General features: G+C 41.9%; 6 protein-coding genes, 1 long non-coding RNA gene and 1 pseudogene across 14 annotated transcripts in view; 2 read left to right on the top strand and 6 right to left on the bottom strand.

Moving 5' to 3' along the window:
* Nucleotides 1–5438: 5438 nt before the first annotated feature.
* LOC112236732 (obg-like ATPase 1) lies at nt 5439–48237 on the bottom strand. Of its 2 annotated transcripts, none has more exons than XM_024405344.2 (11): nt 48058–48237; nt 47853–47941; nt 46339–46482; nt 45320–45447; nt 26588–26763; nt 23437–23517; nt 22871–22968; nt 11646–11786; nt 10977–11073; nt 8731–8853; nt 5439–5951 (listed from the first exon to the last, which is right to left on the bottom strand). In XM_024405344.2, the coding sequence occupies exons 1-11, from the start codon at nt 48070–48072 to the stop codon at nt 5847–5849; spliced, it is 1197 nt and encodes a 398-aa protein (XP_024261112.2). In that variant the 5' UTR covers nt 48073–48237; the 3' UTR covers nt 5439–5846. The 2 variants fall into 2 exon arrangements, with proteins under 2 accessions (XP_024261112.2, XP_024261105.2); XM_024405337.2 differs by having other exon boundaries at nt 47853–47944.
* Nucleotides 48238–52161: 3924 nt separating this feature from the next.
* Nucleotides 52162–55723, top strand: sp9 (sp9 transcription factor). The gene is made up of 2 exons (XM_024405358.2): nt 52162–52307; nt 52841–55723. Exons 1-2 carry the CDS (start codon nt 52287–52289, stop codon nt 54125–54127), a joined length of 1308 nt encoding a protein of 435 aa, XP_024261126.1. The 5' UTR covers nt 52162–52286; the 3' UTR covers nt 54128–55723.
* A 1394-nt stretch (nt 55724–57117) lies between these two features.
* Nucleotides 57118–61585, bottom strand: LOC112236763. Of its 3 annotated transcripts, none has more exons than XR_002951274.2 (6): nt 61437–61585; nt 60580–60653; nt 60259–60311; nt 58905–59011; nt 58426–58511; nt 57118–58291 (listed from the first exon to the last, which is right to left on the bottom strand). It is a non-coding gene; the product is annotated as an uncharacterized LOC112236763 (long non-coding RNA). The 3 variants fall into 3 exon arrangements; XR_002951275.2 differs by having other exon boundaries at nt 61385–61571; XR_002951277.2 differs by having other exon boundaries at nt 61343–61571.
* Nucleotides 61586–62233: 648 nt separating this feature from the next.
* LOC112236753 lies at nt 62234–64634 on the top strand (annotated as a pseudogene).
* Nucleotides 64635–70689: 6055 nt separating this feature from the next.
* On the bottom strand, nt 70690–83509 carry LOC112236777 (integral membrane protein GPR155). Of its 2 annotated transcripts, none has more exons than XM_024405393.2 (15): nt 83385–83509; nt 82085–82610; nt 81500–81899; nt 80540–80711; nt 80290–80445; nt 79508–79591; nt 79186–79306; nt 78935–79019; nt 78742–78832; nt 78436–78658; nt 76660–76784; nt 74212–74307; nt 74049–74113; nt 73815–73952; nt 70690–72089 (listed from the first exon to the last, which is right to left on the bottom strand). In XM_024405393.2, the coding sequence occupies exons 2-15, from the start codon at nt 82509–82511 to the stop codon at nt 71894–71896; spliced, it is 2379 nt and encodes a 792-aa protein (XP_024261161.1). In that variant the 5' UTR covers nt 82512–82610; nt 83385–83509; the 3' UTR covers nt 70690–71893. The 2 variants fall into 2 exon arrangements, with proteins under 2 accessions (XP_024261161.1, XP_024261169.1); XM_024405401.2 differs by having other exon boundaries at nt 70690–72141.
* A 408-nt stretch (nt 83510–83917) lies between these two features.
* Nucleotides 83918–89934, bottom strand: LOC112236792 (acetylcholine receptor subunit alpha). The gene is made up of 9 exons (XM_024405409.2): nt 89714–89934; nt 88775–88917; nt 88625–88669; nt 88166–88275; nt 87584–87779; nt 87129–87366; nt 85432–85655; nt 84615–84854; nt 83918–84523 (listed from the first exon to the last, which is right to left on the bottom strand). The coding sequence occupies exons 1-9, from the start codon at nt 89757–89759 to the stop codon at nt 84392–84394; spliced, it is 1374 nt and encodes a 457-aa protein (XP_024261177.1). The 5' UTR covers nt 89760–89934; the 3' UTR covers nt 83918–84391.
* Nucleotides 89935–93982: 4048 nt separating this feature from the next.
* Nucleotides 93983–109453, bottom strand: LOC112236803 (N-chimaerin). Of its 2 annotated transcripts, XM_024405421.2 has the most exons (8): nt 109203–109453; nt 108718–109047; nt 106636–106720; nt 98665–98838; nt 97938–98015; nt 96942–97079; nt 95041–95146; nt 93983–94894 (listed from the first exon to the last, which is right to left on the bottom strand). In XM_024405421.2, the coding sequence occupies exons 2-8, from the start codon at nt 108970–108972 to the stop codon at nt 94723–94725; spliced, it is 1008 nt and encodes a 335-aa protein (XP_024261189.1). In that variant the 5' UTR covers nt 108973–109047; nt 109203–109453; the 3' UTR covers nt 93983–94722. The 2 variants fall into 2 exon arrangements, with proteins under 2 accessions (XP_024261189.1, XP_024261184.1); XM_024405416.2 differs by having other exon boundaries at nt 108718–109453.
* A 32962-nt stretch (nt 109454–142415) lies between these two features.
* atf2 (activating transcription factor 2) overlaps nt 142416–144179 on the bottom strand; it is a 16734-nt gene continuing 14970 nt past the window's right edge. For all 3 annotated transcript variants that reach the window (XM_024405438.2, XM_024405424.2, XM_024405431.2), the window contains one exon: nt 142416–144179. This exon is cut by the window's right edge and continues 204 nt beyond it. Coding sequence is in view for 2 of the 3 variants with exons in the window: in XM_024405424.2 (XP_024261192.1) it covers nt 144163–144179 (17 nt within the window). In the remaining variant the exon portion in view is untranslated.

A 144179-nucleotide genomic window follows, 5' to 3' on the forward strand; every position in this document is an offset into this window, starting at 1 on the left:
TTTTGAATACGGTGTAGTTAAAAAAACAAGATAGGTTAGCAAGATAGCTAGTTAGATAAGGTTAGCATGCTAGCTAGCTACACTGACAGCTGTCAGTGGCCTATTTGTTGATGTTAATCAATTCCATGTGGAAATTCTCACACCCGATTTGTGAATATGTATAAGTAGCCTCCGTCATTCTTTGGAGGGGGAACCTAAACGTGCGTTTCCTCACTATGACAGGAAATTACATCAAAATAGAGGTGGCAACTTCCTCTGCGGGGAGTCCTTTAAGGTTAGGGTTAAGGTTAGGGTTAGGAGTAGGTTAAATGGTTAGGGCTATGGGAAGGGTTAGCTAACATGCTAAATTAGTTGCAAAGTAGCTCAAAAGTAGTTTCAAAGTTTCAAACTAATTAGCTCAAATGCCAAAGTTGTCCTTGATGAGATTCAAACACGCAACCTTTGGTTTGCTAGACATTCACGTTATTTGTCATAAGTAACCTTCTGTCTTATGTAACCGTACCAAACGTAACATATCATACTAATTTGAGTGTCCCCGATTTTCATTTACTATGTTATGTCTAGTCTATGAGACCAGGCTGGTGATTTACAATAGCAGGCTTTGGTCTTTCATGAGTGCACTTTTTAGAACTGGCTTCTTACTCTCTGCCATTCTTGATTTGGTGCCATTGTGGTTAGCCTCTGGGCGGAGTGGCACCACTTGATTGATGATGCTGACAGAACGTTTGTACCAATAGACAGAGAGGGCCCAAACAGCTACTAATCATTGTTGATGTCCCTACATCCAACTACTGTCCTTCATTCTGTAAATTCATTGTAATTGATCTAGACTTAAAAATATAACTACTTTCAACACATTAAATCATTTCGATGTCAGATATGATACCACAAATTGTTATTAAACCAAGTGTGAAATGTGGGAATCATTTTACAGTAAAGCAAGCAGAGATCACTGTAACATCAAAGCTGTTCTCCAATAAAGTCTAAAAACATTTATTTACTTTTTTTTAAATTAAAAATAATTATTATTATTGAACCTTTATTTAATTTAACTAGGCAAGTCAGTTAAGAACAAATTCTTATTTAAAATGACGTCCTACACTGGCCAAACCCGGACAACGCTGGGCCAATTGTGCGCCACCCTATGGGACTCCCAATCACGGCCGGTTGTGATACAGCCTGGATTAGACAGCTAAATTAGACAGCTTGAATTATTTGCCTTCTACTAATGCAAACTATTTAACAAGACATGATATACAGGCAGATGTGGAGTTCCCTTACAGAAAGGAGACCAAATTAGCCCTGCTCTGGCCCTTTGATAGCAAGCTTGTTGGTATTAAACACCAAAATGGCCTACTTATGACTTGATTAAAGACCAGAATCCTTTTATGGTGTTTTTTCTTAAGGGGTACATCTGTACGATTCTAAATAACATTATTACCTTTCCTAAGAAATGTACTATCACTGCATTATATGAAAAACAAAACACTGACGGCAGACCACAGACAACAATTTGTCAATCCAAGGCCCTTAAAACTACACTAGATGAATGGGCCTCAAAGTAGAGTTTGGGGGTTGGCTAACAACAACAACACCACTCTTGCCTAAAAAGAATGTGGAGGAATGTCTTTAGCCCCCGCTGTAGTCCCTGGAGAAACTTCATGGTTTCACTCACACAATAATTAACCTAAAATACCCCCAGTAGCTTAACTTACACAAGCATATAGAACACACAGTGGGGCAAAAAAGTATTTAGTCAGCCACCAATTGTGCAAGTTCTCCCACTTAAAAAGATGAGAGAGGCCTGTAATTTTCATCATAGGTACACTTCAACTATGACAGACAAAATGAGGGGAAAAAATCCAGAAAATCACATTGTAGGATTTTTTATGAATTTATTTGCAAATTATGGTGGAAAATAGGTATTTGGTCACCTACAAACAAGCAAGATTTCTGGCTCTCACAGACCTGTAACTTCTTCTTTAAGAGGTTCCTCTGTCCTCCACTCGTTGCCTGTATTAATGGCACCTGTTTGAACTTGTTATCAGTATAAAAGACACCTGTCCACAACCTCAAACAGTCACACTCCAAACTCCACTATGGCCAAGACCAAAGAGCTGTCAAAGGACACCAGAAACAAAATTGTAAAGCTGCACCAGGCTGGGAAGACTGAATCTGCAATAGGTAAGCAGCTTGGTTTGAAGAAATCAACTGTGGGAGCAATTGTTAGGAAATGGAAGACATACAAGACCACTGATAATCTCCCTCGATCTGGGGCTCCACGCAAGATCTCACCCCGTGGGGTCAAAATGATCACAACAACGGTGAGCAAAAATCCCAGAACCACACGGGGGGACCTAGTGAATGACCTGCAGAGAACTGGGACCAAAGTAACAAAGGCTACCATCAGTAACACACTACGCCGCCAGGGACTCAAATCCTGCAGTGCCAGTCGTGTCCCCCTGCTTAAGCCAGTACATGTCCAGGCCTGTCTGAAGTTTGCTAGAGAGCATTTGGATGATCCAGAAGAAGATTGGGAGAATGTCATATGGTCAGATGAAACCAAAATATAACTTTTTGGTAAAAACTCAACTCGTCGTGTTTGGAGGACAAATAATGCTGAGTTGCATCCAAAGAACACCATACCTACTGTGAAGCATGGGGGTGGAAATATCATGCTTTGGGGCTGTTTTTCTGCAAAGGGACCAGGACGACTGATCCGTGTAAAGGAAAGAATGAATGGGGACATGTATCGTGAGATTTTGAGTGAAAACCTCCTTCCATCAGCAAGGGCATTGAAGATGAAACGTGGCTGGGTCTTTCAGCATGACAATGATCCCAAACACACTGCCCCTGGCAACGAAGGAGTGGCTTCATAAGAAGCATTTCAAGGTCCTGGAGTGGCCTAGCCAGTCTCCAGATCTCAACCCCATAGAAAATCTTTGGAGGGAGTTGAAAGTCAGTGTTGCCCAGCAACAGCCCCAAAACATCACTGCTCTAGAGGAGATCTGCATGGAGGAATGGACCAAAATACCTGCAACAGTGTGTGAAAACCTTGTGAAGACTTACAGAAAACGTTTGACCTCTGTCATTGCCAACAAAGGGTGTATAACAAAGTATTGAGATAAACTTTTGTTATTGACCAAATACTTATTTTCCACCTTAATTTGCAAATAAATTCATTAAAAATCCTACAATGTGATTTTCTGTTTTTTTTCTAATTTTGTCTGACATAGTTGATGTGTACCTATGATAAAAATTACAGGCCTCTCTCATCTTTTTAAGTGGGAGAACTTGCACAATTGGTGGCTGACTAAATACTTTTTTGCCCCACTGTACATGGCAACTATGATGGCCAGTCAAAGTTGTTGAGTGTTCTTAATGGGGCTACTGTAGGAGGAAGATTTGTAATGCCGCAAGACCTACAATGCCGTGAAAAAGTATTTGTCCCCTATCTGATTTTCTCTATTTTTGTTACTGAATGTTATCAGATCTTCAACCAAAACCTAATATTAGATAAAGGGAACATGGGTTTACAAAGAACAAAAACAAAGTATCATTATTTAATTTATTTAATTAATAAAGTTATGCAACACCCAATTCCCCTGTGTGAAAAAGTAATTGCCCCCTTACACTCAATAAGTGGTTGTTATTCCTGTAGTTGTTGATCAGTCTCTCACATCGCTGTGTGGGGAATTTCAGCCCACTCTAGCATACAGAACTGCTTTAACTCAGAGACATTTATGGGTTTTCAAGCATGAACTTCTCATTTCATGTCCTGCCAAAACATCCTGGGATTAGGTCTGGACTTTGACTAGGCCATTCCAAAATTTCTAAATTGTTTTTTTTTGTTGCCATTTTCATGTAGCCTTGATTGTGTGTTTTGGATCATTGTCTTGCTGATGACCCAGCTGCGCTTCAGCTCACAGATGAATAGCCTGACATTCTCCTGTAGAATTATCTGATTCAGAGCAGAATTCATGGTTCCTTCTATTAAGGCAAGTTGTCCAGGTCCTGAGGCAGCAAAGCATCCCCAAACCATCACACTACCACCACCATGCTTGACCGTTGGTATAAGGTTCTTACTGTGGAAATGCAGTGTTTGGTTTTCCACGGGACAAATGCGACCCATGTCATCCAAAAAGTTATACATTTGACTCATCTGTCCATAGAACATTCTTCCAAGAGTATTGGTGATCTACCAGGTGCTTTTTTAGATATATTCAGTCAACTTTTTGGACGAGATGGGTCCCATTATGCCTGGCGAAAACCAAACACTGCATTCCACGGTAAGAACCTCATACCAACGGTCACGCATGGTGGAGGTAGTGTGATGGTTTGGGGATGCTTTGCTGCCTCAGGACCTGGACGACTTGCCTTAATAGAAGGAACCATGAATTCTGCAATATATGAAATAATTCTACAGGAGAATGTCAGGCCATCCGTTTTCTTCCGCCCTCAACATCCCCCATCAAACATGATCCTAGTTTTTGGTCATGATTCTATTTTTGATTATATCTTGAAGACAGTAATACAACTTTATTTCAATGCCAAACACTATGCTTTGCAGGGTTTGTGCAGTCTTTGTTTGGTCAACACACAATTTCTTTAAGCTAATGCATGCAATGCACTTCCAGAGAAATGACCATTTTTATTCAATCTTTGTGCCTCTACGAGAAGGCCATTTTGTTCTCTGCAGAGAGGGGTATTTATAGAGGCAAGATATTCAGCGAAGGAGCTTGATCCTCTCTGTGTTCTCACTCCTGTGGAGCAGACAATTTCACTTTGCAGCAGCGTCCCCAGCTCCAGCCATACCATTCCATCAGCATAAATGCCTCAAAAACACTTACACACAAAGTATACAGGTGAGAAAAACACTACTTCAGTGGGACTAGGAATGTTTTTTTTTTTTTTTTCTTTTTTAGTTGTGCTCCCGAATTGTGACTTCTATTTTCTTTTCAGAATTTAATATAAATAAAGACTTCTGTGAAGACTATTCGAATGGAAATTGTTTTGGTTTAGTTGTTGCGTTTTCCGGGTCATTCAGTAGAATGGCGACACAGAGGAATTATTACAAAAACAGCCTTCAGGCATACCTGTCTATTATTGAGAGTGCCATTATCATTAATGGGGTGCACATTTATAAGCAGTCTCTTTAAATACAGAACATCTCAGGATATCAGGACTAACCATGGAGAGGAAAGGTTCATTCAAACACAATTTCACCTGACCAATTCTCTTGTATGAAATAATCAATATCCCACACTTAGGCCTCTACAATAAGAATCGCTTTACAGATACAATTATGGTTGTCCTCTCTCTGCCAGAGCCACTGTCAACTGTGTCTTTTAATTCTGTAATCAGTTGCCAGCAGGACCCACTATCGCCGTCTGCAACCCGCGCGCCAGTCAATACAGACATCCCCAAACACACACAGGCTGGTTTTGTCAAATGTTTTATTGAGTATAGACATCTGGGCTACTGTAAAACATGCATTATCTCCGGAAGGAGGAGAGGAGCAGGTCGCATTGTCCCTGCTGTCAGCTGTGTCAGGCCTGGCACCAGTGATGGAGATTAATGAAGTATCAAGAGAGTAATATACTTCTTCAAATGCTCCTACCAAAAGCTGTCAACGTTTAGTGGACCTGTTCTTTGGCAAGGGGGACTGTATGGAATTCTCCTGAAGCAAAAACAAACAGAGATAATGTGGCAGAGTGGGCAGTAGGTAGGACTGAGCCGACCTGGCAGGTATCAATCACAATCACCAGCTTCATTCTGTCTAAAACAAAGAAGAGGAATTATCTAACGGCACAGTCCATTCTGGTAGCCAACAGACTGTGACGGAGTCACTTCTTAGTCTTGGGCTGGTTCGGCGTGTTGAATTTGAAAAAGATGACGTCTCCGTCCTCCACAATGTAGGTTTTCCCCTGTTGTCTGTATTTCCCCGATGCCTGTAAAACAGAGAAACACAACACCCAATTAATGACAGTAATGAAAAACAAGAAATGGCTATAAATAGTAAATTAGCAATGAACACACGTGATCATCTCACTCTTTCCTGAAAACAGCATATACACACAGTCATGTTTTATTCATGGGTGACTAGATTCCCACTGAGTGAACAACCCTCTTCTCTGTCAATTTCCATTCGTATGTACAAGTAAAATGTTAATAACGCTCTTCATTATAGCAACCTCATACTTCTCAAGGAAACAAAATAAGTTCCAACATTTCTTTTGTATACATTAGATGTGTTTGTTCCCCTTCCCGGGCAAACTCAAAATAATTGACTTGAAGTGCTAATACGGACGGGTTTATGCATTCTGGTTCTGCACAGAGCACAATTAATTAGAAGAATCAATGTCCCTTTAAAGGCTCAGGAGACCATTTAATCCAGACTCTATAGCACCAGAAACACTGCTTGGAGGGGGGGGATCAATGGCTATTTGTGATTCCAGAGTATGTATTAAACCAGACACGTCTAACTGGTTCATTTGCACTTGAAAGCAGCCATCTGGAGGAGCAAGCTTGGCTTAAGCAGATATGATTACTAATAATGTGATATCCCTGTACGCTGGCCTATTCAAACAGCCCATTCCCACAACTGACATGAACTAGCATTGGCCTTAATGCTGCAGTCAAAAATGCTCCATGTCCACATATACACGAGGGAACGGGGATTGGAAGGAGAGCATGCAACAGGACCTGAGGCTCTGACGTCAGGCTTCTATAACAATCATGTTCAAACCCCTAGAGCCCTGCACATTTCACCCTGTCCTGACACTTTAGGAACTAGTAACCAGCAATACATTACAGAGGATTTATACACATTTTTACAAAGAATTGAGGTGAAATATTATTGAATTATTCAAATGTTTTGGTAATTTCCAGATCCCTATAGGGCTAGTAATGTAGTGCATGGATATCTGCCAGACAGAGGATTTGGAGATCTACTGGGTGACATTAGGAGTCAGTATGCCAAGCTCTCACTCCTTGCCAGTGCTAATCACACATCTCCTGCACAGGATTTAGGAGGGATTACTGTCTGATACTCATCTAGAAACTCTGTGATCTCCACTTTGTCCACATCCCTAATTGTTTAATCCATATATTCCATTGGTGAAACAACTACTCACTGTTACTTTTAGACCTTTTTAAAACAGAAGCCAGGCCAATTTCAGGTTAAAAAGTATCCAATTACCACATGGTTTGATGTCATCAACAGCTATTGGCTGGTGGTCAAGTTTAATCGTGTTTGAAGCTTAAGTACCACGACTATCTACATAATAGGACTGTGAAGGGCTTTGTACCCACTAATAACAGATGCCAGTCAAGGTTCTGGAGGTAAACCAATAGAGGCACTTCCTCCAGACACGTGCTAACCACTGACACGGACAGATTCATGTCCTGCTGTGTCAAGGGCAGGACCATACAAGACAAACCAACAGCATCAGACACACTAGTCACGGTGGGTGTCGGGAAATTGCTACAATCCATTGTGTGACATGGAACACTTTGGAATGTTGTTCCTTGCCCCAAGCTTTATTCTGAAAAAAGAAAACGCAAGACCCAATAGCGTTAACTCGACCAGGCCGACGAGAGGTGTCGTAGTTGAGGCCAATGTCTTACAGTTACCCTGAGCATTTCCATGCACTCATAGACTGAGAATAAAAACATTTAATGATCCAATGGAGCCATTTTTTATCTCAATATCAAATCATTTCTGGGTAAAAATTAAGTACCTTACTGTGATTGTTTTAAATTAAAATGGACAAAAAGAAACAAAACTGGCTAGGACTGTTGGGGAGTGGTCTGAGTGGGGAGGGGCAAACTCAAAACTAGCTGTTATTGGCAGAGAGATTTGGAACTATTTCTTATTGGTCTATTAACCAATTTACCGCCTGGTGATGTTACCAGGCATGCCAAAACTCAATCCTAACAAAACAGGCTGAGATTTCAGGCAGTCTTTTCAAACAGCTCTTACACTAAAAGGGCATTATCATAATTTTCACAGTATTATTCCAACCTCATAGTGTGGAAGTATGTACAACCACAGGCAAATCACGTTTTTGACTGCACTGGGCCTTTAAGCGCTCAGCGACATAACCTGCTGTATTTATCGTAGAGCTATTGTCTTCACAAATTCACCATGAAGTACAGTGATTATATTTGACAGAGCAGAGCCCATTTAAAAGCCACATCCCAGTAAAAAGGTCAAAACAAACATTGGCAGTTACATTGGCAGTTATAAAAGAAGATATGCAGGCCACACTTATGTGCTGTTCATCCGTGAAACAGTCCTTATGTAAAAAAAAAAAATGTCACACTTTATTTAACTTGCCCCTTTATATCGCTGTAACAGTGCTGCTACAGTGGCTTGGGGATTTGGCGGCAAAGAGTGTAAAGCTAACGGTGTGCTCTATAGATGTGGATGGTTAACGCCTGGTGGGGTACCGAGAGCTTCCTCTGAGCGGCTGGTCTGAGGTATAAGAAAGGCCTACCATGAGCCTGTTAGAGCAGATTGGGATAAAGATATGTGCAGCAGGAGTAGAATTGCAGTGTTTAGAGACGGAATCAGTTGGCTTGTCAGGTGCGCTGGCGGAGTGTGTGCAGTAATTTCTTCCCCTGAGTAAAGGTGAAGAGCATTTGCAGTGCGAGCGGTGTGGTGACTGTCAGCTCCACTGATCACAGGAGACTTCCCTCATCTCCTGGCGCACCCCGACGGCTCACCTTGACAGCGTTCTCACTGCCTCCCTCTTTAAAATCCTCAAATTTCATTACTTCAGCCATAATGAAGCCCTTCTCAAAGTCCGTGTGGATCTTGCCGGCTGCCTGTGGAGCCTTGGTTCCTTTCTGTCAGGAGGAGGAAAGAGAAAGGACACACAAGGTAAATTAATTGTTTTGGAGAAGATGGATTACAGCACAGGACTGACATGCTGTTTGATAGGGGGATGGTGAAGTGAGCATGGCTAGGGGGTGTGTTGGGGGTTATTCTTACCTCGCTCCTGATTTCTGGATAGCACTACACACCGTTGTGCATTGGTAGAGCAGCCTTGAGGCCGATAAGGAGTCAGAGCTGCTATCAATGCCCACCAGCAATTTCTGATTCCCATTCCAGGGTGCTATTGATTTCTGTCCAAGCAATCTTGCCTCATTGTGGGTTGCGACTTTGGCCTCAGGTCGTCAGAGAGCGAGAGGGGCAGTGTTGCAGTGGGAGAGACACTATATTGACCTGGCTGTATCATACCTGACCATTTTGAAATAGAAACGTTCACTATATTTTATATACAGTGTATACTGTCTGCATATGTATTTGTACATATTCTTACTCCTCTTTGTCATGTTTGAACTTCCTCAAAAGGTTTTCATAGCACAGCAGATGATTGAAAGGAAATGTAAAAGTTCCCTTTATGGAATATACATTTGAATTGAAACAGAACTTACATTATAATGGAATAACCGTGGAAAATATCAAATTGATTGTTTTAGATGTCCATTCCGAGTACCAAAAACAACTGTTTTCCCTAACTGTTTTATAAATTCTTTCTACATTAAATCCCATTTAGCGCCAGAAGTCACAACTGTCTCTGATAAAATACGCAATTTATATGCATTGAAATAATGCTGGGGGAAATTGACAAATGACCCAAATAAGTGACATTCCTGCTCTGCATCATTATGACTTATGCCTGTCGACCTGCTCTCCCTCTCTCCCTCTCCCTGCTCTGTAGCACTGTGCCTCGAAACTGTTGAGCACCTTTAATTATGTATATAATCAGGTTGGGGTCAACATATTTCATGCCAAAAGAATGATGTGTATTTAATGACTCCAATACATTACCATCCCTATGCAATCTCATTGACGGAGTGCTTGTAAGTTTAACTACCATTAATCAGCATCAAGGTTTGTCTAGGTGGAGAAAAATAGATTAGGGGATGATTTTGTCCTATGCCACACTACAAGAGGTACACATCATAGTAGTTAACAGCTATGCAGAGCAGCCTGATAGATAATGGTCACCTCGAGGCTGCCTAATAAAGCATGCTAAAGGGCTTAGCAGCACCACGTTACAGAGTGCAGTTTTTACAATGTAAGATGTATTGGGTTAATATAGTTACTCACCGATGCTTACCAGACTAAATGCCTCTCACACACACAATCAAGGCTAGCCGTAATCAGTTATGTCAAAGGAGACAAGCCCACAGGAGAGAAAGGCTTGGAGGACTTCTGTTACTTTCCTAAACACACCGAGGACATCACTCATGGCTGGGAGGAGGTGGCTCCTATATTATTGTCAATCAAAAACTTTAAGCTCAAAGTCGTCTTTTTCTTAAGAACGTACTGTACATACTTTCATTTTAGCCAGTTGTCTTAAACACTGCTCACGTTACTTACATGTGTTAGGATGAACCAATGCATCGGTATGCTACTCCTGACAGGTAGAACACATTATTAGGATGGCCCTTAATCCTTTTATTCCCTCTAAAACATTTGCACAATACCAGTGTGCCGAGCCAACATCTGTATCGATGTCAATCCGCCTGTGATTCAGTGTCACCCAGGCTCTCGGCGGGCTCAGTAAACTGAGACACAGGGAGGAGGAGCCCCCAGCAGGGCCCACAAATGGTCAAATGAAAAGCCACATCAATTTCAGCACAGACAACCCCCGTCACACAGATTAGGCAGGCACAATGCTAGGGCCCCTTATCTCCCGCGGCAGGAGGAGGGCAGGCAGATCTGCGCTGGATGGAAACATTCTCAGGACGTAATGGGCAAAATCAATTGTTGCCCTCCTCAATCAATGTAGCCCCCCACTTTCACTGTTCAGCAGCTCACCAGTAATTGAAGTTATCCTTGGCCTGTAATGACTAGCTAAAGCAGGACCATGACAAAGTTGAAAGTGGCTGATATCAGGCTGGATGCCAGCAGGGTGGAACGGCTCGCGGCGCGGCCAGCCGCTGGGACAGGGTCTTACCCGGATGGTCCACGCACGGACCTCGTCTGGTCCAGCTGTGAAGAAGTACTCCAACTGTAGGGCTCCATAGCCAGCCTTGATGATCCTTGTCAGAACGCTGTCAGAATAAGCAGGGTGAAAGCAATATCAATTTTCATGTTGTTCACGGTGCTGTAAATGCTAGGTCATTTAGGGTATTTTAGTATTGCTTTGATTCGTAGCCACCTCTCTGGCAAGACCACATCAATCCCGGCATATAAACTCATTAAATAAATAAAATAGGATCACTTCGTTTAACATAGAGCATTTAATTCTCCAGTGATTTTTTGGGATTAATTGGCACGCTTGCCGTCTCATTTAGCACCTTTAAGAATTCATCCCAACGTCTCTCAGAGCTCGGGAGAAAAAAAAATCTGCTGTCACAATTTCTCTTCCTCCATAGAGGTTTTCACATATGAACAATACACCCAAAATGCCCAAGTTATAATTATACCTGTAGATGACAGATGACAGTTAAAAACTTAATTTAGAAGAAAACCCTTTGACTGAGTTGTTCCCGTTAAGAGAGGGATCCTTGCTTTATAATGGTAATTACTCTCCCATTTATTATTCTATCAGCGCATGTAATTAAAGGAGTGCGTGGAGGGCACAGTTGATAATAAAGTGTGGGGAGACTGAATGCTAATTAACCTCTGAGCCTTGTGCTCGGTGCAGTACTTCTGAATCTCCTCTTCACTCATGTCCTGCAGGACACTCTCCACTCCTCCGCTGAAGGGGATGACCAGCGCCCCGGGGTCGTGACTGTCCACCCACTCCTTGATTTTCACCAACCTGGACAGTAGACACAACAACACAGACAGGATGGAGCTTCGTGGTGTTGGTGTTGACTGACAGAACAGAACAGAGTAGCGTTTGTTATCCGTCGGCTGGCCTATGCATATTCATGAGAGAACAGCCCGGCCTGTTTACCATGCCGTTTCGGAACATTGCCCTGCCAAGGTCGCCCTGCGATTGCACAGTTTCACTTTGTTGCTAAGTTTCGGTTATTAACAAGTTCCCAGTTCAGGACTACGTTTATGTGACATGTCATGTGTAGGTATGAAAGAATACATGCAATGACATCCCATTAAGAAAAAGCAGATTGTTGACAATTATATAGTTAAAATGGCAATGTTTTACCCCAAATCCATCCTTACTGTTGGTTGAATCTTTACTGTAAAGGACAAGTAGATTTATTTCAAACCGTTAGCACCCAGTCCAATAATTGCTCGAAGGCCTGCAGGATGGATGTAAGTATAGTGTTCCCACTTATGAACGTCTTAGTTATTCACTTCCCTTAAAGCCGTTTTAAGAGGTTTTTCTGCCCTGTGACTCAGCGGGACACCTGACATTACAGGACAAAGATATCCTCACAGTTAATGGTAACTCTCTGCCAGAACAATGTGTGAGGGGGGTCAGATAATTATGAGATTAGCCCCACACGCTTTCAGCCTGGCCTGGGATTGGACGAAACCCAACAAGCAGCATCACACAGACCCATTCTAACACTTTGGGCCCGACAGAGAGAGCTCCCAGACTTGATTCTAAAGGCCCCTGTCATTATCTGTAATCCTACTTTCCTGTTTAAAAACCTATAAATCAAAAGGCAGGGAGTGACCGCACAACCTCAATGCCACAGCTATTCCAATAACAATGTCAACCGTTTATCTTCTCTCTATTGGATCACTGGTGCAGTCAATCAACTCTAGTGTATTTCTACCGCTTACAGCTTACAACAATACAATCAATGCTAAATATGGGAAAAGAATGACAACTTCAGGGAAATGTCATAGCAGCGGTTGCTTGGATGCTTTTTTTGATCATTTAATTTATCTTACTGAGTGATGCCAAAATCGCTTTTTACACCATCAATGGATTCCCTCTGCAGTAAACATAACTATCTATCTAGAACCATCGCCTAATATTTCCCTTCCTGCTAAGAGTGAGGCTGTGATGCGCTTAAACGAGAGTTGAGGATTTGACAGCCGCCACTATGAGCTGGCCACCACTTCCCATGAAGGGAAAGAAACAACATTTAGTGGAAACCTCCAGCTTGAAAGCCAAGGAGATGACTGCCTCTCCAAGAGGGGAAAAGAATCCAATCTGGGATAATAACAGCTGTAGCCTGTCACTTTTCGGAGCCCAGCCGTCTATTGGCTGGCAGATTATTTGCATTCCTCAGGTATCGCATTCTCTACAGGCAGCCGAATAATGATTCACAAATCACTCTCCCCACACCAGTCAAGGGCTGTGATCCTGTGAATAGACCATTGTACCTGCGACTGTAATTGGTGAAGACTTGACAGAAGCGAGCTTCGCCAGCCAAGTAACAAAGAGGCTCTTGGTGGAGCGCTGAGGGATGATTTTAATAATGCGGACGCCGAGATGGAGAATGTGAGCGCCAAATGAGCACGAGGGTCCCTGGGTCCTCGCATCGAGTGACACAGGAGCAGACAAACACCTTGCCACGGGAACAAGGTACACCCCCTTCTCCCAACAGAGGCAACGCAGCACTGTCAATTAAGAGATTTGATGTTCTGTCAACATGACTTCTCCGACCAATTTCAGGAACTTCACCACTGTCTAGTCACGCCACTTTACAGTAGTTACATCCTCTCCAATTATTTGTGTGAGAACGCGTCTTGACAAATGAATCGGGTAAATGTTGATGCCAAAACATCAAAAATATTGCTCCTCTCCAAGAGGCTATTCCATCACGCATACATTGGTAAATAATGACGTACAAAGTGTCATGTGATGTCAGTCCGTCTTGTCAAAGTCGGACCGTGCAGGTAATAAGTGAAAAGTTGTCTGCACTCAGATGGGTCTATGTCCTGTATCTTTAATGCGCTGACAACTTGATACTAAGTCTGGGCCATCTGTCTCAACTATGCACTCTACAATCTAAGCAATGCCGAGCTTAATTCATCAGAAACGGGCAAATAAAATGTATATTCTATTGTCGAAATGTTTCACTTTCAGTATACAGTTTACACAGTGTTGACTCAATCCAAGAATGCTTCAAAGTACTCGTACAATTTGAGAAAAAAAACATGTTCCTTAACATGCTGTGCAATTGAGTTCAGATGTGTTGTTTGTAAAAGCAGGGTGACCACTGTCAAAGATGCCAAAATATCAAAGTAGATACAATACATTACTGGGGGAAGAGAACAAAAGACTGTGAAAGAACAGACACTCTGTGTGTGTGTGTGTGTGTGTGTCTTGTCACTGTCCCATTATGCCTCAGTATAGAGTGCCATCTCTCACAGCTCTGCTAATAGAAAGATTCAGCACTTTCAAATCTAGATCTCCTTCTCTGAACAAATGACGCCTGAAATTTTTATTCTTTTTATAATGGAATTTCAATGGCCTTCGCTGCAAATCTAGTGGAAATTTTTGCATATCAAGTAGGAAAAATTAAATGTTAACCACGTTTTAATGTGATTAAGGGTGACAGGGACATTATTTCTGCTAATCACTCACCGGCCTAAAAGCCTCAAACAAGACTGGGGAACGAGCCAGGTTTCTGCTGCTTTTCCTGCTAGTCTCCTAAAAAAAAGTATGTATATATATCCCGTATATAATCATTTCAAAGCAAATATAATACATCAATATTTTCTTTAAAACCGGCCTCCAACGATTTCTATTTCTAAATGTATTTATTTTAATCTCTATTCAACCTAATATATATTCATCAAATTATGCATATTTCTGGTATGTCTTCATAATACTCTAACGGTATCTTCTTGCGGTCATGTTATTTAGATTATTCAAAACAACCACATCCTAAACATGCTGTTATTCGATACCCTAATAGCCTTTTTTGTGTGTCGCCTACATATTTTATTCCACAATAAGCCGACAATACCTACACCTAAATTAACACAGGTTATTAGCTCTACAATACACGCCTGCAGCGATTACAATACGTCTGTCTATTCAACGGAACAACCTTTGGTAAAGTAATGACAACCTACTAAAAACAAAAGAGCTTCCAACACACAGCAGGCTGGGATGAGCACTTCCCACAGGGGTGCCTTGTCTATTTGTCTTGTTCTGTGAGAGAATCCTGAAGGGGGAATAATTCCTGTGTTTCCGCCTGCCTGGGGCTGCCCTGGGCTTTGTCACAGCTTTGATCTGCTTAAACGACTCAGGAGGGAGGACACAATGGGAGCTCCTAAAGTACAGGTGCAGCTACCTGAGCCTGTGACCTGGGCCTGTGTCTGCCGTCCATTCATACGGACCGGCTTCATTATCACTGCTTAGTCAGGTAAGCCTGTAAAAAGGTGAGGACAAAGGGACCCAGCACCTAGGCCCAGAGTGGCCTCCTTTCAGATGCAATTGAATGCTGACAGGACTGAGAAGTAATCCTCTAACAATCTCTCCCTCTCCACTACTTCATTACTGACCCACCCACAGGTGGACAGACACACAGCCAAACAAAGCTCCTCAGCACTTGAACCTGAAATCACGCACGTGCACACACACACACACACACACACACACAACACACACACACACACACACACACACACACACACACACACACACACACACACACACACACACACACACACACACACACACACACACACACACACACACACACACACACAGCTGAAGGATTCCCCATCTGTCTGCTGTTGCTGCTGCTGGCTTGCATGCCATGCACTAACTAATACAATAACAACCCAGAGGCTTTATCCCCCACCCCCCCTCTGTTTCTCAGTTCCCACTGAACGCTCTGGAGCACGCAGCATCTCGACCAGCTTTCCACCCCTCCTCCCTCAGTGGAGGGGGGAAATGAGAGGTATGAGCTCACGGTGCCGTTTGAGGCTGGGAAGTCAGGGGCTCTGTGGGACGCTTTTCATCCTCCCAGTGGTGCGCTCCTGTGAGGACACGAGTGCAGAAGCTCTCTGCTCCTCGTGGCCACGGCTGGATGGAGAGGCAAAGAGAGGCAATACATACAGCCCTGAGAGGCAAGCAGCCAGCACACAACCTCAGCCTCTCTCACTACTTTCCTCACATCACAGCCAATATTGTGAACTTGTTTCCCTCTTCACGGCTGAGGGGAGCAGAGCGGTACCGGCACAATGGGAAGAGGCTTAATTAAGAGCATCCTCTTGCTCTGTTTTCTCAAGCTGTACAACAAGGCCATGCTAACAACAGGCTTTTTCAATTGTTTTTTTTCGCTAACAACTTTCTTTCATGAAGTACAAATACTTGAAAACAAACATAGATCAAATCCATAGTGAATTTGGCTTTATTGAATGAACAAACACTCCATAAAAATAAAAAACGAATATCACGATCAGAAATTCAAACAGTAACTCCCAGGAGTACATACTACATCACCCTAAATAATTCTCTATATGGGGCAGCAGGGCTGTCATTCATTGCAATTGACTGCGAGCAAGAACACGAGGGGGGAGAAAGTCATCAAGATGTGACAATTGTGACAAGAGCAGGCAAAGTGTAGCGCAAGCAGCAGAATGTAAAGCGGTGGATTTCTCCATCTCTCCCTCTCTCTTCCTGGATGACAGCTTAATGTGTACCACATGCAATATTTATTCTCATCTTGTGTCAGACTGTCTACCCGTCCAAGGGAGTACAAAGAATGGCACTTATTAGAATAAAAGCAGAGGGAAGGTAATCAAGGACATATGGAACATCAGCCAATCATGCCCCCCATCCTCCCCCCCCCCGTTTCCTTTTTCCATTCATAACAGTTCAACAATCACTCTGATAACAAGCTTTCAGGAGCTGTATGTGGCAACACTAAATTCATTAATTTATCTCATTAAAGCTGCCAGGCTGCAGGACACTTGCTGTGACATGTGTGTTTTGTTTTAACCCTTATCAGAAAAGATCATAAACAGCACAACTAGCACAAAGCTATCAAAATATATCATTAGCCTGACTTAAAACACACGGAGATTCTTATGCTCTCAATAGCACAAAGAATGCTTCCGAGGGCTTCTTTTTCCCCTCCACCACAGAGCTGCTTCTGAATGCTTTGGAAGAGGTTAGCATACTGTGTTACAACAGAAATGGCTATTCTTATCAAAAGAACACGGACTGAACGGAATGACGCTGTGATCATGTATTGTATGCTGACACACACGCTTTAAGCAGCAGATTCAAACCAAATCCAGTGTTGTCACGGCAGTTGACCTAGTTAGTAATACAGAAAGTATGGCCAAAAAAAGAGCAAGAGGTAAGTGAGCTTTACTCAGTTCAAAATGGGACTTCTGATCAGTATCTAACCTGAAGCTATGCCCTCTGGTCAAGTATGTAGCCCGGGTTCACCCACTTGGCATTGTCCCAATCTTTATTACACAAGGGGACCGTTTCGGGGAACACGTCGCTGTCTTGTGAGGTCAACAGAGAACAAACGAGTGTCTGCTTTGTTCCTATGGCCAGGAAGGAAGGCTGTGACACTCACCGTTAGGATCTCATTAGTGATAACAACAACCGAACAGAGCCGTCCCTGCCTGCGTGTCTTCCCCAACAAACCCCATCAGACCTCACCAGACCAGACCACAACAAAAGGCAGCCAGGCTACCCAGTGTCTTCTACTCATCCAACATGGTGAACAACAACAGTGTGATAGACCAGGCAGACAGACCAGGCAGACAGACCAGGGACGGTCAATAACAAAGCCAAGTGAACTGATGCTCCGGGACTTTTATTAGAGACCATGTGGATATGGTTTACTCCTCTCCGAGCCTCTCAAAGTCATCCACACTCATTACAAAGCCTAACTGAAGGCTTCCACTAGGAGTGTGTGTTTTCAGCAGGGTACATGTCTTCCTTCCACGGGAACGCGTTTTTTTCTCTCCAGGATCCCACAGTACATAAGGGGAGAGGGGACGGCTGTGGACAGAGTGAAAGGGGACCCACTGATCATATATGTCCCGCATCGCTTTGAAAGGCAAACCGTGACTCCCTAGACAGCAGTTCCTTAAAACTTGGATGGAGCCAGCGGTTTTGCACTCAATAAACGTTCAATTCTGTTTACGGGAATTATGGTTTGGAGTTGCAAAAGTGGGCTGCTGCCACCGCTTTCCTGTGACGGTTCTCAGCAGACCACAACAATGCCTTCCCTCGGTGACAGTCTGCCTCAAAATCTGATGGGGACCAAGATGCGATTAACAAATCCTCTAACGTTAAAGAAAATGTACAGTTATCATTACTCTGCACCAAAATAAAAGTTAAAAACATAAAGTCAATCCTGAATTCAAATGAATAGAAGACCTGAACAAAACATAGATGAGTAGGTTGTAGAGAGAAGCCGAGGGACAAACGGAGCACGTCCTCTCAGACAGTGGGATCTTTTAAAACTAAACGTGGCTAGACTATCACCCTGCTGCGATTCACTGCAGATGTACCTTTACTTGAATTGTCAAAGCACCACCTACAGGCCAGTTGGGGTAGTTCAATAAGCAAACATACCTGCTGGTTCACTTTCCATATCAAGAGAGAAATGAAGAGACAGCCAGTAAGAACAAAGTAACATGTCTGGAGACACACAACATAAGCAGGAAGAAAGCAATAAACATACGACCAATCCACAGACAGACACGTGCCAGACACACACACACGCAGACAGAGACAGACAGACAGATACACCCCTTGCATGTAAAAGCCCCCTGTGAAGAGCCGTCCTACCCTGACATTCCTCTCCCAGCTCACGGTACAAACTCTGCACACTCAGAGAGGTCACGCTTTCCGGTTTTCTTAAAGGTCAACACACCTACTTAAGAGGCTCCAATTTACTTTAAAGCACATTATGAGGAGAGAAAAAAAACTCTTCAGCAAAACAGGCTGGCTCTCAAGTGGAGCTTTGCGTTTACTAAATGTGATGGCAGTTGGCTGTCTGCTAAGGACATTGGATTAAATATCTGATAATATCGAGGCTAATGAAAATATTAAAAAAGGTTGAAAACTCCACCGACCAGGAGCTTTTAAATTACCAGCTTGTGCCTTGACAAGTGAAAACATACAAACAGCAGACAAACACCCACATTATAAACTGAGGAGTAATGACCCTCTCTAATACACAAACTATGTGACACAGACAAAAGTGTTCCAGGCAGCCTACTGACGCCGAGGGAAGAGAAAGCCTCTTGGTAGACTCTTGTAGATGCCATTCCCTATCACGCAATGCCTCTCAGTCATAAACACATGACAAATGCGGCCTTAATCATTTTTTACGAGCGGGGATGTGCAGGAGGCAGCGCATGGCTGGAGGGGAGAGGGGAGCGGGCGCGAGCAGCAGGCAGCCCCCGCTCCACAGAGGAGAGGGCCGGAGTGGTAAAGGCTCCTCTGGAACATCACTCGGCCAGCCGGCCTTTGATCTCCACACCGCAATTACGCCAACATCTAAATGAGCATGGAGTCGCCTCGGCAACAGACTTCAAACATGCACATGGACACATTCTCATACACACGCACTGTACTGTACTGTATGGAATTATACCCACGTGCTCCTCTCTACAGTAAATGATGTACCGTCTCCAGCAGAGAAGCTGGGGATGAAAGGAGGCCCTGTTCCCTCTCTGATCCCACCATTAATGATGGCTGCTTGCTAACGCTAATACAGTTTACTCTTGTTGAAATGAGGTCAGCTTGGTATGTAGTGGTTACAACACTGCACTCCAAACAGGGATATGATGGTCTAGCAAATGGACGCATTTTCCTCTGGCAGAATTCTTTCCCTACGTTATATAACATGGAAGTATTTCGCTGATGTAAAGACACACCATCATAATAGTAGGCCTATATCTGTCAGGGCCGTGCACAGACCTTTCGGGGGGCAGGTCCAAAACACTTACTTTCCTAATTCATTACTCGATATTCATAAAATGCAAATGGTCTCTGTATCAGAACATTTGTATTATGGCCTATTTATTTTCTGCAATATCACATTCGTCACTCATTGTAAGCAAGCTAGAGCCAATGACTCCTAGTAGGCTACTAACTAGAGATGAGATGAGTGACATCAGAAAAGTGTCTACCAGCTGACCATAGCGGATGATGATGTAAATCTCCTAGTTAGCTAGCTAGTTTGCGATGCTGTCAAAACAAACCATTTTACTTAATGTCAGTTTGTTCTGCTGATGACATTTGCTTATTACCACCAAACACTTGAATTCGCCCCTTCTCTGTCCATAACAGTGAGAGACACACATAACAGGTCCAACTCAAAAAGTAGCCTACCAGTAGGCCTATTCAAACTATCCACCCGGCGCCCGTAGCAAGCACAAGCACAATGCAAAAGTCAGGCGAGTGCACGCTTGATGCGGGAGCGCGGGGGAGGATTTATGAGCTAGTTTGATTTGCAATTCGTTACATACATTTTATTTTTAAATATAAAATTCAAAATAAAATAATTCCACTTAGCTGCGAAAGCACTTTCTCATAGGAGGGCAAAAGGGCAGGTGCTCGAGCACTGGTTGAGCCCTATCTGTGCACGTGCCTATCTGTCACTCAACAAAAGGCCTTTCCATTTGCAATGCTATCTGAACATGGTGATCAAACAGGAAATTATTGAAAAGGAAAGTGTGTAGCCAAAACGTATGCTTGTGACAAAAATATGAGAACACACCATCAACAATAACAACTGAAAAGTCTGCCTGAAAGTGAATATGTGATTAACAGACATTGCAAACACTGTACTATGTAAATGAACACAGTGCCGTGGGCCTGGAAAATGGCCACCCGAGTGTCCCAAACCAAAAAAAGACAAGACTGGCCTGTTTACCTTCTATGGTGCTCCTCTTTATTCTCTACTCACATTAAAAGCTGAGATTACAATTTGTCTTGCTGTTTGCTTTGAATAGTCTTTAACCGTATCATCATCTCAACTGTTCTGGGGGAAAACACGAGAGCATGGCGACAGCCAAATGGCAGTCTGGCGTCGCCACAGCAGACTGCCTGCTATTAGGGCTGAGAGCAGCATTTAGTGTACATTTAGGGGCAGCTAAATCTACCTGTAATCATCTCCGTACAGGTGTGGGCTCCACTCTGGACAAGGGAAGTGGCCCATCACTTGTCAATCAGAAACACTTTGATGTCTGCATTGTTCCACGCTGAGCCCTCTGGACACAACAGCACTACTGTTTGCCCATTTGAAAACGCCCCGAGATTTATTGCATTTCTCACAGTAAAAAAACAGAACCACACAGAGGTAACATAAGAAAAAACAAAATCCTGCCCATGACTGACGCTCCGCAACGTCATGATTCATCAGATTTATGTGTTTCTGTTGCAGCGTTCCCTCCTCCCGCTGTCAGACAGACAGACAGACAGACAGACAGACAAGACTGTCATGTCAGGAACATTTTTGAACAGACAGTCATCAGTTGAACAACTTCCCTCCGAATCTAACAAGTCTGCCAAGCGAAGCAGAGACAAACAAAAGCAGGAACAAACTGTTTGACACCGAAACCTAGAGGGCAATTGAAAAAGTGCGATACCCATCCACAGGTGAGTGGTTATGGACAGTATGTGACTGTTGCGTAGATAAGACAAGTATCCCTTTCACCTGTAATGGCCATCTCCCAGTCTGCTCTCCCTGTGGCCAGGTTAGCTCCACTCTCCTCAAGGTGCTCAAGTGAAAAAGCCCGCTCTCATCACCCCTATGGCCACACTAGCACTCTGCAACAGGCCATGGCAAAACCATAGGGCCCATATATCAGGTACTGCATGAATGGGACATGGAGAACACTGTTTACCAGACCAGAGCTAAACAGATAGATTTGGAAACATTCTGACACAATCTCATTTAGTCGGAGTTCACCTGCAGAGTTTATGAGACAGAGATAAGTCAGGCAGGGCTTGAGATGACAAGTCAAATAGAACCGCTGATTACACCAAGAACCCCTCTGACCTGTTTACTAGGAAACACAGTAGTCGAAAGCACATGTTTGTGAGTCACTGTTAACATCTAAGTTGCAGATGTCATTCTGATCTCACTTGTAATTCCATGCAAAATATGTATTTGGAGATGGCGAGTCAACCCAGGAAGACAAAGTATTCATATTTTCGAAGAAGAGCAAACAACACATGTAAACAGTGAACTCTTCAGACAAAACCAAGCATTTTGGGGGAAAACAATTGTAGACATCATAATATTTAAAGAGAACCATCCTTGTGATTTATTGGCCCTCTCCATACGACATTCATTCCTATTTTGGCCTTGAGTCACTGAATGTTAATTTTTGTTGTCATTTAAAGCCTTTCCCCCTTTGATATCGTATGGAAATGTGCCATTTTTCATGGAAAATGGAAGCCAGATGGTCTTAATACTTAATGAAGTGCAGAGTTTTGGGGGCTGCTTTGGTTTTGCAGGGTTGACTGTGACTGGAGTGTCAGAGCAGGCTGAGTGCCACCCCCAGGCACGTCCTGTCACAGAAAGACTATCTTATTGGTCTGGAGTCAGTAGAGCAGCGTGGGTACGGTAGTAGTAGACAAACCAACTCCACAGTGTCTGAGGGATCACTTTAGCATGGGGAGAATAAAGAAGCTTCCCAATAGGACTTTACTCTGAGCACTGTAAGCCTACGGTATCGAAACATCACTCATAACTATCTGCAGTTACTGGTTAGAAGGGGGACACGCTTTAAAACCGTTATTGAACATTGGGAATTGACCATGGAAGTTCTTTGGAAAACATTGGTTCAATGTCTCGCAGTTTGAGCTGATATAACATAAACTGAAAACAGGAATCATTCATTCATGGTTATGGATGGGTGAGGTGTAAGGGAGTCGACAATTAATAAGAAAATACACATTTTGTAAAAGGGAAGGTCCGTGGTTGTCCATGCTGTAAAGTCAGTGGGGTTCCTCCCTATTTCTGAGCACTGACTTACCATTTGTTCTTTCTTCTGATGTAGTCTTTCTCTGAGAGGTTAATGAGGTAAATCATTGGCTTGGATGTCAAAAACAAGTATTTGTTCAACACTTCGATCTGTGTGTGTGAGAGAGAGAGAGAGAGAGAGGAGAGAGAGAGAGAGAGAGAGAGAGGAGAGAGAGAGAGAGAGAGAGAGAGAGAGAGAGAGAGAGAGAGAGAGAGAGAGAGAGAGAGAGAGAGAGAGAGAGAGAGAGGGACAAGAACTGAGGATCCAAACTTTCCAAAGCAGTCTTTGAGGAGGATGCAGAATAAAAAGTGAAGCCAAATCAAATTAGGACCTTGTCTGGACTCTGCAGGGAGCCTCTATAAAGCGTTTAGATCAATATCAGGCCGGACTGATGTCATTAGTTTGTTAACAAAAAAGTCATATAGAAATACCTCCCAAAAAGACAGCATGCGCATTCAATTGTGATTTGCATATCAGACCCATTTGTCTCAAAAGCAGGAGTCTGACTTTCAGGCCAGATGAAAAGATAAAGCTGATAAATGGCAGTAATACATTTGAGTGTGACATCAAAGTCTTACCTCCTTCTCAGTCCAATCGCGACAGTAGCGGACATGTTTCTTTTCATCCGCGACCCAGTTCTTGATTTTGAGCATTACGTCCTGTTCGGGATTAAAAAAGAATGAACAAGAAGCCATTAAAGGAGATGAAAAAGAATACAAACCCAGCAGGGTACAGGGTAATTATTTCCTAAATGCACGGCATCCTGATGACCAAATGAACAATGCCTGCTCGTATTGAAACAGGAGAGGCCGGGATTTGACAGGGATGGCACGCACAAGGCCCCCCCTCCGCTCTCTTAAAACAGAATAAAATGCCCTCTAGTGAGTCGCACTAAGTTCACCTGTTTGGCACACGCCATATTCAATAAGGACCATCCAATAATAAAAGTATGAAGAGAGAAAGAAAGGGGAAGAAAGAGAGAAAAGGTAAGGCTAGTTGGTTAGTAATGTGTGTGTTATTTTAAATCCCTCAGGCTCTCTGCAGTGAGCAGTCATTGAATATGCACTAGTCAGGTACTAATTACACACTGTTCCTCCTGGAGAAAATATTAGGCTTTTCCAGCAATGTTTGCCATATTCATTACTGAAGCAGTTGTGGGTTGAGAACCCACAGGCAAGACTGGGCCATGACAGGATATGGGAGCGGGAATGGGTGGGAACATGGGAGGGAGGCAGTTATAAAAATTTGTAATAAAGAAATTGAGCCTATTATTGTTGATCCGACCCCCACAGAAATTAGCGGAACACATTCTTTTTGTTCCTTTCAACTTAACCTCCCCCTTCATATAAAAACTCCTCCACCCCCTGCAACACTCCCCCTACCTCCTCTTTCCTCCCCAAACCCTCGCAGCACTTCACAATCACACAACCCTTTAAAGAACAGAGGAAAAGAGCCTGCCAGAGCCTCAATTACACAATGGCAGAAAAAGCTCCACACACTGACCCCCAGGCAGCTGCATTCCCTCTCTGCACATCTCTCTCTCCGCAGGAATTCTAAAGGCCTTTTAGTCAGGCAGCCAGAGTGCGGGCCAGCAGGAGAGAGAGCAGGAAGAGCGCCGCACAGTCCGCCCGCGTCAGCCCAAGTCTTCACAGAGAGATTAATCATGTGTGAAATGGAAACAGCAAACGGCCAGTGACACAGGCTGAACCCGCTCCAGGTTTCCCTCATCAGCTCTGGGCCTCCGTGCAGCGCTCCTCTAACAGGCAGGTGTTAATAAAAGGCATATGGGTCCCACAGGGGTCAAACACATACGCCTGCCACCAGGAAACACTGCTGGGGGTCCTAGCTGCTGAATATTATTGTTTGTTACGGACAGGGAATTCTGGGATGAAACATTGTCCTTGTTCAATGTACATTATGATCTCAAAATGGATTGAAGTGATCATAACAACAGTCTTTTAATAGGAGTTCGAATAGCAAATTATGTTGCAACATTAGGCCTATACAGTTTTTCACAATATGCAAAGACATATTTGCTTGTGAACCCACAATCAGCCAGTTGAATTCATGCTGAATAAATACATGCATGGTTCAATTGGCCGAGTATTCTCAGAAAAAGGCAGATGGCATGGTTTCAATCACTTTTGAACAAGTGTAGATATCATGTCTATTTTATAACAGGAATAATCAGCTTCAGTTATAAAACACCCCATGTTTGTCTCAGTCCTATCAATACCCAACACATGTAGGTAGCTATAGAATATTGAGTAACATCATTATTTGTATAGAAATGTGTATAATATGTCACACTACAGAAATGTAAATATCTGTACTTAAATGCGTGTTAATTCAGTATTCAGGCGTATTTTCGAAAGAGAGAGGACTAAGTGAGGAGCTCTGGGAAAACAAGCTGCAGCTACAGAAATCAGTGCTTCATTCTACGTTCTCGTTAATTACTCAGTAAGTGCTAATTATTACTGTTTAAATTCAAATACATGGTATTTACCTGGTTATTTTATGGTACTCAAGGCACTATAAAAGGACGTGCTGCTAAACCATTTATTTATTTACATTAAGGAGAATCATGGTACACGGTGGCAGAGGTACTGCCTACCCTAAACCTGGACGTAAACAGAAGGATGAAGGATGCTCTCAGTAAAACAAAATAAAACTCAGCTGAACGTGTCAAATACCAAATTCAGCCTGTAAGAAATGCAGCCTTTGATAAGGACCATTCTCTCACCTCTAAAGGAGCCGTCTATAGATTTCACTTGGCAAGGCATACACAACCTTTGACAAGTAATGTAAATTATTTTTATTCATTGCCTAAAATTGTCAGCAATTATGTGCGTCAGCGGCCACCTGCCTGGCCTGAATGGCTGCCCGTCTGCCGGGCTGCTAAGGGGGATTACTCTGAGGGGGACCGACCGGCCGGGGCCCCTGCAGCAGGTGAAATGGCCCCGCTCGTTAGTGTAATGAGCGGTCAGAGGCTCCATGTGCAGGGGTTCTGAAATTGAGCACGTCGCTCCCTCTGAAAGGCCAGATTACCTCGCTTACTCGCCCATTCTGCATTGGGTCACACTCCCTCTGCCCTGCACAGAGCACATCATACAATCACGACAGAAGCAGAACTACCGCAGTGAATACGGCAAAGCTTCGTTATATACATCAATATTATTACTTAGGTTTGGGCCCCGCATGCATTTCGACATGATATACAGTGTATTTCGACGCCCTCTAATCTTACACAGTCTATTCTGTGTCTCACTGCGGAGAACCGAAGAATGTTCTGTCAAAGCACATTTATTGTATTCATATCTGGGATGTGGGATTGTGGGTCACCCATTGTATGGCCTCACCCAATTTCCAGAAACTGCTGTGGGTGCGAGAGCGAGCTAGCGAGAGCTGTGCAGTGATTTGAGTATTACTTCAGATGAAAAGAGGCTTGTGAAAACACTTTCATTAGCCCAGCACTGTGACCCAGGGTTAGCAGCTGAATACCTAACTCTCTATTCATGATTTCAACAGCAGAAAACCCCTGACCCCCGATCACTTTCAATCTCAGAAAAAGAGAGAGAATGGCGCAAAGAGAGGAAGGAGACCCTATGGGGGGGGGGGGTAGAAAGAAAAAAATAATCCTCATTGACACTGTGTGTGGAACGCAGGGTTATTATTTGTGCTCAGGTGCTGTGTGGGAGCTGCATTGGACATGCTGAGACATTGACTCACGTATTCAGGTTTGAGTTTCTTGTCGCTTCCCCTCACGGCCACCTTCTCCAGCTTCTCCATAATGGGCCCGATCATCTCCTCATCCTTCAGCCTCAGCTCCTCATGGATGATCTCAATGTCCCTCACTGGGTCCACGTTCCCCTCCACATGGACAATGTCCTCATCCTCAAACGCACCTACAATACAGCAAGAGGATCACATCACTATAACACACTACCACATGCACAAGTACTTGAACCTTCGCTGTAGCTACAGAAATACACACAAGCACACACCACAGGAGGTTGGTGGCACCTTAATTGGGGAGGACTGGCTCGTGGTAATGACTGCAGCGGAATGGGTGGAATGTTATCTAATGCATCAAACATATGGTTTCCATGTGTTTGATGCCATTCCATTTGCTCCGTTCCGGACATTATTATGAGCCGTTCTTCCCTCAGCAGCCTCCACTGATACATGCGCACACACACACACACACGCACACGCACACGAACACACACACACACACACACACACACACACACACACACACACACACACATACACACACACACACACGAACACACACACACACACACACACACGCACACGCACACGCACACACACACACACACACACACACACACACACACACACACACAGCATCATCAGGATCAATGGCATCGACTGTTCCTCAGGTCACAAGTTGTACTATGAGTACTGAGATCACCAACAATGATTACATTCTCAGGGGAAAATTGGACGAATAAATACATCCACTTCAAAAAGCACAGTGGGAGAAAACCATGGTAAATGTAATAGCCAAATCACAATACATTTGACTATTCTACAAAATACATACCGTACGCAAGCACACGTTTTGTAAGCACCACTATGAATCTTTAACTTGCAGTGTCATGGTAAATTCCTCTAACAGTTGTGGGCTCCCCCTTTTACTTACATGGAAAACTTTAACTCTTTGCCAACTTTAGTACCCCAATGTGTGAGTTTAGCCAAAGGCGTTTCTGTTTTTATTGTGCTGAGAAACAAGACAACTTTCTGTACCTGTGCCTGTGCCAGAATGTACATCTGTATGGTGTGTAGCTAGTTCATTTCTAAGAGGCTGTCTGGCACAGCCTCTTAAAAACACAAACAGTTAAAAATTGCCTCCTGGAAATAAAAATGTATTCATACGGAAAATGTTACTGTAAATATAAATACATAAAAACAGGGCCTTCCCTCTGCTAATCAATGGCCTAGTTGCAATGGTCTTGATGGTGATTAGATAATGAAGCACTTAACCACACAATTTAGCCAGCCACTGATGATGTCCTCCTCCTGATTCTGGAGAAGGGCTCAGGGTTCCGGCCACGGGGCAGGAATGGAAGGGTAGTGGGAGGCATCTGTCAGACGGGGACTGACATCCTTTAACACCAGTCATGGCCATCTCTCTGGCCCACTATCTACTATGCCATTAACTAGTGTCAGCACAGTGATCGTTACCATTCACCCAACTGGCAGGTGACAAGAATCATTTATGGCTTCTCGGACATCCGGCTGATATTTTAACTTGTTTTCTGAAACTTTTACTTCTATAAAGCCACGAGTAAAACACCATGTAACTAAACACAAAGATGTTGTTTCTGTGTATGGTGAAGCTCATGAGCAGCATACCCTTACACATCTTCTTCTACCTGACAAGCATTAGCAATGAGTTTTTTGAAAATCATTTAAACTGTTTTCGTAAAACACTGATCTTCAGTTGCACTTAAACCTTACATTTTCACGATAAATGAAGCTTTATCATCCACCTGTGTAGCAGGGTTGCGCTAACTTCAAAATTGAATTGAGAGAGCCTCGGAAATTCCAATTAAATTCTAGACGTTTAATTAAATTTGTCGCAAACAGGATACAGAATTGCAATTTGAATTTGAATTAAAAGGAAATAGAATTTCATTTAGTGAAATTAAATCAAAATCAAATGCCTCTCCTATTCTGTATTAGGTGTAATCTATAACAATATACATATTGTACATAAAACATGTCATTATATACATGCATCGCTCATCCATATATTTATATGTACATATTCTTATTCATTCCTTTACACTTGTATGTTTAAGGTAGTTGTTGCGAAATTGTTAGATTACTTGTTAGATATTACTGCATGGTCAGAACTAGAAGCAACAATAGATTTTTAGGACAAAATCTTAAAATGAATGATTAATGAAAACAAAACCTATATGCGAATATTCAAAGTCATTATTTTCAATTAATCACAACAACAAACCATATGGAGGAAATACTACATTTCCCAGGATCCACTACTTTAATCCTCAAGTTGGCCCTAAAGCTTTAGAAAAAAAGCCAAACAAGTGAAATGATTTGTTGCCATAAATTTGCTTATTCTAAGCACTAACGTTAAAAAGAGTACAGGAAATGAACATTGTTTCCAGAGAAAAGTGATTAACTATTTGTTATCTAGTGACCTGTCAGATTCAATGAAACTCATGTTCTATGACTGAGTGGAATTTATTTGAATTGCACTGAATTAAATTCTACTTCCTGTCACTCAAATTCAAATTCAAAATCCTGTGGGGTTTGGCCAATTCAATTTCAGTTTTAAATCGTGAGTTGAATGGGAGTCAATTCCAAAATTCTGAATTGAGCACAACCCTGCTGTGTAGTGTCTGTCAGGACATTGAAGCTCAGGTTAAAGCATTGCTGTGTTAATGGATGATGCATGATATGTTTGACATCTGCGTGTTTTGGCGAAGAGTTACTTTATATTCGAACAGCACTCCCGCTTGAAGTGTTGACACCTCAGTGGAGAGGAGTGTTGACAGTTGAGGCCCAGTGAGGAAAGTACATCATTTGATTGATTCATGCCACTTATCATGGCTGTCATACTTCTGATTTAGAACAAGTTTCAACCCTGATTCATGTTGGAAAGGTTGATGATTCATGGCATGGATGGGTGTTTTAACAGGTATTACAACAACACTGCAGTTTCCTGAGACTTCCTCTCCCCTGTTTAACTAATTGAGTTATGTGCTGTGTTCTATTTCAGCAATAAGGCCCAAGGGTGGCCAATATATCACGGCTAAGGGCTGTTCTTACGCACGATGCAACACGGAGTGCCTGGATACAGCCGTTAGCAGTGGTACTGTGTATTGACCATATAACACAAACCCCAGAGGTGCCTTATTGCTATTATAAACTGGCTACCAAAGTAATTACAAAAGTAAAAAGTATTTTTTGGTCATACCCGTGGTATACTGTCAGATATACACTACCGTTCAAAGAATTTGGGTTCACTTAGAAATGTCCTTGCTTTTGAAAGAAAAGTATGTCTTTTGTCCATTAAAATAACATCAAATTGATCAGAAATACAGTGTAGACATTGTGAATTTTGTAAATGACTACTATAGCTGGAAAAGACATGTTTTTTATGGAATATCTACATAAGAGTACAGATGCCCATTATCAGCAACCATCACTCCTGTGTTCCAATGGCACGTTGTGTTAGCTAATCCAAGTTTACCATTTTAAAAGGCTAATTGATCATTAGAAAACCATTTTGCAATTATGTTAGCACAGCTGAAAACTGTTGTCCTGATTAAAGAAGCAATACAACTGGCCTTCTTTAGACTAGTTGAGTATCTGGAGCATCAGCATTTGTGGGTTTGATTACAGGCTCGAAATGCCCAGAAACAAATAACTTTCTTTTGAAACTCGTCAGTCTATTCTTGTTCTGAGAAATGAAGGCTATTCCATGCAAGAAATTGCCAAGAAACTGAAGATCTTGTACAACGCTGTGTACTACTCCCTTTCCAGAACAGAGCAAACTGACACTAACCAGAATAGAAAGAGGAGTGGGAGGCCCTGGTGCACAACTGAGCAAGAGGACAAGTACATTAGAGTGTATAGTATGAGAAACAGACGCTTCACAAGTCCTCAACTGGCAGCTTCATTCAATAGTACCCGCAAAACACCAGTCTCAACATCAACAGTGAAGAAGCGACTCCGGGATGCTGGCCTTCTAGGCAGAGTTGCAAAGAAAAAGCCACATCTCAGACTGGCCAATAGAAATAAAAGATTAAAGTGGGCAAAACAACACAGACACTAGAGAAACTCTGTCTAGAAGGCCAGCATCCTGGAGTCGCCTCTTCACTGTTGACGTTGAGACTGGTGTTTTCCGGGTACTATTTAATGAAGCTACCATTTGAGGACTTGTGAGACGTCTGTTTCTCAAACTAGATACTTGTCCCCTTTCTCAGCGGTGCACTGGGGCCTCCCACTCCTCTTTCTATTCTGGTTAGAGTCAGTTTGCATTGTTCTGTGAAGGGAGTAGTACATAGCGTTGTACAAGATCTTCAGTTTCTTGGCAATTTCTCACATGGAATAGCCTTCATTTCTCAGAACAAGAATAGACTGACTAGTTTCAGAAGAAAGTTTTTTTGTTTCTGGGCATTTTATGCCTGTAATTGAACTCACAAATGCTGATGCTCCAGATACTCAACTAGCCTAAAGAAGACCAGTTGTATTGCTTCTTTAAATCAGAACAACTAATTTTAGCTGTGCTAACATAATTGCAAAAGCGTTTTCTAATGATCAATTAGCCAACACGTGCCATTGGAACACAGGAGTGATGGTTGCTGATAATGGCCCTCTGTACACCTATGTAGATATTCCATACAAAAATCTGCCGTTTCCAGCTACAATAGTCATTTACAACATTAACAATGTCTACACTGTATTTCTGATCAATTTTATGTTATTTTAATGGACAAAAAATGTGCTTTCTTTTAAAAAACAAGGACATTTCTAAGTGACCCCAAACTTTTGAATGGTAGTACATATATACATTCTTTAAGTGCATGTTCCACTGGCTTCTTCTTCTTCTGACATTACACAAACAAGTAATCAATCTATGTAAATGCAACTGCTTACGTCACCATTCAATCATTTTGAACTCTGATAGCGTGATGAGATCAACAACAAAATGACAGATTAACATGAAATCAAATTTGCCAGTCTCATTCGAGTCAACAGAAGCTCTACACCTTGGTGCAAGCTATCATGATCATGCGTGTCGTTGTCATACTCATGGTAAAATGAACTTATCCAATTACACTTTGCCTAATCAGGCTGTTTTGGTTCCTCTCCTCTTCCAGAGGTACTCCACAGTATAAACAGTTCACTTACGCCACACAGAAAGAGGCCAATCAGTGGAATTATTGTTTTGCTGCTCCAATTTGCCAGCTCCCAGTTCTACACTGATTGGAATGAAAATGTGCTATTGTGTGCACGGTCCCTTCATGAACTTAAAGTGAAAATAACGCAATGTGAATCATCTGTGAGAGGCATCAATGTATATACTGACAAAGGATTGTCATTCTTTTTTGGAATAGATCAAAACAAGAATGTGTGTGAGGGATAATTGTTCTATGGGCTGTATCTCGAATATATATATTTGTTGGAAAGGCTGGACATAACAATAACAGTCATATGTTGACAAGGTTAATCTTCTAAATAACAGCCCTCCCAACAAACGAATAACTCACTATTACACACACGGAATTCACAAGTGGATTGTGAGGAAGAAGCTGTACCGTCTAGGTTGAGGAGCAGATGATCCCCTACCCCTTCAGTGATCTACCAACAGCCTTTACTGAACACTACGTTCCAAAGTCATTTACTTTCATTTCCTCTAATTTCACATTTACATCACACCAGGCCCATTCAGGCCTTAGTAACTGGGCTACTATCTATGCATGAGGAGAAAGAGGGAAGGAAGAAGAAAAAAAATCCGGAGGAGGTAAATCTCCACAATTAGGCCTTTAACGACTGGGTCTGGGTAGGCCTCTGTGAAGACGGCACTTATGAGACTGCGGCGCCACACAAAGCCACAAGGAAGACAGTAAAAAAAAAAAAAAAGAGGGAGGGTGGGGGGAAGAGAGCCTGGTTTCAGGAGTCAAGTCTATCTTCCAATTAACATTTTACTGCTTTGTTTCAAATACTGTATGTTTTGAAGAGACCATTAGCAGGTGTTCCTTTATTGACAGAATAAAGGGCTTTATCTTTTAAGGGCCCGAGCGGCACAACAATGCTCTGACCAGAGAATGGCCGTAAGGAGTGGAGTCTGGGGAAGCCTTGCCTCAGCAAAGTCATGGGATAGGACTCTTACGTTAGAGCACCAGTGAGAGCGCCAGTAGCAGCACCAGTGGGAGCACCAGTGGGAGCTAGGGACTAGGGAAACAGAGCAACAGTGCCTATCTCTCTAACATACACTGCCTTCTCTTTTGTTAGCATGTCTCAATAGATTGACTTTGCCTTTTACAGCATCTGCGATGTAGAATTCCATTCCCATAGTGAAAATAATACAATTCACAGACATAAGAAATTACAAATAGGTATTGAACAAGGTCTGTTACGTCTCTAGTTCAAATCATTTGGCACAATAATGGGCTCATTGATTGTTTTTGGTTTTACAGCTTGTTACTCCTCTGGGTTGCTGACATGTGAGCATTCAATGAACCAGGGTGACAACTGTTTCAAGAGGCCGTATATTTTCAGTTTGTAGAGGTGAAACACTTGAAAACATGCAGCTAGTTTAAGGGACTGATGTCATTACTTTTCTGTCAAGTACAAAGACAAGGAGAGACAGGAGAAACATGTCACAAGTAAATACTGATCAAACTGACTCCTCTAGGCCTCCGGAGTGGCGCAGCGGTCTAAGGCACTGCATCGCAGTGCTAGAGGCATCACTACAGACCAGGGTTCGATCCCTGGCTGTTTCACAACCATGATCGGGAGTCCCATAGGGATTGGCTCAGCGTCGACTTGCATAGCTAAATAAATGTTAAATAAAAAATGTATTCATCATGTTGCTACCTGGAGAGGCTATGTGGTCAACATAATTCAGTCAAATTACAGTCATCGCTGGGGCCGAGCTCCTGCCATCCAGGACCTGTACACCAGGCAGTGTCAGAGGAAGGTCCATAAAATTGTATGGCTGATGTTTTACGTGCTCCTAACCAAATGTGTTATTTTTGTATTAAAAAATTGCGTTGTTTGTAACTAGTTTTTATATCAGTCCCTTATTTTGTACATAATGATGCTGCTACCATCTCTTATAACCGAAAATAACTTCTGGACATCAGAACAGCGATTACTCACCACGAACTGGTAGATGCTTTTCCTTTAACGAGACGGACGTGAAGGATATACTGCATTCCCGGGAACAGGCCCAAATCCACGTCATTTGCGTGAAGAGACAGAGAAAAAGGGGGTGGAGGTCGGGCTGCCTTCTGTGAAATCGTAGGCGAGCGAGTAAAACCCCACTGCCATCCGCTCTATTGACAAACATCCAGTCATTGGAAAATAAAATCGATGACCTAAAAGCAAGACTAAACTGCCAACGGGACATTAAAAACTAATATCTTCTGTTTCACCTAGTCGTGGCTGAACGACGACATGAATAACATACAGCTTGTGGTTTCTGCACTGTATCGGCAGGATAGAACAGCAGCCTCTGGTAAGACAAGGGGTGGCGGACTAAGTTTATTTGTAAACAACAGCTGGTGCACGATATCTACGGAAATCTCAAGGTTTTGCTCACCTGAGGTAGAGTATCTCATGATACGATGTAGACCACACTATCTACCGAGAGAGTTTTCATCTGAATTTATCGTAGCTGAATACATACCACTACAGACCGATGCTGGCACTAAGACCACCCTCAATGAGCTGTATACCCCCACAGGAAAACAGGAAAATGTTTATCCAGAGGCGGCGCTCCTAGTGGCCGGGGACTTTAATGCAGGGAATCTTAAATCTGTTTTACCAAATTTCCACCAGCATGTTAAATGTGAAACCAGAGGGGAAAAGAACTCTAGACCACCTTTACCCCAGACGCAACACATACAAAGCTCTCCCTCGCTCTCCATTAGGCAAATCTTACTATAATTCTATCCTCCTCATCAAACAGGCAAAGCGTCAATACAGGACTAAGATCGAATCGTACTACACCGGCTCTGATGCTCGTCGGATGTGGCAGGGCTTGCAAACTATTACAGACTACAAAGGGAAGCACAGCCGAGAGCTGCCCAGTGACATGAGCCTACCAGACGAGCTAAATTACTTCTATGCAAGTAACACTGAAACATGTATGAGAGCATCAGCTGTTCCGGACGACAGTGTGATCACTCTCTCTGCAGCCGATGTGAGTAAGACCTTTAAACAGGTCAACATTCACAAGATTGCAAGGCAAACGGATTACCAGGACGTGTACTCCAAGCATAAGCTGAAAGGTGTCTTCACTGACATTTTCAACCTCTCCCTGTCTGAGTCTGTAATACCAACATGTTTCATAGTCCCTGTGCCCAAGAACACTAAGGTAACCTGCCTAAATGACTATCGACCTGTAGCACTCACGTCTGTAGCCATGAAGTGCTTTGAAAGGCTGGTCATGACTGACAACACCATTATCCCAGAAACCCTAGACCGACTCCAATTTGCATACCGCCCTAACAGATCCACAGATGATGCAATCTCTATTGCACTCCACACTGCCCTTTCCCACCTGGACTAAAGGAACACCTATGTGAGAATGTTATTCATTGACCAGAGCTCAGCGTTCAACACCATAGTACCCTCAAAGCTCATCACTAAGCTAAGAACCCTGGGACTAAACACCTCCCTCTGCAACTGCATCCTGGACTTTCTGACGGGCCACCCCCCCAGATGGTAAGGGTAGGCCAGAACACATCTGCCACGCTGACCCTCAACACGGGGGCCCCTCAGGGGTGCATGCTTAGAACCCTCCTGTACTCCCTGTTCACTCATGACTGCACGGCCAGGCACGACTCCAATACCATCATTAAGTTTGCCGATGACACAACAGTGGTAGCTATATAGCTAATCAAATAGCTACCGGCATTGACCCTTTATTGCGCTAACTCTCTTGCATTGACTCTATGCACACACACTGGACTCTACCCACAAACTCACACATACGTACACTGACATCCCAACACACACATAGGATATGTGGGATACTAATTTGAGCCAGTTAGTACAGCAGGAGAATTACCCTGCAGCAACAGGAAATGTGAATTATTATGTGGATTATAATTAATGGACATTTTTCATTAGGTCAAATCGAGTCTGAAATTTTAAAACTGAAATACACTAAAAGTTTGCATTTCTCAGCAACAAAAGAGCGATCAAATTATCCTACATCTGTACACACACTACATATGCCCACACATACATAGCAGGTGCACAAATGCATACTGACTCCACACACACTCATTCACACGTATCACATACGCTGCTGCTACTGTCTATTATCTATCCGGTTGCCTAATCACTTTACCCCTACCTACATGTATATAGCTACTTCAATTACCTCATACCCCTGCACATCGCCTTTGGTACTGGTACTTCCTGTATATAGCCACGTTACTTTAAAAGTCTTTATAGTTATTCACTATGTATTTGTTCCTCGTGACACTATTTCTATATATTTTTTAATCTTTATCGTTAACTCTGCATTGTTGGAAAGGGACCCGTAAGTAAGCATTTCACTATTAGTCTATCACAGTTGTTTAAGAAGCATGTGATAAATAACAGTTTATTGATTTTATTTGACTCACTGGCTGCTAACTTCCTGTGCATGTTTTCACATGCGAGAGGAGGAAGAGCAGATCTGAAGCGCTTGCATTCCTGGCCCCGCTTTTAAGATGTTCTATACAAATCTAATACCGCAATTCTCCTGGTATTCAAAGCAGTAAAACTACTTTATGAGTTTGTCAGGAAAAGCCCATTATAGCCGTCTTCCCTGTATCAAAACACTGGCAATGTAGACAGGATTATTTATGTTGATTTCTTTTTATATATATCATGAAAAAAAAATGTTGATAGCAGACTTACATGTAGGACTCATCTCACTTGTTTTGGGTTATTTAGTTTCTCAACGGATTGCAAAAATGGAAAATACATCTTTATCTAAAAAGAAATGTTTAAAGACATCAGAAATTGTATGTTTGTATATCTAAAAGGACATCCTCATGTTTCCGGCAAGAAACCATATTTCCGAATTGATTGTAAAGAAATGACAGTGTTTCATCCTATGAATATCAGTCGGCTACCTCAAGGTATCTCCCATTCCAATATAATCTCAAGCCAATTGCAGTACTTCCAAACAAACCGATGTATCAAATGTGTATCCTTTCAGCAATATTTTTGTCACTGAAAATAGGTGCCAAAGTGAAGAGCTGACATCTGACTGGGAAGATAACCTCTCAGTCTAGTTGGATATTTATGCAGTTGAAGAATGAATGTACTGGGGAGGCTACCGTTTTCATTAACTCTGATAGACAATAATGGTGTTCATTCGCTTTTCATTTAAGTCTCCTCTGTCATTTTTTTTAAGCCAGTGGGTCCGAGAGCGCCTTGATTGAAAGGAACCATCATATGCACATCACTGTTGTCCCACATCATTCAGAGAACAAACCTTTTTAGATTCTTAACTACCATAGCGATGCTGATTGCACAGGCACCAGCAATTTCCTAACCAACCGCAACCTGAACAATGATGTGTTCGGCTTTCAGACCCTCCAGCCTTTCAAAAAGGTGAATCATTTTACAGTTTGGAAAGGGATCACCATAGCAACTCCTCTTTGAGGGGTTTAGAATCACCGTCCAATAATTCTATGATCATCGGGCCCAGCCATTCCCAATGGTTCTTTTCACAGCAGACAGGGAAGGGGGGCAGGAGGAGGAAGCAGACAAATTCTACAGTCTATTTCAGGCAATTCATCCACCAAGCCCCATTAGAATTCAAAATATTTCGACCTTCAATCACCAAGCATGTTATCTGGAGCTGCTGTGATCTCCAGTCAAGATGGGTAGACGTTTTAGTCTAATCACCCACGATGAGTGGAGGCTGACAAAAACTCTTCATTCTGCCAGAATCCCAAATGCTCATTTAAACGGTGAGACAGTATATATCAACACAGGCCACAAACACGCTGGAGGAGGATTCATGGTTTCCACCGGTAAATAGAGCAAAATGCCGTGGATCCGCTCTGTGTCTCTAGGAAATCACATCACTCTGTAAGACAGCAGATGATATAATTGCAGGAGCACACACACACACACAGAACAGCACATAGGCTGTGCATTTCTAAAAAAAAAAAATGATTGCGCTCTTACAGAACATAAATAGGAAGTAACTTATCCCATCGTTTCTTTGCTCTGGCGATTAAATTAAACTATGGAAATGCTGTAATAATTGAATACCCATACATGGAATACTTGGAAATGGGGCTGGGGTCACTTCAGATACTATTTCTCTGAATACTGGAAATAGTTTGGAGTATGTTGTAATGACTACTGAGTACAAATCACACCGTGATCAAACTGCTCAACAAAGCAGTGACAAATGCTCCCACATACAAAACATGAGTTTAGACTAGTTAGACATGAAGTGCCTCTCTAGTAACGGAAACAAAGGTCAAACACAACCATTTGTGCATTTTGTGGCTATCCAACTGAACAATAATTTCTGTGAATGCAGTGTGACTAGCTATAAGCATTTCGCTACACCCGCAATAACATCTGCCAAATATGTCTTTGTGACCAACACATTTTGATTTGATTTACTAGGAAGCTACAGAGTGCTACATTATGCTTTCATCACAGTCATTTCCTTTCCATCACAAACAGTATTTTACAATGTTACCAGTGGATGATTCTGTCAGTCATGTTTTTACCCAGGGGACACAGACACTAGAAGTGCCTAAAGGTCAGAAGTGGGGAACAGGGCGAGTTGTCATCACCAGAGGTTCCTGTCTACAACGTCTCTGCGAGTCACATGATCACCCTCCACACCAACACCACACAGGAAGGCCAGCATTCAGTCTCATTCCCCAGACTCCCTTTGACATCATTTGGCAGATACATCAATGCAATAGGTAAATACTACCAGTATCTGGGTTGTTGACTGGCAATTTCTTAAGTTCAGATGTTCAAGTTCAAAGTTTTTATTTATCAAATTACAGACAGCAAGCACTCCCTGAAATACTTGATATTACTGTTAAAGATTCAATACTCTGGCAATATGTCCACATGTAAGATATAGTATCGTAATGCTTTGCTCTGTCTTTTTCCGATGGTTTAAGTAAAATCTTGGTTAAACGTAGTAGTATGCAGGTGCTCAAGGCATTAGAGTGAGAAGAGTGGGAGACAAGAAAAACTGATGTTTTCCAATTGGTTGACCACATCCAGTCTTTGTGGATGAATGTACTACATTGTATGCTACTTCTTTGGCTACGCACATTGAGCAATTAATACCCATGGATGAGAATGACTCACAACTATGTACAGTATCAGGCTATGGCGAACAGATTCATAAGCATACGATTTCTGATACTGCCTTTGGCCTGCTCATGCAGCTACTAGGGACTAGTCTGTGAGCATCCTGTTTCTTCAATAAATAGTTGGAGATCAAACCAGTGTGAATTAGGCCATGTGGGGAAGCATATGGTTACTGGTGAGGGACACAGAACAGTCGAGCTAGAACGTGTCCGTGTCTGAGGAAGAGGATCCAACGGTGTTACAGTCACTGTAGAAGCACTGGGAGCACATACCCTTCAAACCATTCCCTTGTGAAATATGGGAAACTATAAGGCGTTCAATAGAATCAGCTTTCAGGATGCCAAAATGCCCCTTAATAGTTTTTGGAAGGTTACGTTAAAAGCAAATCCACTGTTTATACCATTTTTTTTTTTTTTTTTTTTTTTAAACCATAGGGGTTGAAAAATGTTCATAACATGCACACTACTGGGAGAATTGAGCAACTTGGTCTGACTTGACTTCAAAGTTCCAACGCCAGGCTGAAAAGCCTGTTTGACAACTGTCTGGCTTCCATAAGGCTCCAGCTGAGGTACGTAAAGTCGGAGAACGCTCTGTTTAGAACATAATCACGCACTTCATCAATATGCCAACCAGTTAATGATACAAATACACATAAACAAGAGAGTGTTGTTTTGACTATAGAACAAATCATAATAGGAACCTATCGCAATAATCGAATTGAAAGGGGAAAGTAGGGGAAAGTAGTGTCTAGGGGAAAGTAGTGTCTAGGGGAAAGTAGTGTCTAGTGTCATTCAAGGAAAATGAAACGATAGCAGATAGGCCTACATTTACAAAGGGTTTCCATAATGGTCATTGGGAATAAAGTAAAAGGGTTCAGTTTTACAGCTGATCTAGTGTACAGTATGGCTGAGGTTTCACAAACCTCCACCTCATTGGATAAGAATCAGGTCAACCAGTCCTCCAGTTTGGCACAGGCACATGCACTAAAAAGCACTTCACTGACACTCGGCTAGTGCTCTGCTCTGTAAGATGTTTGGAGAAACCTCGTTTCTAATTTTCAGACAAACATACTGTTCCAGACAAGAAAAAGTGTGCTCACCCCAACCGTATAATCAAGCAATATAAAAGAAGTGCCTGGAATATTGCAGCCTGTACTGTAATTGCAAAACAAAACCAGCAATGTTTAATGGGTAACTTGTGGAACATACCGCTTAGTCTCTAAGGAGTCCACAGAGGGACAACAATGGTGTGTCAAAACAGATCGTCGTAAAGTCCCAGTAAAAGCATCCACATAATTTCATCCCTATTTAGAAAGACTGTTTTCTACACACAGACAAAACAGAGCTGGTTTTGGTTTGAGGATCTGCTTCATTCTTTGTGTCAACAAAAAAAGCAAGCACATACAGTGTCTAGTGAAAGCCTACACAACACTGGCAAAGCTTTCACATTTTCCTGCCATAAAATTAAATAAACATTTATTTTTTAAATTGGGGAGTTTCCGAGGGATCTGCATAACCTACTCCACACTTTCAGAGTGAAAGAAAATTGATAAAAATGGGTCCAAATTAATACAAATTTAAAAAATGAAGAAGTCTTGATCGTGCATGTCCTCACACCCCAGAGGTACTACTTGTTGGTAGAAGCGCTTTTGGCAGCCATTACAGTTGTGAATAATTTGGAATATGATTTTTCCAACTTCTCAACACCTCTTGGAAAGCCATTCTGGTATGTCTTTTGCATTCACATGTGTGTAATTGTCCTGCTAAAAAATATAACTCCATCCCAGGGTTAGGTATTCAGAAGACAGAGGCAGGGTTTCCTCTAACATTTTACTAGGGCTTTCATTTTTATTTTGATCCTGACAAACTCCCCAGTCCCTTGTCGATGACAAGCATGCTCATAACATGATGCTGCCACCACAATACTTGAAAATACAGAGGATCAACATTGCATTCACTCCACATTACTGGCCTGTATGGCAAAGTGAAAAGAAGCCAGTGTTAAAGAATCTATTCCAAACCATCCATTATGTTTGCAACAAGCCCGTTAAGTAATACTGCAAAACAACACAGCAAAGAAATGCACTTTTTGACCTAAATTAAAAACAAAAGGTTTGGTTAAAATCCAATGCAAATCAACAGAGTGAAACCCTCTGTATTTCCAAGTATCGTGGTGGCAGCATCATGTTATGGATATGTTTGTCACTGGCAGGGACTGGGGAGTTTGTCAAGATCAAAGAAAATATAGAAGGAGCAAAGCCCAGGTAAAAAGTTAGAGGAAAACCTGCCTCAGTCTTCTGATAACTCAACCCTGGAATAGTTTTTTTCTGCAGGACAATTACACACATTTTAATGGCAAAGACAAACCCGAATGGCTTTCCAAGAGGTGTTGAGCGTTCCTGAGTGGTCCAGTCTCAGTCCTGGCTTACATTTGTTTGAAATCTGAGAAAGTGTTTGAATATTGCTGTCTTTGACAAAAACAGTGGATGGGCCTATATGTTGCTACGCAACGCTCCTCAGCTCGGCAACAAAAACAATAACAATGGTGGTGGGGCGGTCAGTGGCGCTGTTACCCCCTACTGTGGATTCCATCTCTGAGGCAGCAAAATATGAAGACCGTTGAAGGTGTGGTGAGACTTTCACTAGCGGCTGTACGTAAGCACGTATCATTTGACGCAAAACCCGAATCATAACATCTTGGTAATACATTTCAATGCATCCATAAGTACAATGTCAAAACAAAGTCATTCAGGTAGATAGAAATATAAGCCTCTAAATGTAAGCCCCTGGGAAGCCTCTAAACGGTGTTAAGAGACAATATTAACACGGCTGCTTCTCCCTGAGGCCACTGCAGACAGAAGACAACACAGTATCACAGGAAACATACTGTACCTGTATCTTTAGTCAGAATACGAAAGGGAGAGGGGGATACCTAGTCAGTTGTACAACTGAATGCCTTCAACTGAAATGTGTCTTCCGCATTTAACCCAAACCCCTCTGAATCAGAGAGGTGCGGGGGGCTGCCTTAATCGACATCAACGTCTTCGGTGCCCGGGGACACATTCATCTAGTGATGTAACGTCTATGTAGTACATGTTATACCTGTTAAAAACAGTACAACCTCACTAGAACAGGGATTTCCCAGAGACAGTCGACAAAAGTAATGGTCACAACGTATCCTCCGTAGGCAAATCTCACCTAACATGACTTTGTCCTAGTGAGTAAATCTTTGCTATAGCTTAGTTACAGTGGGTGGTCCTCAATTGCATCAACAAAAGCAGACAACCTCCTCTCAGACCAGTTGTCTAAGGGAACTAAATCCTTCCATACACAACACACCCTTTCATGAAAGTCATTTAGTGTACACTGGCGCAGCCTCCACTTGATACTGTACTATATTTCAATAGTTTGTTATAATAGCTCGGAAAGGAGCCTGCATTGTGATGCGTTTCTGTGTATTTGCAGAGAATATAACCGAATGCCTTCTTCATACCTTCTTAATCACAGGACAAATAGTAACCATGAAGAAAGCAAGTGGCAGCGGGATATCCGTTCCACGGCTGTGAAGAAATATGAAAAGGTCACAAGCTACACATTTGAGATATTCATCAGAGTCCTGAGGTAGTTCACGACGTACAGTCTGTCACACAAAGTCAGTTGAAAGGCTATTGGAAAATGGCCTCGGATCTGAAACGACACACTTATACTGTCCACCAAGTAATCCCTTGCAGAGATGACCTGGGAACAATATGAGAAAATGGTCTGTATTTTAACCCTGTCCATTTGCCTGCTCTCTGCCTGCCACAGCCTAGTCACTAATCAGAGCTCTTTTCATATAATGGCAAAGTCAATAGCTGCATACAATCAGTAAACAAATTCAGCAATTTTTAAAATAGCCTCCATCCACATTTTTGTAGCAGCAATTTAAATTATTCTAGCGTGTAACACGTTAATTATGTAAGACAAAGACGATGTCGAAGGCACAAAAGAACTTCAGGCGTTGACCTAGACAAGTGAGAAGTATTTTGTGGGGGTTGTTTTGCGAATGCACTCACATCTGTGTATTTACTGAGAATACAAAAGGCTGTTAGTGGGCATGATAAACCGAAAGCAACAATGCTGAATTGTACCTGTATTACAGAATGACCTTTCAGCTTTCACTGAACAGCGCCAACTAACCCTAAAAAGCCATTTATCTGCACAAAAATGAGGGAAAACTCAGCAATGTTTCAATATATTTAGTGTGATGCAGGCTGGTATTGCATTGATTTCATATCATTTATAGGATATGTCATATAAAACACAGAAATAAAATATTAAAGGCCCAGTGCAATCAAAAATGTGATTTTACTGTGTTTTATATACACTGGAGTAAACAAAACATTAAGAACACCTCTTTCCATTACATACTGTCGATTGACCAGGTGAATTCAGGTGAGCTATGATCCCTTATTGATGTCCCTTGTTAAATCCACTTCATTCAATGTAGAGGACGGGGAGGAGACCGGTTAAAGAAGGATTTTTAAGCCTTGAGACAATTGAGACATGGATTGGGTACGTGTGCTATTCAGAGGGTGAATGGGCAAGACAAAAGATTTAAGTGCCTTTGAACGGGGTATGCCAGGCGCACCGGTTTGTGTCTAGAACTGCACCGCTGCCGGGTTTTTCAAGCTCAACGGTTGTTTCTAATGTTTGGTATAGTCAGTGTATATTTCCACACTATGAGGTTAGAATAATACTGTAAAAATGATGATAATGCCCTTTTAGTGTAAGAGCTGTTTGAAAAGACAGCCTGACATTTCAGTCTGTTTTGGCCTGCCTAAGGGGTATCCTACATACCTGGTTTGAGGAGTTAGCGAGGTAACTTTGGTCAACTCTGAGTTCAACTCGGAATAACCAGTCATACGAAAGTGGCGCTCACCTTTTAGTCAGCTAAATTTCTATGGCAATGAATCCTTCAGAACTAACCTGCTCTGGGGCAAGCTAACTCACAGCTAACTCCCCTTACCCGAAATGAAATGACTGAGCCGCGAGTTGAGGACCAATGAAATCAGATTCCCTCCCTCTTGCAAAGATTGCGTCATCATCCCCTTCCTTTGAGGAAGACGGCTGATTCAATATTTGATTAATTAAATGTTTTTTTGTGTGTTAGGTATTTTACTATTTTCTAACACATTTTATTTAGTAATGACAAAATGCATTTGAAATGTAAAACTTTTGTATGACTTAATAACATTATTTTATTGATAGGAGTGGGATGAAAGTAGCTCATGTATTGATAAGCACATCAAAGATGGCATTAACTATAAGTAATAAAATAAAGATGGCACTTCTAAAAGCCTATTTCACACCACAGCCTGCTGAATTTGCAAGATACATTTTCCTTCATTTTGATTTTGGCACAAGTGAAAATGTGGCACTGACTTGCCCATGGGGTGACGGTTTCAACAATTTCTCAATGAAGAGTTCGGTGTTCGAACAGCGACATGCACGCACAGCTACAAGCATCCCAGAGTTAGAGGCAGGCGGACAAGCAATATCCACCATTGTAGTACGTACTGTAGTTTGGATGAATCCTGAGCTGGAATGTGATGCTAACTGAAGCTGGTTAGCTTTAGAAAATGTTTGCTTCGCAGGATACCCCTCTGGTGACATCTCCAGGCGGTAAATTAGTTAATCGACCAATAAGAAATAGAGTTCCAAACATCTCTGCCAATAACAGCTAGTTTTTATTTTACAATCCTAGCAAAATTCTTGCTTGAGAAATTGCTCTTTGCTATTTTGTTTCTTTTTGACCATTTTAGTTGAAAACAATCACAGTAAGTTAATTAATTGTTACCCAGAAATGATTTGATATTGAGATGAAAACGGCTGCATTGTACCTTTAACCTTACTGTATTTTTTGCCATATAGGCTACTTACAGTTCTTGTGCTCAACCATAATCAACTGTGACATTTCGGGATCAAGTTACAATAATCTGTGGTCACAGGAAGCCACTAAAGACATCCCTCTGAGTCAAGTTTTATTTCCCAACCTCAGAGCATGCTACCGATTGTGTGCAGTGAGTCTCCCAAACCAGACACGGCTCCTTTCATTCCCTTTCCTCCGATTCCAATTCAGGGAAAAACTCTGGATAGGAATGTGAGTTTTGGGTCTGGCTTCACCTGGACTATCCCTGAATTTTGTGTTTATCTTGGAACCCAGCAGACAGAACAATATAGGCCTCGATAGAAAAACTCTGTCAACAACATACTACAGGGAGGTAATGAAATACATTTTCAGTAATTCTTCTCTTTAACCAGATGAAAAGCGGGTCATTTTACAGAGTGATATGCAGTGTGCTATAGTTTGACAAGTGGGACTCACGTGTCATGTGGAAGATGCCATCGCAGGCACTGATGTGGGACAGGAAGGCGTTGCCCAGACCCTGGCCAGCGTGAGCTCCCTTCACCAGTCCTGCTATGTCTACCACGTTCAGGAAGGCCGGCACCTTGCTGCAGAACAGGCAGTGGGGTTAAGGCAGTGGAAAGGAAACAGGGGTTATATAAGTCAGCTAATGTCTAAAGTCTAATATAATAAAATACAGAGACAAGCCCACAGCTTGTGAATCAGTCTTTCTTACGTTTTTGGATATGGATCAACACTACCAGGGTAGATTTCTATGAAAAATACACAACATACATAAAAATGATATGTTTTTTCCCCTCTCTCTGGCTACTGGGTATTAGCTATCTGTCAGAGTAAGTGGTATCCCTTGAGCCTTCCCACTCAATGTGGATAAATGAGAATAAAACCCAACCCTGTACACTAAGACTGGTTCTACACCTCGCAATTATACTTCTACTACAACAACAGAGGTAGTGGTGCCATGCCTTGATTTCATCATCAGGCACCTAATACTCTGGAATGTATGGTTTGAGACACAAGAGCTATGACTAAAGGGTGATGGTGTGTGTGTCATACTGCTCATGGAAAAGTCGTAGCAGAGTCATAATGAAACGTTTCACATTGCTCAGTGCTGAACATGTTATTTTGCACTACCGTCAACCCCGGAGACAGAGAGACATTGGTTCAGTGCTGTGATTTATGACTTTCTCACATTAAACCAATAGGCTGGTCTAACCTCGCTCATAATGACATATGATAGCTACTGACACATAAATACTGACACATAAATGCTATGGCCTCTTACTTTTAAAAAAAACTTTAAAAAACATGAAAAACTGCAGTTATCATATGTATGGTAAAGGACTGGCAACTCAATGTCAACAACATTTCTGTATCTTCTCACGTCGCCGTAGTGTATACTTGCAGTGGCCTATACATATTTGGCAGAGATCCCAAGTCTGAAGTGTGAATAATACGTGAACAGTGAGACCCCATACCTGACAGGCTTGTGGAATTGGCACAGGAAATCGTAGCGTTCATCTGGAATGGGCACTCTGCTTTCATTTGGGTCAATGGTGCAGAAGGGGAAATTCTCAGCTGCAGCTTGACTCTTTGTCAGTACGTTGAAAAAGGTTGACTTCCTAGAAATAAAAACAGCACAGAGGTCAACGCATCCCAGAAACTGTTGGTGGATCCTGATGGGTTGAGAGTATGATGTTGGTTTATTCAAAGACCTCAGCAAAGCCTGCAAGGCAGAAAGACCATTTCATTCTCCACTACGACAAAGAAGTCAATCTAATATATTGAACATTTGATCTTCAGAATCATAAATGGCCTGATTGTGAAACACTAAGCCCAATTACAAGGTCAGATAATCCCATAATAGATCAATTGTGCTTGGAATCCAGGGGACAATTACGTTCCTGACAGATCTGAGCTGTTGAACGGGTACAGCCAAACATAGCCCCATGTCGTGCTCACTGAGCGATTTCTGTTCCACAGCACAAGCACCTCAAGAGTGCTTCAGGTTGCACTGACTACTCAATGAATGCAAGTGTAATAATGGCAAGGCAGTTAAATATAATCCTGGACGTTTCTATCTTTATCCCCTCACCTGGTGCGCTCCACATTTGGTTGGTTTAGACTCCAAAACAGACAGGACAGGAATTGCCCGGATATTGCTGTGATACAGCATGGATTCATCTTATAATCGCAGGATTGTTCCGTTATCATATATTCCAAGGATGTTTTAGATCACCCTCAGAAATACACAATCTGCTTTAGATTTACATTTGTTATTCTGCCTACAGTGGTGGACAAAAAACATGTCACTTCAATCAGCTCTCATGTCGCTATTCATCAGCCCGTCACAGTGCATGAGGCCAGGTCAACAGCAGTGGGGGCTAGGCAGGGTGGGGAGCAGGGTGAGGACAGTGATCATGTTGAAGCCACATGCCTGCTATTATTTCATACGGGAGAAATGATCTCCAAAGAACACTCATGCTACCATCCTGATCCCTGTACAGTGTAAATGACAGGAAATAGCAGAAGACCATAGTGTGAGAGCTGTTGCTGCTTGGTAGGCTTTCGGATTATACACCATGGTATCGTTTGTTGTATGTCTTTATCGGAGTTGGATCTTATACTTCCCATGTATCAATCCAAAGCATTTTGTGTCTGTTTGTTCTAATCTTTTACGTGTAAGAGTGAGTCAATATTCTGAATTATTGAATGACATTAGGCAAATTAAATGACTGGTGCGGGGTTTGTGACCTTTAGGTTCATGTGTACAGTGAAATGCATGCACTCCATGACCTGTGTCCACTAGTCTAGTGAAAGCCTAATGGCATGTGGCCTGTAATGAACTAGTCAATGAATGACCAGAATACCTTTACACTGGCTCATGGGAGCCATATGAATACATTTAGTACTGTACTTAAAAATGCATAGGCCATGTTGTTAAGCAGTCAAATGTATATTTCCAGTTTACATGTAATGACTATAGACATACCCTACATTGGGCAATCCGACGATTCCTATTTTCAAAGAAGTCCCAAACCGTCCAATCAGTGGTGGTGGCTGCTGTCCATCACCTCCCTTCTGCTAATAAAAACAACGTGTCAATGTCCATAGCGAGTCAGACCTCGTGGCGTTATGTAAATCGAGGCTACACATTCAGCTTTGGCCTGAGCTACTATAGTATACACAAAACACACCTTCTTGGGAGCCATGTCCTTTTCTTCAGTTTTCACTGCCTACTAAATCTACTCACAACTTAGAGTGAGAAAAAAAACATATATTGCTGGTAATGTAAGCTCTGGAGAAGAAGCTAATAGCGGTCTAGCTAACAGCACGTTCACTCGACCTCACTCACACTGGCTAACGCCTCACCCTTAAACTAGGACATGCGTCTGGCTGAAATGAAAGATGACACTGGTAGCTGACCCATGTTACTAAATTTAGCAGACACTTGTTAATGTTAGGCCTACTGTACTTGTGAGCTGAGCCAAGCTTCACCACAGAACATAGACAACATATGTACAAGCCAATATCGGTAACTGTAGGAGTTATTACAGGAGCCTATCCAAGTGTCAGGCATGTAACCAAAATGACAGTCCCTCACGCACAATATGACAGTGGCAGGGAGTGCTGGTTAGTCTGCACCTCTTATCAGGGAGGGTTAAATCAGTGCAAGTAAGCAGCTGTGGGACTATAGTGCCTTTAACAAGGTGAACCGGGGCAGAGCGGCCATCTGGCATTTCGGGCAAATACCAGATGTGCTAGTCCATTTTGTGGGGACCTCAAGGAAAAACATGGGCTGGTGTGTTTGACATGTCAGGGCCGATTTCTGGTTCCATTCCGCCCTTGAAGGTGAATCTTCTAGGCTACTCCTTGCAACAGACTGGTTTGTCGCTCTGGTTTATTTCCCTCCCCAATAAAATTATATTTCATACTGAACAGGAATATGATTCTATATCTTCCTGTTATGCACCATTATATAGTGAATACAAGTCTTCCCGCATTTGTTTGTTTTTTTACTCCCTTTACAACCAGAAAAATTACAAACATCGGATGCAAAATGTAAAAGGTGTCCAACAATGCTTACTGTGCAAGAGCCGGGCAGACACAGCTGAGAAACAGGTTGAATACTGTACATTGACAATGAATGGAAAACAGCATGGCATGCAAGTCTTTGCACACGCAAAATAGACTCACGTCGATGATCTCGTGCGTTAGTCTACAAATCGTATAGAAAGAGATGTGTTATAGATTTTACAATATACAAAAAACGCGAGTTTATGATAAAATATTGTTTTCTATCTTAGAGGCTACCAATCACCATGACCCAAACAAGCATGTAGGCTAGGCCGAGTTGATTTAAAATTTCTGTCGGATTTAGTAGACTATCATACACCTGTTTTCAGATAATGACATCAATTAACATATAAAACTACTTAGAATTGAAGCATGGCATCATTGCCCCTAAATTGTTTCCCCTCTTGGACAGAAACAGGTGTAGGCCTGTGGACCTCCGCCACTCTCGACCATGAGATTACACCGATTAGTTAATTGTCCACAAATAAACTTTCCTCAAAACCAAAGCAAATTAATCCCTGCAGGGACCAACCAGAAAACTTGGTCTAATCCAGCACCCTGAGTCGTTTAACATGCAGAAAACGAGCCTCTAATAATCTTGATTTGAAGCAAGTCAAAGGCCTTTTGTATCAAGAGTTTAAATGAATAGGTTTGTATTAATCATTTATCTTTTGTCGTTGAATGCCTTGATGGATGCACCGTCACTTAGCCTCACCACAATAGATGCACAGCGTTTTGTTCTACCAAATAAATCATTCTCATTGTTTAAGGTACATTGATCAATCTAATGACTTGTAATAGGCTCCTAATTGCCACAGAAAAGTGCTCTCGGGTGGAGTCCTGCATGCGAGATTCAACTCCAAATTCCAATTTGAATGACACTGTTCAAATATTTTTAATGACAATATTTCGTCAAGGATGCTGGCATTGGGTAGGCCTACTACCAACTATTACGCAGGCTATCACATTGTTATTATGGTAGGCCTACATGATGAAATTCCAATTTACAATGGCATTCAAAAAGACTAAAAAGTCAACACAATTGAAAATGAGTATTGGCAATCATATGTGAACCAACACCTGTCATTTTGAAAGATAATCTAATCCTAATTGTTTTCGTGTTCTTTTGTTACTAAAGTTTTTGTTCGTTACACATTTCCTTACTTATTTTATTTCCAGAAGTGTTTCAATAATCAGTTAGATGTTGAATAATGTGGGGATAAACACTAATTAAAAACGAGCACTCCATCGAGGGCCTTATCTTCGCCTTGTTCACTGATAAATCCTTTATCTTTATTTTCGAACCACTAAATATAAATAAAACACGAAGAGACAGATAATACCAGAATACCATTATACATAGCAAAATAAAAAATAAAAAAATAAACAATGAATGACACGGTCCTCATTTTAACCAAAGGTGCATTACACTACAAAACATTTAGAACTGTACTTTAAAAAAAAGAAAAATATAAAATAATAATTACACGCTCACACACTCACGCTGTTCGAGACACTTTGGCATTGCAATCAAATTTGTTAATGCACAATCGACATTTAATAGTGCTAATAGCACACCACTAAAATTGCAATGATTGCAAAAATGAAGCACTTTTCTTGGCTCCGTTCGTTGGATTTGATGAAATTGTTTTATATTCTCCGCTCAAAAGGTGGGGATTTAAAGCAGAGGAAGCCTTTGAACAAATTGCGCTTGGTTGACTGGCAGCATTCAAGCTCAATAATGGTGCATTATTCGCTCGTTTTGAATACTGTAATACACAGCTTTTGGCGAAGCCATTCTATGGAGAATTGCTTTACCTTTTTAAAGGATGAAGAGTCACACCAAAGCAGGCCATTGTTACATTATGTCATTACCCCTAAATGTTTTAACAAGCTGTGAAACACGTTGACATATATTGCATTGTGATCTTTATAAATTCCAGAGGAAGAAAAAAATATATAGTAATTTGGCGAAAGAAAAAGTTAATGTTGATGCGCTCCACATGTTTTTTCAATGGTTCAATTGTATCTCCAAACGTTATAATTCAGTTGGCCTAAATCTTTAGTGTGGAATGCTCTATGGTTTCATTGTGCCATATTAAATCAGCCTGCATCGTTGAATGAAATGCATTCGCCAGGCTGACATGAGGGAAACAACATCTCGTGATTATTATGACTGCAATATTTTTCAAATATTTTTAGTTTCCAGGCTGTAGCACTTAGAACACCAACCACTCATCGAGTTAATTGTCACTTTTTAATTAACCGAAAAGCCCCACTGTACAGCCTCAACACACGCGCGTAAATTGGCACAGACAGGCAGGGGGACGGGCGCGAGCGCACTCCACGCACACACGCGCACACACACACACAGATTAAAAACAAGTCCCCAATAGCCTCTTAAACGCACACATGGCAACACCGCTTGAGCCTATGGAAACTTTTAAGATAATTCACCTGTTGTATGACATACCTTGTATTGTAAGCGTCTTCACTTTAGTCAGCCATTGTTTATTGATAATGGGTCCGTTTATTGCACTTCTGGCCCCCTGGTGAGTGCATGGGAACTTCTGCTTAACTTCATGGATGGTGTAAGCAAGCACATGCCCTGTGCCTATGAAGACGTTTCCATTCCTGAAAGTGCATGACATCCTTAGTTTTAAAAAAATATGAAGGCACCGCAATTCGTAAATATAAATATATTTTTTAAATAATCACCAATCCCCTCATGTTATGACATGAAACATAAAACAATTCGGGACTCCACGAGGGATAAAAGCAGAGGCAGCTATACATCAGAACATTATATTTTACAATTATGTCTATATAGGCCTAGAGAAACAAAGAACCTGCAGTTGAAAAAAATAACAATTGGTCAGAAAGCTTTCTGAAATGCAACAGAAACAAAATACCTCTAAATAAATCATATCAAATTCTTACCTCTTGCAGAGAACTAGCTTAAACCAAAAGGATCTCGATTCTACAATATAGAGCACATTGAGCCTTGATGGGAGAATACATAACATGTATAAAAATACCAAATCGTACCTTGCTTGACAGTCAAATCCGCACAAGAGTTATTGATTGACATGAAGCTTTAGCGTTTCTGTCCTTGGTCGAATCTCTCATTGGCTGACGTCGTCCTCTTGCCAAGAATCCAGCGCATAGATTGGCTGCTTGCTCTTGCCAGCTGTACTTCAAAGAACGCGCTCTCTACAACTAGGTAGTGTAGGAGCTCCGAGCCAAGAGAGAAATCGTGTGACTACGGAAAAGCAAAGTGTCTGAGTCGAATTGGAAAAGTACACTATTGCAGAATTGTGACCAATTCAACATAGCAAAGACCCTGGATATGGCTACGTCTATACTTGGGGTAAGCCGACAAAAAATATATTGATTTTCATGTGTGAAGTAGGCTTTATACTTTCACACTTACTAAATTGTATAGGCTACTTTTCGGTCATTGTTCTCTTATCGTTGAGCTTTGTTGTTACTGTAGGTATTGAAAGTGCTTGTGTAGATGTTGTAATTTTCCAACTTTCATAATAGGCTACCCACATGCGCAAACTTTCGAGACCTGCAGTAAACTCTCTACTGAGTGACATTACTGTATTTCCTCCATGATTGTGTCTGTTTATTAGGTTCAGTGGATATTTAGTTCACATTTCGATACATTCTTTATGAATTAACATTTTCACTAAATGTATGTTTGAATCCAATACGGTAAATAATTGTGTAGCCTATGGACTAATTGCTATCCAAACAAGCACAACAACCGAACGGTTGGACGACCACATAGGCAGACGCAAATTATACTTCTAGCAAATGCATGCATCTTATTTACAGAAAGAAAATGGTAAATGTTGCTTGCAGTGTTCTAAAGTACAGATATTCATCTCTTTACAGGAAGAACCACGATTTGGAACTACACCTCTAGCTATGCTGGCTGCTACTTGTAACAAAATTGGCAATACCAGTCCCCTTACCACTCTACCTGATTCCAGTGCTTTTTCAAAAGGCGGATTTCATCCTTGGAAAAGATCCTCCTCTAGTTGCAACTTGGGATCCAGTCTCCCTGGATTCACTGTAGCAACAAGCCGCGGATCGACCGGACTAACATCAACTACTGGCACAGGCAACAGCGCGTTCTGCTTAGCCTCCACCTCCCCGACCACATCTGCGTTTTCCACAGAGTACAGCAGTCTGTTTTCCAACTCAGCAAGCATTTCGTCTCAAGAGTCTGGGCAATCAGCCTTCATTTCCAAAGTCCACACATCAGCAGAAACCTTGTACCCGAGGGTAGGGATGGCACATCCGTATGAGTCGTGGTACAAGTCTGGTTTCCATTCAACCATCTCGGGCGATGTTACTAATGGGGCGTCCGCGTGGTGGGACGTTCATACCAACCCTGGCTCATGGCTCGAGGTCCAAAACCCTGCAAGCTCGCTGCAGACCTCCCTGCATTCCGGGACCCCCCAAGCCATACACTCTCAGCTCAGTGGCTATAACCCTGACTTCTCCACTTTGACACACTCGGCATTCAGCTCAACCGGTATAAGTCCCACGGCATCGCATCTTCTATCAACCAGCCAACACCTGTTAACACAAGAGGGATTCAAAACAGTCATTCCAACATACACGGACGCCTCTGCCGCCAACGCTATGATTTCAGGTTCCAGTTCTGGTTCCTCAAGGTCATCCAGGAGGTACTCTGGCAGAGCCACGTGCGACTGTCCGAACTGTCAGGAGGCTGAGCGGCTGGGGCCTGCGGGGGCCAGCCTCCGGAGGAAAGGACTTCACAGCTGTCACATTCCAGGCTGCGGTAAGGTGTATGGCAAAACCTCTCACCTTAAAGCCCATTTGAGATGGCATACTGGCGAGCGGCCATTTGTCTGCAATTGGCTTTTTTGTGGCAAAAGATTTACAAGATCAGATGAACTTCAGAGACACCTCCGTACCCACACCGGCGAGAAAAGGTTTGCTTGCCCAGTATGCAACAAGCGCTTTATGAGGAGCGACCATTTGAGCAAGCACATTAAAACCCACACTGCCGGTGGTGGTGAAGGCAAAAAGGGAAGCGACAGTGACACCGACACCAGTAACCTGGAGACCCCCAGGTCCGAGTCCCCAGAACTCATTTTAGACGGGGTAAACCCCAGAATCAAGGATCCATCTCCTCATGACGAGCACTGAATGGCTGTTATTTGAATGACCTTGAAACTAACTTTATAAAGCAAATGACCAGTAGGTTATCAAAACTGGTACATGTATTAAAACGGGTCTGGGTTTGAGAGATAGTATTGGAGGAAAATACGATTTTACGCAAAGCATTTGAAAACAAAAAATAATTCAAACTTAACACCATATTGATTATGTTCAACTCGTTATTCACCATCAAACGAAAAGCAGAATTATTCTATATTATGTGAAAATGACATAACTATAAAGCTGTCAACTTAAAAATGAACCGCGGGGTACTTTTTACGATCAGTGCTTAAAAGGGGCGAGCTAACCCAAATGAACTTGGTTGGCCCATGTGAGTCGCCATCATATTGTACATATTGACAACAAACAATGTGTTATTTTCATGTAAATGTGAATTATGATTGTTTTATTCGTGTTTGGGATCCTGAAATTCAGGGAGTTTACTTTCAACGCACTTTGTGGATATGTATGTACACAGCTTTTTAAATTCAGTTAACCATTTCATTTCTTTGCTAAAAAAAATATATAAATGTTTACTTGTATAAAGTCACACGTATAAGACTTTCATTTTGTCATAATTAAAACGATCTAAAATCTGAGGCAGCAGTCGTGTGATGGGAATGTTTCACTGTATTGGGTCCCATACTTGTTTTCATTATGCGAAATGAAAATAAATTATGAACCAAGGTATTTTATGTGATGGTATAAATGGTAAAAATGAACGATTGCCAAACGTAAAATGTAGATAGGCAAGAGTGTTCCTTTACATAAAATCAATCATACATTGCTGATATAGGCAATCGCACATTGACGTGCATTCTCTCTGAGGAATAAATCAATAGTTAATGCCCCGGAAAAGACATTTCATGCCCAAATGAAAATCTTGTTAAATAGTATTAATTATGACTTGGAGCACATCGCAACCCCATGTGTCTTGTATTTGCGATTAGGGATTCGTGTCTTATCAAATATCTAATTAATCTCCGAGACATCATTTGTTCAGCTTTACTTTATCTGGGGGCTTCCAGGGGGTTTTGATGACAAAAGCCCCCTGAATATTTATTTTAATTGTCCAAATTAACTGCTTTAATTTGCATGTCAAACGGAAAGATGGCAGTCCAAGAATAAGGATAAAGCATCTCTAAGCTTTCCTTGAAACTCTACACTTGATTTGATGTTATGGGAACTGTTTCTAAACTTTTGAAAAGGAAAAGGGGTAAAAAGCCATATGCAAATGATGAAATTGAAATGCTCTTGTCGCGGCGCAGTCAAATGGTTCCTGCATGTTATTTGAATATCAGTGGCCCCGTATTGAAAGGGTTCAAGGATGCTCTCTGACTTCTTTGTGCTTACCCAGTGCAGCGTCCGATCTCAAAGAAAAACCCGGGGAATAATTACAGCGTGAGCCCAGGCCTGGGAATATGTTAGGGACAGGCATCTCATCTAGATAACCTCTTTCTGAAGAGGAAGTTCAATTGACCAGAAGGCAATAGAGAAATTATTTTCATTTCCTTTTGTGTGGCTGGCTTTGAGATCACGAAAATAACGATAAAAAAAAAAAAAATGTAAATTTTTCTATAACCACGAATTCGAGTTTAAAAATAAACAGCTTAGAAAAGACAACGTATTATAGCCTATATTTGGCATTTAATATAAATGTGAACTTTTAAATTAAGTCTACAGGCAAAATAAAACAGGCCTATTCAATAGGCTATTATTATATAACCTAACATTCATGATACATTAATACAACCTTCAGTTAAGTGTATGTTTATTTTTTTAAATAAAATTGTGGTTTATTTGCAGTGATTTTATGTTGTTTTTTTTCTTCAGAAAAGATGTTTGTTATTTTGCCGCATAGGCACACTAAGTAAATTACAGTTTTCTTGTGGGCAAATATATTTTCATTACACTTTAGTGAATTTGAAATTCGATCCATTTTCATAACCACGGAAATAAGTATTAATCTGTAATTCATGAGCATAGTTTGCTATTTTATGGCTACAAAAGGGCGTTCAATTCAACACGAGTTTAGGTTCGTCAAAATGCTTCGGGAAGAGAGACGCTTGGGGTTGCGGACAGTAAAGTGCTGCCATTTATCGCTTTGTTACTTTTCCATGAAATGCCCTCTCGCTGAGCATTAAGGCAGAAGTCATCTTTGTTTTCAAGCCACAATAAAAGAGAGATCAAAGAGAACCAGTGCGACTTTACGGGACACGGGAAAACATCTCACTGCTCAAGGCCTCGGGCGACTCTCCTCTTGTCTCCAGGATTTAAAAAAAAAATGTTCATCGCTCACTATGGAAGGTCACAAAAAATACTTGTATTGTGATAATGATAAAATAACAATTAATCAAACAAATTGGCATAGGTCTACAGTATTTAGGTGCACACCTCGGGGCATCATTGCAAAAGGTTACATGGTCTGTCTATACAGAACATACACATTTGAAAGCGACTGAAATAAAATAAAACATGTAAGAAATTCATTTTCCTGATCAGGAATTCTTAACAAATCATATCGACGCAGGAGTTGTTATTTCTTTGCCATAAAATATATGTCTCCAAAACAAATAGGAACTCGACCTCATCGTTGCTTCTGTTTTGTCCATCATGATGATAATGTCATGCAAGTAATGCAACAAGTAATCTCTAAAGGCCGATAGGCGCGCAATGTTGCGTAAATCATGCACTGGGTTTTGCAGAAAGCGGAAAGTTTCATGCATTGATCTCGAGTCAGAATTAAGTATTCAGTATTAAATATTTGAAACAAACTTGATGTCTCCACACTCATCACTTACGCAGGCCTAATCTTATGCATCGCATAATGAACAATCATAGATTGATTGTCATTAGTCAACCATGCTCCCGTTTAGGCCACTTCCAGAAGACCACTTTGAAACAAGCCTACATAATTAAACTAGACTTGTAACACATGTAATGAAGAACGGTCACAAACATGTGAGCACAGTTCACTATTTTTAAAATTCGAGTTGCAATAATATTTTTTATTAGAATTCTGAAGAGGGTTTTCTGGACTAAAGTGACAACCATCAATAATAGTGCATGCAAGACATGCATTTGTTCAATAATATGACAAATGCAAAATATTTCTGTGGTTCAAGTTATTTTAGGTCTACTGCTGCCCTCTAGTGGATGAAAATAAGAACTATTTGAGGAGCAGGGGTGTAATCACTAGTCCTAACAGTAGCAAAATGGAACATTTTGAACAGTTTCTATTGGTCAAATTCAGGTAGGCCCCTCCCGGTTTCATTCAGTTTGCTTCTTCTCAACATTTTGCAACAGAACCAAAAACGTTGGTTTCTATGTGTTTGTTTAATAAGTGGGCCCACCAAGAAAACTGTACATATTAACAATAGCATCATAAAATCGTCAAAACGTGTCAAAAATGTTTACATCAGTAAAATAAAATGGTATCACTGGCCCACTTTGTAAGATTGTCTACTCTCACAGTTCAGTGCTTTCTCTCAGCTCTCCCTCTGGCTCTTTTCTCATTCTCCCTCCCTCTGCTTCTGCTCCTCCCTTTGCCCCCCCTCTCCCTCCCTCCATCTAGGATCCTACTCCTCCCTTTGCGGCTGCTTTATTCTTTGCTCCATCTCTGCTCCTACTTCTATCCATCTCTCTTCTACTGTTTGCCTCATCTCTACTGTGAACCTTGTCTTTATATCTCTCTCCTTCTACTTTTGTTTGGGCCAGGCTGGGAGCTGCTGCTGGTTCTCTGCCTCTCCCTGCTGTCGTGTCTCATCTCTACTGTTTCTTTCTCCTCTCTGGTATCATCTTTGTGCTGTTTCTGTCTGGAGGTTGGGCCTGGTCTTACTCTAGACTCATCCATCACTCTCAGTGTTGTCATCACGACAGGAGTCCTTTCTCTTGCCTTTCTTCTTTCTCTTCAGACTCTTAGTCACTGCTGCTACTTTCACTGAAGCTGTCAGTCAGTCACAGCTGCTACTTTCACTGGAGCTGTCAGTCAGTCACTGCTGCTACTTTCACTGGAGCTGTCAGTCAGTCACAGCTGCTACTCTCACTGGAGCTGTCAGTCAGTCACAGCTGCTACTTTCACTGGAGCTGTCACTACTATCACGGTCCTTCTTCTGATTTCCTTCACTCTTCTTTTGTAGACGACCAAGTTTCCTTTAAAATGAAAACAATTTGTCATATTAGTAGTTCATGTTTATTTCTTTTGCAAGAATCATCTTTTGTCTTATTTTACAATAAGCATATTATATTCAAAACAACTAAACGTATGAATGGTGGTGCTCTCCTACCTGAGGAGCTTCTCTTTCTTTTTAGTGGTCAACGACTTCAGGAATTCAACCTCAGGATCCTCCTCTTCTTCATTGACAGCGTACTCCTACAGCATAAAAACAATTCGTAATAAATCAAACAAATGAACATTTTAAAAAGCATGCATCAAAAGCTAACAAAACATGAATAAAGACGTCACAAATGGTTAGAAGTGAAGCAAGTAAGAGCAGAATAACCTCTGTTGATTTCTGTTTGAGGGGAGATTATTGGGGGGGGGGGGGTTAAACTATATACTGCTACATCTGGTGTTGCAACACTCCTATAATTTTAGCAGTTAGTCTCATCACATCTGCCCAATTGACTAAACTTGCAGCGACTGGAAGAGCTCTGTGGTTTACTCTGATAATTGGCCATTTTGCAGCAATCACATTTAGACCGGGGATCTGCCATGGATATTGTTGTCTTTTTCTTCATGCGGGGAAGAAGAACAGAAGATTACCTGCGATGGATCACAAACAGTAGAATTTCTTCCAAGGACACATTTCTTCAGGGCAAACCCACTGTTTCGCATCTCTGCCATTAACTCGGAGGGGTGCATCGACGGACCTGTTAACACAAATCACAGCCTCAAAGTCCCATTGACGCCTGTCCACATCCGCCACTGCTTCCACAGTGGGGAATTCAGGGCCGGCTTTGTTAACAGAAAGGGACACCAAATCAACTCACTCATCTTCAGGCTGAGCAAATCATACAATATCATTCTCCCAAAGCAGTGGTTAGGGGAATCAGAATACACAATAAATGCATTTTTCTCCCAGCACAGGAGGGGCTCCATTATCACCCTCCACCATCAACTCCATGCGCAGGACTCTCCCTCTGTAAACATTACTTTACTACTTCACTTCCTGATTGTAGGAGTCAGAACCAGCTCCACTCTGGAAGTTCTACAAGACACCAGGAGTGATGGCAACTACTGCTGCAAGTATAGAGTTACCACAAATATCCAATGTAATACTGAATGCCCATTCTATTGGGACACATTATTATTGCAATTTGTCTGCAATAGCTGCATCATAAGTTCTTTGTTCAAATGATTTCAAAGTCAGTGCAAAAATAAAAAGGAGGATTTTATTGTTGAGAATGAAAATATGAAGAAAAAAAACTTGATAACATTTAGTTTAAAATAAACCATTAGCTACATCTGTGAACTATTATTTGGAATTACCAGTCAACTCTTTTCCTCTATTCATCCAGGTAGGTCAGATTGTTATCTGTACCTGCTTTCTCTGTGGGCGCAGCACTGGCATTGATCCCAGACAGGCCAAAGAGAGGGTACACTGTCTGTATTCACATGGCCCTATTTGCGACACATGATGCAGTTCACATTGCGCACCGGAGAATCACAGGTCATTAGACTGGACTTAAATCCATTCATTCCATCACTTATAACACCTTCCATACAACCCAATTGCGACGACGACAAGCAAAGCACATATACTACACCTGCCATAATGTAAATAAACACATCGTTATCCCGAGTTAGATATCATCCTTTGACTTTAGCACCACCAAGTGTCAAATGCCAACACATTTATTTTGTTAATAGGACACTATTTAGCCTAGCATTGAGGGTAATCACATGTAACAGTAGATTGTCATAAATAGGTATGTCATAAGTTAATTCAACACAAATGGGAAAACTGCACAATATTAATTCACGCAAAAGTTTACGAGCCATGACATCCTTGGCATACCTAAAAAGATGAAAGTATCCCCAAATGCAAAGGTAACCTCTAATAGTAGGCTTCAAGTCATCTGAATATTTATGTTGATCAACACAATTAGCTACTTACTTCCCTCGAGGGGACGTCTTTTGCCACTCAAACTTGTATTCTGATTCTCCTTCCTGTAAAATAATATCAAAATGTAACATTTTGAACAATAATAAGCTAACACATGCCTTTCAGTCTACAACATTTACCAAACTAGCGACGCTTGCTTTGAGAAACAAGTATACATCTGTGAACAAGAGAGGGACTCTTATTAAACATTCCACCTCCTTGCTCTCCCCTTCGCAGTAGACTGCAGAGTGTGGGTGGAAGGAGTGCAGTCATATGGTTTGATTTGTATTATTCAGTATGGTAAAGATGCAGAACCAAGATGGATGTAGTTACCTTTGTCTGCCCCAGGTGGAGCTTCATACATGAAGTTGAGACCATTCTTCACACGATCATCTCCCACCAACAGCCTATGAGAAAGGTTTTAACAACACAAAAGCCAGGCAATTCTTATATCTGTTATATGATACATTAAAGCTGTGATTTTACACAAGACAAAATATATGGTTGAAGCACGGGACATGCGGTCGCGTTCAGAGGAGGCAGTGTAGCAATCCTAGTTAATTATATTTAATCAACAAGGCCCGAAGGGGTGTGGTATATGGCCAATATATAACGGCTAAGGGCTGTTCTTATGCAACACGCAAAGCGGAGTACCTGGACACAGCCCTTAGCCGTGGTATATTGACCATATACCACAAACCCCAGAGGTGCCTTATTGCTATTATCAAACTGTTTACCAACATAATTAGAGCAGTAAAAGTAAGTGTTTTGTCATACCCGTGTTATACGGTCTGATATACCACGGTTGTCAAGCAATCAGCATTCAGGGCTCAAACCACCCAGTTTATAATATACATTATTATACCCAACAAGTGGGTTAACCCAGTTTAAATGGCGCGATGCGTTGGGTGTTTGCCTTTTACTCCTGCGACCCGAGTTTGCCTCCGTTCGCTACAATATCTTTCAGTGGGGAAATAATGAGAGACGAATAAAAAGTCCTATGTAAAGGCACAAATGGAACAATGGAGATAAAATGTATCTGGAACATCTGCAACCAACTGTTAGCTAGCTAAACAAGCTACTATAGATTACTTACTAGTGAGGAAGGCTGGGCTAGAACAACTATTTAGCCACCCACCTATTTATATATTTGACTTCGATGCAGGATGGAAAATCTTTATTGCACTTACAATTTGCAAATTACTTCCCAATGGCTGAAGAATATTTAGTTAGGGGATTAAAAGCGAAATGTTAGCTAGCTCGCGCTGACAAAACCAAAACAACGTGGTTAAAATCTTCTTCCGGATCAGCTCTGTGCGTGACCTCTGACGTCCGGTACTTGGCTGCAGCGACAGGTAACAAGCACCAAACTGAAATCAACAGATTATTTCGGATTGGAATCTGAGTTAAGCAATGTCCAGTGTATGGTCAAGTGTTTGTTTGTGTGGGGCAGAGAGTATGGGAAGAGAGTGCCGAGGACGAGGAGGCCCTTGGCATGGATTTTGTCAAGTGAATATCTGCCACCTGAGCTCTAAAAGTATTGGGATAGTGATTTTTGTTGTTGTTTTGACTCTGTACTTCAGCACTTTGGGTTTGAAATTATACAATGATAAAGGACAGACTGTCAGATTTAATTTGAGGATATTTTCTTAAATATCGGGTGAACCGTTTAGAAATTACAGCACTTTTTGTACATAGTCCCCCGATTTTAGGGGACCAAAAGTATTGGGGCAAATTGACTTACATGTGTATTAAAGTAGTCAAAAGTTTAGTATTTGGTCCCATATTCATAGCACCCAAAAACTACATCAAGCTTGTGACAACAAATCTGTTGGTTGCATTTGCTGTTTGTTTTGGTTGTGTTTGTTTTGGTTGTGTTTGTTTATTTTGTTCCCAATAGAAAGTAATGGTAAATAATGTATTGTCACTTTTATTTTAAAATAAAAATAGAATATGTTTCTGAACACCTCTACATTTATGTGGATTCTGCCATGATTACGAATAATCCTGAATGAATTGTGAATAATGATGAGTGAGAGAGTTACAGACGAATATCATACCCTCAGGACACGGTAACCTCTTTACCATTACAATATTTTTTTATTTCACCAGGTAAGTTCTCATTTACAACTGCGACCGTGCCAAGATAAAGCAAAGCAGTGCGACACAAACAACAACAACAGAGTTACACATGAAACAATAACAGGGGATGTTAGCATTTTTCTGGTGGGGGTATGGTATTTCTGCATCTGTAACTTTCTCACTCATCATCATTCACGATTCATTCAGGATGATCAGTAATCATGGTTACATCCACATGAATGTAGAAGTGTTTAGAAACATATTCCATTCTTATTTAGAATCAAAGCGACTTCAAAATGCCGATATACATTATTAACCATTCATTTCTATTGGGCACAAAATAATCTGAAACACAACCAAAAGAAACAGCAAATGCATCCAACAAATTAGTAGACACAAGCTTGATGTAGTTATTGCGTGCTATGAAACGAGACCAAATATTAACCTTTTGACTACTGTAATACATATTTAAGTGAATTTGTGAGTGTTGGGAGTACAAAGCCGAAACAACAACAAAAATATTGTGCAGTGTATGTTCCTGTCTGTAGTTTGTCATTCTTCAACTAAGTATTGATCCGGTATTTGAGATATTGCATGGAGGAAACCGCATGGAGGACCAGTCTGGCTTTGCCTACCACAATAGCTTCCTCATCTAAGGCAAGACTGAGGCCTGGATGATTGAGACGTCTGGGAAGTACTGGGCAGCAGAGAGAGTGGAAGGTTATTAGCTATCAAGGTTTGAGTTTGCTCAATTTGAAAACTTGCAGACTGAGCAATAAGAGTTTTTTTTGTTGACAATATGTTGTATCCTTTATATCTCCAATCAGTACTCAATAACAACCAAGATAGACAAGGAACACCCTGGGAGTATGCCAAGAGCCCAGGCTGGTGGGATGGGAAGGCCCCGTTCAGTTTCACCAAGACGTACTCTTTCATGACTACAGCCAGAATAGAAAACTCTGGCAGCCGTTACTGCGGAGTGCAGAACCTACTGGAGAGGTTTCGTTGTTTGAGTCAAGCGTAGAAGAATTGAGTTTGAGGAGATCATTTGAAACAGCCTTGAATCCATATAGCTTGCGAACTATTGACAATGAATATGAGTATTTAGGACATAACACTGCTGAGACAATGATGGATATCCTAAGGGACAAGGAGAGTGGCATCAACATGGAGGGGATTTTCATGGCAACAGGAAGCATGGTGTCTGTGGTACTAACAGACCCCAACCTGCCGGGGGTTGCACAGCATCACTGGAACTCCTGACCCTGAGAGGTACAGTATGGAGCTGGCCACCGCTCACACACCCTACCTAGCCATGTTATTGTACCATCTCAAGTTTATGCAAATGTATGTAAATTAAGGATCCTTTCTCACCCAACAGGTCGGTTTTCAAACCTTTTGTCTTTGTGAAAGACATTAAACAGTTGAAGCAGAATAGCTCTCTAGGTTATGGTCCTGATGACACTGTGAAGAAGATACCCTGCTTCCAGAGCAAGCCACATCGCAAACATCCACTGTTTGTCAAACATCAGGTGGTGGTGGTGGCTGCATCATTGATATCACCAAGGTACAAAACCTTTCCAAATCTATACGGTACATCTTAACTCTTTAAAGTTTAAGTGAATATTTGGCTTAATTTTGGATTTGTATTATTTTTAGGATAAAGGAAAGAAGATCGTGCAGAATATGAGAGAGTTAGAAAAAGATGGCTGAGATGGAGAAACTGATAAACAACTGGTACTGAAGACCCTACTTCGGTTGGCCACCTGTTTTCTAACTCAATCCAGGAGGAAATTAGTGTTTACAGCAGTGAAGGCCCCTCTGATGAGGAAGGGGAGGACCAATCTCCTCAGTGAATGTCATAAAAATAGTGAAACATTAAGAAAAAACTATACTAAATATATTCACGTCACCAAATAATTGATTAAAACACTGTTTTGCAAAGGTCTACAGTAGTTTCAACAGCACTCAGTGGGGTAGCACCATGGTGTAGCCGGAGGATAGCTAGTTTCTGTTTTCCTTTGGGTACATGGACTTCAATAAAAAACCTAGCAGGCTCATGGTTCTCACCCCCTACCATGGATTTACACAGTAATTATGAAAACCTCTGGAGGACGTCCTCCAATCAGAGCTCTTACAGCATAAACTGACATGTCACCCCATCAAAGGATCAGAGAATCAATCTAGTACCGAACACATAAACTACAGATAGATAGCACTGCATTGCATAACATCTGGTGAATAGTTGATTCAAAGAGAGAGAAAGACAATAGTTGAACAGTTTTGAACAAATTCATTTCTTAATAAATGAAGATGCAAGCAAGAGAGAGCGAGAGATAGCTACCTATATTTTGTTGTATTTTTTCCACTTTCATTTACCTAGCCAGCGAATGCAGCTAGCTAGTTTAGCCTACTCAAACAGAGAGGGATGCCATGTTAGCTAGCTGGCTATGGCTATCCAACACTGGAACTTTTCCAACTCAAGGTAAGTGTAAGTGGTGTAACTGCTAAACTGCTTGCTGACAGTACACTGTATGTACTGCATGATTGTAGAGGGTCGACTAACGCATTAGTTCTAGTAGCAATGTTGACATGGTGACTACAATGTAGGCTGTGTGTAGTGGTTAGGATATGAAGGTTTGTCTTTTTTTTCTTATTTTTTTGCCTGGTCACAGACAGCTGATGTGTTGTGTACGGAAGTCCACAAGCAAGGGAAACGGTGGGAGGTAGAGAGCGCATAGATGCGCATGGCTGCTATAACAGTGAACTGTGTTTGCATGTGATCAGGGGTGTATTCATTCCACTGACAAACGTTTCTTAAATGAAAGCAAACGGAATGGGATAAACATAACTGTATACAGTTGAAGTCGGAAGTTTACATACACTTAGGTTGGAATCATTAAAACTTGTTTTTCAACCACTCCACAAATTTCTTGTTAACACACAAGTCGGTTAGGACATCTACTTTGTGCATGACACAAGTAATTTTTTCCAACAATTGTTTACAGACAGATTATTTCACTTATAACTCACTCAATCACAATTCCAGTGGGTCAGACATTGACATACACTAAGTTGACTGTGCCTTTAAACAGCTTGGACAATTCCAGAAAATGTCATGACTTTAGAAGCTTCTGATAGGCTAATTGACATCATTTGAGGCAATCGGAGGTGTACCTGTGGATGTATTTCAAGGCCTACCTTCAAACTCAGTGCATCTTTGCTTGACATCATGGGAAAATCAATAGAAATCAGCCAAGACCTCAGAAAACAAATTGTAGACCTTCACAAGTCTGGTTCATCCTTGGGAGCAATTTCCAAACGCCTGAAGGTACCACGTTCATCTGTACAAACAATAGTGCGCAAGTACAAACACCATGGGACCATGCAGCCGTCATATCGCTCAGGAAGGAGATGCATTCTGTCTCCTAGAGATGAACGTACTTTGGTGCGAAAAGTACAAATCAATCCCAGAACAACAGCAAAGGACCTTGTGAAGATGCTGGAGGAAACAGGTACAAAAGTATCTATATCCACAGTGAAACAAGTCCTATATCGACATAACCTGAAAGGCCAATCAGCAAAGAAGAATCCACTGCTCCAAAACCACCATAAAAAAAGCCAGACTACGGTTTGTAACTGCACATTGGGACAAAGATCGTACTTTTTGGAGAAATGTCCTCTGGTCTGATTAAACAAAAATAGAATTGTTTGGCCATAATGACCATTGTTATGTTTGGAGGAAAAAGGGGGAGGCTTGCAAGTCAAAGAACACCATCCCAACAGTGGAGCACGGGGGTGGCAGCATCATGTTGTGGGGGTATTTTGCTGCAGGAGGGACTGGTGCACTTCACAAAATAGATGGTATCATGAGGATGGAAAATGATGTGGATATGTTGAAGCAACATCTCAAGACATCAGTCAGGAAGTTAAAGCTTGGTCGCAAATGGGTCTTCCAAATGGACAATGACCCCAAAATGGCTTAAGGACAACAAAGTCAAGGTATTGGAGTGGCCATCAGAAAGCTCTGACCTCAATCCTATAGAAAATTTGTGGGCGGAACTGAAAAAGTGTGTGCGAGCAAGGAGGCCTACAAACCTGACTCAGTTACACCAGCTCTGTCAGGAGGAATGGGCCAAAATTCACCCAACTTATTGTGGGAAGCTTGTGGAAGGCTACCCAAAATGTTTGACCCAAGTTAAACAATTGAAAGGCAATGCTACCAAATACTAATTGAGTGTTTGTAAACTTCTGACCCACTGGGAATCTGATGAAAGAAATAAAAGCTGAAATAAATCACTCTACTATTATTCTGACATTTCACATCCTTAAAATAACGTGGTGATCCTAACTGACCTAAAACAGGGAATTTTTACTAGGATTAGGATTAAATGTCAGGAATTGTGAAAAACTGAGTTCAATGTATATGGCTAAGGTGTATGTAAACTTCCAACTTCAACTGTATGTCCAATATAAACTCTAATTTGCAACTGTTGGTAACGATTAAACCCTAGATCAGTGAGATGCAGGCAATAGTGGGCAAGGCTGTATTGAATGTGTCATTGTCACCTTGATTACTCACATTTTTTGTCTCGACCTATACACTTACGCTGTAAACTTTCATAAGCTAGGTTGTAGCAACCTCATGATGGGTATTGGGAAAATGAGTGTCATGTCGTAACCTAAACCAATCAATGTTACATTTAGCTGGGCGAATGGAATATGAATGAGTCATCCAATATGCTGTGATAGAAATAAGGCCATGATCATAAAAAAATTGTCACCTCTGGTTTACAGTAAAATTAAGATCGGTCTTTCATATCTAAAATGGCCAATGGTTGTTTCAATACCAACTCCTGCATGTCCCACTATGCAAAATAATTACACTTAGTATACGAAACATTAGTAGTGGAGGCAAGAGCTTGGCCTTGTTTTACCACTGAGCAGTTTACTGAGTGATTTGTATAGGTTTATTTGAAGTAAAAAGACAGGACATCTTTTCATTGTCATATTGTCTTCAGGCATCCTGTTCCACCCTGTAAGGCCCTGCAGGAAGAGCCACACCCGCACTTTACCACAACATGTATCCATCAGTTCTGTTTTAACCCAGTATAAAAGGAATCGCATAAGCCAGAGGTGCAATACAGCAGTTTATTTGTTAAAAAAAAGTCTGGGAATCATAGAAGAACATGCAGCATTAGTTAGCTTCAAAGTGCATGATACCGTACATTCTCTTTTAGTCAAGTGACATGAAAAACATTCAAACATTCATAATGCCAAACAAGGTGAATACATGGCTCAATTACCTTATTAGCAACAGTAATAAGCACCATCCCATTAAGGAAAAAGTAACATGACTCCAAAATAACTCCCAATAATAAAGAATATTGCATTTCATCTGGCACAGTCGGTATTGTACTCTTTCCACAAATCTAAAACCAAAACAAATGGGAATTATAGTTGTGTATTTAAAAAATCCAATATATATTTTTTTAGCCACAAATCATTAAAATAAGTTAACAAGGCATCAGTAAACATGTTGTCCCCAATGAATGATGCAGAAAAAAATATATTGAATGGGCGGAGCTTATAAACTCAGCAAAAAAATAAACGTCCCCTTTTCAGGCCTGGTCTTTCAAAGATAATTCGTAAAAATCCAAATAACTTCACAGATGTTCATTGTAAAGGGTTTAAACACGGTTTCCCATGCTTGTTCAATGAACCATAAACAATTAATGAACATGCACCTGTGGAACGGTCATTAAGACACTAACAGCTTACAGACGGTAGGCAATTAAGGTCACAGTTATGAACACTTAGGACACTAAAAGAGGTCTTTCTACTGACTCTGAAAAACACCAAAATAAAGATGCCCAGGGTCCCTGCACATCTGCACGAACGTGCCTTAGGCATGCTGCAAGGAGGCATGAGGACTGCAGATGTGGCCAGGGCAATAAATTGCAATGTCCGTACTGTGAGACACCTAAGACAGCGCTACAGGGAAACGGAACAGACAGCTGATCATCCTCGAGGTGGCAGACCCCGTGTAACAACACATGCACAGGATCGTTACAGTCGAACATCACACCTGCAAGACACGTACAGGATGGCAGCAACTACCCGAGTTACACCAGGAATGCACAATCGCTCCATCAGTGCTCAGACTGTCCGCAATAGGCTGAACTGAGGGCTTGTAGGCCTGTTGTAAGGCAGGTCCTCACCAGACATCGCCAGCAACAACGTCGCTGGACCAGACAGGACTGGCAAAAAGTGCTCTTCACTGACGAGTCGCGGTTTTGTCTCACCAGGGGTGATGGTTGGATTCGCGTTTATCATCGAAGGAATGAGCGTTACATCAAGGCCTGTACTCTGGAGCAGGATCGATTTGGAGGTGGAGGGTCCGTCATGGTCTGGGGCGGTGTGTCACAGCATCATGTTGTCATTGCAGGCAATCAATCCGATTGAGCACGTCTGGGACCTGTTGGATCAGAGGGTGAGGGCTAGGGCTATTCCCCCCCAGAAATGTCCTGGTTCTTGCAGGTGCCTTGGTGGAAGAGTGGGGTAACATCTCACAGCAAGAACTGGCAAATCTTGTGCAGTCCATGAGGAGATGCACTGCAGTACTTAATGCAGCTGTTGGCCACACCAGATACTGACTGTTACTATAGATTTTAACCCCCCCTTTGTTCAGGGACACATTATTCAATTTCTGTTAGTCACATGTCTGTGGAACTTTTTCATTTTGTCTCAGTTTTTGAATCTTGTTATGTTCATACAAATATTTACACGTTAAGTTTGCTGAAAATAAACGCAGTTGACAGTGAGAGGACGTTTCTTTTTTTGCTGAGTTTAGGTCCTTATGGGAAACATGTTGCTAATGAGGGGCTGCATATACAACAGTGCCTTCAGAAAGTATTCAGACCCCTTGACTTTTTCCACATTTTGTTATGTTACAGCCTTATTCTAAAATTGATGAAATAGTTCTTTCCACCTCAAATCAATCTACAGTCAATACCCCACGCTAAAGAAAAAGCTGTTTAGAGATCTTTGATAACTTAATAAAAAAACTTATGTAAATTATATTTAAGTATTTAGACTCTTTACTCAATACTTTGAAGCACCTATGGCAGCGATGACAGCCTAGTATTTTTGGGTATGACACTACAAGCTTGGCACACCTGTATTTGGAGAGTTTCTCCCATTCTTCTCTGCAGATCCTCTCAAGGTCTGTCAGGTTGGATGGGGAGCGTTGCAGTACAGCTATTTTCAGGTCTCTCCAGAGATGTTCGATCTGGTTCAAGTTGGAGCTCTGGCTGGGCCACTCAAGGACATTCAGAGACTTGTCCCGAAGCCACTCCTGCATTGTCTTGGCTGTGTGCTTAGGGTCGTTGTCCTGTTAGAAGGTGAACCTTCACCCCAGTCTGTGGTCCTGGAGCAGGTTTTCATCAAGGATCTCTTGTACTTTGCTCCGTTCATCTTTGCCTCAATCCTGACTAGTCTCCCAGTCCCTGCCGCTGAAAACATCCCCACAGCGTGATGCTGCCACCACCATGCTTCACTGTAGGGATGATGGCAGGTTTCTTCCAGATGTGACACTTGGCATTCAGGCTAAAGAGTTCAATCATGGTTTCATCAGACCAGAGAATCTTGTTTCTCATGGTCTGAGAGTCCTTTAGGTGCCTTTTGGCAAACTCCACGCGGTCTGTCATGTGCCTTTTACTGAGGAGTGGCTTCCGTCTGGCCACTCTACCATAAAGGCCTGATTGCTGGAGTGCCGCTGAGACGGTTGTCCATCTGGAAGGTTCTCCCATCTCTACAGAGGAACTCTGGAGCTCTGTCAGAGTGACCATTGAGTTCTTGGTCACCTCCCTGTCCAAGGCCCTTTTCCCCCCATCGCTCAGTTTGGCCGGACGGCCAGCTCTAGGAAGAGTCTTGGTGGTTCCAAACTTCTTCCATTTAAGAATGATGGAGGTGTTCTTAGGGACCTTCAATGCTGCATACATTTTTTGGTACTCTTCCCCAGATCTGTGCCTCGACACAATCCTGCCTTGGAGCTCTATGGACAATTCCTTCAATCTCATGGCTTGGTTTTGGCTCTGACATGCACTGTCAACTGTGGGACCTTATATAGACAGGTGTGTATTTCCAAATCATGTCCAATCAATTGAATTTACCACAGGTGGACTCCGATCAATTTGTAGAAGCATCTCAAGGATGAACAATGGAAACAGGATGCATCTGAGCTCAATTTCAAGTCTGATAGCAGAGGGTCTAAATACTTATGTAAATAAGGTATATGTTTAATTTTAATACATAAAAATAAAAAATAAAAAATGTTTTCGCTTAGTCATTATGGGGTACTGTGTGTAGATTGCTGAGAAAATTGTTTTATTTAATTCATTTTAGAATAAGGCTGTAACCTAACAAAATGTGGGGGAAAAACAATCAAGGGGTCTGAATACTTTCTGAAGGCACTGCATGTACAAAATTATGGGACAGGAGACTTGCTTGTTCAAAGTTCTCAGTTGATCACTACAGCGCCCCCTTTCGGCCAATTAGTGTAATTTTTTAAATGCCAGGTCTCTATGGCAAGATGCATCATTCATCCAAGTTTCGTCAAAATCACCCAATGGTGTCCGAGATATCGCGTGTGACTAACAATGTACAAACGGACAGAGAATTCAAACAATAAAATTCTGCATCCATAAAATTTGACACCATTCTGTCTACATTATTCAAATATATTAAAAATAGATCCTAGCTGCCATATCTATTTTAAGTTATAAATAATGGCCAAATTAAGTGTATTTAGAATACACAGCAACATGCATTTAATTTTTTTATTTAACTAGACAAGTCAGTTAAGAACAAATGATTTACAATGACGGCCTACTTGTAAAGCCCCCCCGGCCAAACCCTCCCCTAACCCGGACAACACTGGGCCAATTGTGCGCCACCCTATGGGACTCCCGATCACAGCCGGTTATGATAGAGCCCGGGATCGAACCCGGGTCTGTAGTGACGCCTCTAGCACTGTGATGCAGTGCATTGGAACTCTGCACCACTCGAGAGGCCCATTGCAGACTTGCATTTTCAATACCTGACAAATACCATTCTTGTCATCCAAACTAAATAAATAAAATCTGAGCCTTATGGTATAGGAGTGTCATCAAGGGGATACAAGCTGGTCTGTATAACTTGAGACGATTATGCAAGATATTTGACATCAGTAATTTGGGCTGATCATTATTACCTCTGCCTCTTTGACAACTGTTAAATCTCATTATGCATACAGTACCATACAAAACCCACACAAAAAAATAGGCAGTTTAAAAGAAAACTAACAAGTGCTCAATGCTTGTTATGATGCATATTTCAATGTGCAAAACAATAAAAGCATTTTTTTTAAATCACAAAAAAAAAAAAAAATCAGCAGACTCTTCAAGTCAACCAATACTGCTAGTGCTATGTAGGTAGCGACCTAGATTCAGGTCTGGTAGATAGCTGATCTCTTTTTCATCTTGTGCCTCTGGAAAACAGAGACTGGGCCTAACCAGGGCCCACCTTATGCTGTGAAGCAGTAGTGCAGGTTGTCATCTTTGAAGCCATACTCCTGGGTGATGTGCTGGAGCACCCCACCCTGCTGCAGCCGGATCCCATAGAGCAGCGCCTCTCCTCGGTCCTGTGACAGACCCACCTGCAACAGCCACTCTACCAGCTCACTGCCAAGAAAAGTGTCCGCCACTGTCCTCTCCCCACACCTGTGTGTCAGAGGAAGGATTCACCAACGGGCCAGTTAGGCACTCCCCACAGCTGACAGGTCCAAGAGGAATGAGAGAGAGAGAGAGAGAGAGAGAGAGAGAGAGCAGATAGAGTGCCTTCAGAAAGTATTCACATACCCTTTTTCACACTTTGTTGTATTAAAATGGGATTCAAATTGATTTGGTCATTTTCTGTCAAGATCGACACAAAATACTAAAATGTCAAAGTGGAATTTGTAAAACAAAACACTATCTTGATTAGATAAGTATTAAAACCCCTAGACAACCATTTGCATGTCTTGCCATTTATTTTCAAACAAATTTAAGTAAAAACTGCCACATTCACCGTCTTCTTAGTAAGTAACTCCAGCATAGATTTGGCCTATTGTCCTGCTGAAAGCTGAATTCATGTCCCAGTGTCTGGTGGAAAGCAGACAAACAGTTTTTCCTCTAGGATTTTGCCTGTGCTTAGTGCCATTCAGTTTATTTTTTTATCCTGAAAAAAATCCAGAGTCCCTAATGATTACAAGCAAATCCATAACATGATGCAGCCACCACTATGCTTGAAAATATGGAGAATGGTACTAAGCAATCTGTTGTATTGCATTTTGACATAACACTTTGTATTCAGGACAAAAAGTGAATTGCTTTGCCACATTTTTTGCAGTATTACTTTAGTGCCTTGTTGCAAACAGGATGCATGTTTTTGAATATTTTTTATTCTGTACAGGCTTCCTTCTTTTCACTCTGTCAATTAGGTTAATATTGTGGAGTAACTACAATGTTGTTAATCGATCCTCAGTTCTCCTGTCAAAGCCATTAAACTAGCTGTTTTAAAGTCAACATTGGACTCATGGTAAAATTGCTTAGCGGTTTTCTTCCTCTCCGGCAACTGAGTTAGGAAGGATGCCTGCATCTTTGTAGTTCACCATGCTCAAAGGGATATTCAATGTCTGCTTTAAAAATTTAAAATAACATTTACCAATAGGTGCCCTTCTTTGCAGGGCATTGGAAAACCTTCCTGGTCTTTGTGGTTGAACCTGTTTGAAATTCACTGCTCGACAGGGACCTTAATAATTGTATGTTTGTATGTGTGGGGTACAGCGATGAGGTAGTCATTTAAAAATCATTTTAAACACTATTATTGCACAGAGAGTTAGTCCATGCAACTTATGTAACTTGTTAAGCAGATGTTCACTGCTGAACTTATTTAGGCTATTCATAAAAGGGGTTGAATACTTATCGACTCAAGACATTAAAAAAAATAAATGTAATACTAAAATTCCACCTTGACATTATGGGGTCTTGGTTGTAGGCCAGTGACAAAAAAAACAACTCTCAATATAATCCATTTTACATTCAGGCTGTAACAAAACAAAATGTGGGAAAAGTAAAGGGGTGTGAATACTTTCTATTGGAACTGTAGCTAGGATGGCACACTGAAACAAACGCAAGAGAGAAGTGCTCAACACAACCCATGCACCAAAACTCATGCAAAAAAATGTATTCATATTAGTGATGATCAATGGGTATAATGCAGTTGTTACACAAACTGTGTCAGACTGTCCAATCATAAGCAACGTTGTGAATTACTGCATAATATGGGAGGTTTCATATATACTGTGAGCCGTTTTAGGAAATACACAGCGGGTGCACAGTAAAAGCAGAGGGTCTATTGAATCCCTGAGCAGAGCAGCCCTGTAAGTTGACTAATTGACCCCTCACCTCTTCTGCTGGACAATGTCCCGGACACACTGCTCTTTGTGGTATCTGATGAACTGAGTGCAGGTCATCATGATGTCATCAGATACAACCAGTTGAGGCTGCTCTTCTGGCTTCCTTCTATGCCACAGACAGGATATCCTGGGCACAGGTCCAAAAAAAAAGTATTCAAGGCTTCTTATTCAATACACAGCTCACTACTCGATCATATGAAATGCATGTCAGTGAGTCTCTTACTTCTTTTTAAATGGCAGTATTATCAAATGTTTGTCCAGCCCAAAAAGCCCGAACGAGATGAAGCCCTGAGAACAGCAAAACACATATGTAAACACCACCACCATTGAGTAAATACGGTGGCTCCAAATCCCAATGTGTCTATGGAGACCTATATGTACGGTACCTGTCCATAGTTTACCACAGCACAGAAGAACTGCAGCTCTAAGTAAAGTCTCCCAGGAACTCGACTAAAGAGCCACCACAGACAGCTGGACAGGTTCTAGAACAGGGGAGAGAGATTGAAACAGGGATTGTCACACTTGCCCAAAATTGAAGGACAGGACGGACAGCCGTAAAAAAACTCAACATACAGGCTCTGTCGCACAAGGCCATTTCCATGTAAAAAGGACCCATGAGCGCCAACATGTGAAGTTCATAGGAGCAACACAAATTTGGTGTCAAAATGAAAGCTAAGAGGATATTTTTGAGAAATGAAGGCATATACATTTTCCAATCATTCATCCTAAAATTAGGAATAAGCGAAGGCTTTGATTTCTGGTCAAACCTTAAAAAAGGTATTAGAAAAACATCAAACACACTGTTGAAGTTAACAGGAAAGTTCACCCAAATTTACACATTGGTTTTGTTACCCTGTAAGCAGTCTATGGACAAGTTATGAAAGCAATCCATGCTTTGGTTAAGTTGCCCTGGGACTGTTTCCACGTGGCACTAATCACATACAAAGTCATGGTACCGATATTACATTTTTCACACATTATGTCCAAATCACCCAAAGGTATCTAAAAATTATTGTGAAGCTTAACAAAGTCACTTATAGATGTTCTGAACATGTGCAAAAAAAAATGCTAATATCGGTCCCATGACTTGAATGGATTTGTGCCACAAATGCTAAAACGTTAGAATGTGGAAACAGTGCCAGGGAAACTAAACCAATGCAGGGATTGATGTAATAGCTTGTCCATAGACTGCTTAGTGCATACAGGGTAAGGAAACCAATGTCATTTTGGAATTTGGGTGAACTATCCCTTTAAGACCCTTACCAACTAATATCAACATTTACATTTAATTTTGTGAAATATTTCCTAGTGTCTTCTCATTTTGCATAAAAAACAACATATCTTTAACATATATTCAAATCTCTCTCTCATGAGGGAGGATAATGAAAATTCACTGAAGTAACAAGTAAAAGGTAAACCTACCAATTATAGTGTTTTTACTGATAACAATGTTAATTGTTAATGATTTAAACATGTCATTCTGTTATGAAATCCAAAATAGAATGACCGGAAGAAGATGAAAAAAAATCAGTAACAGAGTGACTGCAATTAAATTAGCTAAAATGGGAAATGATAGTAGTCACAAACCACAGTTGGGGCTCCTGTTATACTGCCCTCCCTTCCACTGGCATACTGTTCAGCTGATAATTATGAAAACAGTCTGAACAACCCTTCCCTCTCTCCCACCCAGCCTTTCTCCTTTGCTACCTTTCTTTTCTTTCCAATTAACCCTATCAGTCCCGAGAGGGGGGGGGCTTTTCATTTATCTGCATTATATTTAGCCTTAAAATTAAGTATTTACCATTTCATTTTCAGGATAACAAGTAGAACACAAAACAATGACAAACAGTTGCATTCATGAGTTTTAAAGAAACACGTCAATAAAGGGCTCCCGAGTGGCGCAGCGGTCGAAGGCACTGCATCTCAGTGCTAGAGGTGTTACTACAGACCCTGGTTCGATTCCAGGCTGTATCACAACCGGCCGTGATTGGGAGTATCATATGGCGGAGCACAATTGGCCCAGCGCTGTCCAGGTTAGGCCGTCATTGTAAATAAGAATTTGTTAACCGACTTGCCTAGTTAAATAAAGGTTAAAAAAAAGTTACATTAAAGGTCCGGCAAAGCAAAAACCTGATAAAAAAAATGAATTTATATGATTGCTCTTAAGTACAGAAATGGTTTGTTCAGTGGGAAATTAATATCAAACTAGTCAGTGACAACTGTGTGGAGATTGGAGTTTGTGACAACAACTATGTGAGCTTATTACAGTATTACAGACACTGTCCTTGGATTTTCTATGATCTTCTAGAAGAACCCCATACCTTCTGACAACTCTTGAGTGTTATAGAGTAAATATGTGCGTGAGAGCCTCAGCTTTTCATACATTTGTATCTGAAACCATTCGGACTCTACATTTTTTTTTTAAATCACAGATTAATGGATGAATCCAAATGGTACAACCAAGAAGTCTGTAGTTCAAACCCCCAATGTTTAAAAGGGGTTAGAAGTCCAAATCATGTCGGCATGGCGATGGGACTCATTGGGTTAATGTCACCTCTCCCGGCTCTTACTGACACCCATCCACGAGGCCCCTCGCTTTCCATTTACTGTAACCAACGTCCTCAACCACTGAGCACAGACGGACACCGGATGTCCATGGACGTCAAAAAGTAGTTGACATTTTGTCAGTCCAAATCTAAACCAATCAAAGACCTCTGTTTTACAAAATTGGACAGCACATTACAGTAAAGAAAATTAGAGGTCAGTAAATTACAGTACAATAGGGTTTAGTAACAGTCTCAGCGTCATTCTGTAATAGTGAGTCAGTCACTCACAGCTAGTAGGCTGACGATCAGTAGCAGGCATAAGAGCACATGGCGGGCCACCTGTCTGTCAGCCACCTGCTGCTCCTCCTGGGCCAGTAGACAGCCTGGCGACTCACAGCCAGTCTCACACGGACCTGAGGGAGGCCACAGAGCAGACACACTGTTAGTGACCCACAGGGTGATGACTGATACACTGCATTACAAAAAGTATGTGGACACCTGCTCGTCAAACATCTCATTCCAAGATCATGGAGTTGGTGCCCCCTTTGCTGCTGTAACAGCCTTCACTCTTCAGGGAAGGCTTTCCACTAGATGTTGGATTTAAAAAATAATAATTTAACCTTTATTTAACTAGGCAAGTCAGTTACGAACAAATTCTTATTTACAATGACAGCCTACCGGGTAACTGCCTTGTTCAGGGGCAGAACGACAGATTTGTACCTTGTCAGCTCGAGGATTCGATCCAGCAACCTTTTGGTTACTGGCCCAACGCTCTAACCACTAGGCTACCTGCCGCCCCACAAGCCGCCACATTGCTGCGGGGACTTGCTTCCATTCAGCCACAAGAGCATTAGTGAGGTCAGGCACTGCTGTTGGGCGATTAGGCCTGGCTCGCAATCGTTGTTCCAATTCATCCCAAAGGTGTTTGATGGGGTTGAGGTCAGGGCTCTGTGCAGGCCAGTCAAGTTCTTCCACACCGATCACAACAAATCATTTCTGTATGGACCTCGCTTTGTGCACACGGGAGCATTGTCATACTGAAACAGGAAAGGGCCGTCCCCAAACTGTTGCCACAAAGTTGGAAGCACAGAATCGTCTAGAATGTCATTGTATGCAGTAGTGTTAAGATTTCCTATCACTGGAACTAAGGGTCCTTGCCCCGAACCATGAATGACAGCCCCAGACCATTATTCCTCCACCAAACTTTCAAGCTGGCACTATTGTAGTGTTCGCCTGGCATCCGCAAACCCAGATTCGTCTGTCGGACTGCCAGATGGTGAAGCGTGATTAATTACTCCAGAGAAAGTATTTCCACTGATCCAGAGTCCAATGGTGGAGCGATTTACATCACTCCAGCCGACACTTGGCATTGCGCATGGTGATCGTAGACTTGTGTGCAGCAGCTTGGCCACGGAAACCCATCCCGACGAACAGTTCTTGTGCTGACGTTACTTCCAGAGGCAGTTTGGAACTCGGTAGTGAGTGTTGCAACTGAGGACAGACGATTTTTATGCGCCAAGCGCTTCAGCACTCGGCGGTCCCGTTCTGTGAGCTTGTGTGGCCTACCACTTCGCCACTGAGCCGTTGTTGCTCCTAGAAGTTTCCACTTCATAATAACAGCATTTACAGTTGACCGGAGCAGCTCTAGCAGGGCAGAAATTTGACTAACAGACTTGTTGGAAAGGTGGCATCCTATAACGATGCCACGTTGAAAGTCACCGAGCTCTTCAGTAAGGCCATTCTACTGCCAATGTTTGTCTATAGAGATTGCATGGCTGTGTGCTCGATTTTATACACCTGCCAGCAACGGGTGTGGATGAAATAGCCAAATCTTCTAATTTGAAGGGGTGTCCACATACTTTTGTATTTACAGTGCATTCGGAAAGTATTCAGACCCCTTCCTTTTCCCACATTTTGTTACGTTACAACCATACTCTAAAATTGATTAAATAAAAATGTTCCTCGTCAATCTACACACAATACCCCATAAGAAAAAATGTAATCCGTATCATATACTTAATTAACTAATATTATATACATGACATAAATCCAGCTAACATATACCTATGTTGATGCTTCCAGTTCCGGCTGGCTCAAACATGTCACGGATATCTGAGATAGTTTGGGTATCTGGGCCAGTCGGGAGCCTCAGATCCTCAATAGTGCCTAGCATAGTCTCTCTCTCCAGGACATGGTACATTGAGTCCCACGTGCCTCGACGGAGGCCCACCAAAGAGCACCCGCCCAGCACTATGCTGAAGGCAAGCACAACAGAGGTGCAGATGATCTGCAGAAGACACAAAGAGAAGGTTAGGATGATGAGGTCATGTTCTATGAGAGGTGCCGTCTTCTTTCCCCAGTCGGTCTCACCTGCGGTCTTCCATAAAAGAAAGCCGAATCGATGGTGTCGGGCATCCTCTCCCCAGTTACGAGGAGCACTGCTGCCACAAGGGCTGGGACTCTGTTGACATCACACACAAACTGTGTTTGAGCAGCAGATTCAACAAAAAAGGTCCCTTGGTTTCCAATAATTCAATTATTCAGTGGAAAGCTCATGACTCACCCCCAGCCTGCAATCACCAGGAAGCCTGGCGCAACCTTCAGCTCACCACCTCTCTTCATCAACACAAGGGAAAGTGCTATCAGACCTAAAACAAAGAAACATGGACTCTATGGTGAGAGAATCATTGCTAAACACCGCACCATTCACATTTTTAAACAAATACATACCAACACAAAATCATACTATAAGAGAAAAGGGTGGTATTATAAAATGTTGACAGTTGTGTGTGTGTGTGTGTGTGACAGACATACCTGGCCATACATAAGTACTGTACAGTGAGCCGTACAACAGTGTGAATGTCAACACGTGTCCAATGAAGCGGTCTTGTCTCACGACAAAGTTCCACATGATCATGCTAACACAAGCTAGAATCTGGACGCACGGAGAGGCAAAACGTCAATAGACAGCAGCGCGCAATCCTAAAGCGACATTTAGACAGTGATATTGCTAATTCGGCTTGGTACTATGGACAATATGATATGTACAACATTATTCAATGGACATACTGATACTATATGCATATGGGATGGATGTTTTGTGAAAACTAACAGATATTCAAAAGGCAAGCCTTGCCTGTGCCAAGAACAGGTTGACGGTGAACATGTGAGGTAGTCTCTTAAATTTCTTACTCAGGAACATGACAGTAACTGTCCAAGCCTGTAACAAAGAGATAAGAGATCTCAGCATTAGATATGCTTGTCTACACATACCATACAGAAAAGGATAGCATACTTATGTAAACTGCAATGGCAATTTCATCATCTCAGGTCCCAATAAACACCACATGCATTCGAGAGCAGTAACATTCAGTGAAACTACATCACAGGTTATAAGAAAGGTCATATGACCAGTCTAGACTGTCAAAAAATGGGCAGCCTAGAGAGAACAAGAGAAAATAAACTGTCCTAAATGAAAAGCTGCTCTGTGTTTTACTAGCGCCGTGTTGCCTTGAAGTTAAACTGGGGCAACATTATAGGAGGAAGTAAGCCTCAAGTATCATATCATTGGCACCAGACAGAGACATCCTGCTGATGACTTTGAACTGCCTGGTTGCAAGTCATATCTCCACCCCTACTGTTCATAGACTGAATCAACGTAGCCTAGTCTAGACAGTATCATCTAACAATATCACCTGATAACTACTGTCCCTCCCAACTGCCCCCAAATAACACAATATGAATGAGATAATGTGAAAAGAAGCTTTAGTACAATCAACACCTGCTTGTAGGTTATAATTTCCTGAAGTCCGACCACCCTGCCTGAAATAAAATAACCAGCACAAAGCCAGTTGAAAAGTAAAGATTACAGTCAATGATAGTTCTTTGATAATGATGGGAGGCAGGGGGAAAACTCACCAGTGCAACTAAGCTGATGATGCTGACATTAAAGCTGACATTCTGCAGAGAATCCATCAATGGCTTAGGGTCCATCCATGGTATTGTCAGCAACCAAGCAGAAACATACATAATGGGAGCTGAGAGAAACGTGCTTATTACCATCCCTGAGGTAACCTGTTAGAAAACAATACACAAGAAAAATGTGACACTGTCCATGTCTTCATATAACATACACTTCTATCCATATAGGAGAGAGTAGATGACTTACAACTTGTAGCTCCATGTTATAGTGAGCAGCATAGATGGCCACACTGGGGGCACTAGGGAAGACTCCATAGAGGAAGGCATAGTTGGAGAGACTGGAGTGTTCGAGACTAGAGCTGGTGTTGTCAGCGTCCAACAGCTCCACAGTCTCTCGACAGATCAACGGCATCACCAACCTCCGGAAGATCAAACACGTTGTTAGGTTTCATTGTAATGTTGCGGTCGCAAAATGTTACAAGATAAATGCCTGATTCATTCACAAGGAATCATCAGGTAAGAAGGAAGAGACTATATTTTCAAGGGTCTGGCTCGTAGCCTGGTCCCAGATCTGTTTGTGCTTTAGCCTACTCCATTGTCATGGACTTGAGGCTTACTTCCTCCTATAATGTTGCCTCAGTTTAATGTCTTCAAGGCATCACGATGCTAGTAAAACACAGAGAGCAGCTTTTCATTTAGGACGGTTTATTTTCTCTTGTTCTCTGTAGGCTGCCCATTTTGAGACAGTCTAGACAGCCCTCAGCCCTTTACCAAAACAGTGGTGGGGTTTCCGCTTTGTTATCGTTTGAAATGCAGATTCCCCCTTCAAGATTGCATGAGAATAAATAAAGGTTTCAAGGTCAAAAATACTGAAACGTGGATGGGTGCCAGTATTCAAGAATGCTTGTATTACACAAAACAAAAATGGTAGTCATGTGCCAAGGTTGCCTGGTGTGTAGCAGACCAATACGAATCCACAGTTAGCTCTGAGTCAATAACAGTACACAGAACACATAACACTTAATTACAAGGAGATGTGGTCTCATGTCCTGACACTATGTCTACAGTGTGTTTTTAAGTGCAGTATGAATGTGTATGAACTGTAGGCTATTATGAATATTAAATAATAGAAGCCTACATGTGTAATAATCTAACTTAACATTCTTAAACTCAAAACAATCCATCATAAATCCCTGTAAACACTCACAGTTTTGCTGTGATGAGCAGGATAAGGGCTACAACCGTGGACCTGGTGAGCTTCCCCAACTGGCCCACCATGGAGAGGCCCAAGTAGAACAGAGCTGCTCCTCCAAAAGAGTTGGCCAGGCCATCCACAAACTGCTCCATGAAAGCAGGGATCTTCTGATCCAGGATGAAGTGGAAGATAATGCCAATAACAACCATGAAGACCATGGGGTTCTTCAGAACCTGCAGGATGACCACACCCACTATCTGGAGTTTGCTCTGCTGCCGGTCTCTCTGATCCCTCCACTTCTGGATCTCACAGAAGGCAAACCCAATGGGGTTGAGAAGCATGAGGGACACTGGTGCTACCAGGTAAATGTACTGTAGATACTCTGGGTGTGTGTTCTTGTACAAGGCCTCAACTGTGAAGAAAGGTACAGTTCAGGAAGTTCCCTTTTAGGGAGGAGAGCAGAGTGAATCAAACTTTTTGTCACAAACCAACAAGATTTTTAAGTATGACATAAAGACATATTTCCTTTGTTCTGAGGTTCTGCCAGGAGACTATCAATTTTAAAAGGACTGAAACTGAATGGATGGAAAGACTCACCAATCGGGTATCCCAAAGCAAAGTCATTGCTTTGAGTAGCAAAGATGGAGAATAGGCCAGCTTTGCTGAATCGAGTGTCAGGACTGGCAACCAGTAGTGTAATCACACACACAATGAAAAACACAGACACCTTGGCGATGAGAATACTCCACAAAAATGGCCAGATGACATTCCCAAAGTCCAAGAGTACCATGTTCTTAAAGAGCAATGCTGGGAGGGCAAACTTGGACACAAAGTTCCCCAATCCTTTGGCCTGTGTGGATGTGATGATGTTCGCTCGACCAGCAATATAGCCACACAAGATGATCCCAAAGCACTCCAGGAGTGCTGGGAAGAGCTTGTCAATGGACATGGTGGGAGGGGTGTCCGAGGGATCCAAGTCCCCATTTGAAAGGTTGAGGTTGTTACTGATGGCAGGGGCATCCATTGTGGCGCTGGTGGTTTAAATCCTCAGATATCAGCTCTCATGCCTGGCCACGCTGATGGGGTTGCTGGTGTCACTACCAGTTACTGAAAATCTAAAATACTTGGAGAACAGTCAAACTACAATTTCAATTTGGCGTCTCTAAAACTGCATCGTTGAAAAAGGGCTCGTAACTTAGTTAAGCACTGTTGTATTCTGCACATGTGACAAACAACATTTTATTAGATTTCGATTTGAACCATTTATACATGGTAGTTACATAGGTGAACCTTTCAGCCCACTGAATGTCCCAACAGACTCACGAAGTTGAGTCCTGACGCCAAGGTATAACCACCATTTACCGGGGTTTCTAGATATAACGTCAACGTTAAGCATAAACTCGTAAACAGTCTATTACAGTAGCTACTTTGTAGCGATGTATCCTTCTCACAACGTAAAATGCTAGATACAACCTATCACTTACACATTTAAAAAAAATACATATCAACTGTTCTATAATACACGTTAGTGAAAACATGGATAAACATGCATGCACCCAGCAATCTGAGCTAATGTATGTATGGTAAAAAAAAAAAATGGCTAGCATCGCTATTAGCTTGATGAAAAATAGAGCGCCATTCTTTAAAAAGACAACTAACGTAGCTAGCTACCAGTACCTACAGATAATCAAGGCATGGAGTTCGAGAGGGTTGGCTAACTAAATAACCTAACGTTAGCTAGCTAGCCAATTCACCTAACTCTAGCCAGTTAGTACGTGCTCTATTTATAAATAGGTGAAAACATGACACGCTAGTTTGCCAAATGCCAATATACGGGGTGCTATTTAGACCCGTTGACAAGTGACCGTAAAAAAATAAAAAATACAAGACAACTTACCGGTATCTCTCTCTCTATGTCGCAACACCCCGCAATTTCCTTCTTGTTCTGACAGCAAACTACTTCACCAATCACATTAGACTACATGGGGGGACCGGGGGGAAACGATTTAGCCGAATGTTGCACATGGGGCTATCACGTGGTCAAAATTCAGTCTTTTGTAGTATTCAGACCTCAACGTTCCACAATGTTTCACATGCAGCAGTACTGTTGAGATGCTATTGCATTTTCTCTTAGCGTTGATTTTTCTTTTATCCAAAGTATGCACAAAATCCAACTTAGTATACAGATATAGAAAATTGACTACCAGGGTCAAGTATGGACTTTATTTATTAAATACTGAATTATAGATTCATGAAAACATTTTAAAAAATGCATTGAGGAACTAGAACAAATACCTTGATTACAATAAACTTGATTAGAATGTGGCTCAACTGCTCGAAAATTAACACACATTAGTGAAAATATGGATAAACATGCATGCACCCAGGAATCTGAGCTAATTGTATGTTTCAGGTAAGACCCAGACAAAGTCGAAGTAACAACGGTTTATTAATAGAACAGGGGCATGCAAAAGGCAGGTCAAGGGCCGGCAGAGGTAAGTAATCCAGATAGGTGGGGCAAAGATACAGGACGGCAGGCAGAATGGTCAACTAGGAAACAGGAACAATCGAGCGACAGGAGCAGAAGGAAAACTGCTGGTGAGCTTGACAAAAGAAAACAAACTGGCAACAGACAAACAGAGAACAGGGGATAATGGGGAAGATGGACGACACCTGGAGGGGGGTAGAGACAATCACAAAGACAGGTGAAACAGATCAGGGTGTGACAAATTGCAAACCACCCAGTAATAATGCATGTTTATACTGTTAACAGGAGGGTCAAAAACAGCAGCAAGCAAGTCTTCACACAGCAATATTTGACTTTTAGAGTCACTTAGGCCCAGAGGTTTTTCCCGGTCAGGTCAATTAAAACGTCTGGCACTATACATGACACACCGCAGACCTCTAGGGCGTCATGCTCAGCTCAATGAGACGGCCTGCGAACACCCCCAGTGTGCCAATGATACACACCCCCATGAACACACACAGCAGAATGTGATCCAGCACCATGGCTACAAACTTCCACTCTTCAGCGGCCTGGGAAAAGAGGAGAGAAATTAGAAACACGTAAACGGATACTTTAAGGAGAAATCTGTGGGAAGGATGGAAATGAACTCCAGAGTCTTACACTGTTGGACTCCTCATCAGATTTCATGGTCTCAGCGATGTACTTCACCCCCTCAATAGCACTGCGTACGTCGGGGTTCTTGGTGATGGGGGACTGGTAGGTGACTGCAGTAGGGGTGGGCTTGCCTGAGATGTCTGAGATGTCAAAGTCAGCACCATAGATGTTTTTATCCTGTTTCTCCTTTGCAGGACGTTTCATTGTTGAGAAAAACATGAGGTTGGGAATGGTGTCAATGAAAATCTGCGAAGAAAAAATAAGAACAGAAGTTATACTGAGGACAGGTAAAATACCTACAATGTGCCAAATTCAGACACTTATCTGGCTCCTCAATTTAACAATATCATGGTCAAATCAGAAAATACAGTCAACTATACAGTTATACAGTAAACAACTTCAGTCATCTATATTCTGTCACTAGATGGCAGTACTGGGGAGGGCACTTTTTTTGTTGGTACTATTATAAAGACTTGATACCAGTGTGTCTGCCATGTTGTTTCATGAACAATTTGTGAATACTGTATGCTTAAAAATAGATACATTTCTACACTCTCACACACTCATAAGATTCACAAATCAGAATGCACAAGTCATCCTTTGGCTGTGTCATGTCATTTACATTGCAAATGAACCCAAATGTTATTGTTAGCAAAGCACCATGCTATTCAAACTTAACATTTACATTTGAGCCATTTAGCAGACGCTCTGATCCAGAGTGACTTACAGTAGTGAGTGCAGACATTTAACTTAACTCTAAGACCCTTCATATGTTTTTTAGATTTCAAAAACGAATAGTTAGAAATGTACCAGCTGTTCCCACCTTGCGAACCCAGGGGGACATGGTGTGAGTGCTGGGGGAACGGTGGTGGGTGTTGATGACGATGACAGTGATGATGATGGAGGCAATGACGAAAACCATGGTGAAGAGCATGTACTTCCCGATGAGCGGCACAGCACTGGATGTGGAGGGGATGAGCTCAACGATGACCAGCAGGAACACAGTCAGAGACAGCAGGACAGAGATACTCAGAGTCATCTTCTCACCTGAGGACACACATGTTCACAAAACTCAGGTCTGCAAAAGCAGACGCATACAGAAGCATTCATCTATGAAGAAAGGCACAATTGGAGCTTGCGATGAATGCAAACTATGTTCCGTTGTGACATAAGGTTATCATTTTCACAATTATAATTGTCGCATACTAAATCATTCATTCATACAGCACGCAGACAGCTTTGAACAGTTCAGTGGAGAACCCAGGCTCATGACAGACTGAACACATGCTCATAGGGAGACAACTGAGCTTCATAACATCTAACTGTTGTTGAACACTGTGAGAGCAGTTAATAACGAGGTATGAATGGGTAAAGCAAATACTACAGTCACAGCATTGCTCCAGTGCAACTCAACTGTGACACCCGTTACAATTTAATTGAAAAATCAATAAAAAATCAATAAATAGTCATTTGATCTCAGGACTTGGGGAGCTAATCCCCCCTCTGGTTGGTCCCCTTCTCTCAGATTAATTACAAGAGGGTGTGAAGTGAGTGAGGTGATCATTATGATAATTGATCTTCTGCATCGCTGCACACTGCAGCTTCAGAGAGAGACTGATAGCGAGAGACTGTCAATGGCATCACACCCTTTAGGGCACTAACTCATTCTGACCACAGGGAGGAGTAGCCTCTGTCACAACTCTTATAGGCTTGGTCCAATTGAGCTCCTCCAACCTCTCTTTCAGTCCTCCACTAGATGGGTAGGAATACTGCTTTTAACAAATGAACTGTGAGTTGGAGCCTGAACAATATTGCCTATACCATAGCTACAAGCAGGAGCAAAGAAATTAGTTGTTTAATTTGTCCCATCCCATGTAGCCTTCCTTACACATAGGCTTACACACAAACAACCTCAGGTAAGCAAACAGACACAATATAAATCCTAGTATGTGTTATTTTTAGTTGAACACCTTTACAACCAGAAGCCAATTTCCTGTTATTCTTCACACGTCTGCTGGGGTGTGTCCCCAAAACTTATTCACAGAGATTCTACAGTTGAATGTGAACTATGTGTTGTTTTTGCTGTTCAGTCCAATCAGAAAACCTAGAGGACTTCCATTTTGCATCTCAGCCCCTCCACAGTATCATACTGTAGCAGCAGCCCTATCCGAGTTAGGCAGCCAGAGATGTATTATACGTTAAAGGAAAGTCCTGCTCACAGACATGGCAGCACACAGGGTCTCTGGGTAATGAGGCAGGCCTCAACACTGGGAACAGGGCCAGATGCTAGCCGAGACACATCACTGGTACAGCTAATGTAGCTACTAGGAACTTCTGAAGCCAAGAGACAGTTAGGAGGACAAGCGTGTAGTTGTACCAGCTGATACAGGTACTTCACAACCACAACGTAAACGATCAATGTCGCGGCTATGATGACAACATATATTTCAGTTCATCTTCAGGCACTTGAAAAATAAAAGGGATTTAGAACTGAAATGATTGAAGTGATGCAACACCAACCAGAGTCAGTGGGCAGATAGAAGACGAGGCCAGTGAGGAATGAGAAAAGCATGCAGGGGATGATGACGTTGACGATGAAGTAGAGGGGCAGCCGCAGCATCAGGAAGTGGTAGGTGATGTCCAAGTAGGGCGTGTCTGGGCAGCAGGCATAGTACACCCAGTGTTTCCAGCTGCGGTAGTCCTTCATCACCCACTCTCCACTCTCCATGAAGTTACTCAGGTCAGGACGGTCGCTGTCCTGGTGGAGACAGGTAATAAAAATGTAACAAGGAAGCAACTGACCAGAAACGGCACAACCTTATTGGAAGGTTTTAGGACGTGGGGTGTTTTGTAATGGGACTCAGAACAATATGTCAAATCGGCACTGGGCTGTATGTGTATACACAGCTGTATCACAGGAGATACACAGGGGATCAATTAGAGAAATATGACAAAATAGTGATGATGATTATTACGGGATTGACGACAACCAAGTTGCCATCATAGGTCCAGGTACCCAGCTTCATGCTGCAGTTCTGCAGGTCGAAGGGGAAGTGCAGCACGATGATCTCACAGTAGCTCTTGAAGATGGCAGGGGGGTTCCACGTGATCATGCCAGTGTGCTCCAGCAGCACTTTGGTCTCGTGAACGATGGCAAAGTCACCATCAGCACTGTGGGCACACACAAACACGGGCATCAGCACGGGAGATAATGTTAACACAGAGGGACGTCCCTGCCTGGGGCTTGGCATGGCCCTGCCATCACAGCATCCACACAGGCCAACCAACCAGAGCTGAGACTGGTACAGGTTGCTGTAGCATAGGAGCTGGTTGTCAGGGAGAAACAGCAGTGTGTCAGACGCAGGCATATGGTGTGGGGGGAACCTGTGATATAGAAGCCAGATTTAGCCCGATGCTATGTGAGCTCTTACCCACTATGCACAGGGAAAGATGGGAAACATCATGACATCCAGTCTGTCTGTCTGGTGACATTTTATCACAGTGAGAGAATGGTAAAAAAAGAAAGACATTTGATGCAAATATGGCCTGAATCTTACTTGTTATAGAGAACGAGGTCAGGGCGCCAAATGTCAGTGGAGGGCACTCTTATCTTTTTGATTCCACCATAATCCTCAGGATTCCATTGCAAGTTCACGTCCTTCCATTGCTGTAAAATGGCAGTACAAGGTACAAAGAGCATACCAAGAACATTTCAGATAGACTATTTGAAGTTCCTGAAATGAAGTCTGATTCACATGAAATTGACAAAGAGGGGATCATTTCAACATGGACTTTTTCCAGATAATGTTTTGTTACAGTTTCTTTAAAATGTATATAAATCAACGGTTTATAGGGATTGTTTACTGTATCTTCAGAAATAATTCTGGAATTCCTTCTATTAATTATCCATACTTACAACTTCCTTATCATTACTCTCTTACAAAATAGCCAGAAAGAAAATACTTTAATCTCATATTTATATTGCCATGTTGATACAGGAAATGGCAGAAACAAACCTGTTTCAGTCGAACATTGCTGTTAACAATCTGGTTGACCTCATCCTGCAGAGAAAGAGAATTGATTTGAGTTTCTACATAGTGTTTGACAGTGATGTGAATTGCATGATAAATATTGATTGATATGGGATGGTGTGATATCTTTCTTACCACACTGATGAGTTGAATGAGCTGCAGGCCAACTGTAACCACCACTGGGTCCTTGAAGTGAGCGACAGGACGCACCACCTTGTTGTAGCCAGTGAACAGGGTTTTCACCAGACGGGTCTCATCATCAGAGCCCCAGGCAGAACCTGCAAGGAACACAGAGACAGCTTGGTGTATGGCTCGCATGGTACAGTTTGGGGTTTACAGCATCAGAAGACTGATAGACAGTGGTTCATGTAAGGGCAAATAGTATATTTATTATTAAAGGGCTTCCCTCATTCCTTCCTTCCTTAATTACTTTGAATCATACACTGTTATAGACCAGTGGTATACTATCATCGTGGGATGCTGGAGGTGATGGAGATGAGAGCTCTGTCAATACAGATAGTGTTTCAGACGTGACACTCGCTATTTCCGCTACATATTTGAACCATGCCGGAGCGGTATCCCATTTCATTTTCCTGCCTGCCTGCCCTTGAAATGAAACCTATTTTGCGCAAGAACGTACCCCGAGAGCTTGAAAGACGTTTTGAGACATTCAAAACGGTAAATCTATGAAAATTGGCTACAAATATACAGTGTATTTCAAGAAACAATCGACTTGTGGAGTCAAACACAGATAGAGCACACATGCCCCTGTCAATCATCAGAGCCTAATGCGGGATGCCTTTTAAACTATTCCAGCATATCCAGCAGTCACTAGCTTACCTAAGATATACATCAAGTAAGATTTGAAATATTATAGTTAACTAAAGGATAAAGCATGACCAAGAATCAATGAGAAATTATCTGATGTAGATATCCCATGAATGAATTAGATTTGTAAGATATTCAAATGTTGGTTTAGGATAGATTACCACCTAAAATATCCTGGCAAAGGTATGTTATAGTCGACAGAAGAACAGTCAGTAAGCCAACAGGCATGGTTAGAATATGCTTTACCTGCCAGAATGATAAGAAGATGAGAAACAAAAAGCAGCCGATTCATTTTTGTGTTATTTTCCCATCAAATCTGGGGTATCCAATGTCCTGAGTCTTCGAATAGAGGGTGAGCAGCTAGCAAGGTGACAACATTGATTTCTGTACTACTTCAAAACATGGTCAGAATAATGTCAACGCTGACTTGCTGCCTCATGTTCTGTAATGGGGAACAGTATTGTTGTTCGCTGACACCACATGTTATGAGCCACCACCAATAGCTGTCATTTGAGAGGGTCACATTCTTTGTCATCCCTCACATGTTATAAGCTCTACATGGCTGACTAATCTGGCACTGAAATATCTTACAGTGCAATACTTCCCATATTATTAGACAGTAATAGCATATGGCTGCTTTCCCAAAACATGCCATTTGTTGTGATATATTGACAATCAGGCTATCAGGATATTTGATACGGGTCCCATTGGTTAACTTGTGTTAATTATAATGTCCTTTCCAGAATAATTATTTGGGAATCCTATACGAGTAGTTTGAGAAAAACAATGATTTTACATGTCAAATACAGCAACTAAAGTTGTCCTGTTTGATCTCTAATCAATATGTTTTGTCTCCCTCTGAGGGTAATTTTGGACCAACATATCCACAACATGGGGCGGCAGGGTAGCCTAGTGGTTAGAGCATTGGACTAGTAACCGAAAGGTTTCAAGTTCGAATCCCCGAGCTGACAAGGTACAAATCTGTCGTTCTACCCCTGAACAGGCAGTTAACCCACTGTTCCTAGGCCGTCATTGAAAATAAGAATTTGTTCTTAACTGACTTGCCTAGTAAAATAAAGGTAAAATAAAAAAAATAAAAAAAAACATCTATCCCATCTAGCTACTGCAATGAGTTTCCAGATGGCCAAGCATCACACCCCAACACCCCATCTCCACTGTACACCTGCCCCTCCCCACTAAGGCAATGATGGGACCAGGCAAATCCATTTCCCTACAGCCTCCACCTGTTCAATCAGCCAGTCACTCAACCAGCCGCATCATTCATCTTATTTAGTGGCAAATTGCAATTTTGTCAATGTCTGAATCAAGAGAGATCTGTCTCTCTACCCCCTCCACCCTCCCCATACCAATCATAGACCACCTGAATCCTACAACCTCTAAGTACCTCCTGCCTGGACCCAACCCATGTGACCCTGGAGAAACCCATTGAATCTGCTCATTCAACCTCACCGTGGTCAGGCAGTGGGACTGTGTCATCCTATCATTGCGGTTGAGAACCAGTTCATTCTTTCAGCAGGAGTCGGCCCTTATATAGCCCGGCGGGAGTTTCTCTCAGTCAGACCTATTTTAGTCTATTTTCTACATGTGATTAAAACGCGCTCTTAATCTGAATAATAGTAATGTGGTGTCTGTGGAGCATCTGCTCGGCATGGCAGTGCATTGAGCATCTCCCGCTGCCTGTTTCTGCTCCCTACCAGATTATGTGGATTACACTTTCCATGGAGTGTGTTACTGGGATATTTTCACACAATATTTAACCCCCAAAATAGCATTTTAGTTTGATGTGTATTGTTTAATGTTCTGAAGATAAATTATATTTACTATCAATATATTCTATCATTTAACATGAATTACAATTAAAGCTATTCTAAGAGCTCTTTGATGTTGTAAGGATATTTTACAGTAGGTCAATTGTTTCATGTACATTTTGTTTTATGGGTATGATGGATGGGGGAAGGGTTGCAATGGCTGTATAGTACGGGATATTTGTATTTGGTGATGCAATTGTATTTAATGTAGGCCTATGCTATTTAAAAATGTCCCCAAATTTCTACAATATGATAGTGACATAGGCTATAGAAAAATATAGTAAATGTCCACATTGAGAACTCAATATACGACTACCGTATCTGGGACAAGCATTACATACATTTTCCACTTCACATGGCTGAACTGAATATTTCAGCATATTTTAGCAGTTGGAAATGTAGGTCAGCCTATGCAGGACAAAATGTCACACAGCTTCATCCAATCAACAGAGAGAAGACAGTTATCTCATGGATCAGAAGCACTAAAACATTTAGATTCATTAATGTGCATATGAATCAGCCATCCCATGGTATATTTAGCAAATTCTATTTGATCTGCATGAAGATAGGTCTGTCATAACATTGTCACAGCAATAGTCTGAACATTTACATGGGTTTCTTGGTTTGGTCGACTACTGGCTGCAGCTAATAGAGATGCATAATAAAAAAGCTGAAATTAAATAGAATAAGAAGAAATTACAATTTTGTTGACCAATCAACCCGAAACTAGAGCTGCATTATTTCACCATTAATTCAAACCTAAATGTAAATGATAAACCCCAGCGATAAAGACGTCAAGAGTTCCTGAACAGGTATAAATCATACTGAAGCATGAATACAGTAGCCACAAAGATTTGAGTATAAAATGGGAAAGCATTAAAAAAGCATGAGGTGATTAACACAGAAAAGCTTGGGGCAGGTTCGTTTGGATCGTTTTTAATAATCCAGCCTAAATACGTAGTGTTTCCACTACGAGAACAATGGCAGAGCATTTAATGGGATTTCACATCATAGGATTTCACATGCTGTCATTCAGGATGGCTGTGGTTCTCCACCAAGAAACCATGGTCAGTGAGATCTCCTAAGGGGTATACTACAAAGCAGGATCAAGGAATTAGCCAGCTAACTTGCCTAAATATTTTTTGAATAAACTTTTACTTTTAAAGAAAGTTAAGCTTAAAATGGGCACGCTCTAATTGACTCAACAACCAAATCACATATATAGTCAGGTCCATAATTATTGGCACCCTTGATAAAGATGAGCAAAAATGATTTTATAACATAAATCATATAAATAGTGAGGAATAGTGAATGCAAAAATTGTTTGGGAAATTATATTATTTCATACTGATACAATTGCTCAGTGAAAGAACATTTGTTTAACAAGTAATAAATAATGTGCTAAAAGAGATAGGTGTCAAAATTATTGGCACCCCTGTTTTCAATACTCTAGTACCCTTCCCTTGTGAGGATAACGAAACTGAGCCTTTTTCTAAAATGTGTTATGAGATTGGAGAACATATTGTAAGGGATCTTAGAACATTCCTCTATACACAATCTTTCCAGATCCTTGATGTCCTTCATCTGTGCTCATCAATTCAAACCACAGGTTTTCAATGGGGTTCAAGTCCAGAGACTGAGATGGCCATTGTAAAATGTTGATTTTGTGGTCAATGAACCACTTATTTGTGGATTTTGATTAGTGCTTGGGGTTATTGTCTTGCTGGAAGATCCACTTGCGGCCAAGTGTCAGCCTCCTGGCAGAGGCACTCAGGTTTTTGGCAAAAAATGTCCTGTTACTTGGTAAAGTTGACGTTAACATCAAAGACACCAACACCATATTTTACTGTAGGTATGAGATACTTTTCTTCATATGCTTCTATTTTTGAACGCCAAACCCACCAGTGGTGTGCATGGCCAAAGAGCTCTAATTTCATGTTGTTTTTTTTGCAAACAATATAGCTCAGTATTTGTATTATTTAATTTAATTAAGGACCTGACTGTTTAGCCTTCTTAATGAATCAGAAAATCCAACGTTTTTTATGGTTGCTTATTAAAGTTAGCTGGCTAACTCATTGATCCTATTTTATAGTATACCCCTCAGCGGAAAGTGTATGAATCAATCAGGAAAAACACATGAACCAAAATAACAACAGCTTTAGTTCACTGGCAGCACAAATGCAAGGGTACACTTTGATCTTATAATGAGCCGCGAGTAAGGAAGATAAGACATCACTGGCTTTTGGAAAATGTGTGGAAAGAAATTGCTTGTGGGTTAATTAAACCTAAAAATACATAAACCCCAAGTGACAATGTTTGCATATGTATCCAGCAATTAAAAATCTGGATGGAGAGAAGGCCGTGCCTAAAGGTATTGTGGGTTTTGTTTTAATCTCAGAGCGAATCATTGTGATTGACACATAGTTTGAGGGGACGCTGCACACGGTCATGTGGGCCCTGGGCCGTCTATAGCACTGCCTGTTCATTTCAATATGCAGATTGAGAGGAACAGCCCCCATTATCAAGGTCATTTTGCAAGTGCACGCAAATGTAGCATGCCATGTACTTCAATGTCTGGTGTCTGCACATATTGTACCATATTCTAAAATTAACATGCACTGCAATAAATGCTTATTCAACAGCTTCATTGTTACTGGAACAATTGCGATGACTCAGGCCATACCAGTGCATTTTCAGAAAGCAAGGTTTAATAAATTAAAATGTACATGAGCAAATTAAGTAAACAAATATTACAATAAAAAAACATTAACTGCACAAATGTAGTAGTTTGAATGCAATAAAGTTTTGACTGTCAGGAAATGTAACAGAACATTTAAAAGTACACAGATTACTTGTTTTCTGATTGAAAGAGGCTTTGAATTTCCCTTAAAGAAGACTTGCATATAAAACAGCTGAAAAGGCAAAAAAGACAGGATCAGTCAAAGATCATTACAAAGGTTCAGAGAAGATACAGTAGTCTATTTCACATCCAGGTATACAATGTTTCACAAAAACAATTGCCTAATAGGCAACCGGGCGGGAGGTACTGTACATCTACAGGACAAATAATAGCAGAGTAACAATGTTTCACAATCTTTACCACATGCTGGGTTACTTCTACAAAGCTATACAAAATAAAGACGTGGCCAAGTCTGGTCCATCAGTGTTCTACACAAGCCCCGACAAAAATGGGGAGACAGACATGCAAGTTTAAGGTACATCATCATCCACACCCGTTACAGGGGAAGAAAAAGTGTGGTTCAGCACTAATCCACTAGAAGTGGAAATGGATATATAACAAATGTAATACAAAGATGCCTTACTATTCAAGTCCTCGCACAAAAAAAGTGATTAGGCAGCATCAAGCTGTTTTACAAAAAAAAGTGTCTCTTTCCTTCCATATCTCAGCAGAATGGATGTATGTTTTCAGAAGAGGGTGTCTTCATTTTTTATGAGGAACTCCACCACCTGCCGTTGGTAACGGATGTCGTTGAGTGCCGTCATGGCATCCAGGTTTGGGGCACGCAGGAGGGTGGGCCCGAAAACAATGCCCAGGTTCTCGGCATTCATCAGGTTGTCCTTCTCATTCAACGTTACCCTGTAGAAGAGGCACATCAAGGAGAGGCAATTAACAATCTGAGCATTCAATTATAACCATATGTCTCAGATAAACAAGGATGCTCTTACAAATCACCAGGGTAACACGTTGTTTTGCAGAGAAGCTAGAGGGTGTCAATAACTCACCTCTTTAAATGGACCATGAGGTACCTCAGGGTTTCACTGTGTGCTGCAGGCAGAAGTTCCAGAGCCTCACGGAAGGCCTCTTGCTGCTTCTCTGGGTCTTCCAGCTCTGAGAAGCAAACAGAAGCACGGGGTGAAAGCAGAGCAGTCTCTCTGTCTACAGACTCTCACAAGACACTCTCAAAACCTCCCATAGAAATATCCGTGCTCAATGGTTCTCACTGAAATGATTTACTATCGTGTGGGTTGTTCCACCTCAAAAAAGCACAAGAAAGACGATTTTGAAACTCACCATCTCAGATTGTTCTGAAATTGTTTCTGTAGTTAGAAACAGGTAAGATAAGCATTCCTGAAATATTATTTTGTTGAAATATAATTTGATCTCTGAGAAATTAAGCTAATTGATTGCACCCAAATTGGCCATTTTAATTTATAGCTGAAGCTGTGGCTCTATATGTATTGTGATTAGTGACATAAACCATTAAACCCAACGCAACCCAATTCCATTACAATTGCAAAACACTATACAGTGTGTTTGGGCCTTTTACCATTGAAGACCATTAGAGACCTTAAAATTGAAACCATTAGAACTGCTGTAGCCTAATGGTTTGCTTGTTCACTAGGAATGGTCTAACAGTAACTAATCCCTTTTTTGAAGGGGACATTTCCTGGACACAGGTTAAAGCGTAAAATAAGAACAAACTAATTTGCTTTCATGGAGGACTGGCTTGAATTGTGAGGATGACCACATAATTTATTTTAATCATGAGGCAAATCTATTGGTTTTCTACCCAAAGTTGCAAAGGCAATGTTGTGAACTATTGAATAAAACAAATGAGACCAGTATTTGGATAAAAGAGTGCGGTTGTATAGCAGGTACAGTGGCATCTAGTGGTCAAAACCTGGTATTTTCACACTACTTTTTGGTAAATAATGCGAGTGAATTCAATTACTAATTCCTCTGAATAATGAAAAAAAAAAAAGATTCACAGAGAATACATTTCATAGTATGGAGAAGCAATACTCCAAGCCGTGGCGTTATACTACTTGACAAACATAGAGAACTGATACTGTATACTGGTTGTTGGGGTGGGGTTGGCATGGGGTGTGGGCGTCAGTGGGTGGCTTTTGACTATTATTTTGGATTCATTGTGTCTTACGCATTGGTAGGAAGAGGTTTGGTCCAAATCGGATGTTGGGTACTATATTTATTGAATATTATCTGAATCCTATAAATTAAAATGGACAATTTGGGTGCAATCAATAAGCTTAATTTCTCTGAGATAACACTTTATTTCAACAAAATAATGTTTCGGGAATGTGAATCTTACCTTACCTAACTACAGAAAGAATTTCAGAACAATCTGAGATGGTGGGTGTCATGGCTTGGCGAAATGACATGGAACAAGGGTTTTCCCCTTCACATCAGAGTGCACTCAAGTCGATATAACTGATTACCACACAAGAGTCATTTTCTAAAACAGAACCATAAGAACTTCAAAGGGAGAGAAGCATCTGATGCTCATTTTATGTGGACTGCATGAAAGTACATTACATTCTCCACTGAATGCCCAGGATTGTTAATAACTATACATAAATAGTGGAAATTCAGTAAAGCACAACAATGAAAACTCAAAAACATCATGATCTATTTTGCAGAATCATTTCTGAACACTCACAGAGCAAAAAGGAAGACCTGAATACATCTCCACTGAATGCTTCCATAATGCATCATGGCTTTAATGTTGAGGGATTTACATAATTCAACCACATATATGAAAAGGCACACCAATGGTAGTTCTTCTTGCATGGTACATTCTCCGTGGTGCTGGTGCGTGACTGAAACAATTATACATGGTTTTAACCAGCAGAGAAGAGGAAAAAGCTGCTTTTGTTGAACTCACTTGCAACCTCAATGAACCTGGGGTAGGCATCGTACGAGATGACAGGAATGGGTAAATCCCTGAGGTACAGTTTAAGTGCTCCCGTGATGATGTTGATATCTTCATAAGCGTTTGCAGAGATGTCTGTCATCTCACCATCTGTGAAGAGATATAACACATTTGTTAGAAAAGAGGGAAGAACTGTCTGGATGTGCATAAGACATTGCATTACATTCGTCTTGCTGATTGAACTCAAGGAAATTGAGTTCAATCAGCATGGTGTGCTTGTGGTGTAGTGTAAGGTGAGGACTAAAGGGATTGTGTCACCGTGGGGGATGAAATCTAGGCTGGTCCTCTGCTTTGACTCGCCTGGCCTGCTTTCCTCCGACTGTTCCTGAGTCCGACACAGTATCCAGAGCAGGCCATGGCCTAATTCTGAGGGTCTACATATCACAGTGTTGTGAGCTGGAATGACACTCTTGTCATAGGTGATCTCCCATACACTGGTCTAGCTAAGGTTCAGCCCATAGCTCCAGGGTTGCCCTCAATCCATTTCTAAACTCACTCTGCACTGGGCAGAGAACGAGGCAGGCTAACTACCTCTTTAACTGGAGTAGATAAATGAAGTTGGAGGTTTAATACTACGGTGAAATACATTTCGGTCAGCTACAGCCTTTGGACTAGTCCAATAACGGCCTTTGAACTAGTCCAATAATTTGCCATCCCCAGAGCTGGCCCATGGCCCTATCTGTAAATCCTGTGAGTGGACCGTGTCAGGATGAGCCATGCTCTCCAGATGGAGATGAATCCCTCCACAAATGTGTCACTTTCCCATTAATCACAAATATGCAAACACATCGCATTGCCAACATTTAACTCAAAGATTAGTTCAATGTAAACCATCACATTGAGCACACATGGAGGCACTAAGAGCTGACAAGCACGCTACTGTGAGAGGCACCCGAGGGGTTTGTTAACACCCGAACAGAAGGATAGGGGTGTCAAAAGAAGACACACCTCTGTCAAATGCCGACTTGACATCTTCGACTGAATCGCTGAATCCAGACATTCTGTAGAGCCCTTCAGACTTCAGACCTATGACAGAGGGATAGAGGGGGATTAATGACAAATTCTGCATTTACATAACACAACATAGGACTGAAGTGGGCATCCAAGAGCAAAATAAATAGAGGCAAATTCACCTTCAGCGGTCACCTTGGGCAACATAGAGAATGTCATTAACAGCTCTTCAATATGCATGAGAAATTAAGAATGTCTACAATAGCACGCAGGGAATAACATGGGCAGATGCAAATAGTTTTCCGCACCATTGGACAAAATAATAAAGACATAAATCAAACATAGCATTATTTACAGACGTAGATTACCGGGCTAGACAATGAGGTAGAAATGAGGGTTTTACACCATTGAGTGATTCAACTGGAATGCAATCAACTGAGGCAGCAGCAGCAACACAGTAAACTATGCTCCATTACACATGTACAATTACCAGGCCTCCCATCAGCTCTCCAAGTCATATTAATAGATAGGACCAACGTTACAATCATTAGTCCTTCACCTTCTACTCCCTACACTGAATTGGGTTTGTGTGCAAGTCCATCACATTACATTACAATTCCGTTACAATTCTCAAAATATAACATTTCCTGAAAAGGAAAGAGGGAGTGAATGGTGTAATTGCCAAGTATTTTCATAGAGCCATGGCCATCTATCTTCTGCTCACCTCTTGATTCAATTTCCTGTATGCACATGTCCACTACCATGGGTCGCTTGGTGTTGTGAGCTTTCACCAGAGTTGTTAGCTCACAGCTGTACACTTTCTTGACGTGTTTCAGGTCTGGCACGCAGTTGCGGGGTACCATAGTGGAGCACTGCTTGTGGACGTTCAAACCACAATCTGAAAGAAAAGAGGAAGAGGAGAGTCAGAGTGGACAACCTAAGAGGGATATCTTCCAATGATACTATCTTCCAGGGAAATAATAGACCTGATTGAGTATTGAAGTGTACCAAAATGATTAGCCTGCATCCCCCAAATTGCTCATTTCATTTTAGTTGACTGGCTTGTTTTGTTATTGCTTGCTAAGGCCTACATCTTCTTGATCAATATTTGCCGTCGGCATGTCATTGGATGACTGGAGAATTCTGTCCTAGCTGTTGACTTCACTCACTGGTCAGCTGCCAGGGGTGTTATTGGAGTCACCTTGAGCACCGGAGTGGAACACAGGTCCACAAACAATCCCTCATTCAGACAGTGTGCCATTCATGCATAAAAATAATTCATAACAAATTCCACAAAGTTTGATCTTATAACTACCACATGTATAGCTACCAAATGTATTCTTGATTTTCCTATGTAGCTTGGTTTGTTTTGTCATTTTTACACACAAAAATACTTTGTAGCTCAACATGCTCCTCATTTATGCTCTTCTGAGCAGTGAATATGTAGTTTTAATGAGCATCTCACGCTGCTTTGGTCTTCAGTACTAGTGATTGGGGCCTGAGGTGCAACTGCCTGCCTCAGAATCAGAGCAGATATCAGCTTGTAGGGAGCACAGCACACTGAGCACAGCACAGCAGCCTACAGAGAACAGATGCAGAGTGACTCCTGCTCCGCTTTGTAACAGAGGCTCTTAGAAGGAATTAGAGGCCACTGAAAACAACGTGGCCTGGAGGAGGGAGAGTCAGGCATGCATGCTCCATTCTCCCCCAGAATCTGGGCTCGCACACAATGGCCGTGCAGGCAGAAATTCAGCCGCGGCGGGCAACATCAGACCTAGATTCAGAGGAAATATGTCATCAATTTTGCTCCTCAAATATCAATAATTAAAAAATCACAAAAAGACTATGATCTACTGGTATAGCTATACATATTTTGATTAATATGGGCCCTCAGAGAAATTTCACCAGGCTTTATTCATGTGCATTGATGCAGAAATGTAATTATGTTTAAGAGATGATTCTCTTAAGGGTATGAGACAGGCAGTGTAATAGAGGGCAGCCTCTCACCAGGCACAGGTCTGCTGAACTGGTGTTGTGCATGTGATCACGCACGCACACACACACAATGATGTGGTGGGAGAGCCCCAAGGGAGCCTAGGAGCCTGCAGAAAGACACTGCTTTACTGCACTGTCAGCTCTGTTGCCATGGCGAGGAGAAGACACTCCAGTGAGGATAAGCTCTGCTCTGATATGGCTAAAAGGGTTTGACACTGGAGGTGGGGAAAGAGGTAAGGGTCCAGTCCCGCTGGTAGCCAATCAACACATTATCATGTAGTTTAACCTTTACCGTGCCTGGGTTCCCCAATGGTTCTCTATCTCACCATCTCTAATGCCACAGCATAATACACCATCTCTAACGGCGGCAGCATAATACACCATCTCTAATGGCAGCAGCATAATACACCATCTCTAACGGCAGCAGCATGATACACCATCTCTAATGGCAGCAGCATGATACACCATCTCTAATGGCAGCAGCATGATACACCATCTCTAATGGCAGCAGCATGATACACCATCTCTAATGGCAGCAGCATATATAATATTATATGTAGTTCTCCACCATCAAATCAAATTGCATGTGTCACATGCGCCGAATACAACAGGTGTTACAGTGAAATGCTAACTTACAAGCCCTTAACCAACAATGCAGTTTTAAGAAAATACCAAAAATAAATGTTTAAAAAAAAGTAAGAGCAGCAGTAAATAACAATAGCGAGGCTATATACAAGGGGTACCGGTACAGAGTCAATGTCAATGTGTGGGGGCACCGGTGTCGAGGTAATTGCGGTAATATGTACATGTATGTAGAGTTATTAAAGTGACTATGCATAAATAATAACCGAGAGTAGCAGCAGCGTTCTGGGGGCGGGGGGGCAATGCAAATAGTCTGGGTAACCATTTGATTACCTGTTCAGGAATCTAATGGCTTGGGGGTAGAAGCTATTTAGGAGCCTCTTGGACCTAGACTTGGTGCTTCCGGTACAGCTTGCCATGAGGTAACAGAAAGAACAGTCTATGGCTAGGGTGGCTGGAGTCTTTGACAATTTTTAGGGCATTCCTCTGACACCGCCTGGTATAGAGGTCCTGGATGGCAGGAAGCTTGGCCCCGGTGATGTACTGGGCCGTACACACTAACCTCTGTAGTGCCTTGTGGTCGGAGGCCGAGCAGTTGCCGTACCAGGTAGTAATGCAACCCGTCAGGATGTTCTCGATGGTGCAGCTGTAAAACCTTTTGAGGATCTGAGGACCCATGCCAAATCTTTTCAGTCTCCTGAGGGGGAATAGGTTTTGTCGTGCCCTCTTCACGACTGTCTTGGTGTGATTGGACCATGTTAGTTTGTTGGTGATGTGGACGCCATGGGGGTGTGCTTGGTCCTCCTTTTCCTGTAGTCCACAATCATCTCCTTTGTCTTGATCATGTTGTCCTTGCACCACACGGTCAGGTCTCTGACCTCCTCCCTATAGAGGCTGTCTCATCGTTGTCGGTGATCAGGCCTACCACTGTTGTGTCATCAGAAAACTTAATGATGGTGTTGGAGTCGTGCCTGGCCGTGCAGTCATGAGTGAACAGGGAGTACAGGAGGGTGCTGAGCACGCACCCCTGAGGGGCCCTCGTGTTGAGGATCAGCGTGGCGGATGTGTTGTTACCTACCCTTACCACCTCGGGACAGCCCGTCAGGAAGTCTAGGATCTAGTTGGAGAGAGAGGTGTTTAGTCCTATGGTCCTTAGCTTAGTGTTGAGCTTTGATAGCACTATGGTGTTGAACACGGAGCTGTAGTCAATGAATAGCATTCTCACATAGGTGTTCCTTTTGTCCATGTGGGAAAGGGCAGTGTGGAGTGCAATAGAGATTGCATCATCTGTGGATCTGTTGGTGCGGTATGCAAATTAGAGTAGGTCTTGGGTTTCTGGGATAATGATGTTGATGTGAGCCATGACCAGCCTTTCAAAGCATGTCATGGCTACAGACGTGAGTGCTACAGGTCGGTAGTCATTTAGGCAGGTTACCTTAGTATTCTTAGGCACAAGGACTATGGTGGTCTGCTTGAAACATGTTGGTATTACAGACTCAGACAGGGAGAGGTTGAAACTGTCAGTCAAGACACTTGCCAGTTGGTCAGCGCATGCTCAGAGTACACTTCTTGGTAATCCACCTAGCCCTGCGGCCTTGTGAATGTTGACCTGTTTGAAGGTCTTACTCACATCGGCTGCGGAGATTGTGATTGTATAGTCGTCCGGGAACAGCTGATGCTCTCATGCATGTTTCAGTCTTACTTGCCTCGAAGCGAGCATAGAAGTAATTTAGCTCGTCTGGTAGGCAGGCTCGTGTCACTGGGCAGCTCTCGGCTGTGCTTCCCTTTGTAGTCTGTAATAGTTTGCAAGCCCTGCCACATCTGACGAGCGTCAGAGCCGGTGTGACTCAATCTTAGTCCTGTATTGATGTTTTGCCTGTTTGATGGTTCGTCGAAGGGCATCGCGGGATTTCTTATATGCTTCCGGGTTAGAGTCCCGCTCCTTGAAAGCGGCAGCTCTCCGATTTAGCTCAGTGCGAATGTTGCCTGTAATCCATGGCTTCTGGTTGGGGTATGTACTGTACGTACAGTCACTGTGTGGACGACGTCATCGATGCACTTATTGATGAAGCCAGTGACTGATGTGGTGTACTCCTCAAAGCCATCGGAAGAATCCCGGAGCATATTCCAGTCTGTGCTAGCAAAGCAGTCCTGTAGTTTAGCATCTGCTTCATCTGACCACTTTTTTATAGACCAAGTCACTGGTGCTTCCGGCTTGAATTTTTTCTTGTAAGCAGGAATCCTGCTTTTCTTGTAAGCAGGAATCATTTGCCAAATGAAGAGCAAGGGAGAGCTTTGTACGTGTCTCTGTGTGTGGAGTAAAGGTGGTCGAGAATTAGTTTTTCCTCTGGTTGCACAGTTAACATGCTGATAGAAATGAGGTAAAACTGATTTAAGTTTCTCTGCATTAAAGTCCTCGGCCACTTGGAGCGCTGCCTCCGGATGAGAGTTTTCCTGTTTGCTTATGGCTGTATACAGCTCATTGAGCGCAGTTTTAGTGCCAGTATCTGTCTGTGGTGGTACGTAGACAGCTACGAAAAATACAGATGAAGACTCTCTAGGTAGATAGTGTGGCCTACAGCTTATCATGAGATACACTACTACCTCAGGCGAGCAAAACGATTGAGACCTCCAGCTGTTGTTCACATATATGCATAGGCCCCCGTGTCTTACCAGAGACTGCTGTTCTGTCCTGCCGATGGGGTGTATAACCCGCCAGCTGTTTGTTCTTAATCTCGTCGCTCAGCCACAACTTGGTGAAACATAAGATATTACAGTTTTTAATGTCCCGTTGGTAGGATATACATGCTTTCAGCTCGTCCCATTTGTTTTCCATCGATTGAACATTAGCTAGCAGGACGGAAGGCAATGGCAGATTAGCCACTCGTCGCCTGATCCTCGCAAGGCACCCTGATCTCTTTCCGCGAAATCTGCGTTTCGTTCTCCAGCGAATAACGGGGATCTGGGCTTGGTCGGGTGTCTGTATTATATCCCTCCTGTCCGACTCATTGAAGAAGAACTCTTCGTCCAGTTTGAGGTGAGCATTCGCAATTCTGATTTTTGGTCATAAGAGATGGTAGCAGTAACATTATGTACAAAACAAGTTACGAACAACACAAAAAAAAAAAAAAAAATTGCATGGTTGGTTAAGAGCCGATAAGACGGCAGCCCTCCCCTTCGGCACCATCGTAGTTGCATAGAATGGGGATGAATAGAGAATGGGCTGTGTGACCGAGCTCTCTGGTTTTTAATGCGGGAGGAAATGGAGTTCCTTCCCAGCGCTCAGAGCTCAGAGCTTTGTTTTCTTCATGGGCATGATGGTATGAGACTGGGGGGCGTCCTCTGATGAGGAAATGTGGCACAACAAGCACTGGCAGGGTCTGGCTTCCTGGCACTTGCCCAAAAACACATACAGAAAGAAAGGGGGAGCACATTTTTGGAATGCTAAATTCAAACATCACATAAGACTTCACTGTCCTAGATTCTGGTCGCCATGGGTTTTGTCTGAAGGAATGGCAAAAAAAGTCTACAGACAATCTCCAAAAATAGGCGCTTTTCATTCGATTGTCATCTGCTTTCTAAGGCAGCGCATAAATTATTCATGGCTCAGCTTCCACAGACATATGTGTGGCTCACTGTGACACATCAATAATATATTAAACACACACATCAGTCCACGTTAATACCTCATTATCAACACCTGGGGACTTCTGTTTATCAAAAAACAATGATAAAAACATTATTATTTTTTAATAATTTAGGATATTTTGTACATGTGAAATCATTCACGTGGTTTTTGGACATGTGAATTTCTCACTTGTTTTCTCCCCACATTTCATTATTTTTCACATGATTATGTTCACCACTTCCAGCTGCATCTGGTCTCTCATCTAGGGACCAACCAGAACCAACCCTGCTTAGCTTCAGAGGCAAACTAGAAGTGGGATGCAGGGTGATATATTGCTGGAATGAATGTGACAAAACTTCAAAAAGGCATGGAAAGCAAAGGCCAAGGTAACAACAAAAAATTGCAGAAAAGAAGGAGGCGTTATATTTAATTGCGTTCTCATTATTATTATTATTATTTTTATTAATCACTGAATACGTTTTTTTCCCCTCGCATTTAAAAAGTATTTCCTTGCAATATTTGGTTTTGCTATTAATACTTTCGGGTTTATGTTTTGCTTTCAGTATCATTATTTTTGTTGGCAATTCGAAGAATGTTGTTCTCGACTTCAGAAGTTTTGCTTGATATTAATGGCGCAAAAGTAACTCACTTAATAGAGGATTACACCATATAATAACACTATTACTCTATTGAAGGTGTTTTAAGCCGCAATCTTTAATTTAAACATTAACAAAGTGTATCCCCGCCACAGTTTCGGTAAAAAGCAGAGGGATGGGGCTGGAGAAATGCAACCACTCTTAAATCCATAGATTACACTAAGAATGCATGGAATAACCATCCATGATATCAACATTTTTGTTTTAAACATGTTTGTTTACATTTACTTTGCATACAAACATTGGAGTAAATATCAAGTTTTCTTACATGTGAATCAATCACGTGAAAGTTTTTCACATATGAAACTGCAAATTCGATTTTTACATGTGGTTGTTTTTCACATGTGAAACTACATATCCAATTTCCACGTGAAAGTTAACATGTGAAACCACAAATTTCATGCGAAACTGCAATTCACATGTAAGGCGAAAACATGTAATTCTCCTCACATGTTAATAAAAGGTGGTGTTAACATGTGAACTCTAAATGTAATACATGTGAAAATATGGTTTCACAAATGAAGGAAGTTTAAGCTCAACATGTGAAAACAGATACTGTATTTCATGTGTGAAAGTGCGATTTCACATGTGAAAGTACGATTTTTCACACGTGAAACTGCAAATTTGACATGTTTTCTTTTTTGTAAGGGCGGTGTGATCCAAAAACTTTTGCTCTCTAGCTAATTAGTTCATCCTTTTTAGAGACCTTCACAATGGCAAAGCATGCATTCACCGCAGAAATATGATCCCATTTTTGAAATACGACATTCATTGGATGCCACAATTATACCACATTATTATGTTATCCTAGCTTTATAAAATGGCTTGTTACCTAATATCCTGTGATAATAAAAATGTTATAAAATCACTATAATACATTAAAAAAACATTTTTAAAACAGATGGGAACAAAGGAATCTCATGACTATACTGTACATCTTGTAAATGGCTCCAAAACATCAGCTACTGGTTATTGTTCAAAAGGCAGCAAAATCACTCAACTAGTAATATCAGCCCTGATTGGATAAATAGGCCTCGACGTACACGTGTTAGAACATTGTGAATCTATTCAGAGACCATCAAGTATTTCCGCATGAATCCACAGAGGCATTCTCAACCCCCCACTTCCCCTGCAACTGGAGCAGAGAGAGAGAGAGAGAGAGAGAGAGAGAGAGAGAGAGAGAGAGAGAGAGAGAGAGAGAGAGAGAGAGAGAGAGAGAGAGAGAGAGATAGCGAAGAGAGAAGGGAGAGAGGGCGAGAGAGCGAGAGATAGTCTGAGTCCGAACGCCACTGTACATTATGATAATGGACTGATCAATATGACAGGATATAGAGTGCATATAGAGTGCATATAAGTACACTATTAGTCTGACATTGAGTGGAAAACAACTTCTTTGAACATTACGTGAGAATATGGGAATTTTCATTATAGCGTGTCATTTGAACAGTGGAATAGTAGCTATAAGCAGACTCATCAATTTGACCTCTCATTCATTAGTACAGTAACACACAATCTGCTCTTAGAGCATGGGTTTCACATTAGTGGGAGTATGGATTACATCACACTGAGTAAATGCTTGATGTTGAGTTCTTATTTCACTCTATTATACAACTCCTCTAATCTATTCCCAACACATGGTGGGATTTTAGATTAAGGGACGCAATATGACACATACTTACAAACACTCACATTAAAAACCAGGTTACCCACATACTGGGGTGAGAACATAAAAGTCCATTACATAAATAGAGAACAGCGTGTTGTTAAGAAAAGAGCAGCCAGGAGCAGCAGCTGTATAGTGGCTGTCTACTGTTAAGTATAGCACAGTACGTACCTGCACACTTGACTCCCTGAGCCTTCAGCCCCCACATGAAGTTGGCACAGTATTCACACCAGTGAGGTCCCCGGAACGTGTGGACCTGGAGGGTAGTAAGAGAGAGAGAGCGTGCGAGAGAGAGAGAGAGAGAGAGAGAGAGAGAGCTGGCAGTCAGAAGCTGCAGTCATGTACTGCACAGGTACCATACCTTCCCCAGGTTGCCCTGGAGAAAACCACAATGCCGGCGTCTTAAACTAGTTAAATAAAGGGATTATCTCTGTGTGTGTGTTGTAGATTAGGGGCGTTTAGAGCCCAGTCAAATCAGACAGGATGTCTAGTCCATGCTAACCATTAATGAGTGGCCAGGTTGAATAGTGGTGGTGGTGATGTGATGGTGATGCAGAACGGGGGAGGATGGGTGGGCACCGTTGACCCTGTGCCAGTGTGAGGGGGCATGTTGTCATGGAAATGTGCTACGGCAACGGTTAAAGGATTCTCACGCAGGGAAGGGAGCTCCCACTCCGCCAGGCAACATAACAACAGCTCAGCCAATCAGGAGTGCCTGATCCAGACCTCTGGGCAGGAGGCAGTGCTGCCACCCTCTGAGGTGTTTTCCTACACGACGGAGGCAATAATGGCCCCTTTGATATGAGGTGAGAATACTAGCGCCATCAACAATACACTGTGTGAACTCACTATGGGAGCAGGGAAAGCATGAGAAGATCAGCAGTAAAACAATCCGCCACGGTATGCAATAGAGAAGATGGTATCAAGTCTGATGAACTGTGAGTTCATCAGACTATACTATTTGCAGGACGGTTAGAACCTCTTTTGTGATTCATGGTTTACAGGGAAAGGAAACCTTACTCTATTTGGTTGGAATACCTGAGCCGACAAGGTGAAAAATCTGTCGATGTGCCCTTGAGCAAGGCGCTTAAGCATAATTTGCTCCAGGGGCGCCGTACTACTATGGCAGACCTTGTAAAACAACACATTTCACTGCACCTATCTGGTGTACGTGAAAATAAAACATGTTTTTGTGTGTGTGTGTGTCAAATCAAATCAAATTTTATTTGTCACATACACATGGTTAGCAGATGTTAATGCGAGTGTAGCGAAATGCTTGTGCTTCTAGTTCCGACAATGCAATAATAACGAACAAGTAATCTAACTAACAATTCCAAAAAACTACTGTCTTATACACAGTGTAAGGGGATAAAGAATATGTACATAAGGATATATGAATGAGTGATGGTACAGAGCAGCATAGGCAAGATACAGTAGATGATATCGAGTATGTGTGTGTGTGGAAAAAACAGAACATTTAATTAACCGATAAAACTTAGCACTGGTTGTTATGTCTGGCCTTTCTGGTTAAATTTGTCTCCAATGTTCATATTTTAAAATCACATTTTGGATTCATAACTTCAAAGAGATATCTTGGCTGTACAGAAGGTTTAGGATGATTATTCATTTTAATGCTCTGTCAATAACTATTACACCCTAACCATGTCAGCCCAGACTGCTTCCTGTTGTGAAGGGATCTTGAAACAGTTCAATGTGTGACAGACCCTTAAAATTATTTAATGGCGCATTCAGCATGGACTGCATGGCAGAGTAATAAATAAATAAGGGAAGCAGGAGTCCTGTAAGTGTCAGCAGTTCTAGAACCTTTGAGGGAATGTTTCTCCCCCAGCTCCCAACTTCATTAACTAACCCAAACAGTCAGAGCAGAGCAGGGGCTAAGTCTGCTGACTGGAGCCTAATGGGGATACCACTCCTCCACTGCCCCCCCCCCCTTTCCATCGCCTAATCTCCCCATCTGGTGCCCGAACCAACAACAGTGGACTACAGACCGCCCAACAGATTTCCTTTTGAAAAACACTCAGTGGACAGATCCAAAAACAGTCCTGTTTTCTCAGGCTTTCTCTCGCCCCATAACCCCCCAAACAGACCTTCTGGTGGCCAACTGCCACCACAGCAGCATACTACAAAAAAACACTGCCTGTCTACAACATGCTGAAATACAAGCCATATTTTAGAGTGGAATGGCACGAAGAGGTGCAACAGAACTACTGTTCCTGTGGCGATCTGTCTCACCTTGAAGTTGTGGACTTTTTCGTACTTGTGCGGCAGGCTGCTGTCCTTCAGCGTGGCTTTGCGGACCAGCGAGGTGAGCTGTGAATAGGCAAACAGTTTGAGAGGCTGCCAGATTGTGGCTGGAGGTTTCTGGGGTCCTGAGATCCTCATCCCCAGAGCAGCTGCCAGTATGTCCTGCTGGTTGGCCTCCTGCTTGGCCTTCTGCACCAGGGACTTCTCTCCCTTCTGGACCTCGTAAGACTCCCTGGATGGCATTCTGACACTCAGGTTGGACAAATTAGATGAACAAGTAGCAAACCTTCTAGCGCCGTCCAAAAAGTTAGAGGCCCCCTGGAAAAAACTGGATGCTTAGAGCTAGTTTAAACTATGTAATATTAATTGCATTGTTCCAATTGGACAATTCTCAACTAAGTGAACAAAAACAGCACACACAAATCGCAAAATCCAATATGCAAAAGAATGTGTCCTCCTTTAAATCCTCTCACCACAGTAAGAATTGGATGAACAATGCTCCAACGATGAGAGTCTCAAGTCCTGTGATGGTCAGAGTTGGATAGAAAAGAGAAGAAGCCTTGGGTGCTCATTTGTTCCCTGAATGTGTACGCAGATGAGCTGATGTTGTGTTAATCCTCTCCTCCCTGTGCAGAACTGATATATTCTCTCTGGAACAGAAACAGCACAGTGTGTACTGTGGATGGATGCTGCCAGCATTACCAGAGTGAGGGGAAAGAGGAGTAGTCACAACAGATTAGATGGATCGCACTGGCCAATCACAGTGAGGCAGGAGGCTGCTTATGCTTCATCGTTGCAGTTTCCCCGCCCTCTACAACCCCCATCTCAGATCCAAAGCAGGAGAGCTTGTGCCAGAAGAGTCAGAGTGAGCGTGGGCTGATAATGAGCAATGAATGAGTCACGCATCATCAATGAGCTGCCACTGCTCACAGCTAAAGACAGAGGTGGGCTGTTGGAAAAAGGGTTATTTTCAAAATCTGGTTACCAACCATTTCCTGTTCCAGGGACCACAGAGACCTGTCCCCACACTCCAAAATGATATACAGAAAAACAAATAAACATCTCATATTTTCGATACATGTTTAAACCACATGAATTTAGCACATGAAACATTTAAAACACATGCACTTTCACAAAATAAAATTCACAAAAATATGAATAATTTAGTTGGAAACGCTATGAATAGGGAGAGGTGATGCAAGGCCATGTTTTTCAACTGCAATAGTCTGCCTGCAAGCCTATATTTCAGTCACCATGCAGACAACCCAGAGAGAATTAACCCAGATGTGCTCATCCCACACAATTACAAGCTCCTTGGGGTACCTTCGAGCTTTGTTTTGTTTCCTGGCTTCAAATACATAAACAGATTAAAGTAATATGTCAATGAAGGAAATCATGAAATACTCTTTCATCGAAATTCTGTTGAAGAGCAATGTTGTTTATTCTTCCAATATCGGATATGGAAAAATAATGCGCTGAATATTGAAACGTTAATCACAGAATTATACTGAACAAATGTACATTTCTCTAATACCAAAATTCATAGATACTGTAGTCTAGTTTTTCATTTTTTATACAAAAAAAAAGAATGAATATTGGATGAATATGTATGTATGAATATTTCTTAATTACTATAATGAGAAATGGAAGAGGAAAACATTGAGTCTCTCTGTCAGTAGGATTCTGTCTGAAATTGTGCTAATTTATTCTATTACTGATGCCAACGCGGATGGTATGCAAATTCCACATCACATACAGAGCACAATTAAAGCGCCACGTTGGGAATGATCTGAAGCCTGCTACAATCCACACAGCCAGTCAAATGTGATTATACTCCCCCATCCCAGAGGCTGATTTGGGCTCAGTTGTTAGAAAGCCATCCTTACACCTCTTAAAAGACACTGGAGGTGGAGCAGCCCAGTATGAGTGCACATAGACTCACTCTTCATGCAGTCAATGAAGGAAGAGGGTATTGACGGTGTGTGTATCCCCCAACACAGAGAGATTGGGCAAAATGAGAGCTGCTAGAGACGAGCTGGCTTTGAAGATCACCGCAGGTATGATGGCATCGCATGACTGCTGTGTGCATAACTGAAAGGGACTTAGGCTGGACATGAAACAAGAGGCTTCCAATGGAGCGCTCCTCTTCCACACTGTGGAACCCTCTCTCTTCAGGAGGTAGATAGTTACATGTAAGAGGCGGATGAAAGGCAGCCCTTTCATATGCAGCCGTCCACACTCACAGACCCCGGGTTCTTCAGGAGGCTGTGCAGAGTAATTATGTAGCCTGCTGTCAAGTATGGAGAGAGCATCTGACACCCAGGATGTGGCCTTACTTTGAACGCTCCTCTAATTGACACTGATTGACGGGACTTGTTTCTCAAACATGTCCCAAGTAGGGCCTGTTGAAGAAAGGATGGATGCAAAAGCAGTTACCTTAATACATTTTGCTTCTCCGCCTAGACACGTGTCCATCTGGGCAAGTCTGGGCGTCTGGGTTCATTTGTCTCCCAATGCACCTGCCATGTCTCTGATGATGTCTCTGATGTGGCCTAAACACGATTTCTTTACAACCATCCAACAACAAGCATTTTGTGTGGATTTTCTAGAAATACATTTCACGTAAATAGAAAATACATTTCTGTTGCATTGAAACTCCTTTTGAATTTCTGTTGCACGAATACAAAATGTACAGACAAATTTTCTTAATGCATTTCTATGGCCTAGCACCATCACAAATGGGCCATTAAAGTGGACAGGGTTTCTCTCTCATGTTTAGGTCATAAACTCTTACTGAGTACAACTACATAGACTATAAACTGGGAAATAAATGTCTCGCTTTGGGAGCATAGATTGCAGGTTAACTCCATTGCTAAAAAATAGCATTTTAGCAGAGTTGATATTCTAGATACTTGTTAAGTATGCTCTTAAAAAGGTATGACTGTATGTATATGAGGAGAAGGAGTGGTGCTGGCAGTAGAATGATGGATTCACACTAGAGGAAGGCTGATACAAGGAGGAGGCTGAGAGAACAATTGTACATCTCTTCTCAGCCTTGAACAGAACCAAAGGTCATTCTGAGCGTTACATAGCAGATTACTTAGCCTGTGATACATAATCATGTTCTAATCAGAAGAGCAGGGTCATTCTAATAATGGATTCGGAAAAGGCTCTTTGTGAGGTCAGTAGATTGATCCCATAATAACTAGGGCAGTCCAGAATTGCCCAAATGTCTAAAAAAAAATAAAAAGAAGAGGCTCAACATTAAAAGCAGGTCCTAACAACCCTAAGAGAGTGGATGTCTGATAGTCCACAGTTCTCAATACAGTGTTTCATAAAGAGCTGTACAACTCTAGCCTGGGAACAGAACCTGGTCTCGGAGCATTTCTGTAACGTAGACGCAGGGAGTCATGAAGCAAATGTAGTGAGTTTAATGACGAAGAACATTGAATGATACAAAACAAGAACAGCGTCTGAACATGGAAACATAAACAATATTGCCTGGTGGGTGATAATGACGGAGTGTTATACGGTGCATTTGGAAAGTATTCAGACCCCTTGACTTCTTCCACATTTTGTTACTTTACAGCCTTTTTTCGAAAATGTATTCAATTGTTATTTTTTTCTCATAAAACTACACAATACCCCATAATGACAAAGCAAAAACAGTTTTTTATACATTTTTGCTAATTTATTGAAATAAAACTGAAATAACACAGTTACATAAGTATTCAGACCCTTTACTCAGTACTTTGTTGAAGCACCTTTGGCAGCGATTACAGCCTCGAGTCTTCTTGGGTATGATGCTACTAGATTGGCACACCTGCATTTGGAGAGTTTCTCCCATTCCTCTCCACAGAGCCTCTCAAGCTCTGTCGGGTTGGATGGTGAGCATTGCTTTCAGGTCTCCCCAGAGATGTTCGATCGGGTTCAAGTCTGAGCTATGGCTGGGCCACTCAAGGACTTTCAGAGACTTGCCCCGAAGACACTCCTGCATTGTCTTGGCTGTGTACTTAGGGTCATTGTCAGGGTGGTAGGTGAACCTTCACCCCAGTCAGAGGTCCTGAGAGCTCTGGAGCAGGTTTTCATCAAGGATCTCTCTGTACTTTGTGCCGTTCATCTTTGCCTCAATCCTGACTAGAGATGGTGCCAGGTTTCCTCCAGACGTGACGCTTGGCATTCAGGCCAAAGAGTTCAATCTTGATTTCATCAGGCCAGAGAATCTTGTTTCTCATAGTCCGTGACTCTGTAGGTGCCTTTTGGCAAACTCCAAACAGGCTGTCATGTACCTTTTTACTGAGGATTGGCTTCCATCTGGCCACTACCATAAAAGCCTGATTGGTGGAGTGCTGCAAAGATGGTTGTCCCTCTGGAAGGTTCTCCCATCTCCACAGAAAAACTCTAGAGCTCTGTCAGAGTGACCATTGAGTTCTTGGTCACCTCCATGACCAAGGACCTTCTCCCCCAACTGCCCAGTTTGGCCAGGCAGCCAAATCTAGGAAGAGTCTTGGTGGTTCCAAACTTCTTCCATTTAAGAATGATGAAGGCCACTGTGTTCTTGGGGACCTTCAATGCTGCAGACATTTTTTGTTACCCTTCCCCAGGTCTGTGCCTCGACACAATCTTGTCTCTGAGCTCTACGGACAATTCCTTTGACCTCATGGCTTGGTTTTTGCTCTGACATACAGTACATGCACTGTCAACTGTGGGACCTTAATATAGACAGGTGTGTGCCTTTCCAAATAATGTCCAATCAATTGAATTTACCACAGGTGGACTCCAATTAAGTTGTAGAAACATCTCAAGGATGATCAATGGAAAAAGGATGCACCTGAGCTTAATTTCAAGTCTCATAGCAAAGGTTCTGAATACTTATGTAAATAAGGTATTTCTTTCATTCTTTCTTTTTAAATTTGCAAACATTTCTCCAAACCTGTTTTCGCTTTTTCATTATAGGGTATTGTGTGTAGATTTCTGAGATGTAACAAAATGTGGAAAAAGTATGTCCGAAGGCATTGGCATTAAATGTCAGGAATTGTGAAAAACTGAGTTTAAATGTATTTGGCGAAGGTGTATGTAAACTTCCGACTTCAACTGTTTGTCTTAGGTAACCATACCAAATGTAACATAACATACTAATTTGAGTGTCCCTGATTTACATTTACTATGTTACGTCTAGTCTATGATACGAGGCTGGGGGAACAGTCTGTTTAGGTAACATTCAACTCCTTGTACTCCATGTGATATGTTGGGCTTCTGAGTGGCGTAGCTGTCTAAGGCACTGCATCTCAGTGCTAGACGTGTCACTACAGACCCTGGTTTGATTCCAGGCTGTATCACAACCAGCCGTGATTGGGAGTCCCATAGGGCAGTGCACAATTGGCCCAGTGTCGTTAGGGTTTGGCCAGGGTAGCCGTCATTGTAAATACTAATTTGTTCTTAAATGACTTGCCTAGTTAAATTAAAGATGGCAAAGAGTGTTTATCATGACATGAGTGCAATGATGGCTAAACAGACTGGTACCCAGACTTGTACCACTCTAAATTGAGGCTTATCAATTTTTTCATAACTCTTGTCCTCATTAGGAACTGTGATGGATGGAATCAACTATGGCCTAATGGCTAATTGACTGAGGGGCAAGAGAACAATCCACTGAAATCTGGCAACAGAATGGAACCATCCCTACTGTACCTGCTCATTACGCATCCCCCCACATTGAGAGCTTCCATAGAGGGGAAGACTACAGTTCAGTATTGATATCATTACAGCTGTGGCTTGGGCAACCTTTCCCCGGGAAATGGTACTGTTGCTGAAAATCTCACCCTTTTTGCTTGCCTGGCAAAAAAGAGAGACCATTCACACCGTATTCCTCCAAAGACAAATACATTACCTGGCTGTGATTTTGGCTGTTGCCTCGACAGTGATGTATGCTGTGCTGCTATCCCACTTTGCCATCCACAGTGGATTCCACACAGCAGGGTTATACAAGGACACATCCACGCAGCTTATGGGATGCATAGGTACTGTACTGTGTGTTAATCCACACTACACTGGTATGTGGGGTATAGGGATATACAGTATCTCTCTCCTGAACAACGATGACCTTTCATCAACTCGAAACATGCTCATTTAGCTATATTAGAACCTGTAATATGTTAAATAACCAGCAAATGTAAACTCAGACTGACCATTCTCTGGTCAAACGTCTACTATCTTCATCCATGTCTAATATTAGGACAACGATGCTCTGTCTCTGACTGAACAACGGATGGCGATCAGCATACGCTAGCAACATTAATCCTCTCCAAAAAGCAATCAAATACATTGTCCACAGATTTACACTTATCTAATCCCAGTTATCAGATAAACTCTACTGCCTTTAGATGTCTCTTCGTGAAACTGATGAAGGATAGCAGGGAGGGATTACAGAGAGCGTTGGTTGAGAAGTTCACAGATCATAGCGGCCTGGTATTAATACCTGCATTTGTTGCGACCACTCTGTCCATCTCTCTCAGTGTTCTGTGGTTATGCAACCGTGCTACCTGTGTAACACTCCCCCGCATGACCAGAGAGAAGTCCTCACAGCTGCAGCTCCCTGCGCATTAAAGTTACAAGGAATGTTTCATAAGCGGAATTTTTCATAAGCGACAGCGGCTGACAGTGCTTCTGTAGGCTGCATGGGCATTTTCGCATAGAGACAAGATGTGCATGTAATTGTAAAGAATCAGAAAGCTCACCAACTCAAAGCTAGGAAGGGAAGTCATTTCCCATTTCCATGTAAAAGGACCCATGAGAACCAACATGGGAAGTTCATAGGAGCAAATCAAATTGGATGTAAAATGGAAGCTCTTTTAAATGAATTGCATGTACACATTTTTCAACCATTATATATATGCTAAAAATTAGGAAAAAGAAAATGCTTTGATTTCTGGTCAAACAGATGGAAAAGGAGTCTTAGACAATTGTAACGATGTGCGCTGAGAGTCAGGAAGCAAGTTCAGGGAGTGAGTATTTTAATAAAATAAATGGAACATAATACAAAACAACAAACACTAACAGCACACACACACACACACACACACACACACACACATGAAACAGAAACAATGACGCCTGGGGAAGGAACCAAAGGGAGTGACATATATAGGGCAGGTAATCAAGGAGGTGAGTGTCATAATGCGCGTAACGATGGTGACAGGTGTGCACCATAACGAGCAGCCTGGTGACTTAGAGGTCGGAGAGGGAGCCACTTGTGACAACAATACTTAGCAGAAAAAGTCTTAAACGGTATTAGAAGTACATCAAAACACAATAATGTTGAAGTAAAGTAAAACAAATCTGTAACATAATTACTGCAGTTGAATTTGCTGCAATGGGAAATCATAGTCACAAACAGTTGTGTCACCTGCTACTGTCCTCCCTTCCACTTACATGCTGTTATGTTCAGCTCATAACAGTTTTTTTTTCTCTCTTTCTGTCGTCTGGTCTTCAAAGGAAGAGTGTGCAAAAACAGTCTGGACAACTCCTCCCTCTCCCTCTTCTGCCTGCTCTTTCTTCTCTCTGTCTCCAATTAATGTCACTTCTCCTGGCTCTTTCTGACACCTAGCATCTACCCTCTTTCCATTTACTGTACAAGCACCCTCACCCACTAAGCACCGACCGACACCAGACGTCGTGTTGTCCATGGACGTTGAGACTTAGTTTAAATTTGGTCAGTCCGCCCTGACCGGACCAAATCTGAATCAAATCAAAGACGTCTAGGTTTCACAAGTATAGACAGCATGGTACAGTACAGTAGAACACAGTAGAGAACGCTATAGTACAGTACAGAGCAGTACAATTAAGAAGCGTACAGTACAGTATTATACTGTACTGTACAGTAGAGTTCAGTACAGTAGAGCACTCAAGAGTACAGTATAATGTACTGTATTGTACTGTACTCTACTGTACTGTAAATATCTACTTTCCTGTACTGAACTCCACTCTATTGTGCTGTACTGCGCTGTGAAATATAGACGTCTAAGATTGTTACAGATTTGGTCTGGTCCGGACCAACCAAATGTTGTCTTGTTTGGGGGCGGAGCTCATTAGAATAATAGCCAGTGTGTAGAATAATACCCAAACATGCAAAAGAAGGATATTGCATATTTCTACCTTTGTGTATCTATTCAGGATACATCACCATGAATAGAATTATATTCATATCCATCATTATTCATTTCTGTGTAGTACAGATCAGGGACCCATGATGGGCTTCAGATAGCCTTGTGGTTAGAGCATTGGGCCAGTAACCGGAAGGTTGCTAGATCAAATCCCTGAGCTGATAATGTAAAAATCTGTCGTTCTGCGCCTGAGCAAGGCAGTTAAGCCACTGTTCCTTGGGGTGTGAAGATGTGGATGTTGATTAAGGCAGCCCCCTGCACCTCTCTGATTCATAGGGGTTTGGGTTAAATGCGGAAGACACATTTCAGTTGAATACATTCAGTTGGACAACTGACTAGGTATCCCCCTTTCTGTTATAGTAATTCTGTTACCGGATTTAAATCCACTTCACCTACTGTAGTTCAATAACCAAAATAGATTTCTGTAATGTCATAGCTGACACCGATTCTTTCTGCAGACATCTTTGAATCTTAATCCGGAGCAGAGTTTTTGGAAAACGTGTTCGCATAAAAAAGGGACATTTGACTGTAATTCTGTTACCAAACTTTGCATCTGCACATTTCTTCCAGTAAATGTGCTTCTGTGAAATTTTCAGGGGGAATTTCAGTAGTCCTTGAGCATAGAGTTGTATGGTTTGTCAAACTTTTAAATCAATGGTTTTAAAGTGAAAAATCGGAGTCAAAGCCTAATTCCGTTACCCTGGAATCCGTTACCCTGGACCCACTCCAATTTGCTAACCGCACCAATAGGTCCACAGACGACGCAATCGCAATCACACTAAACACTGCTCTAACCCATCTGGGCAAGAGGAATACCTTTGTAAGAATGCTGTTCATTGACTACAGCTCAGCATTTAACACCATAGTACCCTCCAAACTTGTCAAACTTGTTAAGCTCGAGACCCTGGGTCTCGACCCCGCCCTGTGCAAATGGGTCCTGGACTTCCTGACGGGCCGCCCCCAGGTGGTGAGGGTAGGAAACAACATCTCCAACCCGCTGATCCTCAACACGGTGGCCCCGCAAGGGTGCGTTCTCAGCTCTCTCCTGTACACCCATGACTGTGTGGCCATGCACACCTCCAACTCAATCATCAAGTTTGCAGACGACACTACAGTGGTAGGCTTGATCACCAACAATGACGAGACGGCCTACAGGGAGGAGGTAAGGGCCCTCTGAGTGTGGTGTCAGAAAAACTCTATACCATCTACTGCATCTTGCCTATGCCGTTCGGCCATCGCTCATCCATATATTTTTAGGTACATATTCTTATTCATTCCTTTACACTTGTGTGTATAAGGTAGTTGTTGGGAAATTGTTAGATGACTTGTTAGATATTACTGCATGGTCGGAACTAGAAGCACAAGCATTTCGCTACACTCGCATTAACATCTGCTAACCATGTGTATGTGACAAATAAAATGTGATTCGAGGTCATTGTCCTGTTGTAGGTGGAAATTGGCTCCAATTAAGCGCCATCCACAGGGTATGGCATGACATTGCCAAATGGAGTGATAGCCTTCCTTCTGCAAGATAACTTTTAATCTGTACAAATCTCCCACTTTACCACCAACAAAGCATCCCCAGACCATCACATTGCCTCCACCATGGTTGACAGATGGCGTCAAGCACTCCTCCAGCATCTTTTCATTTTTTCTGCATCTCACGAATGTTCTTCTTTGCGATCCGAACAACTAAAACTTAGACTTGTCTGTCCATAACACTTTTTCCCAATCTTCCTCTGTCCAGTGTCTGTGTTTATTTTAATATTAATCTTAATATTTTAGTTTTATTGGCCAGTCTGAGATATGGACTTTTAATTGTATTTTTCTCGGTCGCCTCTTCACTGTTGACGTTGAGACTGGTGTTTTGCATGTACTATTTAATGAAGCTGCCAGTTGAGGACTTGTGAGGCGTCTGTTTCTCAAACTAGACACTCTAATGTACTTGTCCTCTTGCTCAGTTGTGCACCGGGGCCTCCCACTCCTCTTTCTATTCTGGTTAGGGCCAGTTTGTGCTGTTCTGTGAAGGGAGTAGTACACAGCGTTGTACAATTTCTTCAGTTTCTTGCCAAAGTTTTTTGTTTCTGGCCATTTTGAACCTGTAATCGAACCCACAAATGCTGATGCTCCAGATACTCAACTAGTCTAAAGAAGGCCAGTTTTATTGCTTCATTAATCAAAACAACAGTTTTCAGCTGTGCTAACATAATTGCAAAAGGGTTTTCTAATGATCAATTAGCCATTTAAAATTATAAACTTGGATTAGCTAACACAATGTGCCATTGGAACACAGGAGTGATGGCTGCTGATAATAGGCCTCTGTACGCCTATGTAGATATTCCATAAAACATCCGCCGTTTCCAGCTACAATAGTCATTTACAACATTAACAATGTCTTCACTGTGTTTCTGATCAATTTGATGTTATTTTAAATGGGCAAAAAAATTGCTTTTCTTTAAAAAACAAGGACATTTCTAAGTGACCCCAATCTTTTGAACGGTAGTGTATGTTGAGTTCACAATCTTTAGATAATATTCAAACAAAGACCATTTCAAAATGTATGAAAGGAATAAAATACTGCCTTTTGAAACAGCCTGACTACTCTGTATGTGCAGTACAGGATATAAATATGTGGAGTACTGTACTGTACTGGCCATATTGTGGTTTATCACGTTTGGTTGGCTGTAACAACATCTGTTCAGGAGTACAAGGTTCCCATGGGAACAGCACTGGTGTTTCTCCACTTCCGCCATACACCAGCGCTTATCTTGTTTGCTGAAATAAGCCTGCCAGTCCCGCGAGGGGACAAAGTTAATGTACGCTTCAGAGCTACTAATGTTTGAATAATTCAATCTGTGAATTTCATACACTGAACGGATATTACATCCTCAGCAACAGAAACACTTGAGTGAATTTGTGCAACGCAAGTATGCCTCACACTAGAAAAGCCTTAGTCTATTCCAGGAGGAAAACAAAGCATCATTACTTATTCAAAGATGAATCAAGCACAGTAAATATTAGTGCCATTATCACCATTGATATGCAATAAACAAGAAATCTACCGCAAGCATGCAGCTAGCATCGAAGAAGTGGCATCCATTGTTGTTTATCAGTGGCATCCGTTGCTGTTGAGAATACATATGGAACTACTGGGAGACCTGTATGTGTTGTTTGGCTTGAGGCAGTGTTCCAACCAACAGGCACCAGGCCAGGAATATCAAATAATTCAGATTGACAAATAACAGACCGGCTGGTGGACATCTGGCCATCTCATGTCTAAGGATGATGATGTCTCCATGTTGTCTGCTTGTTAGCATATCCAAGGCCGAATGGCAACCAGCTACGTTAACACACCATAAGGAGAAGGAAAAAAAAACTACCAACGTGTTTCAGAAAAACAGACTGTGTTAAACATGGAGGAATAGGACAATCTGGTAGAGGGAATAAACTGGTGCGTGAGAATGAGATGGAATGGAGGCAGACATTTTCCAGACAACAAGTATTTGAGAATTCCCAGCCTCCCTGTCCACAACAGAGAGAAACTATATCTGTCCTTCTCAGCTCTCTACTAATGTCAGCCAGGTTGACCTAACTAGCCGTCAGGCACTACAACCAACAGGATGATCGACAAAGTATGGGCAATACACAGTACAACTTCATACAACCCAATCAGAAACATCCCCCATGTTCTGTAGCCAACCATTTTAAATGACCATGGCTGTATCTCAATGGATTTTCTAAATCAGGCAGATAGCCAAAATGTCATGACTGCATTGTTTTGGGGATTTTAGTGAGACACTCATTTTTCCATGCTGGTCAATAGATAGGCGTTGTGCATGGAGGCTCTATGCAGCTATACAAGGTTACACAACACAACACAACACTGAGGCAAGTTCGCTGTAGCAGCAAGTCAGCAGTAAGGAATTTCCTGGACCCAACTCTCGTCTCTCAATTGTTTTCAGAGCCATTTGCGACGGTCAGTTATGACATAATCTCATTTTGGGCTGTTAAACAAGGACAATCCCTCCGCTGTGTAATTCCGTTGCCCTGCTCCTCCTTGGCTGTGAGAGAAATGTGTTTTTCCTTTAACTGTCTTACTGGGAGCCAGGGCTCATTTACTGTCCTTGTCTCCACCGGATGAATAACCCTATGACACAACCACTAACACACACACTGGCTTGTCCTAGCGATCTTGTGATCTGGACCCAGCATTATTTAAAGGAGTAGTGCCTGGAGTCATTGCAATTCTGCATAATGCGAGCTAACAAAACTGTTGTTATTGTGTAACAGTTCAGACAATAACTTGTAATGCACAACTAAATGGATAACCCTTACGGAACATAAAGTTGAAGTCGGAAGTTTACATACACCTTAAACAACTACATTTAAACTCAGTTTTTCACAATTCCTGACATTTAATCCTAGTATCAATTCCCTGTCTTTGGTCAGTTAGGATCACCACTTTATTTTAAGAATGTGCAATGTCAGAATAATAGTAGAGAGAATTATTTCTTTCAGCTTTTATTTCTTTCATCACATTCCCAGTGGGTCATAAGTTTACATACGCTCAATTAGTATTTGGTAGCATTGCCTTTAAATTGTTTAACTTGGTTCAAACATTTCAGGTAGCCTTCCACAAGCTTCCCACAATAAGTTGGGTGAATTTTGGCCCATTCCTCCTGACAGAGCTGTTATAACTGAGTCAGGTTTGTAGGCCTCCTTGCTCGCAAACACTTTTTCAGTTCTGCCCACACATTTTCTATAGGATTGAGGTCAGGGCTTTGTGATGGCCACTCCAATGCCTTGACTTTGTTGTCCTTAAGCCATTTTGCCACTACTTTGGAAGTATGCTTGGGGTCATTGTCCATTTGGAAGACCCATTTGCGACCAAGCTTTAACTTCCTGACTGATGTTTTGAGATGTTGCTTCAAAATATCCACATCATTTTCCATCCTCATGATGCCATCTATTTTGTGAATTGCACCAGAGCCTCCTGCAGCAAAGCACCCCCACAACATGATGCTGCCACCCCCGTGCTTCACGGTTGGGATTGTGTTCTTCGGCTTGCAAGCCTCCCCCTTTTTCCTCCAAACATAACAATGGTCATTATGGCCAAACAGTTCTATTTTTGTTTCATCAGACCAGAGGACATTTCTCCAAAAAGTAGGATCTTTGTCCCATGTGCAGTTGCAAACCATAGTCTGGCTTTTTTATGGTGGTTTTGGAGCAGTGGCTTCTTCCTAGCTGAGCGGCCTTTCAGGTTATGTCGATATAGGACTCGTTTTACTGTGGTGTCGTGTCTTTGGCATCATTAAATTGAACTGTTATTTTATCAAATCAATTATCTGTAATTATTATTACATGATTAAACTAATCATATAAATGTAATTAACTAGGAAGTCGGGGCACCAAGGAAAATATTCAGAGTGCAAAGTTATAATTTTCCTAATATAACTCTTCAGATATTAATGATTTATTCTTTACCTCACGTTAGTCTCATTCCGAACGTTGGAAATCGTTGGTTATCTGCACAAACCCAGCCTTTACTATGAATCATCCATACATCAATTGTCTTAATCATTTATTTACTAACTAACTAAATAATCACAGAGATGCATAAACAAACAAACAGTAGATATGGTTACAAGGAAATGATAGGTTCCCTAGTGGGCTAAGTCGATATGACGGCTTGGTGGACAAAGGGAAGTTGGTGTGGACTGAGAACGGCGGGAATTACAAGAGTCACTACACAGTTGATCATTATATTGATTGAAATGCTAATCCTTTCCACATGAACGCTCACTCATTCGGGAATAATTGCAATCAATACATATTTACGCTCAGTGTGTCGTCATGATCTCTGTTGGAATCGTCCATTTTTCTGTTGGAAAGTTCATCTGCCCGTCTCTCTCTGCTCCCATGAAATCTCGCGTGGTTAGAATGGATACTTCAGAGTCCCATTCAGAATTGTTCTTATAGAATAGCTGTTTCAGCGGTGTCGGTCTATGCATTCAATGGTACATTATTTCTAGCTGCAGACTAGTAATTAGTATCAAAGAGTTGCTCTTATTCTGTCGGTATCGATAGTCTCAGAGTTTAACCCCGTGGTATGGTTAAGAATTCAGCAACCATTACAACCTTAGCTGAGGTTTTTGGGGTCTCTACGCCAACCTTTGCTCCCTCAGCTGACCGAGGTATCAAGTGAGTTTCTTCAGGTGGGGTTTTTATTCGGAACAGTAGAAAAGGGCTGTCCCATGAGCCAGATCATGTCTGTGTTCATGGGGGCAGGCTAATGACTTAGTTAAACTTTAAAGGGAATACAATTCTCCCACAATAACGGTTTAAAATCACACTACATAATTTCACAAATAGTTTAATCTTTACTCATTCATTTTATACAATAATTAGACGCAACCCTCATAACGGAGGCTCCTGTATAAACAGAGTTATGGTAATGTGGCTGTATTGTCTTTCATGAGGTCACAGCCTGAAACAAAACGGGCCGGGTCGTAGCTGACTACTCCACCGACTGTTTACACATTCTCCAAAACATGGATATTGTTCAATTCTCAAGTTCTGTGGTGTAGAATAAGTTCCTTTGTTCTACTGTGAAACTCTCTCCCTCTCTCTATACTGCCTGGCCAGGGTGAGAGAGTCTCTTCCAGGAATGTATGACCTGAGATAACAGAACCTGGGTGTAGGAGAGGGAGAGAGAGGGGGAAGGTACTCGCTATAGCCAAAGAGGGCCACATCATGACAGTGGATATAGATACTTTTGTACCTGTTTTCTCCAGCATCTTCACAAGGTCCTTTGCTGTTGTCCTGGGATTGATTTGCACTTTTCGCACCAAAGTACGTTCATCTCTAGGAGACAGAACACATCTCCTTCCTGAGCGGTATGACGGCTGCGTGGTCCCATGGTGTTTATACTTGCGTACTATTGATTGTATAGATGAACGTGGTACCTTCAAGCGTTTGGAAATTGCTTCCAAAGATGAACCGTACTTGTGGAGGTCTACAATTTGTTTTCTAAGGTCTTGGCTGATTTCTTTTGATTTTCCCATGTCAAGCAAAGAGGCACTGAGTTTGAAGGTAGGTCTTGAAATACATCTACAGGTACACCTCCAATTGACTCAAATTATGTCAATTAGCCTATCAGAAGCTTCTAAAGCCAAAACTGTAGTTTGATAACAAGACATTTGTGGAGTGGATGTAAACTTCTGACTTCAACTGTACTTAATGCCTTGTCATTTTAACATAACAGGAACATGACATATTAAAATCATTTGTGATACTAGACGGTATCAGAAGAAGGCCCAAAAAATGGTCAAAGACTCAAGTCACCCAAGTCATAGACTGTTCTCTCTGCTACCGCACGGCAAACGGTACCGGCGTGCCAAGTCTAGGTCCAAAAGGCTCCTTAACAGCTTCTACCCCCAAGCCATAAGACTGCTGAACAATTAATCAAATGGCCACCCAGACTATTTACATTGACCCCCCCCTCCCCAAATTACCTCGACTAACCTGTACCCCTGAGCATTGACTCGGTACCGGTACCCCCTGTATATAGCCTCGTTATTGTTATGCAATTTTATTGTGTTACTTTTTATTGAATTTATTTTTTACATTAGTTTATTTAGTAAATATTTTCTTAACTCAATTTCTTGAAATGCATTGTTGGTTCAGGGCTTGTAAGTAAGCATTTCACAGTAAGGTCTAAACTTCTTGTATTCAGTCCATGTGACAAATAACTTTTGCTTTGATTTGATACCTAATGGGGAAAAAATAACAATAGCAGGTTTTGTTTCATTCGGCACATGGATTCAACAAATGCACTATTTTATTCCGACCATAAAATCACTGCTGCTTTTTCACTTTTCCAATTTCCTGAAACATGGTTCCAGTTTGGAGAAAGGCTTTCTAATTAACACCAATATCTCCCAGTCCTGGGGAGCGAAGGTGCTGTGTTTAACCCGGTGTGAAGCCACACAGCAGAACATGCTTCTGTACCTTCATGTTTTTGACCTCACAAACACAGACCCCCACATGACTAACAATACAACCCAGCTCCCTTAACATTCCACCATGGGTCAGAGTTGATGACGAGAGGCCAGCCAGGAGCCTTGTCTTTATATTGTGCCTGGAAGACTATGTGCTGTGGCGAAAAACAGAAATCTAGTCGGTGTGGTAAGCAAGACTAAGATGGACATTCACCTAATCCCGTTATTGATTTTCTGGTCAGAACATAGTGGTGACATTTGGTCTGTTTGCAATGGACTATATTCCCAATAACCTTGTGACAATATTGGTGTGTACAGAGCCAGAGTCCCGGCCTGACAGAACTGTCAGAGACTAAAGGCCTTTATTTGAGGATTTTCATTTCTAATTACAAGGGCTTTAAGATATTAAACTCCAGAAATACCACCTTTCTGATCAAACCCACAGAGGCCATGTCATTTACACAGAAGCTTCAACAGAACATCCCTATCCTCTCACACTCACCTTGAACCACCTCACATGATCTGTGCCCCACAACAACGCAGATACAAAGAATTCCATAGAAAACATCCAAAGGAATTTACCCTTGTGACTTGTAATATCCCATCACAATATTGTACCTCTGACCATCAGAAATCTTGTATTATTAGATTCTAGATTCTATTCTATTTCGGCTTTCGTTTTGGCTATATTTTCGTACTCTGTTAGGCATACGGTTCTTCAATTACTGCCTAGTCACAGCTGCAAAAGCCCCATGTCTAAGAATACCGATATAGGCACCAGTTAGCTATTAAACATCTCCAATAACATTAAATGCAAATATTGCTGACACGGGGAGGATGTTTCCATTGTCTCTAAATGTTTGAATAATTTCCAGAAGCAATCATCTCACTTAATGTAATGGCTGATTGTTAAAACATTGATTATTGCGTCTTTGTTTCCCTGATTTATACATTGGCAGACACCAGACGTGAATGTGAACAGCTGCATGGCTGCTAATGTGTTGGAACAATCCACACTAGATTACAATCTTGACCACTGATTGGAGTTGGACCAATGTAGACATTAGGGAAGACAACTGGTCAATTTACTAGCCTACATGAAAGGACTAACTGCCCTTGCGCTCCTTGTCAGTGAAACTACGGTTTTATCCACAATGAATTCTTCCTTATAAACCTAGGAGTTGGCAGTGTGCCCGAATGTAATCCTACATGATTATTTACCATATTGACACTGATACTTGCCATGATGGTGACTGCTGTCCATGATGGTGACTGCTGTCCATGATGGTGACTGCTGTCCATGATGGTGACTGCTGTCTGTGTGCCAAGAGGTTACATCTGCAGATGCATGCGATACACTAGTCATTTCTAATCCAAGCACACAATTGAAAACCAGCCACAATGAACTAGATAGATGTGCAACAAATTGCTAGAAGATTAGGCTAATTGATCCTTAACAACACTGATTCTGAAATGATTCTAAAATGTGTGCAGTAATCGAGACCAGTTCACCAAAGACAGCGACACCATCTGGATTTCATAACATGCCGAACAAAGAGAGTTGCAGCACCTGGCCTATAGTGTAGAAGCTTTCGATAAAAGCAACAGTTCTACAACATAGAACATACGTTATTTATAGCATTATCTTCTGGCCTCAGATCTTTGAGTGGTAGACACACATGACCCCTTTCTGACATAAGGAGAAGAGAAACCACCACAGAGTGCCTAGTTTGCTTGTTACTTGCTATTGTCATGAGGACTCAATTTCCCCTTCAGCCTAACCTAAGAGTCATTTGATAACATGAGAAGTTTACTGAAGAGGGTATTTCAAGATATGTCATCTTATTGACATCACTTAAAACAAAAGAGCTATTCAGAGAACAGGTAACCTTGGTGTAACCAACTCTGCAGGAACACAGAAGTATTATTGCATGTCAGCATCAATAACAAACTCGATGCATACGGATAACATTACAAAGCAATCTGCAATATACCCAACAACCAGACAGGTTTATGTATAAAGCACCAACACTGAAAAGTATGATGTTGAAATGTTATAAGCAGGAAAGGGACATTTAAAGGGCAATTAGCCTTTTCCTTAAATCATTATCGTTAAGTAACCAGGGATGAAGTGGAGCACATACAGAAAACCTGCATCCTGATAAAACAGTATCTCGCCCTCTCTTCCAGGCCAGCCTCCTCTCTCACTGGCTCCCTCCCATCTGGGAGCTCTCTGAGTGGTCTGGGAGCTTTCTGCGTGGTATAGGAGCTCTCTGGGTGGTCTGGGAGCTCTCTGAGTGGTCTGGGAGCTCTCTGAGTTGTCTGGAACTCTCTGAGTGGTCTGGGAGCTCTCTGAGTGGTCTGGGAGCTCTCTGAGTTGTCTGAAACTCTCTGAGTGGTCTGGGAGCTCTCTGAGTGGTCTGGGAACTCTCTGAGTGGTCTGGGAGCTCTCTGGGTGGTCTGGGAGATCTCTGAGTGGTCTGGGAACTCACTGAGTGGTCTGGAACTATCTGAGTGGTCTGGGAACTCTCTGAGTGGTCTGGAACTCTCTGAGTGGTCTGGGATCTCTCTGGGTGGTCTGGGAACTCTCTGAGTGGTCTGGAACTCTCTGAGTGGTCTGGGAGCTGTCTGAGTGGTCTGGGAGCTCTCTGAGTGGTCTGGGAGCTCTCTGAGTGGTCTGGGAACTCTCTGAGTGGTCTGGGAACTCTCTGAGTGCGGGCACGTGTCTAGTGGTTAAGCGCGTTGGGCCGAAAGGTCACTGGTTCAAATTCCAGTGAAATATCTGTTGATGTGCCCTTGAGCAAGGCACTTAAACCCTGATTGCTCCTGTAAGGCGCTCTGGATAAGTGTGTCAGCTAAATGACTAAAATGTTAAATGTAAATGTGTCTCTTCAGCACAGCCTCCCTGTGGAGCCAAGTGGAGGCTATATGTCTCTTCAGCACAGCCTCCCTGTGGAGCCAAGTGGAGGCTATGTGTCTCTTCAGCACAGCCTCCCTGTGGAGCCAAGTGGAGGCTATATGTCTCTTCAGCACAGCCTCCCTGTGGAGCCAAGTGGAGGCTATGTGTCTCTTCAGCACAGCCTCCCTGTGGAGCCAAGTGGAGGCTATGTGTCTCTTCAGCACAGCCTCCCTGTGGAGCCAAGTGGAGGCTATGTGCTAGTAGATGAGGTTGATGGGCACATGTAAGATGAGGGCCATGAGGACAGCTCTCAATAGCAGTGAAAGTGAGGAATTCACCTACACATGGAACCAGGAGAGGCACATTCTTGACAAATGCACTCAAACTGCCAAAGAGTGGCTGGTCTGAGAAGAAATGTCTTGCTCTCTTTCTGAAGCCCTGTGTGAGCTATCCTGTAGCTGGGGCAAATAAAAGCAAAGTGCAACACTATCCATTGGAGATTATGACAGCAGCATATACTGTAGGCCTATATCATATTACCCTGACCATACACTCAGCCATTCTGATCAATATTGTGATCTAAAGCCAATGTTGACTCTCCCGAGTGGCGCAGCGGTCTGATGCACTGAATCCCATTTCTTGAGGCGTCACTACAGACCCGAGTTCGATGCCAGGCTGTGTCCTTGTCCCATCTCGCTGTAGTGACTCCTTGTGGCGGGCCGGGAGCCTGCAAGCTGACCCGGTCGCCAGCTGGACGGTGTTTCCTCCGACACATTGGTGCAGCAGGCTTCCGGGTTAAGCGAGCAGTGTGTCAAGAAGCAGTGCTGCTTGGCAGGGTCGTGTTTCGGAGGACACATGGCTCCCGACCTTCGCCTCTCCCGAGTCCGTAGAGAAGTTGCAGAGATGGGACAAGACTGTAACAACCAATTGGATATCATGAAATTGGGGAGAAAAAGAGGTAAAAGTACAAAATTTTTTAAAAAAGCCAACATTGTGTACATATTTGATAGGCCATGGTACACTAACTGCAGTTACAAAGTAAATGCTGTAAACCACCCACTACTAACATAAAGTCACATGAACTAGAGCTGAACTGATAAACTGAACATTATCGACGCCGACCCAACCGAACACTTATTGTGGACATTTTGCTGATGTCGTTCATTACGATAAATAACCTATAGGGCTCTACTAGAGAAATGTGAAGTTTGGAATGAAATCATTTTGCGAATATGGGTGATTGCTAATGGGACAATTGATATTTACAACATTAAAAATAGTAGTATTAGTCTCAATGTTAATATAAAAAATAAAAAAACTGTGGTGCAGATTAATATAATAATAATAATTATACAGTGTATCGAAAATTATTCAGACCCCGTCCCTTTTTCCACATTTTGTTATGTTACAGCCTTATTCCACAGTTGACAGTGCATGTCAGGGCAAAAACCAAGCCATTAGGTCGAAGGAATTGTCTGTAGAGCTCTGAGACAGGATTGTGTTGAGGCACAGATCTGGGGAAGGGTACCAAAACATTTCTGCAGCATTGAAGGTCCCCAAGAACACAGTGGCCTCCATCATTCTTACATGGAAGAAGTTTGGAGCAAAGACTGGGTCAAAGGTTCACCTTCCAACAGGACAACGACCCTAATCACACAGCCAAGACAATGCAGGAGTGGCTTCGGGACAAGTCTCTGAATGTCCTTGAGTGGCCCAGCCAGAGCCCGGACTTGAACCCGATCGAACATCTCTGGAGAGATCTGAAAATAGCTGTGCAGCGACGCTCCCCATCCAACCTGACAACTCCCCAAATACAGGTGTGCCAAGCTTGTAGCGTCATACCCAAGAAGACTCAAGGCTGTAATCGCTGCCAAAGGTGCTTCAACAAAGTACTGAGTAAAGGGTATGAATACTTACGTAAATGTAATTATTATTATTTATTTTTTTAATACATTTGCAAAAATGTATAAAAACCTGTTTTTGTTTTGTCACTATGGGGTATTTTGTGGAGATTGATGAGGGACAAAAACAATTTAATACATTTTAGAATAAGACTGTGACGTAAAAAAAATGTGGAAAAAGTCAAGGGATCTGAATACTTTCCGAACGCACTGTATACGCTATTTAGCAGACACTTTTATCCAACACGAATTACAGTCCTGCATGCATAAACTTGACGTATGGGTGGTCCAGGAATCAAACCCACTACCCTAGCATTTCAAGCACCATGCTCTACCAACTGAGCTACGAAATACGAAATGTTTAATGTTACAAAATTATCGATCAACTTATAGTTATCGTGGTAATTCAGTCAATTTATCGAGATATGGATTTTTTTCCCATATCGCCGCACTCTAAGCTTGAACTCATGTTTATCCACTTTAGAGACCAAATCAGAGCATGGATCAAGACAGCAGTCCTCACTCTCCATTTGTGGAGAGGAGAACAACTCATCGGGCACTGCCATGGTCTCAGTGCCCTGTGGTTAAATTTACTCAATAGTATTGTATCCAATGTCTGGGTCCTCAATACCCAGGAACCAGAGCGAGATATACTTCAGGCCTAAGAGCCTATAGCTTCTAGTGTGAACCCCATAACACCGTCTGGGAGCAGGAGTAACAGACGGCTGACTTTACTAGAGGCAGTAATAGCAGTGACCTCGCGGTCCCTGGAGTCGTCTTAGGAACACACAAGTCCCGCTCCCTTCATGTGTAATGAGAGGAGCCCTCATTAAGTCAACACTGGTCTTAAAATGTGTATAGTTAAATCCTGGGTAAAGAGCCCTTTCTCTAATCCCATTAAGTCCTCCAAGCACAACCCTTAGCTTAATTGTTGGAGAAATTGGGTCTGGGACCGTGAGCTCAGCTCACCCAGACAGAACAAATTCTGTCAAATTGTGTGCATCTTGAACCCATTTACAAAATCCACATTAGGCTAATTCTGCTTTTAATAAACCCACTTGGCAGATTGATGGAAATCTCAAATAAAGAGACTAACTAGTGTACAAATAGTCGCCAAATAAAAAAGTGGAGAATTTATTAAAAACAAATAACCCAGTTGTCTGTCCAAAACCACTGGCATTTTCAACACATGACCACCAACAATAGAAGTGAGAGGTGGATGATGCAGTCACATACTGACTCATATGACTCACACCGCAGAACAACCTTTGACAAGGCTTGATATTAAACATCCCCTCCATTTAGAAAGCTGCATATGTGCCAAGCCCACATCATTTCACACGTCAAGAGGGATGTGTAACTTGTGTTGATGTGTGACGAATTACCATCTAGCCTAAATAAGATAGATGCCCTCTGCAACACTAGACAAAAAAAAAAAACATTGAACAAAACAGATTCAACTTATTCTTTTGATCAGAATGAAGGTCGGTTCTTAAAGTCAATCCAGAGAACTAGACAAAAGACGATTATGTCTTCTTTTAGATTACGCTGATGTCCTCTTATCTATCAGACCATCAAGCGAACTGAATGATCACACTACCCTTATGAGCTACTGACCACAAAACATTCTGATGTAAATGAGCTGAGCCCATTAACATGGTGCTGGCCAACAGGGAGGACCCAGTGAAGGAAGGAACATAGAATACTGTGAAAAAGCCCTGTACAAGAAATACTGTAGAGGTAAACTGAACAAAGAAGGATTTCAGATGAAGGTCCATTGTGTTAGGATGACGAAAACAAAGCAGGCAGGACCTTGCATTTAACCTTGAGATGGTTGTCTGGGTGTTGCTGTTGGTAATCAGTGAGCTCCATGAATAGAGAACAGGGATAGAGTAAAGAAGCATTAGGTCATTTGAAGATGTGTTGAAAGCTGCACGCTTTGCATTCACAACAGACAACCCCTCCCCCAAGTCCACAATAGGCCCTACTGCAAACGATTAGCTAAATGAATATTGAGGGGGTTTGACTGAGCTGGTTATGGTTGATGGGATCATGGAGGGGGTTGGAACTGAGCTGCACAAACAACCCACAAGACAAACCGGCAGAAGCCTACAACAGAAGCCTACAAATATTGAAGATACCGCTATCTATATTCATTAGATATGGGTAATATATCCTATCAGTGAAAAAAAAAGAAGATCCTTTTTCTCTATCAGTCAGTTTCAGTGTGAATGTCAAAGCAACGCAGTTCTATATCTACAAAGTAATTAAAACCAGTGGATCGCAAATGTGAGGGCGAGGTGTCTATCACAGTGGCCACACACAAGCACTCCCGGCATGGGCTCGATAAGAGCCTTGGACGTACAATAAGGCATGAAATGACCGAAAGGGTAATGAACAAGCTAATGAGGGGAATCAAGACTGCTGCAGGGCCAATAAATCAAAGCAACTGTGTCTGCAATGATATAGGAGCAATCTGTAACAATGGCCAGGAGCAGAGAGCAGGAGGGGCGCGAGGTGGAGGAGAAGGGCCATCAGCATAATGCATGTCAATGTCAAGGACATGCTGGCGGTTGTTGGCTTCTGACATAGCGCACAATCAAAGCCTTGTTTTCTGTAGGAGATTGTGTCAAATGAAAGACTTCCGGGCATTTCCTCTACCAAATGTAAGTGCATAAAGCAACCTTTTATAACTCTGTCTCTGTCCTACTGACTAAATAAAATAGAGACTTCTTGTTGACTTCTCACAGTTTCAACCTTGAAGGATTTTTACACGTGACTGATTAAATTGCCAAGCTGAAACGGAATTAAAAGAGGACAAAATATGCAGGCTCAACAAAATAGCTTGAGCAAATTAGTTTGAAAGAATCAATAGAACCCAGTCTTCAAGAATCAGGACGCGTGTCAATAATCAGAGATCTTCTCGCTCAACGTCATACTATACAAACAATGAAAATGAGTCCGGTATACATTTACAATATTCAGGGGATGTTCAAAGGAAAAATATGAGATATGGGAATAGAGTTGAGAAAAACAATTACAGTGATATTGTGGGGAAGAAATAGTGTAATAACACCATAAAGGTTAATTGTAGGTGAGAACCAGGAGGAGATATCCATGGGGAGGCTTGACACACAATAACCTGAAACTGCACGGCTAGGACATTTATCCCCACAAAAATCCATTGAAATGTGGGAACTTCATCCTTCAATAATTCTGTCCGCTACAACGTGATAAGAAATCGATGCGAAGATTCTCACGAGTTTTGCTACAGTATCGAAACGTTCAATATGGCTTTGCACTCATCAGCATTTGACTCTAGATTCCCTGTTGTGAGCATGCGAACTAAGGCAAGGTACGGTCAATTACCGCTTCAATGTATGGCGGGTCGTCACAGTTTTCAATTACGAGACCGTTTATAAATGCAGTTTGGAAATAACAGTATAATTCAACTGAAGCAAAGTCATCATTTTCTGTCTGGGGTTAAATCAGAGTTTGATCGGGAAGTGACAGCCTATAGCTTATTCTCTGAAAAAAAAAAGCTATTTTTATTACCAATAATCTAAATAATTCAGTTCTGAGGACCTTAAGAACACTAATTACCTCTAATAATGGATTCTACTAAGTGCTTAAGGGTCTGGACAAAACAATGCCTCAGGGCAGATAAAAGCTTCCGTCCATATTTGGGATGCCAATGTAAGTAGGTAGTGCATTGAAACAATACAAACAGACCTTAACATTTCTATTAGGTTATTACCGACCAATAACATTACCTCAGGTGAGGTTGAGGATTAAAACTCAAGAGGTGCCACCGTGCTGCTCCTATGCTATGAATAGACCTCTATGCAAATGTGGTTGGAGGCTGAGTAGCTGTATGTGATGTCTGCAGACGCTCCAGCCAGAGATAGTATGCCCTGGGGATGGATTGCAGGGAAGAGCACAGCCCGGGTACGTGCCCAGTGGGGATTGTCTCTACTGCTGTTTGGCCTGGCATGTAGCGCTGAGCTGATACACTCAGGGTAATTCTATTAAATAGATGCAGGTTCTGGGTGATAAAGCCAGACGCCATGCCCAATCGCTCTCTGATCAAGATTAGGGAGAAGCAGCTCCAGTCTGACATTATGTCCTAGTAGTAACTGAACTGAAAATAATGACTGGCTACCGCTTTATGTAATATGGAAGGAAAATACACATCGCCAGCTCCAGTGATAATATATGGATTTTGAATTGGGGGGTCTGTGGGGGAAATAATATGCAACCAATCTAAATGACAATGGAGGTTATCATCGGGTTGTATTGTGTCTTGTACTGAAGGTTTGGACTGGGACACTACTAGCATAGAGAATTAGCATATTCTGAATTAAATATAAATCAAGCCGTTTCATCTCGGTTTTTTTGGGGATTAAAACGGGTTCAAGTCTGTGCACACAAAAACAACACACCTCCTAGGGGAATAGGGCTTTCTGGTGTGAAACCTCGAGCCAGAAGCCTACAGCAAGTCTTTTTAATGGAGAAGCCTCGAGATTCTTAATACTTACTCTTAATGCTCCCTCCAAAAGCAGGCGGCCAGCTTGTATTTATGATACAATTCACATAAATGAGGCCGTTTGGCCCTTAATCCTTGCCTAATTAAGTGAGCGCCCAATCTGCTGAGGTAGACTGCATAGGGCCATGGCGTAATACCTGCCGAATTACGGGAACAGCAGGACCAGTCTTCTCTCTGTCAGCCGATCAGCAATATATTAACATTCCTCTCAGGTATTCAGGGAGCAAAGACAGAGACGGCAGAGAGATTTGGGTTTTGTTTCCAAACCAACATCGGTCTTTGTTCATTTCTGTGGTTGGGGCCCTTCCTTCCCCAATTCTACTTGACTTCTACATATCCACAGATGTATCAGAGCTTTGTGTGTATATTTACAGTGCCTTCGGAAAGTATTCACACCCCTTGAATTTTTCCACATTTTGTTACGTTACAGCCTTATTTTAAAATGTATTAAATTAAATAAATTCCTCAGCAATCTACACACAATATCCAATAATGACAAAACAAAAACAGGTTTTTAGACAGTTTTGCAAATGTATTTGAAAATAAAAACTGAAATTACTTTTTTTATGTAAGTATTCAGACCCTTTGCTATGAGACTCGAAAATGAAGTTCAGGCGCATCCTGTTTCCATTGATCATCCTTGAGATGTTTCTACAACTTGATTGGAGTTCACCTTTGGTAAATTCAATTGATTGGACATGATTTGGAAAGGTACACACGTCTATATTTATGAGACTCGAAATTAAGCTCAGGTGCATCCTGTTTCCATTGATCATCCTTGAGATGTTTCTACAACTTGATTGGAGTAAACCTGAAATTCAATTGATTGGACATGTTTTGGAAAGGTACACGCATGCCTGTATAAGATCCCACAGTTGACCATGCATGTCAGAGCAAAAACCAAGCCATGTGGTCGAAGGAATTGTCCGTAAAGCTCAGAGACAGGATTGTGTCGAGGCACTGATCTGGGGAAGGGTAACAAAAAACTTCTGCAGCATTGAAGGTCCCCAAGAACATAGTGGCCTCCATCATTCTTAAATGGAAGAAGTTTGGAACCACCAAGACTATTACCTGAGCTGGCCGCCTGGCCAAACTGAGCAATCGGGGGAGAAGGGCCTTGGTCAGGGAGGTGACCAAGAACCCGATGGTCACTCTGACAGAGCTCTACAGTTCCTCTGTGGAAAAGGGAGAACCTTCCAGAAGGACAACCATCTCTGCAGCCCTCCACCAGTTAGGCCTTTATGGTAGAGTGGCCAGACGGAAGCCACTCCTCAGTAAAAGGCACATGATAGCCCACTTGGAGTTTGCCAAAAGGCACCTAAAGACTCTAAGACGATGAGAAACAAGATGCTCTGGTCTGATGAAACCAAAATTGAACTCTTTGGCCTGAATGCCAAGCGTCACGTCTGGAGGAAACCTGGCACCATCCCTACGGTGAAGCATGGTGGTGGCAGCATCATGCTGTAGGGATGTTTTCAGCAGCAGGGACTGGGAGACTAGAGCGCTCAGGACCTCAGACTGGGGTGAAGGTTCACTGCCAAAGGTGCTTCAACAAAGTACTGAGTAAAGGGTCTGAATACTTATATAAATTTGATATTCAAAACAATTAAATTATATGTTTTCAAACATTTCAATAAACCTATTTTTGCTTTGTCATTATGGGGTATTGCGTGTAGATTGATGCAGAAAATAAACAATTTAATGAATTTTAGAAAAAGGCTGTAACGTAACAAAATGTGGAAAAGTCAGTGGTCTGAATACTTTCCCAATGCCCTGTACATACATGAATATACACTTTGTGCAGCCCGCTTGCTTTCGGCGGTTTTGACAAACAATCAAGCCATTCTGTCTGCGTTGTGGCCTTTCTGACAGACAGAATGAGTGAGTGCTTCTCTCCATCCTCAACACAGCAGACACATCTGTCTGAGGCAGAGGCTTCCTCCTAACACAATGAGAACCTGACAAGAAAACGGTAGGCATGGATGCTCTCCGCTCTCATGGTCGCAGCCTCCAGCAAATTAACATTCACATCATTACAAGATGAATAATGCATCACCATTACCTCAAGGTTTTTAATTAATGCAACAATCGGAATTAATAATCTGCGGGGGCAATGGAGCTTCTTTTATTGATTTGCTAGTGCTGTTTTGTTGATTCTGTTGATATACTTTATAATCGCATCTCAAATAAACCATGCTGAGCGCTAACTAGGCTAGCCAGTCATAGATTTCATATAGCCACACAGAGCCAAAGGAAGTCATTGTTATTCATCAGAGTTGTGTGACGGTGACCTACATATTAACATTTACAATTCAACCCTCTGTGATCATTCGCTAGTCAAAGCTAGCCCAAATCAGAGCTGCTGTGATGCCACTGTGAGGGCTTGTTGTTGTGCTGAGGACAATATGAGCTTTGGATGCATAAACCTAAAACGCATGACCAAATTCAATACAACACAGCACTGATAAGTAGGTTCATTCATCTAAAATTGTGCAGTGCAATAATTAAATGTCACATCTGACTTATTGACACATTTTATGTCCCCCTGTAGTTATCTAGTACAGTAGTTGAGTGTGTCCTCGGGAAGAAGGTTCATCAACTCACCTCTGGCAGTCAGGCTCTGGGGTGCAGGTTTTCAGGTACGGATATGGCGCCTTCTGCTGGAGCTAGGACACTACTGCAGAACAAGCGTCGCAGGGAAAGCATGGTAAAATGTATGAAGAAAATGGACCAATTCTTAGAGAAACGTTTACCGCTAGAGTTCTGTATTCATCATAGACTGTCTGTAGTAAATATGGCTATGTACAGCATGGCTATTTTTTTTGTCAGGCACACTGAATGTACTGCATGTACTGGTGAACTGCTTTCTTGGCAAATACACTACTGTTCAAACTAAACCAAAGGGATAGTAGTACGATCACATGGTACAATCTTTTTTACAACTGCCATTTACATCTGTTACATTGTTTTGAGCCATATTGTTACAATCATCTCTCGCGGAGGTTTTGATATCAAAACGTCTGACTTTTCGCAGGGATGTAGCCTACTGGGCTGGCTGAGGCTATGAACGATGTAGTTGTATATTTGTGCATGCTGCAGGAGCTATCCTATCTTTACGTTTCTACGTTATTTTCTTGAACAACTTACCGAAGATTTGTCGTATCGCAAGACCTACCTACGCTTTAAATTGTACAATTGCTAATTGTAAAGGCTATTTACGAGAAGACAATAAAGGTGTCAGACAAATTATTCCAGTCACATGGTAATATGGTGACTATAATCGGCTGTGGGGGGTGTTGACGTCATTATGGTATCTTTGGGACGCAGACCCTCCCTGTAACCATGGAGACCCCAAGATGCTGCCAGGGGAGGTGATAATGGAGTAAGGCCCTCAAGATTCATTGGTCTCTATTAAGCGTTATAGCAGCCACTGAACCAAAAATCCCCTTGGATAGAGATATAGGCCTATAGAGACATAGACCTAAAATGTAACAATTTTACCAAAAGTCCAATACGTTATAAGTAGGCTTAAGTTATCATGGTGTCCAACACATTCCAACACAACACATTATTCTCTGCAATCCACTACCAGCCCACCTCCAACATGTTAAATTCACCTATTGATAATAATGTAGCACAAAGAAAACAAGCGAAAGTCCACTTGTCTGTCAACAAAAAATATGTAGATTGTGTGTTTGCTGACATGACAACTAGTATCTGTGCATGAATAGTAGTATTTCGTTTGTTTTCATTCAGCATTAAATCAGGGAAATAGGTTGCTTGTAGGAAAACATGAACATTGGGGAAATGGGTGGTGCATGACAATTAAAATAATTATACCTTGTACAGTATTTCTCTCGGGGCATATGTTTGTTTAGAGGGATACAAAAAATAGAAGGAATGAACAACAGGAAATGCCTTATTCACTGTCTTTTCCTGTTTTTAAGGAGATGGGCAAAGGTAGTTTTCTCATTGGCTTTGGACAACGTCAGAGTATCATCATACGATTTTTCTAAGGACCCTGAAAATGTTGAGGATATAAAAAATGTCATTTTGGCCATTTTTCCTACACACAGCATTATCTACACTGTGTCCTTCATTCTGTAAATGTCACAATGAAGAAATAGTTTGCTCAGATAGAGGAATTACCATCATCTTACTGGTTCATGGTTTTGCAAAACATCTGAGTTTGACTAGGAACTCCATCAACACAGTTGAACCTAAGGCATTTCTACACTACCCAAATCTGACCAGTTTGGACCTGGGATCCAATTCAGTATCTTCCATTCACCGTGGATCATTCTATTCTCTGAGTGGTCTGACAGAGCTTAATCTGGAAAATAACAAGATCTCTTCACTTGAGAGTCAGACCTTTTCAGGAGTGACAAGTATACTCTCTTTACATGGTAACCAACTGTGTGATGTTAAACAGGGTACAGTTGATGGATTAATTCATCTAACAAGGCTGAGGATCAGTGGCAATGCCCTTACAGTCCTGCATCGAGGGCTCTTTGTTGGTTTAAGATCGCTGGAGACCTTGAAAATAACCAAATCACGTCAATGTCGAGAAATATATTTAAAGGACTTAGACATTTACATGAGCTGGATCTCATTGTCATGGTTTCCAGGCAGTGTTTTTAAACCACTTTCATCGCTGTCAGATCTCCCGCTGAATGATAATTCCCTCATGCAAATCAAACACACACACTTCAAATCCCTGGTGGAATTAAAGGCGCTGTCTTTGAGCCATAACATGTTTTCTGAGGTTGACCCAGGCGCTTTCAACAAGTTATCAAAACTGGAAGCCTTGAGGCTGAATGGAAATCATATCTTGAAGATCGGGAAGCATGTGTTCAGTCTCTGTACTCACATCAGGGAGATTGACCTCAGTGACAATTTAATCTCCACGATTGAGGATTCTGCTTTGGTGGGTTTAACACATCCAAGGGTTCTGATACTGAACCGCAACATACTCTCGCACTTATGTCCAAAGGCATTGGAAAGCCGCCTTCAGCTGTCATTTTTCAGTCTGGATGACAACCCATGGGACTGCGACTGCAGAATACTTTGCCTAAAAAGATTGCTTGAGAAGAGCAGTAACAGACGTCTCAGTGTTTCTGTGAGGTGCTCTCAACCTGAAACTCGGAGAAGGGCAGTACCTGGGTGCCATAAGCAGTGCATTGATCCAGAGCAACAACAGCATGTGCAGTGATGCACTCCCCTATGTCAATTCCGGAGCAATCGCCTTTGCCAGCAACACATGGCTGTCAGAGCTAAACATTGAGGAAATACAGACACATAAGACTGCTACTCCTGTGGCGATCATCAAAAATGCAAACAAGCGTGATGTTTCAGAGTCACAGTAATAGTCAAATCAAACAGCGGTTGGAATATTGCCCCTTGGAAACAGAACAATCCAATCAATATCAGTGCAAACCACAACTCCGACCAAAGTGTCCCCTGTGGAAATTACAGTCAATGATGCATGCACCTACAATCAGGTGATCATCAACATTTCAGCACGGATTGTCATTTTCAGCCCTGCTGTCATTGAATGGAGGTCGGCGAAAGTGGACAGACAAAATGTGTACTTTAGGGTAATGTATGACCAGTTTGATCCAACAGCTAAGTTCAATAGGTTCGTCCATGTCAAACAGGGCACAGGTTATAACCTCGGTCACCTACAGCCCTCAGTGTCACCCATGAGCAAGTCTGCCATGTAGCCTTGCGTGATCTCTGTCTTGGTATCATCACAGATGAGTTATCAGGGCCTGAGCCTCACAATATAATATTGTACTTTATTGCTACAAATACCCAGGTTATTATTGTTGTCCTAATTCTCTTTGGGATATACAGCCTTCACACTGAGGAAACACTGGAGCAGTACTCTGCTGATGTTCTCTCAGAACAGAAGTATCTCCTGTGCTATGTGTGCTGGGATACCAATGTCTTATCGTAACTCGGGCATTCAAACGAACAGTTCCCACATGGGCACTTATCAGCTGAATGAGGATGATGCCATAGAGCTGCCACCTGCACACTAAACATATATCTATCTACACGTTACTGTACTCGGGTGGCCATTAACCCTTCATAATCAGATTATTTATTATATGTTGATTACATACTGTATGTCAAGTTGATCTATCAAAGCATTGAATTATCTGTTATATTTGTCATTGAAACTCATCTTTCACTGAATGTTTGCTGAGTCTTGAGGGGGGTTGTTGTAGGTCTTTCTGTGCTCACTGACCCACACCAAAACTCATTGCACAATATCCACCAGGTGGCAGAAGACACCACAATAAACTTACACAGACTAGTCTCAGTCAGCAGTTAAAGCTGGTATCCTGTCCGTTTGTACAACAAAGAAGTTACTGCAAACAGCGAACACTGTTCTTCCCCTCGGACATCATTGCACATGCGATAGAAGAGCGCAATATGTACTGCAACATTTCTTTACCATGCTGCGCGTCGCTACTCAGCTCGGCAACAAAAACAAAAACAATGGTGGTGGGGTGGCCAGTGGCGTCTTTTCCCCTTACTGCGGATTCCATCTTTAAGTACAATAAAGAAACAAATCATTAAATGGTCCAAACAAAGCATGCTTTGAGTCAGAAAGAAGCAACTATCTAGTCTGCATAACTGGTTATACCCCACATGCTTTATACAGATACACTACATGTCCAAAAGTATATGGACACCTGCTGGTTGAACATCTCATTCCAAAATCATGGGCATTAATAGGGAGTTGGTCCCCCCTTTACTGCTATAAAAACTTCCACTCTTCTGGGAAGACATTCCACTAGATGTTGGAACATTGTTGTGGGGTCTTGCTTCCATTCAGCCACAAGAGCATTAGTGAGGTCGGGCACTGATGTTGGGCGATTAGGCCTGGCTCATAGTCTGCGTTCCAATTCATCCCAAAGATGTTCGATGGGGTTGAGGTCAGGGCTCTGTGCAGGCCAGTCAAGTTCTTCCACAGCGATCTCAACAAACCATTTCTGTATGGACTTCGCTTTGGGCACGGGGGCATTGTCATGCTGAAACAGGAAAGGGCCTTCCCCAAACTGTTGCCACAAAGTTGGAAGCACAGAATCGTCTAGAATGTCATTGTATGCTGTAGAGTTAAGATTTCACTTCACTGGAACTAAGGGGCCTAGCCCGAACTATGAAAAACAGCCTCAGATCATTATTCCTCCTCCAAACTTTACAGTTTGCACTATGCATTCGGGCAGGTAGTGTTCTGGCATCCGCCAAACCCAGGGTCGGACTGCCAGATGGTGAAGCATGATTCATCACTTCAGAGAATGTGTTTCCACTGCTCTAGAGTCCAATGGCGGTGAACTTTACATCACTCCAGCTGATGCTTGGCATTGCGCATGGTGATCTTAGGCTTGTGTTAGGCTGCTCGGCCATGGAAACCCATTTCTTGAAACTCCCGACGAACAGTTCTTGTGCTGACGTTGCTTCCAGAGGCAGTTTGGAATTCGGTAGTGAGTGTTGCAACCGAGGACAGACACATTTTATGCGCTACAAGCTTCAACACTCGGTGGTCCCGTTCTGAGCTTGTGTGGCCTACCACTTCACAGCTGAGCCATTGCTGCTCCTAGACGTTTCCACTTAAAAATAAGCAGGGCAGAAATTTGACAAACTGACTTGTTGGAAAGGTGGCATCCTATGACGGTGCCATGTTGGAAGTCACTGAGCTCTTCAGTAAGGCACTTCTACTGCCAGTGTTTGTCTATGGATATCGCGTGGCTGTGTGCTCAATGTTATACACCTGTCAGCAACAGATGTGGCTGAAATAGCAGAATCCACTAATTTGAAGGGGTGTCCACATACTTTTGTATATATAGTGTATATCCATGGTTACCTGCTTGACATTTCTGCCTGTCACATCTCCAACGGTGCCAGTAGACAAGAAGCTACATGGTCATCGGGCCGGGGGCCAAAACTCCTCAATGTTCTGCTCATTGTGCCGGTACATTTTCTGGTGGCGGAGCAGTGGCAGGGACTCCTTGCCACACCCTTACAACTGGCCTTCCTTTAGATGTTAGCTCTTTATTCCCCTACTAATTTCCTTCATCCTCGGCCACAAGTTGCCCTTTTCTGCCTCTTACACCAGCTCTTTGGTTGCCTCCCTAGATAATAAAATAAAAATCCAGGAGGCAAAAATGGATTTAAAGAGATAAAAGATTTATTACGTCTTATTCATTTAGGATACTGTACTTTATACATAACTTTCACAAGTTACAAGTTTACTGTCAACACAATATCACACCCCGTTTAAGCAGCTAAGCCAGGGTAAAATAATTGACAAAACCTTTCATAAACTTAAAACCAGCTAGTTATAACTCAAGGTGAAACATGTTCAATGTTACTTATTTGACTGAGACATTATTAAATATCAGTTTAATTCTCTCAGAGAATTATTGAAATCATGCTGAGAGCACATAAGTGACAGTACAAAAAAAACAGTTAAATTAAAAAGGAACAAATGAGGTCTGAAACAAAATGTAGTAGTGTCTCGTTAAACTACACAGTAGTAAGCCAATACATTTAAAGAGAAAAGGCAATTTGATACAAAATAATAATTGTATGATTTGCCAACTACAACTATTTTCTAAAACGTCACTAGCCTTAAAAGCAGTATAAGATCAACAAATACACATACAGCATTGATTCCTCATTAAGTTTCTGGCGCAGTATGTGACTATTAGTGTTTTCAAAGTTATTGTACTACTATGCAAGGCAAACAGAGCCTTCGTTTTAGGTTGGAGGCCAGTAAAGGTTCCTCAAGTTGATATTTATTTAACACAAATAAAACTTATTAGGACTCTAACACATGTTTTTAAAAAGTATGACATCTGGAAAAACCACAATGTGTCAGTAATGATGTTATTTACAATGTTTCCTAAAAATGTCATATTCTTAAGTAACATGAATATTTCCTCAAGGGTTCAGAGTCAAACATCAATGCAATGGACAAGTCAATTAGTAAGCAGAAACATTATTCAGAAGAAACAGATCTCCTATACCAAGAAATTACGTACATGGAAACACCCACATTTCTAATGACAAATCAATCTGTGTGATAAAATTAATGGCACATGGTTGAGTCAACATGTTTATGTAATGTAAAATGTACTGCAATCCTACAATCACTGGTTCATGAAACAATCAAACTACAAATGGAATGTTGGTCAAAGAACGCACATAGAATTCGACCCAAGCTCCTATTTTACAAGTGCAGGCAACTCTGAACATTTAAACCACATCATGCTACCGGCAGACGTAGCCAAACTAAATCACTCACATAAACGTTGTCAGTTCAAATCTGATTCAACCGTTGAAGTTTTGTAACGAGACAGGTATTAAAATCTACCTTAAAAAGCTGCCAGTACATCTTATTAGAACAATCAAAAACACTAAAAAGTTAAACCCTTCATCTGTTATGTGCAAAATGAAAAAGGCAAAACAATTAAAGTGTCTGCTCCTTACGTCTTCTCACCATAAAATAAGGATATAAAAGGCCATTAAAAACAAATACATTCCAAGTGAGCCACAACACACTTTGGTTACATCTCATTGACAATGCACTGATTCAAATCATTACAACTTCAAAGTTCACAGAGGTCCAAAACAAAAAGGACATGTGTACAGTTAAATAAATAAATCAGAATGACTAGAAAACAAGGTGGAAATAAGACAATCATTTCAATCTTCGAACCATTCGTAAAGGGCCTTCTTTTGCATCTTTACCAATTTCCAACAAACCATTACATTCCAAGAAAATCGAAAGAAACAGAAACCAAACAATGAGCAAAGACAGTATAGTCCAAACCGAAGCTGAGTGAGAGTTCCTTTCCCCTACAGAGGCAGCAGCGAGGCTGGGCCACTGCCTGCGGTGCGGTGGGGCTGATCAGCTTCCTGAGGGCT

This window comes from Oncorhynchus tshawytscha, linkage group LG03 (genome assembly GCF_018296145.1).
Source record: "Oncorhynchus tshawytscha isolate Ot180627B linkage group LG03, Otsh_v2.0, whole genome shotgun sequence".
Lineage (NCBI taxonomy): Eukaryota > Metazoa > Chordata > Actinopteri > Salmoniformes > Salmonidae > Oncorhynchus > Oncorhynchus tshawytscha.

Coding starts and splice junctions, on each gene's coding strand:
- LOC112236732 (XM_024405337.2), bottom strand. Junction 8,854..10,976: donor TCCGTGCGTGGACCATCCGG/GTAAGACCCTGT, acceptor TCCTCCTGACAG/AAAGGAACCAAGGCTCCACA. Junction 5,952..8,730: donor GCAGTGAGAACGCTGTCAAG/GTGAGCCGTCGG, acceptor TCTGTTTTACAG/GCATCGGGGAAATACAGACA.
- sp9 (XM_024405358.2), top strand. CDS start 52,287: ATGGCTACGTCTATACTTGGG. Junction 52,308..52,840: donor TGGCTACGTCTATACTTGGG/GTAAGCCGACAA, acceptor ATCTCTTTACAG/GAAGAACCACGATTTGGAAC.
- LOC112236777 (XM_024405393.2), bottom strand. CDS start 82,511: ATGGATGCCCCTGCCATCAGTAACAACCTCAACCTTTCAAATGGGGAC. Junction 78,833..78,934: donor CTGGTGATTGCAGGCTGGGG/GTGAGTCATGAG, acceptor TGATGTCAACAG/AGTCCCAGCCCTTGTGGCAG. Junction 72,090..73,814: donor GACATTGTCCAGCAGAAGAG/GTGAGGGGTCAA, acceptor TCTGACACACAG/GTGTGGGGAGAGGACAGTGG.
- LOC112236792 (XM_024405409.2), bottom strand. CDS start 89,759: ATGAATCGGCTGCTTTTTGTTTCTCATCTTCTTATCATTCTGGCAG. Junction 88,670..88,774: donor TCATTCAACTCATCAGTGTG/GTAAGAAAGATA, acceptor CTTTCTCTGCAG/GATGAGGTCAACCAGATTGT. Junction 84,524..84,614: donor CTGATGAGGAGTCCAACAGT/GTAAGACTCTGG, acceptor CTCTTTTCCCAG/GCCGCTGAAGAGTGGAAGTT.
- LOC112236803 (XM_024405421.2), bottom strand. CDS start 108,972: ATGCCATCCAGGGAGTCTTACGAGGTCCAGAAGGGAGAGAAGTCCCTG. Junction 98,016..98,664: donor ACAGGAAATTGAATCAAGAG/GTGAGCAGAAGA, acceptor CCTCTGTCATAG/GTCTGAAGTCTGAAGGGCTC. Junction 94,895..95,040: donor CTCATGGTCCATTTAAAGAG/GTGAGTTATTGA, acceptor CCTCTTCTACAG/GGTAACGTTGAATGAGAAGG.